At 46.4% G+C, this 123,973-nt stretch overlaps 2 protein-coding genes across 2 annotated transcripts; one reads left to right on the top strand and one right to left on the bottom strand.

The window, feature by feature from the left end:
- Positions 1 to 17,070: 17,070 nt before the first annotated feature.
- Positions 17,071 to 60,286, bottom strand: PKD2L1 (polycystin 2 like 1, transient receptor potential cation channel). Its single transcript, XM_081005467.1, has 15 exons — positions 59,721 to 60,286; positions 43,743 to 43,856; positions 41,115 to 41,242; positions 39,587 to 39,840; positions 35,653 to 35,877; positions 34,622 to 34,850; positions 31,449 to 31,619; positions 29,249 to 29,430; positions 28,475 to 28,595; positions 25,725 to 25,823; positions 23,739 to 23,860; positions 22,184 to 22,301; positions 21,928 to 22,064; positions 20,121 to 20,268; positions 17,071 to 17,831 (listed from the first exon to the last, which is right to left on the bottom strand). Exons 1-15 carry the CDS (start codon positions 60,019 to 60,021, stop codon positions 17,646 to 17,648), a joined length of 2,535 nt encoding a protein of 844 aa, XP_080861593.1. The 5' UTR covers positions 60,022 to 60,286; the 3' UTR covers positions 17,071 to 17,645.
- A 19,660-nt stretch (positions 60,287 to 79,946) lies between these two features.
- On the top strand, positions 79,947 to 107,983 carry SCD (stearoyl-CoA desaturase). Its single transcript, XM_081005681.1, has 6 exons — positions 79,947 to 80,312; positions 86,898 to 87,174; positions 93,781 to 93,911; positions 97,315 to 97,520; positions 98,637 to 98,869; positions 102,198 to 107,983. Exons 1-6 carry the CDS (start codon positions 80,286 to 80,288, stop codon positions 102,395 to 102,397), a joined length of 1,074 nt encoding a protein of 357 aa, XP_080861807.1. The 5' UTR covers positions 79,947 to 80,285; the 3' UTR covers positions 102,398 to 107,983.
- The last annotated feature ends 15,990 nt before the right edge of the window (positions 107,984 to 123,973 follow it).

Genomic DNA, 123,973 nt, shown 5'->3' with positions numbered 1-123,973 from the left:
GATCTAACCTTTTAATTAACTCAACAAATCCTTTCCATCTTTCACTATATTCTGTCATTCAATTTACCTTAATTTATTTAACCTTATCTTGCCATAAAAAACAAAACAAAACCTTAAAACTTAAAACTTAATGTACATAACTCCTTATATCATTTCTACTAAAGCCAAATAGTTTCATTCCAACATTTTTCCTAATACTCATTAATTTTACACTAATTCTCAAAATAAATTTTTTAAAAACTTTCTTCCAATCTTCATCCAACGTCTCTTCTTCCTGGTCTCGGGTTTTGTCAGTCCTTCTTGTCCATTCCATCTAGTCCATCAACCTGGTGATCTTATGTCCGAGGCTCTTAAGTCTTTTCCATGTCCCTTCTGCAGATCTTCTTCTTGTTTATACCTGCACTTTACTTTGTCTTTTGTTGATCTTTTTCTTAATTTCTTTCCTTTCTCATTGGGGGTAGGTCTCGGGAGGACTGCAATCCAAAAATATCTCCATCTCTCCTCAGCAGATCAGCCCATTCCCCACAGTCCCATTCCCCACAGTCAGCACTGTAATCCAGAAAGTATTTAAAAGCATGTTTCAAAGTCCTTCCAAAATTAAGAGCCCTCACAACTCCAGACCCCCCCCCCCCGGTCCACTCCAGATTCAAACTTCAAGAACAGCGGCTTATGCTCCTGCAAGGCCTCGGATCTCTCCATTTGTGTTACTTGAGGTTCAACAACAACCTCCTCCATTATCTTCTGCACTTGCGCTTGCCCTATCAAAACAAGTTCCTGGGCTGGTTCCTGAATGGTTTCTATATGGGTATTCGCCCTTTGTCCAAAGTTTTTAACTGCAACAGTCATCAAATCCATCTTCTCATGCATCTGCTCCAGCAAAGCACTTGTCTTGCAAAAAGCAAGCACCAAGACTTCTTGTAAACACATTTTTATTCAAGGTCAGAGTCTGGTCTCACGATCCTAATCTTACAGCTGTGAAATCCCCAGATCGACTCCAGCAACAAATTAACAAGCTCCCTCTAGAGGAGACAATTTCTATTTGTATCCATCTTTTAAAAGCAGGACCAACAAAAGAAAATTACTTTCATTTTTCAAATACTTTGTTTCTTTTGAATGCAAGAAGCAACATTGGAGTCAATTTGTTTCTCTTTTTTTTTACTATCTGTCAAAAGACGTTCCATTCACAGTCGATGAACTTCCCCATAAATTTCTGTCTCTGACACCCTGTTCCCAGGTTTGAGACAGTGGAAATTTATCTTTCTTTACTCTCTCTCCTGCAGGCTTAAACAGTCAAAAATTCCCCCCCTTTTCTCCTGCTTCCAAGAGGGGTTCTGATGGTAATAACTGGAGGAAATTTAGACCTTTATATACGACTTTCCAGACTTTAGCTTACAAAGTTTTTGCTTCAATCTATTTACAAAAAACGGGAGGCGGACTTCCTGTTTAGAGCCTTCCCGCTTCAGTGCCAAATTAAAATGTTTCTTAGTCCAATTTTCCGTTCTACTCACGGGTACTTGTTTAGAGTCCAACTGTCCACAGGAAAAAGTCAGCGCTCTCCGGCAACGGCTGTGCGGCTTCACTCCGTAAAAGTAGCGGTTGATTCAAAACACCGCGCCACTCACCCCACGTCGCTTCGGATCCCCGAAAAAGGGTTTCCCTGCGAGTAGGGGAGGCGCTCCTGGTGTCAGCCGAATCCCACGTTCCCAGGCTTCCTCCGCCTGGGATTTTTAGAGGGTCTCCGCCTTCGCCGCGGCGGCAAGACCCGATTTAGAAAAAGTAAAATTTTTGAGGTCTTAGAACAAAGGAAGGAAGTCAATATATGTATATGTATGTAATGACTAGATTAGAATGAAGATACGGTTTTATTTGTAGATGTGTGCTTTTTCTTTTCTTTTCTTTTTTCTTTTCTTTTTTGTGTGTTCTGTTTTTCTTTCTTGTTCGTATAGTATTAATTTGGATTCAATGTTTGTAATTTTTGTTGTAATTCTGCATTGAAAATAAAATTTATTTATTTATTTTTTTAAAAAATAACTGCTATTTTCCCATCCCCTTTAGTGGACTTTTTCTGTCTCAATCCTTAGAATCTCTGTAGAATTATAGAATCATATAACTGCAGAGTTGGAAGAGACCATAAGGATCATTGAGGCCAAACCTCTTCAATGCTGGAATCTTTTGCCCAGTATGGGGCTTGAACTCACAAGCCTGAGATTAAGGGTCTGCTGATGGAGTTATCCCAGCCCTCATTTGCCCTTCCTTTATTCCTAGCAACCAGGATCACTCAGGTGAGATTCCTTAAGCGTTATTTTCTACAACTACTCCAGCAGGTATGGGCGGATGTTAAAGAATCTCCCTTCTCCCACAAATGGCACATACAAAATGTGAAAACTGATGGATCTTCGGCATGTGTATTGCGCGGGAGCCAAAAGAACACAACAAGAAAGCAAGATTAAGATTGGTTGCCCCCTTGGAGCTGTATTAATTTAGCTGGGGGCGAAAAACTGGTTATTTATAAGTTAAAGGAAGTTAGGGCTGCCATATGTCCGGAATTTCCTGAAAATAGCCGGGATTCTGTTGAAAATGGTGTCCGTGTGAAATTTTCAAAAATCGGGCAAATTGCCCAGGAGAACCTGGACGTATGGCAGCCCATCTCGGACGTGTTGATTTTGGTGAATTCCCCACAAATTAGCTAAAAAATATCATTTACTTAACAATAATTTACTTTTTTCAAAAAAGCTCAACAACTTTGAAATTGAAATATGGGGACCCTAAAGGAAATCCTCCTCTTTGCATCCATATTGCACTTCCTTCTGTATCTGAGGTGGCCTTGCCCCATCTCTGAGATAGATTAGGATGAGAGTTGGTGACTGGCTTAAAAGCAGGAAGTGAGCAAATACGATGAGCTAAGTGAGTTCAAAACATGAAACAGAACGTGCTCAGAGTATTTTTTTGTAGCCCATGACAGATTACGCCATTGTTATGTACTGAGTTGAATAGGATCCAAAATGCAGCAGTCTGATTGATCCTAGAACAATAGGATCCAAAATGCAGCAGTCTGATTGGTCCTAGAACAATAGGATCCAAAATGCAGCAGTCTGATTGGTCCTAGAACAATGCAGCAGTCTGATTGGTCCGCAGGAGCCACCCAATCCAGCTCCAGGTGGAAGTGAACCCACAACCTGATTGGCCTACAGGAGAATCCCGTGCAGCCCATTGTGTAAATAATGTATATAAAGCAGATATTGTGGGGGAACTTCCATTCCTCCTCACCACTATGAGCTGAATAAAGAGCATGAAATCCACTCTCGACTCTGAGTATATTTCAGCCATAATAAATTGGTTAGTCTTAAACATGCGGCATGGCTCGTTTTGTGGTATCTTATTTTATGTGTTGCTTAATTCACTCCCTTGATCCAACCTTGCAAGAGAGTCAGAAAAGGGGCAACGGACAATTGAAAGTAGATGGAATAATAACAGATTTTTCTGTGAGAAGGCTGGGATTCTTGGAGGTGGGGAGGAAAGCAGTGACTTTCCGTGGGGTGGCTAGTGATGGTGGGGGCAAGAATATCCTTGCTGATCTTGGGCCAGCATGTCTCGGTAGCCTGCGGAGATCAGTGATCATTTCCACCCCACCCAAGCTCTCTAACAATGGAGGAGAAACCCTTTGAGATCAAGGAGCAAAGATTATTTTCAAAGGTGTGGTAAACAAACTCACTTGCTCTGTTATGTGTAAGAAGGCCAGGAGCGACCTCTGCCACCCCTTCCTTCCTGAGGAAATAGCTGCAGGAAGCTCCTGCAGATTTTTCCTGCTGAGAGGGGGAAAGGACGTGATGGTAACCACTGATGAACTTCTTTAACCCTTATCACAAAGAATGGCTAGAGGCCCACTGGGGACCAATGGTTATGTAGGCAAATGGATTGTTGACGTGCCAAAGGAAAGTCACCATGTTTTGCTGGCTGAAATGTCGTTTTCTTCAACCATTCATGGGTTCGTTGATGGTCCCAGCCAGCCTCTGAACCAGCCTTTCCCAATTTTGGGTCCTCTGATGTGGTTGGACTACAACTCCCATCGTCCCTAGTGAAAAGGGGGCCCAGCAGTCAGGGATGATGGGAGTTGTAGTCCAACCACATCTGGGGGAGACCCGAGGTTGAGAAAGGCTGCCCTACATAAACAGGCGCTCTCTGTCTTCGAAGGGCCCATTTGATTGCAAAAGCTTAGAATCATAGAATCATAGAGTTGGAAGAGACCACAAGGGCCATCAAGTCCAACCCCCTGCCAAGCAGGAAACACCATCAGAGCACTCCTGACATATGGTTGTCAAGCCTCTGCTTAAAGACCTCCAAAGAAGGAGACTCCACCACACTCCTTGGCAGCAAATTCCACTGTCGAACAGCTCTTACTGTCAGGAAGTTCTTTCTAATGTTTAGGTGGAATCTTCTTTCTTGTAGTTTGGATCCATTGCTCCGTGTCCGCTTCTCTGGAGCAGCAGAAAACAACCTTTCTCCCTCCTCTATGTGACATCCTTTTATATATTTGAACATGGCTATCATATCACCCCTTAACCTCCTCTTCTCCAGGCTAAACATGCCCAGCTCCCTTAGCCGTTCCTCATAAGGCATCGTTTCCAGGCCTTTGACCATTTTGGTTGCCCTCCTCTGGACACGTTCCAGTTTGTCAGTGTCCTTCTTGAACTGTGGTGCCCAGAACTGGACACAGTACTCCAGGTGAGGTCTGACCAGAGCAGAATACAGTGGCACTATTACTTCCCTTGATCTAGATGCTATACTCCAATTGATGAGGCCCAGAATTGCATTGGCTTTTTTAGCTGCCGCGTCACACTGTTGGCTCATGTCAAGTTTGTGGTCAACCAAGACTCCTAGATCCTTTTCACATGTACTGCTCTCAAGCCAGGTGTCACCCATCTTGTATTTGTGCCTCTCATTATTTTTGCCCAAGTGCAATACTTTACATTTCTCCCTGTTAAAATTCATCTTGTTTGTTTTTGCCCAGTTCTCTAATCTGTCAAGGTCGTTTTGAAGTGTGATCCTGTCCTCTGGGGTGTTAGCCACCCCTCCCAGTTTGGTGTCATCTGCAAATTTGATCAGGATGCTCTTGAGTCCATCATCCAAGTCGTTGATAAAGATGTTGAATAAGACCGGGCCCAAGACAGAACCCTGTGGCACCCCACTAGTCACTCTTCTCCAGGATGAAGAGGAACCATTGATGAGCACCCTTTGGGTTCGGTCAGTCAGCCAGTTACAAATCCACTGTGTGGTAGCATAGTCAAGACCGCATTTTACCAGCTTCTTTACAAGAATATCATGGGGCACCTTGTCAAATGCCTTGCTGAAATCAAGGTAGGCTACATCCACTGCGTTCCCTTCATCTACCAGGCTTGTAATTCTGTCAAAAAACGAAGCTTGTTGACCACTTGGTGAGAGACACAGTATTGCTATCCAACCATACATCTAATGGACGTGGCTGATTTGTGACTGGCCCAGGGACGTGGGTGGCGCTGTGGGTTAAACCATAGAGCCTAGGACTTGCTGATCAAAAGGTCGGCGGTTCGAATCCCTGCGACGGGGTGAGCTCCCGTTGTTCGGTCCCAGCTCCTGCCAACCTAGCAGTTCGGAAGCACACCAGTGCAAGTAGATAAATAGGTACCACTCTGGCGGGAAGGTAAACGGTGTTTCCGTGGGCTGCTCTGGTTCGCCAGAAGCAGTTTAGTCATGCTGGCCACATGACCCGGAAGCTGTACACCTGCTCCCTCAGCCAATAAAGCGAGATGAGCGCCGAAACCCCAGAGTCGTCTGCGACTGGACCTAATGGTCAGGGGTCCTTTACCTTACAGCTGGGTCAAAACTCTTAAAAGCAGATTGTTCCCTCAAAGTCCATCAGTGTTGCTCAAGTGACAATTCAAAGTCTTGGTGCTGACCTTTAAAGTCCTAAATGGCCTTGCCCCAGTATACCTGAAGGAGCGCCTCCACCCCCATCATTCTACCTGGACACTGAGGTCCAGCACCAAGGGCCTTCTGGCAGTTTCCTCACTGTGAGAAGTGAGGTTACAGGGAACTAGGCAGAGGGCCTTCTCGGTAGTGGCGCCCGCCCTGTGGAACGCCCTCCCATCAGATGTCAAGGAAATAAACAACTATCTGACTTTGAGAAGACATATGAAGGCAGCCCTGTTTAGGGAAGTTTTTAATGTTTGATGTTGTATTGTGTTTTTAATATTCTGTTGGGAGCCACCCAGAGTTTAATTGGTTGTTTTGATGGATGTTTTATCTGCTTTTTTATTATTTCGTTGCTGTATTTTTGCGAATTATTGCATTTTACTGTGTTATTTCTGTTGGCGCCATTTAGTGGAAAGGTGGGCTCTAAATTAAAAAAACCCCAAAGGCCATTGCATTGTTTTAGATATTTGTGGGGTAGGTTGTGCTGAGAGAAAATGACTTGCCCAAAGCCATGGGGGGAGCTTTGTGGCTGAGCAAGGATTTCAACTGGGTTCACGGCATCCAAGCCTAACATTAAACAAGCTGTAGCTCACAAATCTGCTCCACTTCCCAGTGGGGAGGAGTTGCGGTGGACCGCGTGGCCACCCACTCCCCACCGGGGGTGGGGGACTTTGTCCCCCATTGCCTGGGGGATCCCGGCCACGTCAGAGCCCGGCCGGCCAATCCGCTGGCCGGGGGCGGGGCGTGGCCGGGGCAGTTTAAACGGTTTTTCGCCTACCTCGTAGCAATCGTCACAACTTTGTTAGGGTTGTGGTTAGGCATTGTTTGACCTTGTGGGGGGGAGGGGAGGTGTGGCCATCACCTGCCCCTCCATGCTTAAGGGTATTCCGCTAAAGGAATCCAGGGGTGTTGCTCTTGTCCGAAACCCGGTTGTGGGGCTAGGGCCTTGACATGACCCCGATGGAAACACCAGGGGGAGCTTGAGTTGGTTTGCATCGACAGCGCTGCCCCTACCAGTGGTTTACCCTTACCGGACTTCCTGCGCAGCGGGCAGGAGTCAGATATAGTCAGGTCCAATCAATGCCTAAGCCAATATCACTCACATTCTGTAATTCAATAAAGTTGTGGCCCAATTTGCCCAATAGTAAAGGTAAAGGGACCACTGACCATTAGGTCCAGTCGTGACCGACTCTGGGGTTGCGGCACTCATCTCGCTTTATTGGCCGAGGGAGCCGGCGTACAGCTTCTGGGTCATGGGGCCAGCATGACTAAGCTGCTTCTGGTGAACTAGAGCAGCGCATGGAAACGCCGTTTGCCTTCCCGCCGGAGCGCTACCCATTTATCTACTTGCACTTTGACGTGCTTTCAAACTGCTAGGTTGGCAGGAGCAGGGACCGAGCAACGGGAGCTCACCCCGTTGCAGGGATTCGAACCGCCGACCTTCTGATCCGCAAGTCCTAGGCTCTGTGGTTTAACCCACAGCGCCACCTGCGTCCCTTTGCCCAATAACATAAACTTAATATCTGTGTCCTGGTGTGAGTTATTTCCCAACGAGGGGGTGGCTGAGGGGTCTCGACACGCAAAGGATCAGACCCGCACATCCCGTTAAAATCAGTAATTAGGCTGCATATGGACAGTTGTATTAGGGTGCTTCCACAGACTGTTATTTTGCGGGTGAGATTCAGTCACATTCTGGCAGTGAATGCGGATTTGGTGCTCTTACCCAACAAAGCCACTTCGGAATTTTTGCGGGAAGGAAAGTGGTGAGGAAATGTGGGGTGACAAGTGCTTCATGTGAAATTGTATAGCTTAAGAATGCTTAATAACGTCAAACATTAAAAAGGAACTTCCCTATAGAGGGCTGCCTTCAGATCTCTTCTAATGGTTGTAGAGTTACTTATCTCTTTGGCTCAAGGGTCACATAACTCCATACCCTCCAACATTTCTCTGATGAAAATTGGGACATCCTAAGGAATAGTGGTTCGTTCCAGGATCAAAACAGAAACCAGGACAGCTTCTGCAAATCTGGGACTGTCCCTGGAAAATAGGGACACTTGGAGGGTCTATGAAGGCTCGACAAACAGGTAACCTGGAAGCTACTGCAAACATTGCTAACTTGTCCCATTGATTTCAACAAGATTTCAGCACAACTAATTGTCTTTAAATGAGGGGTTTCCCCCTCATGATTTATACAGAAAATGAGCAATGTATAAGATGCAATAATCACGAGTGCTCCCTTTCAGGGCTAGAATCCTGGAATCAACCTGATGGCTCTTATTTATCTGGGAATTGAATTTCATAACAAAGACTTGCCTCCTTTTTCTGTGTTTAAATGTGTTATCTTTTTCACTGAGCCTCTCCCAGAAAGATGTGAGTTGGCACAACATGCGAGATTATATAGTGGCAGCTGCCATAATCTTCGGGAGCAAAGTTCGGCCTGCTCCACACTCGCCCTGAATCCATGCGCAGGTCACCATAACCTGGTCTTTCGTAACTATATTTGATTTCTCATTTTTACATAACATGCTGCCAGAGGCTTTGGAGGCCAAAGTTCCTGTGGGAGCTGCTCATAATCCGAACTCTTCCTGCTTGAAAAGGAATGCCTCATATTGAGTCAACCCCAGACCTGTTCGTTTCCCTCCCTTGTCTTAATTTTGAAAGGTCTGGAGTAGGGGAAAATATTGAGGGTTCAAACCTTCCAGTGGCTCGCTCAAGAGCACACATGTTTTTTGTGTGTAGGGAGGCTAAGCAGAGTGAAATATACTTGGAGTCGAGTGTGGATTTCATGCTCTCTATTCAGTTCATAGTAGTGAGGAATGGAAGTTCCCCCGAAATGTCTGCTTTATATACATTATTTACACAATGGGACACACGTGATTGGCTAATTTTGGGATTCTCCTGTCGGCCAATCAGGTTGCGGATTCACTTCCACCTGGAGTTGGATTGGGTGGCTCCTGCGGACCAATCAGACTGCTGCAATCTGGATCCTATTGTTCTAGGACCAATCAGACTGCTGCATTTTGGATCCTATTCAACTCAGTACATAACACCGAGCCTCCAAATGTTCCTATTTTCTAAGGACAGTCCAGGGAATTACAGAAGCCATCCCAGTTTGTGTGTTCAGACCCAGAAACCTCCCTCCTAAATAAATTCACACTTGACTCAATTTTTTAGTTTGGTTTTTGGTAGAATTTAGGCCACAACTTTATTGAAAGTGACTGGTTGCATAGGCTCTGGTTCGACTAGTTCCCTGCCTTGCAGGTAGCGCTGACCCAGGGCACCAGCATAGGTCAGCCAAGGGTGAACACCTGGATAAGTGGAAAGCTGGGCACAGGCTATCTCCGCCACCCAAATGTCCCCCTGGACTCAGGCATGGGCACAACCCCCTCTCAGGGGTTGACCAAACCATCGAGTCCCTGGATTCCTTTAACGGAACACCCTTCACATAGGGATGGCGAGAGCGTTTCCCCATCCCTATCACCTGAACCAGAGCCTATCCGCAACCTTACAAGTTGTGACGATTTGCTACGCGGCAGGCGAAACCCAAATGGCACCAGCCAATCAGCCAAGTGGGGAAAATTCCTGCCATGCCCCTGTCCCAACGACAGACGACACACAACGGCATAGCAAGGTCAAGCGCAACAAGCCCTAAAAGTAGGGAGAGGTGGGCGGGTGTTCTGAATGCACGCGCCGAAAGAGAATGCTCTGCGTCACGTGCATGGGCATAAATAGGTCCCTCAAACCATTTGGACTGCGTCCCATTGTACCCAGCTTCGAGGGACCTACCAATTGGGGGTTGTGGCTGACCAAATGTACCCACCCACAACACAGGATGTTAAGTTGTGGGTGAACATATCAGACGACACAGGGATTCTTCAGACAGCTCTTGTTTATTCAAAGGCCAAAACAGAACTGAACTGAAGGGTTCTGCCAACCTGCTTATATAGAGCTCAACTACAAAGCAACAGTAACAACTTTCTGTAACTATCCAATCACTGAACGTCACTTTCAATTCCTTATTTGCATATGTGGACCTGAGTGAAAACTATCTACAGCATCCCTCTGCTGGCCCAGGGTGAGAACTTCAGTACATAACACCGGGTGTTGGTTGTCCAGGTCTCACTGCAATACGTGCCCTCTTTAAGGGAGGACCCAATTTCTGATTTGATCTCAGAAGGTCCCGGTTTTCCTTTCTCCTCCCCTCCACATCTCAGAGAACAATTAAAAGTGGTTTGTGTGTGTAGGTGCAAAAACTGAGTCTTGTTTATGCTGAAAATAAAATTCCTGCACCAAATGAAGGAAATGGTGAAGCTGGCCTATGAAGCTCTTCCTATGATTTTGGAGGAAAATGTCACCCATCCACTTTAAAATTTGAATTATTTAATTGCAGGCAGCCTTTTTAATTTTTTTTTAGGAAATGCATTCACTGCTTATTCCTTTATTGTAAATGGAGCCTTACACTGTCTACTGAGAAGTTAAGTCCCACTGAATGGAGTTTACTCACAGGTAACTGGGTAAAGATGGGGCAGCCTTACACTGCAATCCTAAGCATTTTTACTCAGAACTAAAATCTCACTGAGTTCAATAGGATTTACTCTCTACAATGTTCCTGATCATCCTCACAGTTTCTGTTGTTATTATTATTATTATTATTATTATTACCCACATTTTCCGTGACAGAGACTTAAGGCTGCTCACATTTTATTTCTTTCCATTTATCTGTTGAAGGTGTTGTACATGATCTCTTCCTCCGCACATTTTTTTCCTTTACAACACTCCTGCGAGGTAGGCTAGGCTGAGAGGTTGCAATTGGCTCAAGGTGGCAGTTGTGCATATGATGTCTCTGTGTGTGGCGAGATCAAATGTGGGAGAAGCATGTACAATGCGTTGCAATGCCCAACTGAAGTATCTATGAGAAATATCCCAGTGTGCAACCTTCTGGGCACGAAGCTCGGATTGAGGAAAGATGTTTTTGAGGGCAGTTCCTTTGCTTCAGTAATGTCTCGACACATGGTTTCACTAGCATGGAAATGCTTCATGTTATATATGTCAACAATCTAAAGCAAATTATGCAGTCCAGCCCTACGCACTTTATTTAGAAATAAGTCCCACAGAGTCCAACATGCTTGCTCTAAAGCATGTTTGCATAAGGCTGACACCAACGTTTCCGAACCTTGCCCTTGTCTGCTCCACAAAACGTGTAGAGCTACAGGTGACCTGAGAAGATCAGGTTGGATTGAACAGCTCAGCTCTTAAGAAACACTTGCTGATGTTCCTTCTCTTGATGTTCCTTTTCTTCATAGCCAATAGCATTGTTTAGAAAACTTTGAAAGGAGAAACGCTTTAGAAAGTGTGATAGGAATTTTGAGGTCTTAGATATATGTTAAATGTTCATAAGTGTACCAACCAAGCACATACATAGATCAGCACAGGAAGACCGACCTGAAACCATTTTGATTCCTAAACTGACCAAATGTTTTCTCTGCAAGGTCAAAAGAAAATGGAAAAGCCTCCCCATTGTCTTTTCCTTCACAAATCCTGTCTTAAAGGTATGTATTTGTTTGAATAGGGTGTGAGCCTGTGACCCGGTCCAGGAACTAAGTATTTATCATTACAAAAGACTGGCCAGGCTCCCCAGGCAATCCAATCAAGTAACCTGCCAGACAGGAGATAAACAAGGACAGGAGAAAAACAACATTCAAATTTATGTTTTAGACCGCCTTTTCTGTGATGTAGGTGTGATGTATCTGAGGGGTGGTCTTAGGTTACACCCCTTCTGTGATGTATGCATGATGTTTCTGAGGGTGGTCTTGATCTACAGGGTGGCAATTCCAAAAGTCTTTATAAGGCCTTGCGCGCCATTGTTCTGGGTTCCTCCTCCTCTCCTGCGGGTGAGGGGAGCACCCTGTTGCAACAGTTCAATAAAGATCAAGCTTACTAGCTGCTTTGCTTCTCAGTATTCTCTGGTTGGCCTGTGTTATTTTCTCCTACCAATAGGAAACCTATGTAAGGACTCTATATGGGCTCTTGGATACCCCATAAGGGAAAAGGGCAATTTTTGTTTACAACAAAAGCAAACAACTTTCTGGAAAGAAAGCAAACAAGAAGGCAAGCCTTGCATTGGCCCCCAAATCCAAAATGTATGAAAGCTGTCCCAGTGCTGTGAAAACTTTAAATCTGATTTGCCCCATTACTTGTAGGTCACTTACTCCTTTCTTTCTTTTTTATTTCTCCCCCTTTTTTGGGGGGGGGGGGAGAACGGCTCCTGCTGAAAGGGTGACATGCTGATTTTTCTTAAGTGAAATTCCACCTTTCCACTAACGGGGAGAAGAAACATAAACAGCTAATCAAAACCTATTACTTGGCGCTTTTGTGGGTCAACATGCAGCCATGTATTCCGATTATTTTTGGTTATGTCTTAATTCCTCCTCTGTGCCCCTCACAATGCAGCCAAAATAGTAAAGGGTCAATGACCCACACCATGCCCTGTTGACTACATCCCTTTTACTGTTATTCATCAATGGAGTGCTGGGATAAGGTTCAGGGAAGGACTGAATGGAAAACAGAGGCTGCAGTGCCTTGCCCTTTCTTCCACTAATACACACAGGGCCGGATTTAGGTTTGAAGAGGTCCTAAGCTACTGAAGGTAATGGGGCCCTTTATATGTCCAGCTGTCCTTTGTCAACAACAAATTGGCACCGTTTTTTGTGTTGAATATATGTTGCATGGTAATTTATGGACCTAATAGGTATCTAAAGCCATTTGCACATGCAGAATGTAGGCACCCTATATATGTTGTTGTTGTGTTTAGTCGTTTAGTCGTGTCCGACTCTTCGTGACCCCATGGACCAGAGCACGCCAGCCACTCCTGTCTTCCACTGCCTCCCACAGTTTGGTCAAACACATGTTCGTAGCTTCGAGAACACTATCCAACCATCTCATCCTCTGTCATCCCCTTCTCCTTGTGCCCTCCATCTTTCCCAACATCAGGGTCTTTTCCAGGGAGTCTTCTCTTCTCATGAGGTGGCCAAAGTATTGGAGCCTCAGCTTCAGGATCTGTCCTTCCAGTGAGCACTCAGGGCTGATTTCCTTCAGAATGGAGAAGTTTGATCTTCTTGCAGTCCATGGGACTCTCAAGAGTCTCCTCCAGCACCATAATCCAAAAGCATCAATTCTTTGGCGATCAGCCTTCTTTATGGTCCAGCTCTCACTTCCATACATCACTGCTGGGAAAACCATAGCTTTTACTATGGTTTTCCCAGTAGTGATAGAAATGAGCAAACCAGTGATATTTTAGGGAGCAGGCTAGCAGGCGGCGCCCATGACTTACATCTTAGGAACCTGCACAACACAAAACACTGTTGCTGTATGAAGGTTTTATTTTATTTGTTTTTTTATCTTATAATTTGGAAATGTACACCCAATTGTTTTTTTCCCTTTACATTTTTTTGGGGGCCCCTAAGAGAGTGGGGCCCTAAGTTATAGCTTGTTTAGCTTATACCAAATCCGACACTGAGTACAAGTGTGTCAGAAAGTGTGCAAGGGTGGGTAGGTTCAATGGTGGTCCACAGGCAGCCCACAGGTGGGCTAAGCAAAATGTGCTACATGAAACAAAATGTGTCGTATAAAAGAAGATGTGGTCCTTGAATCTATCTACGCAGAGACGCGTGGGCTTTCAGGTGCAGTGCATATTGTAACTGTCTTGTATGCTTCGCTTACAAAGGGCGCTGTTTCACTGATTTGGTGAAGTGGAAGATATAAAGAAATAAGCGATGCAGTTGCCTGCTAGATTGTGCGCTAGAGACATCTAGCGTTCTGCTGGAGAAGTGCTTGATAAACTTAACAGAAGGGTGCAAAAGGGGTGGAACAATTTTTGTGTGGTGGCACCGGTGTGGAAGCTGAGGAAAACCACTTCCCCAGAGTGGGGCTCCGTGTAGGATAGATCTGTTTTTAAATCCCTTCATTTGGAGATAAGCAGCAGCATTTCCACATCTGTGGCACTTCCTGGGGTTGGCATGGAGGCGCCAAATATGCCCAACTCATGGAGCACAAAGATTGCACCTTCCATGTGCAACGCCGCTACAGAAAAGTATTTTTGGCTGCTTCCACATTGGGACTATAACCTTAAAACCCAGGGCTTTTTTTCAGCCGGAAATTGCTCCCGTTGCTCTGTCCCAGCTTCTGCCAACCTAGCAGTTCAAAAGCACACCAGTGCAAGTAGATAAATAGGTACCACTGTGGTGGGAAGGTAAATGGCATTTCCGTGCGCTCTGGTTTCTGTCACAGTGTTCCATGCACCAGAAGCGGTTTAGTCCTGCTGGCCACATGAATCGGGAAGCTGTCTGTGGACAAATGCCGGCTCCCTCCATGGGGTCATGAAGAGTCGGACACAACTAAATGACTAAACAACAAAGATAAGAGAGGGCCAATGGTAGACCCTTGAGTTTAAATGCAGGAATCCAAATCATCATCATCATCATCAATATTGGGTATTTATTCAGCCAGGACTGTGGTAAGAAACTTGTTCCTTTCAAACATTCAGACGGGGTGTGTGGGTGTGGGGATGAGGGGAGGAAAAGAAAGCCACCCACATTGTGTACATATTGTTCACTGAAAAATCCTTTACTCCTTTTGAGTTACATTTAGAACTTTTAACCAGAAGCGCCATATTATTATTTTTTACAAGAATACAAGAAGTCACAAATGACAATACGGCAGGTGACGGCACTGCATAGCAATAGCCATAGAATCGTAGATTTGCAGAGATGCGAGAGACCACGATGGACATTTAGTCCAAACCTAGCCCGGAGTGACAATCATTGCGCATCACACAAGAGGATGGGAAGACATGACAGGTTATCGTGCCTATTCTAGTCATCAAGCATCAGTAGCAGTGCTGAGATGTGTGTGTCGGTTCACAGGCATGATGGAAGGTGGGTCTAGCACATGGCTGAGCGCTTGCGGGATCTGAGCAGAGAACAAATCTATACAACGCAAGGAAGTATTTTAAGTTTGGTGCTGGCCTTCACAAGCAGAACACTGCCAGCAGGAGATCCAGGCAGGTGGGCTCTGGATTAGGGGCCACACAGAGGCGGAGGAGGAGTTGGGCGGACTTGGCAGGTGATAGCAATAAGTCCAGCCCTGGGTGCAATGGTCAAGGCTCTGCTTATGGCTTTGGGCTCTACCGAGAGAGAGGTACAAAATAATACGTGGAATTTTAGGTTATAATATCTGCAACCTCTATTTAAAGCAGGGGTCAGCAAACTTTTTCCGCAGGGGGCTGGTCCACTGTCCCTCAGATCTTGTGGGGGCCCCTAACTATATATACAGTATTTTTCGCTCTATAAGACACACCAAACCACAAGACAGTTTTTGGAGGAGGAAAACAGGGAAAAAAATATTCTGAATCTCAGAAGCCAGAACAGCAAGAGGGATCGTAGCGCAGTGAAAGCAGCGATCCCTCTTGCTGTTCTGGCTTTTGGGATAGCTGCGCAGCCTGCATTCGCTCCATAAGATGCATACACATTTCCCCTTACTTTTTAGGAGGGGAAAAGTGAGTCTTATAGAGCAAAAAATACGGTATATATATATTGGGGGGGGGCGGGAATGAACAAATTCTACTCAAAAAGGACACATTCTACTCATGTAAAAACACCAGGCAGGCTCCACAAATAACCCAGAGACGCATTTTAAATAAAAGGACACATTCTACTCATGTAAAAACACGCTGATTCCCCGACCTTCCACAGGCCGGATTTAGAAGGCGATTGGGCTGGATCCGGCCCCCGGGCCTTAGTTTCCCTACCCATGATTTAAAGGAACAGTCAGGGAGAACATGTGTACAATAGACAAAGAAGCCATTTGAAGCTTCCATCTGAGGCAGCGGATTTGCACCAGACCAGCTACGGGCCCTTCCAGATTGATGCTGTTTCTGGATAGCAAACAGTCACACGCTGGCAAATATAGGCGGCACAATTAAATGCACTGGGAAGTGTGGGATAGCAATGGCCTGACGCACGGTTTTGTAACTTCCTCGCAAACAAATCAGAATAAGCGCTCCATAAATGGCTAACCTTGCCTAAGCTCCCCACAAACTTTGTGCAAACAGATTAGGAGGAAGGCTCAGCAAGCTGGCAGTCTGGAACCAGCCCATATGCAATAAATAAACAGATATCTATTTAGCCATGTATGCAGGGCATAGCTGTCAACTTTCCCCTTTTTTAAAGGGAAATTCCCTTATTCTGAATAGGATTCCTCGCAAGAAAAGGGAAAAGTTGACAGCTGTGGGCAGGTGGTGGGAATTTGATGCCTCAGATGGAAACGTTGTGTTCTTCCTTGTCTATCGTAATTGTCCTATTTGTTTTATTTTAAGCACATGTTGCACATATTATTATTAGTTTTTACAGCACATACCATTCAATTATATTTATTATAATATATAATGTGGGCATGATTTTCCTGCATTGAATTGAAATCCATGTCGAAAAATATTTTTGTGCAAAGCGACAACAACTTTCAGACTTCCTCAGGGCTTTCAATCTATCTGAGCAGGACAGGGGTCCATTTGAAACATACAGAAGCCAGCGGCAAAATTTGAATCCAGATCTGAAATCTGCCCCCCCCCCAAAGCCCAGAGGAAATATTGATCCTTCTCCATTGCAGTTCATTGCATGTAGCCAAACATGGTTGTGTTGTGAAGACTGTGTTCTTTCTCTTCCAGGGGCGAAATGAGAAGAGACTTTAATTGCCATAGCTGTCAACTTACAGATTTGAAAATAAGGGACCAGCAGCCTCGAAAATGAGGGATCAGCAACCAAAATAAGGGATTTTCCGAACACAGGTATGTTCAACTTCTGAGCCCCTCTGAGCCAAAGGCAGAAAACCCAGTTAGCAGCCAAACGAAGCCTCAAGTGGTGGTTCCCACAGTGCAGCAACCCGGGAAAGGGGATGCAGCAAGGAAAACCACCATCACCTCTCTGCTGGGAAGCACTGAGCAAAGGCGAGTCCCCAGGCAACGCGGCCGATTTGATCGGCACAAGGCATGCAAGCTCCACCCCCCAGTCGTTCTTAGACTCCTTATTGGCTGACCAACGCAGCCAAGCAACGCAGTTGGAGCCTCCCTCCTCTCTGACCAGCAGGGAGGGAGGGAGAGGAGCTGCTTCCTTTGAAACCCGGGAAATTTAAGGGACATCATCAATAAGGGACAGCAGTGGGAAATGGAGCTGGGATAAGGGACTTTCCCACCAAATAAGGGACAGTTGACAGCTATGTTAATTGCACTTTTGAATCCCATGCCACAAAAAAGTAGCTACGGATTTCCCCAATAAAGGAAGGGTTATTCTGTGCCCCTGTGACATTTATCCTCTCTAAATCACCCTCCTTGCCAGCTCCGATTTGCTGCAATTTTTAACGACTGAACATTGCATAATTTTTTAAGAAATGCAGCGGGGCAGGGGCAGTTTTCAGTAGGAAAAGGAGAAGAGGTTAAATTCTCTCTCACCCCACTGCTCTGATCTGGACTGAGGCCCTTGAGAGGTTGCGTTTTGGAAAGAGCGAGACATGGAGAGTCTTAAAAGCACAATTAAAATCGCACATAGGTGTTTGTTTGTTTTTTAGCCCTGACTAGTCTAAAAGTAGTAAAGTAGCGGAAATTGTGGTGTTGTTTTATTAGCGAAGTGGGGTTGTTCATAAACGAGTTAGAAGCTTTTATTGGATTGTCGTGGGGCGCTCTTGGGTGTCTGAGAGCCGGGGAGCTCTGTCTTGGGGTAGAAAGCACTGCTGCCACTCAGGGAGGTTAAGCAGACATCGTTCTCCTGCCTCTCCGATCCACCTTCTTCCTTGATGACCCACTCGGCTTGGCTTCCTTGGCTGAAGTGTTCTTCCTGCAAGCAAGAAAAAGGGTGAAATATACTCAGTCGAGAGTGGATTTCATGCTCTTTATTCAGCTCATAGTGGTGAGGAGGAAATGAAAGTTTCCCCAAAGTATCTGCTTTATATACATTATTTACACAATGGGCTGCACGTGATTGGCTAATTCCGGGATTCTCCTGTAGGCCAATCAGGTTGTGGATTCACTTCCATCTGGAGCTGGATTGGGTGGCTCCTGCAGGCCAATCATACTGCTGCATTGTTCTAGGACCAATTAGACTGCTGCATTCTGGATCCTATTGTTCTAGGACCAATCAGACTGCTGCATTTTGGATCCTATTGTTCTAGGACCAATCAGACTGCTGCATTCTGGATCCTATTGTTCTAGGACCAATCAGACCGCTGCATTTTGGATCCTATTGTTCCAGGACCAATCAGACTGCTGCATTTTGGATCCTATGCAACTCAGTACATAACAAAGGGAAAGACAGCTGCTCATTCAGAGGCTTATGGACAGAAGTGGGGAAGGACTTGCTGCAACAATAGGATTACAAGCAGGACTCTCCTCCCTCCATGGGTTCCTGAATCTGGTATTCAGAAGCATCACTTCCTCTTGTGGCAGGGAGTTCCAAAGTTTGACTATGCAGATTATCAAGCATTACTGAGGTGGAGAGGAGACACCAATGGGAATCTTTTCACTTTAAACCACCAGTCCACAGGGAAATGTAAAGGTGGGTTCAGATGATGCAAGAAACCAGAAACCAGCAGGGAAGGAGTGCTCTGAAAAAACACACACACACCACACACACACACTCTTTCAGTTTTACAATTTAAAACACTAATTTAAACATCCTTGAGATATCAGTGACTTCCCTTCTTCTCTTTCCATGGTTCATTCTGCATATCACAAATCCCTGCATATTTTACAAAAACTAAACCATTCAGTATTCTATCTATCAAAACTTTTTTACACTGTTGAATTCATCTTAATGCTGCCAATGTTTTCAAATGTACACAATTCCCCCCAGATACTCAAAAAACGTTTTCCGCTCTTCTCTAAAGGTATGTTCTTCTTGTTCTCTTATTCTATATGTTAAGTCTGCGAGCTGCACATATCCTTTCAGCTTATGTTGCCATTCTTCTTTAGTTGGGCTCTTGCTCGTTTTCCATTTTGGGGCTAACAAAACATGGGCCGCAGTAGTGGCATACGTATATAACCTTTTTTGCCATCTGGGAATCTCTGTCTGTATTATCCCCAACAAAAAGGACTCTGTTTTTTTTGGAAAGGTGCTTTTAAACATTTTTTTTCCAATTCATTATGAATTATTTCCCAATACTCTTTTACCCTTTTACAAGTCCACCACAGGTGAAAGAACATTCCCTCAACCTCACTGAATCTCCAGCACTCATCTGATTCAGTCTTAGACATCTTAGCAAGCCTAGGTAAAGGTAAAGGGACCCCTGACCATTAGGTCCAGTCGTGACCGACTCTGTGGTTGCGGCACTCATCTCGCTTTATTGGCCGAGGGAGCCGGCGTACAGCTTCCGGGTCATGTGGCCAGCATGACTAAGCCGCTTCTGGCGAACCAGTGCAGCGCACGGAAACGCTGTTTACCTTCCCGCCGGAGTGGTACCTATTTATCTACTTGCACTTTGACGTTCTTTCAAACTGCTAGGTTGGCAGGAGCAGGGACCGAGCAACAGGAGCTCACCCCGTTGCAGGGATTCGAACCGCTGACCTTCTGATCGGCAAATCCTAGGCTCTGTGGCGCCACAGCGCCACCCGCGTCCCTTTAGCAAGCCTACTCGGAGTTAAATGCCACCTGTAAATCAATTTCAAGACACTTCTGAGCAGTGTGGGCCAGCACAATTGTTGATTCGCATTGAACTACAGCAGGCTTCATCAACCTCGACCCTCCAGATGTTTTGGGCCTACAACTCCCATGATCCCTAGCTAGCAGGACCAGTGGTCAGGGATGATGGGAGTTGTAGTCTCAAAACATCTGGAGGGCCAAGGCTGAGGAAGCCTGAACTACAGTTTGTTTTAAGCTTGGGTTTCATGTCACTGGCGAACCAGGTCAAAGCCTTGGCCCCATTCTATTGCGTAGAGTGGACACCGTACTTTTCAGTGTATAACATGCCCCCGTGTATAAGACACCTCTTATTTGGGGGGACTAAAATTTCAGAAAAGGGGAGGGGGATTGCCCAGAGTTGTTGAGATTTTTTTGGGGGGAGGATTGCCCAGTGTGGATTCTGCACCCTGAGTAGATAGGATGTTGCAATTGGAACCTACAGATACCTACTTTGCTAATGTTGTTGAGAAGTTTGCTCACGGAGTCCTTGTTCTTGAATTTGCTTCTCTCCAGTCCCTCCAGTTTAACCACCAAGGCGTCCGTCTTGGATATGACCCCCCCAATGGAATGCTCCAGCTGCAGAACCCGTCTCAGGAGTCTGCGGAAGAAAGTGAGGTTTGTTCCTGTGCTGACCTCTTTGTGCATCAATCAGCAAAGGAGAGATTATTCCCATTCTCCACTTCTAGTTTTGAGCCCAACTCTTCCAAATTCGTTTGATATCAGAAGGGGAATATTAGACCCTCTGAGTGTCCCTATTTTCCAGGGACAGTCCTGGATTTACAGAGGCCACCCCGGTTTCTGATTTCATCCCCAAATGCCCTACTTTTCTCCTATTTTCTTTGGAGAAATGTTGGATGGTATGGAGTTAGGCGACCCCTGAGCCAAATAGTAAGTAGCCATACAACTAGTGGTTTTTTTCTGGGGGGACGCAGGGGTATGCATACCCCTAAACATTTTGTGAATCTAACGGGAGAAGAAGCTAAAAATGTTAAATTTTAAAGGTTTTTTTCTAGCATGGTGAATCATCAGTTCCGTTGCTACCCCTGATGGCGGCCTTGTTTCCTGTCACAGTGTTTTTTCCTGAGTCTCAGACAGAAGCGAGTGTTTAACGTGTGAAGTAAGGTAAAGTAAAGGGACCCCTGACTGTTAGGTCCAGTCGTGGCCGACTCTGGGGTTGGGGCGCTCATCTCCCTTTATTGGCCGAGGGAGCCGGCGTACAGCTTCCGGGTCATGTGGCCAGCATGACTAAGCCGCTTCTGGCAAACCAGAGCAGCACACAGAAACGCCGTTTACCTTCCCGCCGGAGCGGTACCTATTTATCTACTTGCACTTTGACGTGCTTTCAAGCTGCTAGGTTGGCAGGAGCAGGGACTGAGCAATGGGAGCTCACCCCTTCGTGGGGATTTGAACCACCAACCTTCTGATCGGCAAGTCTTAGGCTCTGTGGTTTAACCCACAGCACCACCTACATCCCAAAGTGTGAAGTAGGAGTTAACAATAATAATAATTTATTATTTATACCCCGCCCATTTGGCTGGGTTTCCCCAGCCACTCTGGCGGCTTCCAACCAAATATTAAAACAATACAATACAGTTGAAATCTAGCACTGTGATTGGTTAGTTTTATTGTTACCACCTCCAATGGCTGCCTCATTTCCTTTCCTGGTGTTTCCTGAGTCTCAGACAGAAGCGAGCATTTAATGTGTGAAGCAGTGTGGAATGTGGATGTGTGGTGTTTTACTGATAAAAGTTTGGCCTCACTGAGGGGCAGTATTTCAATATGAGTAATGCATGTTCTTTGTACTTTTGTCCATTTACTGTATTTATTTTCCCTGATTTGAACTATAAAATGGTGATTTTATTGAGTGAAACGAGAGTACCCCTGAACATTTTTTAAAGAAAAAAAGCACTGTATACAACCATTAGAAGACATCTAAGGCAGCCCTGTAGAGGAAAGTTTTTTAAATGTGTACTGTTTTATTGTGTTTTTATATATGTTGGAAGCTGCCAAGAGTGGCTGGGGCAACCCAGTCAGGTGGGTGGGGTATAAATATTATTATTATTATTATTATTATTATTATTATTATTATTATTGAATAGGACATCCCTATTTTCATCAGAGAAATGTTGGAAGGTATGGAGTATAGGCGCCATACCTATGTTTTGCATAATACATAATTTAGTGATCTCTTTTTGGGTGTGTATATTCTGATGAGTGTCTTTGACAGGTACTAATAAAATTAAATAATAATACAGACGTTTGGAACTCCTCCTCAGACACCAGGCTAGATTTGTTTCCTTGATTGTTCTTTGCATCCGCAATGGCAAATGGGCCGTCCAAATTGTTGTCTCTGAAGGATTTCCCCAAATTCTCAATTTCTGCATTCAAAGCAACCTAGGAAAGAAGAAGCAGCCAGTCATTTTTATCGTGTTCAGGTTTGACCATCGTGCTTTTAAAACTCAGGACCACAGTCCAAGGCACTCCTGTGACACAGAGTGAAAATGCATCCTTACTCTCTTCTCCTCCAAGTCGTTCCGCATCCTCTTCTGCTCCTCCTCATCCAGAATCTGGTTCCCATCTTTATCGAACTTTGCAAAGGCTGCTGTGATCTCGTGCTCAGCATGGCCAAGCCTAAGGAAGGAAGGACAGCAGGAGAGAGAATTGAACTGAAACACAGGCCCTGAACACCTAACATTCTTATTATAGATGAAAAGTTCGGCAAAACACTTTGGCCACCCCTTCAGCATATGCTGTGAGTGTGGGATGTGATACATGAGGAGCAGTCAAGTACAACATTCCTTCTTTTCCTAGAGAAGACATCTGGGGGAATTGTGATGGCCTGGGATTCGGACTCGGAGGCTGAACCTGAGGAGCCTGCACAGGATTCCCCGCCTCCAGAACCAGCTGAGCCAGGGCTGGGGCTTGAGCCTGAAGGGTCCTCACCTGTGCTGGATCCTCATGTGCAGGCATCAGCTGAGTCTGCTCTGGCTCCTGAGGTGATGGAGGACCCATTGTCTGCTGGTGCTCCACTCTCAGCCCCGTCAGGGGAAGATGAGGTTGCCTCTGGGTGTGGTAACCCTCCAGCCTCTCCTGAGCTGCAGAGGCTCAGGGCAGAGAGGCAGAGGGAACTAAGGTTCCCGCAGGAGGAGTGCTTGCCTTCAGGCCAGGAGAGGCGAGTCACCTGTGGACTGGGGCTGCCCTATGTCTCAGGGCAGATAAAAGCCAGCCAGCCCAGTCCCAGATTGTGGAAGCAACATTGTTGGTAGCCTGTTCCTGCCTGCAACCTGTCCTGCTGGATCTCCTGACCTCACCCGACTCCCTACTTTGGACCCAGCTTCAACTTTGAAGGCCGGCCTCAATACTGCACCCTCAACCTCGGACTGAACTCGGACCACGCCTCATAGAAACCCACAGGACCAGCACAGGAATGTTTGGTCCAGCCAGTCAAAAACTCCGTTTCCTCCTGGCTTGGAGCATCCTTCCTCTTGCATGTGACTAGAGGTGGGCGTGACCTTACCTGCCCATGTAACAAAAAGGGCAAGGCATGCAACACACTTTCTTCTTTTCGACTCTTCTCCATCTTCCTTCCGTCATGTGAACTGCAGGACTGCTAGCCTGCAGTCACTGGGATTATTCCCCCATATGGGATCGATCCAAATGTACGGTATATACTTAACTAAGTCTGCCTTCAGGGATCCAACTGTGAACTGATGATGTGAGTAAACTTGTGTACTTTAAACAAGATTGTGGCGTGTTCATTCTTTTAAGAGGGATAATAAGGGGACTTACCAGGATCTTTATTGTGAGAGGCTTAAACGAGCCTGCAACCAGCTATTTGCTGTGCGTTTAAAAGGGGAATGTAAAACTTTGCTAAGTTATAGAACTTGCTAGCGCAAGTTAGGAAGGATATTAATAAACAACATATCCTCTCCTGCCTCCCTGAACATTCCCACAGTGAGACTAAGATATGTGAGGAAGTCTAGCATCAAACATTGTTTGTTGGCTGATGCCAGTCTGCAGTATGAGGTACTTCCGAGAAGGTTCTCTGCAAGCTCTGAAGCCACTTACTCTCTCAGGCTGTTCTTAAAGTCTTCAAATTCCAGCTCCTTGGTCCCTTTCTGCAAAGCTTTTTGCACATCAGAGATCCGGTCTTTTTTCAGCTTCAGCTTCATTAGGGTCCTATTATAGCCCTAGAGTTAAAAGATGCATAGAAAAATTCAGCCTTGCCACCTCACCCTGCTGCAGGCAGAGAGAAGAGGTATGGCAGCAACATGAACAGTCTGGAATATGGTCACAATGAAATCAGAATAATCCTTCACAAGACATCAAAGTGAGTTCACATGTCCCCACCCCGCAGACCTTCCAGTTCTCTCTGCAGTGTGTCTGAAGAGCATAATAATAATAATAATAATAATAATAATAATAATATGGTGGAGAGTGGCTTGCACACTAATAATAATAACATTTTTTATTATTTATACCCCACCCATCTGGGCATCTTACAGCATATCTAAAAACATAATAAAACCATCAAGCATTTAAAACCTCCTGATACAAGGCAGCCTTGGATGTCTTCTAAAGAACCAGTGTGGTATAGTGGTTAAGAGCGTTAGACTCGTAATCTGGTGAACTGGGTTCGCTTCCCTGCTCCTCCACATGCAGCTGCTGGGTGACCTTGGGCTAGTCACACTTCTCTGAAGTCTCTCAGCCTCACTCACCTCACAGAGTGTTTGTTGTGGGGGAGGAAGGGAAAGGAGATTGTTAGACGCTTTGAAACTCCTTCAGGTAGTGATAAAGTGGGATATCAAATCCAAACTCTTCTTCTTCTAAAAGTTATGTAATTCTTTATCTCCTTGACATCTGATGGGAGGGTGTTCCACAGGGCGGGCCCCAATACCGAGAAGGCCCTCTGTCTGGTTCCCTGTAACCTCACTTCTCACAATGAGGGAACCACCAGAAGGCCCTCGGTGCTGGATCTCAGTGTCCGGGCTGAACGATGGGGGTGGAGACACTCCTTCAGGTATACTGGGCTGAGGCCGTTTAGGGCTTTAAAGGTCAGCACCAACACTTTGAATTGTGCTCAGAAATGTACTGGGAACCAGTGAAGATCCTTTAGGATCGGTGTTATATGGTCCTGGCGGCCACTCCCAGTCACCAGTTTAGCTGCCGCATTCTGGATTAGTTGTATTTTCTGAGTCCCCTTCAAAGGTAATGTTAAGTTGTGGGTGAACGTATCAGACGACACAGCGATTCTTCAGACAGCTCTTGTTTATTCACAGGCCAGAACAGAACTGAACTGAAGGGTTCAGCCAGCCTGCTTATATAGAGCTCCACTACAACGCAACAGTAACCACTTTCTGTAACTATCCAATCACTGAACGTCACCTTCAATCCCTTATTTGCATATGTAGACCTGAGTGAAAACTATCTACAGTATCCTCCTGCTGGCCTAGGGTGAGAACTTCAGTACATAACAGGTAGTCCCATGTAGAGCGCATTGCAGTAGTCCAAGGGGGAGATAAGCTGTTCCTCCCTCTTCCCTCTTCCCTCTTCCCGGCATCCAGCGTGATGCATAACAGTGGGGCAGAAGGACCCATAGTTTTGTGGGCCTTGAGGAAATTATGCATCCCAAGGGTTGCTGGGGTTCTGTATGCCAGGGTGCTGACATGTAGCATCTGAAGCTGCAGAAATCGGGAGGAGGAAGAGACCGCTCTTCTTTTCCCTCCTTACGGCTTCTGAAGTAGAGCCTTTGTTGTTTCAGGATGTGGGGGTTCAAAAGAAAAGGGGTGTGTGTGTTTCTGTAGCAGGTCACCTGATTTTGAAGCTGGGGTGGGGTATCTTGTCTAGAGTTGACCTTAATCCTCTATCAGGTTTATCCCCCCCCCCCCTTCATTGACAGGATTCAAACAAAGACCCCAAATTCCCCTCTCCCCATCACCTATTGTTTCCCAGGAAAGCCTTATAATGGTGAGCGTTTTCTCAATGCGCAAACCCTCTGAAATACAATCCACATTTCACAGGAGAGGAAATGTGGATTTCAATTAATGAAGGAACCTGTTTCAGGATGTCTGTGAGCTGCAGTTCATTCTTCTGGTTTGAAAGCTCCTCTTTGACTTCAGAATATGTGTCGTTGATAATAGCCAGGAACATGTTCTGTGGGAAGAGAAACAGAAGGGTCAGTTCCTCCATGTGGACTAGACACATAAAGCACCTTCTTTGCTCCATGGAGCAAATGAAAGTAAATTATACCTCTCAACTTTGACACTTCAAGAATCTTAAAATATATATAGGCTCAACTGCTGTCACAAATAATGTAGTCTTTCCCACTCCACCTATTTAGTGGCAGTGCCAAAAAGAAGGAAATGTGCCACAAGCCACCTAGAGCCACAAGAGAGCCAGTGTGGTGTAGTGGTTAAGAGCGGTAGTCTCGTAATCTGGGGAACCGGGTTCGTGTCTCCGCTCCTCCACATGCAGCTGCTGGGTGACCTTGGGCCTGTCACACTTCTCTGAAGTCTCTCAGCCCCACTCACCTCACAGAGTGTTTGTTGTGGGGGAGGAAGGGAAAGGAGAATGCTAGCCGCTTTGAGACTCCTTAAAGGGAGTGAAGGGCGGGATATAAAATCCAAACTCTTCTTCTTCTTCTTCTAGTTCAGTGCTGGGGGGGGGGACATAGTATTATAGCCCCCACAATCCCTGACCATTGCATACCCTCCAACATTTCTCGCATGAAAATAGGGACGTCCCCTTCCATAATGATAATTTTACTATTTATACCCCACACATCTAGGGATGTGGGTGGTGCTGTGGTCTAAACCACTGAGAATAGGACTTGCCGATCAGAAGTTCGGCAGTTTGAATCCCTGCGATGGGGTGAGCTCCCATTGCTTGGTCCCTGCTCCTGCCCACCTAGCAGTTCGAAAGCACAAAGTGCAAGTAGCTAAATAGGTACCACTCCGGCGGGAAGGTAAACGGCGTTTCCGTGCACTGCTCTGGTTCGCCAGAAGCGGCTTAGTCATGCTGGCCACATGACCCAGAAGCTGTACGCTGGCTCCCTCAGCCACTAAAGCGAGATGAGCGCCGCAACCCCAGAGTCAACCACGATTGGACCTAACGGTCAGGGGTCCCTTTACCTTTACCTTTACTCCACACATCCTACTGAGTTGCCCCAGCCACTCTGGGTGGCTTCCAACACATATAAAAACATAATAAAACATTGAAAAAACTTCCCTATATAGGATTGCCACCACACGGCTTGGGGGGTCAGATAACTCAATACCCTCCCCAACTTTTCTCCAGTGAAAATAGGGACATCCTACCAAACTCTCCAACATTTCTCCAATGAAAATAGGGACGTCCTAAGGAAAAGCAGGACATTCCGGAATCAAATGAGAAACTGGGACGGCTTCTCTAAATCAGGGACGTCCCTGGAAAATAGTGACACTTGGAGGGTTTGCCATTGTCCATGCTGGTTTGGGTTGATTAGAGCTGGAGCCCAAAAACTTTTGGAGGGCTACAGGTTCCCCCACCCCTGACCTAGACAAACTGAGAAGAAAAGAAGATGGAGGTGCAAAACTCTTCTTCACGACACCACTTATAAGCACTCTTGCTTGAGACTTGCTCGATGTAAAGAACTGCTGCTTGCTCCAGGTAGCACTGCTTTGAGCAATCCCGAATAAAATATACAAGCACTTTTGTTTCGTTAAGTCTGGAACCACTGCTTCACACTCCCTGTATCATAAGGGCCAACGCCCTGGGACCCTGGGTGCCCAAGCACCCACAAAATTCCCCATGAAGGGGCTGGGCACCCACAAATTTCGGTGCCAGAGGAGAAGAAGAAGAAGAGTTTGGATTTGATATCCCGCTTTATCACTACCCGAAGGAGTCTCAAAGCAGCTCACATTCTCCTTTCCCTTCCTCCCCCACAACGAACACTCTGTGAGGTGAGTGGGGCTGAGAGACTTCAGAGAAGTGTGACTAGCCCAAGGTCACCCAGCAGCTGCATGTGGAGGAGCGGGGAAGCGAACCCGGTTCCCCAGATTACGAGTCTACTGCTCTTAACCACTACACCACACTGGCATGGCACCCACAGCCCCGGGCTTCCCATGGTCACGAGGCCAAGCTGGGACTCCTGCCATCTTGTTTGCAATATTTTGTTGGTGTAAAGCAGAAAGATTTCCCAAATCTAGAGCAAAGCCCTACATTGAGCTGTTGTGACAATAATCTGTTTGTTTGTTTGCCTGATGGTGTATAACTTGAGAACAGCATCTAATATATTCCAAAATGCAGGAGGTCTTGGAGTGGTTTCCAGCTGGCAAATTTGCAGCTTCATATCTTTGCAAAATACCAATGCATTTGCTCCTATCTGCTTGGCTCAGAGGTCACATCACTTCATACCCTCTAACATCTTTCCGAAGAAAAAAGGGACGTCTTAAGGGAAAGTGGGGCATTCCGGGATCAAATCAGAAACAGGGACGGCTTCTGTAAATCCAGGACTGTCCCTGGAAAATAGGGACACTTGAGAAACAGCGGTAATCTCTGTAAAAGGTACCCCTGACCATTAGGTCCAGTCGTGGCCGACTCTGGGGTTGCGACACTCATCTCGCTTTATTGGCCGAGGGAGCCGGCGTACAGCTTCCAGGTCATGGGGCCAGCATGACTAAGCCGCTTCTGGTGAACCAGAGCAGCACACGGTATCACTGTTTACCTTCCCGCCAGAGCGGTACCTATTTATCTACTTGCACTTTGATGTGCTTTCGAACTGCTAGGTTGGCAGGAGCAATAGAAAGCAATAACGCACAACTTACCAACAGCACAAAGAAGACAAAGAAGACGTAGGTGACAAAATATATCGGCCCCAAGACCCGGTTAGCGTTGTCAATGGCATTGTAGTCAAAGTCGCCGAGGATTATTCGAAATTGGGTGAAGCTGGAAGGTAGGAAGAGGGCGAGGGTCAGGTATGTATGGCAGAATGCCTCGCTGGGTGCAAAAAAATAAGTTCAAGTGGTAAATATGTCACCGTGTATCCCTAGACCTTGAATGGAGGAGCTCAGGGCTTCGGCAGTCTAGAATTAGAGCTTTGTAGTGTTGTGCTGGGCTTGTAGTACACCTACTTCCCATGACAGAACCTTCTGTGCACAAAACATATAACTGAAGTTGTAAGGTTAGTGCCTCAGTGGGGAACCTCTTCGTCCCACCAGGCCTCCCCATTTAGTCCATGAAGTAGGAGCCACCTGTCCATTTCCTGAAATCACTGGGCATCAGGTGCAGGGCAGGTCAAGCTGTGGGGCCAAATTCAAGCAGAAAGTGGGGGGCTGCTTGCATCCGCAATAGCTTATGATATCCTTAATGAGAGAGATTAGGGTCAGAAGGTGTCAGGGACTGGGCAGAGGGGGAATGGTGGCGATCGCCTCCCCATCCTGACCCTCCCAGGGAGGAGGAAGAGGAAGACAGTGTAGATTTACAGCAGGGAGTTGAGGAAGGTAGCAACTCAGTGCTTACTAACCTATGTGGTGGCATGAGACCAAAAACCTTAAAGGAGGGTGAGGAGGAGGAGGAGAAGGAAAGGGAGGCCCACTCACATGCATTTGACAAAGGTGCTGAAGTTTTCCACTTGGGTCCCGAAGAGAAGGTATCCCAGCTGGGCGTAGGCAAAGAAGACGATGAAGAACATGATGGCAAAGCCTAGAATGTCCTTCGCACAGCGAGCTAAGGTGGAGGAGAGCTGTGTCATCGTTTTGTTAAAGCTAATGTATTTGAATATCTGGATGGGGAAGGAAAAGAGAAGGACAGGTTAAGGACAGGTTAAAGTGAGATGGGATGAGGAGAAAGTCTGGGGGAATTTATGGACTTCCTCTTAAGTGACAAAGATTGACAGGGCGCTAATGGTATACAGTGGTACCTCGGGTTACATATGCTTCAGGTTACATACGCTTCAGGTTACAGACTCCGCTAACCCAGAAATAGTGCTTCAGGTTAAGAACTTTGCTCCAGGATGAGAACAGAAATCGTGCTCCGGCAGCATGGCGGCATCAGGAGGCCCCATTAGCTAAAGTGGTGCTTCAGGTTAAGAACAGTTTCAGGTTAAGTACGGACCTCCGAAACGAATTAAGTACTTAACCTGAGGTACCACTGTACCTCAGATGCAGGTCTTCTGTGGCTGATGGTTTGAGGGAGCAGGGTGTGTCTGTTCCATACTCTCCAGCATACATCTGTTGAAAACAGAAAATGTCCCCTCCAATATGGGGTTGTCTGTATGGGTATCAGGTTGTAAGGGGTTGTACTGTGGTTGTTCCTCAGTCTTCCAAACAGGCCTGTTTTATTCATGACAAAAGGGGCAGACATTGCACACAACATCCGGTAGGTGGCTCCCTCTGCAAATTCTGTCATCCTGGAAATTTTTCATTTCAACATTTAAAACGCATGCACCCCATATTGTCTAGCCAGCAGCTGCTGCCTTAGGCTTCAATGGAGCAGCGACACCTGAATGACTTTTGAACTACTCAGGACTTCACCCAGCCAATGAAAGCATGCCGTCCTCAGCCAGCTTGAGTACAGCACATAAATAGTTTTTGACAAAAACCAGAGAGGGAGAATGATATGCCTTGTAAAGAACCACAGTTAAAAGTGTTGAGGGGTACATTTTCAGCATGTTTCCAGTTGCTGTGGTAGGGTTGCCACCCGTCCTGTATAATACAGGATCGTCCCGCATTTCAATGTAAAATATTACATTCTGTATTCATTCAATACAGCATGTTGTTTGCCCTGTATTTCTGCTCTGCTGTGTGCCTCGGACGTGACTTCTGGTGTTTCACGAGGCACCAGAAGTTGCTTTGGGGGCCATGCGGTGTGGGTGCTGGGCACCCACCCTAAAATTTTGGTGGGTGCTCAAGCACCCAGGGTCCCCTAGAGATGGCACTCTTGGAGGGCAGGGGAGAAGATGAGGGTGATGGAGAATGAGCAGAGATATGATAGACATCTTCAAGTATCTGTAGGGCTGTCACATGGAGGAGGGAACAAGCTTGTTTTCTCCTTCTCTGGAGAGTGGGACCAGAACCCATGGCTTCAAGTTACAAGAAAGGAGATCCCAACTAAACATCAGGAAGAACTTCCTGACAATAAGAGATGTTCAATAGTGGAACGGTCTCCCTTGAGAGGTTGTGAACTCTCCTTCCTTGGAGGTTTAGAAGCAGAGGTTGGGTAGCCATCTATCATAGATGCATCAGTTGAGATTTCTGCAGGGCTTGGGTTAGATGGCGCTTGGGGTCCCTTCCAACTCTATGATTCTATGCATTATATATATATATATATATATATATATAATATTTATTAATGATTCTATGCATAATATAGATGCTCCATCCTAGGAGTGCTGGAATCTTTGGCTGACAACAGACGGATTCATAGTCAGGAAGCCAAGTTTTTATCTTGTATATCGCCCTGTTATCCTCAGATGAAGGGCAGTATAGAAATCAGATAGATAAATATATAGATGATAGATAGATAGATAGATAGATAGATAGATAGATAGATAGATGATAGATAGATAGATAGATAGATAGATGATAGATGATAGATGATAGATGATAGATGATAGATGATAGATGATAGATGATAGATGATGATAGATAGATAGATAGATAGATAGATAGATAGATAGATAGATGATAGATGATAGATAGATGATAGATGATAGATGATAGATGATAGATGATAGATGATAGATGATAGATAGATGATAGATAGATAGATAGATAGATAGATAGATAGATAGATAGATACCTTGATCCAGGCAAAGAACAAGTTCACAGCGTTCATGTTGTTGTACTGAGTCTGCCAAAAAGCCAGGAATTCAAAGTCCGCATAGATGCTGGGGTTTCTCAGAAGCTGTCCCATCAACCTGTTGACCTCAATGGTGCGAAAGATGTGGAATCCGATGGCTACAATAGAAAGCTGAGGAGAAAACCCTGGGATTTAAAGGAAATTCTACAGAGAGTGGAGCCTCATCATTCTTTCGGACTTTCTGTAGCCATATTGCTTGACTACACCAGGGGTGGGGAACATCACATATGACGTCAGGTGTGAGAAAGGTTGGCCCAAAGGGACTTTGACAGCACTGCTGGTTGCCGGGTGCTTTAGAACTGCTGAACAAATTGTTTTGCCACCCTTGTGCTTGGTGCCTAGGAAAGATACCATGCCCTATCACACCCTCCCAATGAAGGTGTCCCAATGAAGGTTCATTAGGTGAAAGTGCATTTTGGAAGGAAGACTATTGGGGCAAGGCAGTTTCTCTTGTCGCCTGCTAATTAGTTGAGAAACACATATAATTTCTGCAAAGGTGAGATTGCAATCATACTTAACATAGTCAGCTGCTTCGCATATTGCATACCACCAGTGCCGGATTTACATATAAGCTAAACAAGCTATAGCTTAGGGCCCCACTCTCTTGGACCCCCCCCCCCCAAATTAAAGAAAAAAAACCTGGATGTACATTTCCAAAATATAAGATAAAAAACAAATAAAACCTACATGCAGCAGGTACAGTGGTGCCTCGCAAGACGAAATTATTTCGTTCCGCGAGTTTTTTCGTCTTGAGGTTTTTTTCGTCTTGCGAAGCACGGTGTCGGAAAAGCTTTGGAAAAGCTTCAAAAATCACCAAAGTCTTCAAAAACCTCAAAAAAGGCTACCACGCCGCGTGCTATGAGTTGCTCCTCGAAGTCAAGTCACAACTGTATTAACGGTTTTAAGAAAAAGGAAACAAACTTGCAAGACGTTTCCGTCTTGCGAAGCAAGCCCATAGGGAAAATCGTCTTGCGAAGCAACTCAGAAAACCAAAAACCCTTTCGTTTTGCGAGTTTTCCATCTTGCGAGGCATTCGTCTTGCGAGGTACCACTGTATTGGTGTTGTGTAGGCTCCTGTGATGTAAGTCATGGGCCCCGCCTGCTAGCCTGCTCCCTAAAATATCACTGGTTTGCTGATTTCTATATATAGGGTACCTACATTCTGCAGGGAATGGTTGCATGGCAACATGTAGCATGCAGCTGCAGACTGCAGTGCAGCACAGTTGAATGTAGGTCAAGCTGTTGTACCTGTTAGGTAAAGGTAAAGGGACCCCTGACCATTAGGTCCAGTCGTGCCCGACTCTGGGGTTGCGGCGCTCATCTCCCTTTATTGGCCGAGGGAGCCAGCGTACAGCTTCCGGGTCATGTGGCCAGCATGACTAAGCCGCTTCTGGCGAACCAGAGCAGTGCACGGAAATGCTGTTTACCTTCCCGCCGGAGTGGTACCTATTTATCTACTTGCACTTTGACATGCTTTCAAACTGCTAGGTTGGCAGGAGCAGGGACCGAGCAACGGGAGCTCACCCCGTCGCGGGGATTCAAACCGCCGACCTTCTGATCGGCAAGTCCTAGGCTCTGTGGTTTAACCCATAGCACCACCCACATCCTGTTGTACCTGTTAATATTAAAATACATATTTTTTTATGTGCAAATGGCTTTAGATACCTATGAGGTCCATAAATTACCATATAGCATATATTCAACACGAAAAACAGCACCAATTTGTTGTTGACAAAGGACAGCTGGAGATATAAAGGGCCCCATTACCTTCAGTAGCCTAGGGCTACTGAATCAAACCTAAATCCGGCCCTGCATACCATCCAAGTGTCCCTGTTTTCCAGGGACAGTCCCAGATTTACAGAAGCTGTCCCAGTTTCTGATTTGACCCCAGAATGTCCCCCTTTTGCTTAGGACGTCCCTATTTTCATCAGATGAATGTCGGAGGATATGTTGTTTCCCTGTCTTTCTCTGATCTGTGCTGCTCTCCTTGTCAGCTCCCGGACAACCTTAGTCTTTGGTGGAGGGGCGGTTGCAGCCTCTGCCTGCCCCTCTAAAAGTGCAGAGGTATCCTATTAAAGGGATCCAGGAGGAGCTGTTTTTGTCTGGAAACCCAGTGTCAGGAGTCCAAGTTCTCAGCTTGATAACACAGTAAGTGAAGCTAATTAAATAGGAGGATTTATTGCAAAAAAAACCCAGATAGCTCCAGGCGGCTGGAACAAAGCCTCCGGCACCATTATTCAAGACCAGAAGCAACTGAACTTTCGCTTCTGACGTCTTTCGTTTTGCTTCCTATCCTACAGCCCTCCCATTCGTCGAGATCTCAGACTGAGTGGGTCAGCTCCCGCCTCTTCCCCGTTCTCTGAGAGGCTGTCTCTTAACTCTTTCCTGCCTGTTTGTACTTCTGGCGAGCTTTGACTGCGTTCTAGCCTGCTCTCCGTTCCTGTCTTATCAGCTTGCACATCAAGATCAGGAGGAGCCGGAGTATGCAGCTGCTGGTTTTCCCCTGTCTGACTAACATCAAAGCCACCTCTCTGTTCCTGGCTGTTTTCTGCATTTAGCTGCAACTTTTCGCTTGGAGCTGACTCATTCCTGACACCCAGGCAGGGGCAAGGGCCATAGCACTCCTCAAGGTGTCAATCCCACAGGGGGGACCTCCTTGATGTGTGTCATTAGGTCCTCTTCTCCTCGGGTTGACCCCAAACGGTATACAGTGGTACCTCGGGTTACATACGCTTCAGGTTACATACGCTTCAGGTTACAGACTCCGCTAACCCAGAAATAGTACCTCGGGTTAAGAACTTTGCTTCAGGATGAGAACAGAAATCGTGCTCCGGTGGCGTGGCGGCAGCTGGAGGCCCCATTAGCTAAAGTAGTGATTCAGCTTAAGAACAGTTTCAGGTTAAGAACGGACCTCCGGAACAAATTAAGTACTTAACCCGAGGTACCACTGTATAGCTCAGCAGGCAGGCTGATGGTCAAATTAGTTCCCCAATAACTTGCCAAACCCTTCATCTGTCATCAATAAAAGTTGTGGCCTTCTTGGACCCAAGCGATGTGTCTTTCCTGTGTAATCATTCAGTGGTTCGTTCAATATGAATGGAAAGAAATCTCACCAATATGACAACGATGTCCAAGATGTTCCAGATACTGGTGAAGTACTTGAGCCTGTGAATGCGCAGCTCCAAGATCTCTTCCACCACGTAGTAGAAGATGAAGACGCAGAAGACGATCTCACAAGCGACAATGAAGAAGTCCCAGGTGCTGACATAGCGGAGGAGCTTTACTGTTCGGATCTGCCACGAAGGGATGGCTCCACCGGTGGCTGGGAATTCGATCACTAACCTAATATGGAGGGAAGAGAATGTTTATGGGCAAAAACCAATGCTGCATTTTCCATTGACGTGCCTCAAAGAAGAATGGCAGATCAATAGGCATATATACAAAACGTGATTGAAAGTTGAACTCACCCGCTCTGCAAATTGGTTTTGTAACTATTCTGCAGTCTTTGGTAATAATTCTTATTAGTTTTCAATTGCATTCCAATAATAGCCTCATTATAACAATGCCAAATTATAATACAATTACTAATACCAATCATCCTGATACCAAATTAAATACAGTGGTACCTCGGGTTAAGTACTTAATTCGTTCCGGAGGTCCGTTCTTAACCTGAAACTGTTCTTAACCTGAAGCACCACTTTAGCTAATGAGGCCTCCTGCTGCCGCCGCACGATTTCTGTTCTCATCCTTTAGCAAAGTTCTTAACCCGAGGTACTATTTCGGGGTTAGTGGAGTCTGTAACCTGAAGCGTCTATAACCTGAAGCGTATGTAACCTGAGGTACCACTGTAATTTAGGTCCCCCCCCAGCTGTCAATGTTTTCCTTTTTTAAAAGGGAAATTCCCTTATTCCGAATAGGATTCCTCGCAAGAAAAGGGAAACGTTGACAGCTATGACCCCCCCCCCCACGTGCTAGAATTGATGGTTTAACGATTTTCTTTATTTCTGCGTTCCAAAATCTTATTAATTTCAATCACACTCCAGTCGAGATAACAATTCCTTATACAACAACTGCAATATTAACAACTTCCCTTTGTACTGACACATTAAATGACATATGAAATGGGTAATAGATGGTCACTCACCTCAGAACGCAGAAAAGGTTGATATTGGCATTGTACACAGAAAAGTCAATGAAAACCACGCGAGTTCCCCGATTCAGCCACAAGTTTTCTTTCAGGACTCGGAGAGCTCTAGCGCTTTCCCGACGGGTCATTTTGAGATCCATGTAATAACCTCCTCCGCTGTAACTTGTCAGCCGGCCCCAGTGAGAGGAACCGTCTAGCTCTTCCTCTGTGTGGTACTGCCACCTGCACACAGAAGGCGCAACAAGAGAAAGAGGGGGCTGACGGACAAAGCCAAAATGTTATCTATTCCAGACTCGGGATGCCATGTGCATATTGCACATGAATTCCCCCCCCCCAAAAAAAAGATTTAACTGAATGCCCCAGAGGTGCACACAACCAGTAACACAGTTCTTGGGACTCTGGCCAATATTCTTTACAGCAAATATTTTCGGAACCCTTTATGCGACGTTGGCTCACTCTGCGCTGAAACAAGGCATGGAGCGAATGCGCAGGCTTCCAGAATGGAGATTATGGCTGGCCTCTTTGCTCCCCCACAGGTCCTGCTCCTCCTGTTTGGCTCCATGGTTAGGCTTAGCATGTTATCCGAACCCCGGGTTCATGGTTTATCTAAAGGTAAGAACTATCGCCTTGAAGGGGCGCGGGTGGCGCTGTGGGTTAAACCACAGAGCCTAGGACTTGCCGATCAGAAGGTCGGCGGTTCATATCCCCGTGACGGGGTGAGCTCCCGTTGCTCGGTCCCTGCTCCTGTCAACCTAGTAGTTCGAAAGCATGTCAAAGTGCAAGTAGATAAATAGGTACCACTCCGGCGGGAAGGTAAACAGCGTTTCCGTGCGCTGCACTGGTTCGCCAGAAGCGGCTTAGTCATGCTGGCCACATGACCCGGAAGCTGTACGCCGGCTCCCTCGGCCAATAAAGCGAGATGAGCACCGCAACCCCAGAGACGGTCACAACTGGACCTAATGGTCAGGGGTCCCTTTCCCTTTTATCGCCTTGAAATTAACTCGGGAACAGTTCATTACTCAATGGTTCTACTGTGGGCCAGCCCATCTATTAGTCTCCTTGAGGTAGCTGCCTCAGGAGGCAGGCTGGGGACAGCTGGGAGAGGTGGCAGATCTGGGCCCCTGAGGGTCACGCCACTCGTGGCCTCCTGCGCTTGTCACACACAGCCGCCATTTCAGAAGAGCAGGGCTGCTGCCTACTCTTTTCTGGCCTCCTTTTCTCTCCCTGCCACCTTTGGAGTGTCAAGGCCAACCCAGGCCACCTCCAGTCGCCTCAGGCGGTGGCAGAGGCAGCAACAAGTGCATGCGTACCTGTAATAAATATAGGAGTTGCTCGTGCGCAAGTTGCCGCCACTCCTGGCTAGGTTGCCTAGTTAAACCTTTTCTGTCTGGACAGCCCTTCACTTTGTGGCTGTTTCAGTCGCTAGCAGTATCCGTCAGTGGGTGTTTCTTAAACCTTTTCCAGCATAAAAGCTGTTTGACGCCAAGTCTCCTCCTACTCTCCCTGCGCGGAAGTCTTCTGCGCAGGGAGGGTGTGGGTAGCGGAGGACCCGTGCTCTCCCCGCTGGTCTCCGGTGAGGAGTCCTGGAGCCCCCTCGCCGATTCCCCCATCTCCCTGGTGTTATGCTGATTTCCTTCCCCAGCTGATGAGCTGCCTCTCTCCTTGCTGGGCCCTTCTCCAGCATCGCTTGGGAGCCTTGCCTCCGCCTCTAGCTCCGATGTCAGTTCCCTGACATCCACCTCCCCCCCAGGACCCCCTCCACCCCCGGCCCGACCTTTTGATCCAACTTCGTCCCTTTCCTCGGCCGACGATGCGGGGAATCCCCGGAAGGAGCTGTCGCCATCCTCTGAGGATTCAAAACCCGCTCCCCACCCTCTCCGATCTCTCCCCGCGGGGTGGGCCTCCCACTCTGATTCTTCTTCCTCCGAAGCCTCTCCTCCCTCCTCTTCAGAGGCAGAAAAACCCACAAAATCCTCTTCATCGCCTGTAGTTCCAAATTGCTCCTCCCAGAATCTCGCTAGTGGTTTCGGTTTGTCCGGGAACAGGCTGTGGAATTCCTCCACAAGATACCCGTCATTGATTGCCTCCACGGGAACCCACGTGTTTTCCGACCCGGGTTCTCCCTCCCAAGCTACCAAATACTCCACCTGGCGCCCTCGCCACCTTGAATAGAGTATTTCCGTGGCCAGGTTGTGGTGTTCCCTCTCCTCTATCTGCGGGTGTGTGGTGACTTCTCCCTCTCGCCCCGGGAATTCCCGACCCTCCCTGTACGGTGAGAGTAGGGACCTATGGAACACCGGGTGTATCTTCATGCTGCCAGGCAACTTGAGCTTGAATGCCACAGGGTTCACCTGCTGTGTTACCTCAAACGGTCCCAGCCGCCTTGGCTGCAACTTCTTGCACCCCCCCTTAAAGGGTAACCCTTGGGTTGACAACCACACCCGGTCCCCCACCCGTATGGTCTCCCCTTCCCTACGGTGCTTGTCTGCCTGCCTCTTGTAAATTTCCTTGGCCCATTCTAAGTTCATCTTAAGTTGCTGGTGCAGGGCCTCCATTTCTTCCACAAACTGCTCTGCCGCAGGTACACTCCACCCTTCCTCCCCACTCCCCGGGAAGGCCCTGGGGTGACACCCATAATTGGCCATGAACGGGCTCATTCCCGTGGACACATGTTCAGCGTTATTGTATGCAAATTCAGCCAGCGCTAGTTTCTCTACCCAATCGTTCTGCCTCTCGCTGATGTAGCAGCGTAGGTATTGCTGGAGTATACTGTTCGCTCTTTCTGCTTGCCCGTTGGTTTCCGGATGTCTCGCCGTCGAGAAGCTCACCTCTACCTGCAGCAAGCTCATGAGCTTCCTCCAGAACCGGGAAGTAAATTGTTTCCCGCGATCTGAAATTACCTTCGATGGAGCCCCATGCAATCTGAAGATGTGATCCACAAACAACTTGGCTGTCTCCTCTGCTGTCACCAAATGTGAGCAAGCTATGAAATGGCACATCTTCGTCAGTAGATCGACTACTACCATGACTGCTGTCTTCCCCCTGGACTTGGGCAAATCTGTCATAAAGTCAATGGACACCACCTCCCAGGGTTTTCCCGGCGTGGGTAAGGGTTTCAGTAACCCTGCGGGGGCAGCCCTCTCCCCCTTTGCCCTTTGGCAGCGGTCACACTCATCTCGTTTTATTGGCTGAGGGAGTCGGCGTACAGCTTCTGGGTCATGTGGCCAGCATGACTAAGCCGCTTCTGGAGAACCAGAGCAGCGCACGGAAATGCCGTTTACCTTCCAGCAGGAGCGGTACCTATTTATCTACTTGCACTTTGATGTGCTTACGAACTGCTAGGTTGGCAGGAGCAGGGACCAAGCAACAGGAACTCACCCCATCGCAGGGATTCGAACCACCAACCTTCCGATCAGCAAGCACTAGGCTCTGTGGTTTAACCCACAGCACCACCCGCGTCCCTCAGAATAGAATAGGACATGCCTATTTCCATCAGAAAAGCATTGGAGGATATGAAGGTGTAGACGTTAATTTTGCTTTCCAACCAGTGCAGGATTTACATATAAGCTAAGCAAGCTATAGCTTAGGGCCCCACTCTCTTGGGGGGCCCCCAAAAAAATAAAGGGGAAAAAAACCTGTATGTACATTTCCAAAATGTCTACATTTTTCAGGGAATGGTTGCATGGCAACATGTGCAGATGGCTTTAGATACCTATTACATCCATAAATTACCATATAGCATACATTCAATGTGAAAAACAGTGCCAATTTGTTGTTGACAAAGGGCAGCTGGACATATAAAGGGCCCCATTACCTTCAGTAGCTTAGGGCCTCATCAAACCTAAATCCGGCCCTGCTTCCAACTGTGGAGAGGATGACCAAATTCTTAGTTTGTGAAACTCAAAAAAGGCAGAAGTTATGATCTACTCACGCTGTTCCATTGAGGAGCCCAAAGGGGGACCTGTCTTCCTTCTCCTCACTGTAGACATCATAACAGCCAAAAATGTCTTCCTTGAAGTCTTCGTGCACCACACACGAGTTGTTCTGTACCTTCAGTTGACGCATTCGTGGGACCCCCAGCAGCAAGTTCTCGTAATAGATGTATGACTGAGTGTTGTGGCCTAGAGATTCGTTGTTATACCACTTGGTCCAATACAAGCTGTCCAGTAACGGGCCTTGAGTATACTGTGGAGATATGCAGAAAGGGGCAAGAAGAAGGACGTGAGATCTGAGACAGCAACAACACACAGAATGGCCGGAGACTGGAAACTAGGGTTGCCATATTCTTAAAATCCACACAAAGTTGTTGAACTTTTTTGGGGGAACATCCCCTCCCCCCATCAAGTTTTCAGGCTTTTCTTGGATTTTTAAAGCATTTTATAAAAAAAAAAATCGCCCTACTTGCCATACGTCCGGATTTCCCCAGACATTTTGCCAATTCAGCCAAAATCCACCCGGCCGCCATTTTTGCAACCCGATTCCCTTATGTGTCCAGGAAAACCCACATGTATAGCAGCCCTACTGGAAAACTGCCTTTCTCATATGGCTAAATGTATTATTGGGTTCTGTTTGCAGAGATTCTCAGTTTAAAAGGGGATGGGGAGCAGTTAGGACTCTCCTTGTATAACAGGCCTCTCTAAAAGGTTGGGGAGCAGAGCCAAGTTGGGAGTGCACTGGGGGTGAGGCAAGCAGATAAGAGTTATGACTCTGAGCACCCGAGGGTGGGAGAGTCCCTTTGTGTGTGCTGGGGGAAGTATCTTTGCCAACGGGCTACTAGCTGACATGTGCACAAATTGCTAACGCATGATGGCATGGGCTGTGTGTACATTTTCTCACATAGCTCATTGTGCAGTCACCAACACAACTGATTCCCAAGTCCAGGCAGGCTTGATGTCTATATAAATTGAAAAGGAACCCTGATCAGCTGGGATGAATAGGTCATTCTATTTCTGGCCTGGGTCTCTATCACATGGGTTCATTCGTAAGTCCATACCATTCATTTCCCCCCTTCATTCGAAGGTTTAAAAAAGAGTCTTCAAAGATTGTTTTTAAATACACATTTTATCACAAAAATACATATTTAAACATGTATTTTATGGCAATATTTTTAAGTGCACATTTAAACCTAAAATGCACACATTTCTTCTTTTTCAAACATTTTTGGAGCTAAGAACTGTTTTGCAAAGTTCGGAGAGGTGCAAAGTCCAAAGAATGGTTGCATTTTGATCCACGTGTCCTGGAGGCACAAATTTGCTTTCAAATGTGGACCGAATGAAAATTCTCCCCCGTTCCTGCTAATCCATTTTGAGCTGTTGGATGAACAGCTTTCAGCTGAACCTGTGCCGATTTGTAACGGCCAGTTCAAGCCAGTTAGTTATGATAGGCCAATTTACGAGAGCCACTTTCAGTTTGCTAGGAAAAATCTGACACAGGAAACACAGAGCTTGTTGGGTACTCACTCGCCAAAAGTCAGCCATGCTTCCAATTTCCTGGAAGGAGATACCACTGTCCGTAGGAGTTTCCAAGAAGAGTTCAGACATCACTTTGGTGTAGTAATAGGCATTTGAACTTGTCATCCCATAAGTCACTAGAGATAAATCAGGTTGGGGAAAACAGCACGCAATTCAATAGGATTTAGACATTCATTCCACCTGACTGGCTTAAGTACGCAATATTAGAGTGGGAAGGTAAGTTTTATTATACTGATAAGTTGGAAGAATGCAGATATGATCCCCATTGATCAATGGATTGACAGTATGACAACACTCGTAAAGTATGAACAGACTGCTTAAAGATTTAGATTTTGTTTGGATAAATATTACAACATTTGGAAAGAGTTCGTACAGGGCGAAGTATGCAATTAATATCTACATACATATTAGGATAATAACACTATATAAGAATGCATGGGAGTATATTATATTGCTGGTGGGGCTGTACCGGAGCGGTACCTATTTATCTACTTGCACTTTAACGTGCTTTCGAACTGCTAGGTGCGCAGGAGCAGGGACCGAGCAACGGGAGCTCACCCTGTCGTGGGGATACGAACCGCCGACCTTCTGATCGGCAAGCCCTAGGCTCTGTGGTTTAACCCACAGCGCCACCCACGTCCCCTCAAACATATAGCAGCAGTGAAAGTTTTTCTTTCACACGTGAAGTGATATAAGGGCTTGTGTGACAGGAATTATGGCCATAAACACGGCTTGGGATTGTCATGGCCATTTTAACCAGTCCTAGCGCTAGGACAAATGCCTCATCCATTCAGCAAAGGGGTCAGGTTGTGCTTGCTCCGCTAAGAGAGGGATCAAACTTATCGCATGCATGCATGCACTCAGAGACACGTAAGCGCTGCCTAAGCTGTAACGTCAATGGCAGGATTCTCAGTGGGGAGAAAACTCGATAGGCATCCTGCACAAACAACACATTTTCAAAGCTCCTCTCTTGCCCAGGTCAGAACATCATTACTGTATGAGAAGAGTGATTTGAGCTTTGTCCCCCTGTTTGCAAGTGATAACTATTATTGCCATACCTGTTCTGCCGTGGAGTGCATGAAATATAATCTGTTGCCCTATGAGACATCACAGGTGCACCTTTGAGATAACAATAAATCTTCCCAAAACAAACAGCCATTGTTGTGCCCACACAAAGTGGTTTAGTATTTGACACACAGCTGCATTCAATCTACCCAGAGAGCACAATAGGAACGGCCATCTATGTTATCGTTCAGACCATCCTTCCTGCATAGTTCTTTGCGATGGAAAGGGGGGAAACATCAGGGTGTTGTGGAAGTTCTAACCACGCATGTCAAATTCCGAGTAGATGCAAGAAAATGTGGATGTTCCCATGAAATGAGAATGGGTCGTTCCTTCCACTACAACAGTGCCCCCCAAACTTGGGTCTCCAGCTGCTTTTGGACTACAATTTCCAACATCCCTGACCACTGGTCTGCTAGCTAGGGATGATGGGAACAGCTGGAGACCCAAGTTTGGGGAACACTGCCCTAGAATAAGGTTACCAGATTTTTTCCCCCAATGAATCTGGGGACACTTTTCAACTTCAGTAGGAATGATAGGATTTTGTATGGGGACTGATTTGTAAATCCAGGGACTGTCCCCAGGAAATGGGGACATCTGGTAACCTTACCCTAGAAGAACCAATGAATTTGTGGGCAGGAGAGGAAGGAGGGGATACCAAGAAGGCACCATTGCTTTCTCTTACCACAATCCAATCCAGGAAGCCAAGTTCAAAGCTTGTGGGTTTGGCATCATTTGAGACAGCCCCATGGTTACCATGGAGGTCATGAAGTTCTGAGCTACTCTCAACAAGGGTGTCCCAGTGGGAAGTCTCACTGCTTTGGGGCAATGAAGGGGACAGTATGCCAATAGGATTCCTGTTCTGTCCCAAACACCCAGCCTCAGAAACAAGCACTAGAAACTGGACACTTAAACACCTGGTAAGGGAGAGCTGGACCATAAAGAAGGCTGATCGCCGAAGAATTAATGCTTTTGAATTATGGTGCTGGAGGAGATTCTAGAGAGTCCCATGGACTGCAAGAAGATCAAACCTCTCCATTCTGAAGGAAATCAGCCCTGAGTGCTCACTGGAAGGACAGATCCTGAAGCTGAGGCTCCAATACTTTGGCCACCTCATGAGAAGAGAAGACTCCCTGGAAAAGACCCTGATGTTGGGAAAGATGGAGGGCACAAGGAGAAGGGGACGACAGAGGACGAGATGGTTGGACAGTGTTCTCGAAGCTACCAGCATGAGTTTGACCAAACTGCGGGAGGCAGTGGAAGACAGGAGTGCCTGGCGTGCTCTGGTCCATGGGGTCACGAAGAGTCGGACATGACAAAATGACTAAACAACAACAACAAGGGAACTAGGGTCCCAGTAGACTACAGTATCTCTGCCTCCCTATCCCCGGGGCCCAGTTTGCTGCTGCATGGAGAACTCGTCTTTTCAAAATCCACCATGTTGAAAGGCAGGGTGCAAGTGTAATTAACCAACACAAGCCATCTAAAAGAATATTTGCCCCTCATTGGGCTGGAACCAATAATAAAAAGGAAAAGCAGCCCAGGCAAACTTACATAAACAGATATCCACCAAGAATACAATGTAGACCAACAGTTCGCGCAGTGTGGTCTTTACGTAAAGCTCTCGGTTCTCAGCGGTGTTTTCCGTTAGTGTGGTGCCCCAAAGTCCTGCAAAGAGAGAGAAAAGGGAAACAAGTGATTAAACATGCTTCTGTATTCACCTGTTTTAGGTGCTAATCCACAGCACAATTGCCCCAGAGGGCTTCATCTGATGTGAGCAGTACAACCCCAGAAAAACTGAGTGAAAGCTTTCAGGGCTGCTCACAGGAAATACTGGGGTGTATATATGACAGGCCCCAGCCCAGCAAGGACCCCAGATTCTTAGCTTTCTTTCTTTCTTTCTTTCTTTCTTTCTTTCTTTCTTTCTTTCTTTCTTTCTTGTAAGTTAATTAGTCACTTCTAAAGAAAGTTAGCCCCTTCATGGATCACTGCCTTGTTGTGGTGAAGGGGCTTGAATAACTCAGAGAAGCTATGAGCTATGATGCCGTGCAGGGCCACCCAAGATGGACAGGTCATAGCCGAGAGTTTAGACTAAATGTGATCCACCTGGAGAAGGAACTGGCAAACCACTCCAGTATTTTGCCAAGAAAACCCCGTGGACATAAAAAAGGAGAAGCTTTGAGAAGAAAGTGAGCGTTTCCAAGGCATGCTCTGGTTCATGGGGTCACGGAGAGTCGAACCCGACTAAGATGACTAAACAACAACAAAAGAAAGTTATAAAACAAAATGCAGAGGCAACTCTAAGGCTTCAGCACTTAGCAGGCAGCACCTTTGCTAAGGACACATAATCACTTCAACACTGTTGCCAAACAATCCAAAGAAGGAATGCTGACCACCCCCATCTGGGATTTGAAATGGGGCCCCCTACCAGAGCAGCAACCCCCCAAGAGAAACTTCTTGTTACTGCTATGCTAATGCTGAATAGAGGAGGATACTGGAGTGGTTTGTTTAAGCACCTTCCTTGTATCTCATTCACTCTTCAAGGGTGCTGTCTTTACAGAATAAAGCACAATTACTTGGCTCTGGTGTGTTGTAGTCAGAAGCAGGGCTTTTTTCAGCCGGAGCGTGCCAGAGCACAGTTCCAGCACCTCTAAGGAGAATGCCATTGAAGGGTGGTGCTCCCCCCGCCTGCTTCTTGCCTTTACGTACTTCTGAGAAGCCCAAAACGAGCATTTCAAGTCAAAATGGAAGCTGACCAGTGTGTGTGAGTCTACAGGAACTAGCTCTTATAAATCAAATAGCGGTTCTTATAATGACCAGCTGGAGTGGAAACCAGTAGCAGTCAGTATGGCAGAGCATCCCCACTCCTCCTGACGGTGAGGTCAGTGCAATGCGAGGACACTAGCGGGAGTGATTGGCTCTGCTGCTGTGTTAGCACCATGCTGGTCTCACTTTACCCCTCCCGTTCTACATCCTGGTAAGCCACAGTGATGCAACTAACCAGGGCCCAGGTGAGTGTCCTTTCGGCCGAGCTGACGGGACGCATTCTGCTCCCCACCCCTTCCACTGAGGCAGCCTGACGGAGCTCATGCGCTCGACTGCCATTCCAGATTCAAATCAAATGCTCTTTCGTGCTCCCAGTGGTGCCAAACCTGAGCCTAAGAACATGGGCTGGGATCTGTTTGAACATTGTTTTCTTTCATCAAGTCGCTGTTTCATCAGCTAACAAGCTGATGAGATAGGTCAGACCATTAATGGCTTCTTCGTTGCCTTCTTCTTCTTCTTCCTACTTAAACTTTCATCTGGTGCGCATGTGATTCCCCACTTAAAAGCCAAGTAGGTGTGCCGACATCAATAGCTTAAGGGTTTCCATTCCTTTAATATAGTCTCAAGTGGTTCAGCTCTAAGGACACCTGCTATCAGTGATCTGTGATGGATATTGCTCCACACCCCTAATCAAAAGCACTAAGTACAGAACAGAACAGAACAGAGTGTGCTGTAATAGGGAATGCTAATATGTCGTGCGAAGACAGAAGTGCCTGGCGTGCTCTGGTTCCATGGGGTCACGAAGAGTTGGACATGACTAAACGACTAAACAACAACAGCAAAATATATTGTGCGAGTGAAGCTTTTTCCTCCTTCCTACTTGCGCTGCAAAAGCTTCCTTATCACGACACAAGTCTGTCTCTGTGTTGAGATGGCCTCTGGAGTCCTCTCCTCACTGCCACCATCAGAATTAAGGCAGGGTTTCTGATTTTAGTCCATTGTCTGGAAGGACAGGGTAGTGAGTCTTTAATTCATTAATTCAATCTATTGGTATCTGTGAGATATGAAAGACATTGGGTTCACTCGCAAGTAATAACCCTCAATCAGCTATGTGGATCCACATGAACAAATAAACATGTTTCTGAATGCACATTCCCATCTGGATTCAGTCTGGTATGATAAAAAAAATGTGTTTCGCATCGTGCAGTGTTAAAAACTCTACTAGTATCCGCAAGGCTACTAGTTGGGCTCATGGTTTTCTGGCTTAGGGATATTGTATTTAAAAGTGGTGGTGGGATTTCCCCCTACCCTTGACTTTTCTGTCTATTTTTAACACATAATGATTTCTCACAATCATCCTTGTTAGTGTATCAGTTGTCTATTATTTGCAGAATTTATGGGGGGGGGGATTATGTTCTTGTTGTTTTCCTTTCTGTCTTAAACTTAGAATCATAGAATCATAGAATTATAGAGTTGGAAGAGACCACAAGGGCCATCGAGTCCAACCCCCTGCCAAGCAGGAAACACCATCAGAGCACTCCTGACATATGGTTGTCAAGCCTCTGCTTAAAGACCTCCAAAGAAGGAGACTCCACCACACTCCTTGGCAGCAAATTCCACTGTCGAACAGCTCTTACTGTCAGGAAGTTCTTCCTAATGTTTAGGTGGAATCTTCTTTCTTGTAGTTTGGATCCATTGCTCCATGTCCGCTTCTCTGGAGCAGCAGAAAGCAACCTTTCTCCCTCCTCTATGTGACATCCTTTTATATATTTGAACATGGCTATCATATCACCCCTTAACCTCCTCTTCTCCAGGCTAAACATGCCCAGCTCCCTTAGCTGTTCCTCATAAGGCATCGTTTCCAGGCCTTTGACCATTTTGGTTGCCCTCCTCTGGACACGTTCCAGTTTGTCAGTGTCCTTCTTGAACTGTGGTGCCCAGAACTGGACACAGTACTCCAGGTGAGGTCTGACCAGAGCACAATACAGTGGCACTATTACTTCCCTTGATCTAGATGCTATACTCCTATTGATGCAGCCCAGAATTGCATTGGCTTTTTTAGCTGCCGCGTCACACTGTTGGCTCATGTCCAGTTTGTGGTCAACCAAGACTCCTAGATCCTTTTCACATGTACTGCTCTCAAGCCAGGTGTCACCCATCTTGTATTTGTGCCTCTCATTTTTTTTGCCCAAGTGCAATACTTTACATTTCTCCCTGTTAAAATTCATCTTGTTTGTTTTTGCCCAGTTCTCTATTCTGTCAAGGTCGTTTTGAAGTGTGAGCCTGTCCTCTGGGGTGTTAGCCACCCCTCCCAGTTTGGTGTCATCTGCAAATTTGATCAGGATGCCCTTGAGTCCATCATCCAAGTCATTGATAAAGATGTTGAATAAGACCGGGCCCAAGACAGAACCCTGTGGCACCCCACTAGTCACTCTTCACCTGAACAATTGTGCCAAGAAAGAAAGAAAGAAAGAAAGAAAGAAAGAAAGAAAGAAAGAAAGAGTCACACTTCTCGTGAGGATTGCTGCCTGAGACTACGGTGGCACCAGACAAATATCCCTTCTCATTTCTCCAGGTCTTTCATCTCTCAGTTTTATCAGACCAACTTCCATGCAACTTTCTTTTATCTGTTGCCTTTTGATTTCACGGGTGCTATTTGATCAGAAAGTTGGGTTGCATTTTATCGCTTTACAGTCATACCTTGGATCCGAAACGCCTTGAGAGTCCCAAATATTTTGGCTCCCAAATGCCGCAGACCTGGACGTGAGTGTTCCGGTTTGTGAATGTTCTTTGGAACCCGAACGTCCGACACAGCTTCTGCAGCTTCTGATTGGCTGTAGCAGCTTCCTGCAGCCAATCAGAAGCTGTGCTTTGGTTTCTGAACATTTTGGAAGTCGAACTGATTCTGTTTGACTTCCAAGGTACGACTGTAATTATAAGCCACCCTGAAAATAGTTTCCTTGCAGATACACTCTGCAAATGACCATTATGAATTGTTCCAATAAAATATATATCCTGTACCGCTCCCACTGATTTTCTGATTCCCTACAGACGCTTTTTCTTTTTCTTTTTACCAAATCTGTCAGGGGTGGGAGAATATCTGGCCGTGAGCTATGTGTGGGCTCTGTTGGTAGAGCATGAGACTGTTAATATCAGGGATAATGGGCACAGGTATAGCAAGAGAAGATCAGAAAATATTCCTCTATGCCACAGGAGCGGCAAGGATCCTAATTGCTAAAAACTGGAAAAAAGAAACTGTGCCAACAAAAATGGAATGGCAAGACAAACTGTTAGAGTATATTGAACTGGCTAGATTAACAGAGGCAGTTAGAGATCACGCTAGACAAGAGTTTCAAAAAGCATGGGGGAAATGCAGAGAATACTTCACAAAACAGTGCCCTGGACTTGTTTTGATTAATGTCTGCAGGAGACTTTGTGGATACAGTGGTACCTCGGGTTAAGTACTTAATTCGTTCCGGAGGTCCGTTCTTAAGCTGAAACTGTTCTTAACCTGAAGCAGCACTTTAGCTAATGGGGCCTCCACTGCCGCCACACGATTTCTCTTCTCATCTGAAGCAAAGTTCTTAACCCGAGGTACTATTTCTGGGTTAGCGGAGTCTGTAACCTGAAGGTACCACTGTATTTAAGTTACAATTAGAAAAATCTTAACAATTATTCATAAAGGAAACAGTTTATAAGAAGTAGATAAGGAGGCCAGATACAGGCTAAAGGAAGTCTTTTATTTCATTGTTTCTACTGTGTGATGCTCACTGTATGTTATGTTCCCGTTTAATGAGGGTGGATTGTGTATTGGGGGGTGCGGTTTTTATGTTATGTTGTAAATAAAATTCCAATAAAAATTATTTTTTAAAAAGAGAGACAATATCAAGATCATGGGTTCAAGTTCCACGTAGGCAAAAGATTCCTGCATTGCAGGGAGTTGGACTGGATGACCCTTGTAGTCACTTCCAACTCTACAATTCGACAATTCTGTATTATTTATTCATTCACCTATAATATTAATTTCCCTTGACAGAGACTCAGGGCGGCTTACAAATAAAAGCAAGATGCATGGAATGTTCTACAAAGGTTAATTATACCTTACAGTTTCGTTTTCTACACACCTATGCCCAGGGATGTATTTTTAGGAAACATTCCAGATTACGTCACCTATCTGAGGCAAAGTCAGCTCCAGTTTCCGAAAGCTAAACAACAAGTCTACTAGCTTGTTGTTACTAAACTTGTTCGGTTTTACAAAATGAAGGAGGAGATATTAGTATAGCATGCAAGCTGACCTTGTGCATGTTTAGTCAGAAGTTAAGTTTCGCTGTGCAGAGTAGCATTCACTTCCAATAAAGTGTGTATGTATATATGGGGTTTGCAGCCGAACAGTCCCTGACCGTAAAGGGACGTGGGTGGCGCTGTGGGTTCAACCACAGAGCCTAGGACTTGCCGATCAGAAGGTCCCCACGACGGGGTGAGCTCCTGTTGCTCAGTCCCTGCTCCTGCCAACCTAGCAGTTCGAAAGCACGTCAAAGTGCAAGTAAATAAATAGGTACGGCTCTGGCAGGAAGGTAAACGGTGTTTCCGTGCATTGCTCTGGTTCGCCAGAAGTGGCTTAGTCATGCTGGCCGCATGACCCGGAAGCTGTACGCCGGCTCCCTCAGCCAGTAAAGCAAGATGAGCGCCGCAACCCCAGAGTCAATCACGACTGGACCTAATGATCAGGGGTCCCTTTACCTTTACCTTAGTCCCTGACCTAATTTTGTTTCAAAGTTTTTGTCTTCCCTGTGGCCAGAGGTATGCTGAAAAAACTGTGGTAACTTTTAATCTGTGTGTGTGTGTGTGTGTGTGTGTGTGTGTGTGTGTGTGTTTATTAGTAAAATGTGATGCTAACAGCAACTGGGTGAGGGGTTCATCACAACCCAATGAAAATTGTCCTCTTTAAGGGCACCTTTTATCATATGTGGTGGAACTGTAAAAAGATAAAGGGATTCTGGGAAACGATATACAATGAATTAAAAAAAAAGTTTAAAATAACCTTTGCCAAAAGACCAGAAGCCTTTCTTTTAGGAATTTTAGGTGTAGATATACCGAAGGATTTGAGAAGACTGTTCATGTATGCGGCTACAGCTGCAAGGATGCTGTTTGCTCAGTAATGGAAAGAGGACAAGAGGCCGACAATGGCAGACTGGCAGATGAAATTATTGGACTACGCAGAGATGGCCAGATTGACTGGAAGAATCAGAAATCAAGAGAATCAAAACTTCAATTGAGAATGAGACAAATATAGATTGTGTTTAAAAGAACACTGTAAACACTTTGGCAGCTTTTGAATAACACTTGCAATGTTCCGAAGACTTTGGATATATTGGAGGACTATAATTCGGATGAAATTTGATGAGCATTCCCTCAGTTCCTTCCTCGAAGTGTTTTTTTTACAAAGACACTGAACAACAATGGGCCCAGGACAGAACCCTGTGGCACCCGAATTGCCACTTTTCCCCAGGTTGGACAACGCTCCAGTAACCAGAGGACGAACATTGGAGCAACTTTTTCCGTGCCATCTCTCTGTGTTTCAGGGAATCCACAACCACTGTTTCAGTAAGAGCACAAGTGTCAGCCAGAGGTCATTCCTCGAGCCAAGGGAGCTGGAGTCATGCCCTGAAATTGCTTTGTAATTTACAGGTGAAGCCTACTTTGAAAGAAAAACATTTCTGGGCAGTGGAATGGAATGGCTCTGACACCTTCCTAGAAAACCAAGTTCAGTTCTGCTTTTGGGGATGATCAAGAGAAATCCAAAGACCGATGGTTCTATTCAAGCTGAGAGTCTCCATCCTTATATTGAATACGACCAGGGAGGGTGGATGTCTTTGAACCCAACTCGCTGGGGCGCCCCTGAGAGGCTGGCACCCTGGCGTGACGCACCACTAAGCCCTATGGGAAAGACGGCTCTGAGTCTAATATAATCTGTACTGATAATCAGTCACATCTAACCTGGAGCTGCAGTGTTCAAGCCACAAGGACTAATGGGAGTCACCCAGAGTAGTTGAGGCAACCCAGTCAGATGGGTACCATATAAACAATACAATTATTATCTGTCTATCACATCCATCTCATACATAGTATACATAGTTTCTTCCTTCCCATTTTATCCACATAAGATCTGTGTGAGGCAGGTTAGGCTCAGAGACTGTGACTGGCCGAAGGCCACCCAGCGAATTTCATGGCTGAGCGGGGATTTGAACCCTGTTCTTCCCAGGTCATAGGCAAGCACTCTAACCACTACACTACACTACACTACACTACACTACACTAGGTGCTCTCTTGGTCCCATCGGACTCCAGCTCCAACCAGCGCTAGGCTAAGGTTTTAGCAACGGCTCATTTATCACCTTAATGAAGACTAGGACATAGCCTGTGTCAAGCTTTGGAAGTTTCTTAGCTCTGTGAAACGGAGGCATGCAGTTTACAGTCTGCCTTGTGACCTGTTTCTTAGTGCCTGGCTCAGTACTGAGCAATTTGTTCCAAGAGGTCTTGAAGGTTGTTTATTGGGCCTGTCTTAATCCTGCCCTTCCTGGCCAAGACAGGGGACATTGCCAGCTTTCTCTGATGCTTACTGTGACCATGTAAATTAGCTTGGTTTGCTTGTTGCATTTTAGAGCCTAGCAAAATTGAGAAGGAAATCAAGGAAGTCACCCACAAGGAAAAGACTCTTCCTTGGACCCAGAGCTCTGGGCTAGCTAGAATAACAAAGGCCAGTAGCAGTGTTTCAGTTTGGCAGTTTTTGCTTGATGTGAGCAGGAGGGGAAATTGTTTCATCCTGTTAAACACATCAAGCTGAAGGCGGTGGTGATCAGAGCACCATTTGGGCTGATAGTTTGAATCGAAGGCAGCTACGGGAGAAACAGGACCCTCTTGGAGTGTAATGCTGGAAGCCCTTCCATCATAAGCCCAGGTTGTATATACTGTATGTAGAAATAAACCACATATCGTAAAGACACCATCGTATCTGCTGTGCCTTATTTCCAAAGGAAGCACGAACCCTGGACCCTGAAATCTTACACTGCTCAGTGATAGTGGCGCCATGTCACAATATAGAGCTGACAGCATCTGCTACAGTAGCTTCCATTGTCACCCCTTGTTCTCTCAAGGTTACAGAGAATCTAGCTGACTTTTTCGACTTTTTCTGCATTGTCCTCCCATCTTTTTCCAGGCACGATCCCCACCACCACCTCCGCCATACATTTCCAAAGCATTTGCAGCCCTTTGTTTCCAAATGATGTCCACAGCTAGGATCGATGGCAGATATTCTCAGGATCTGCCTCACTATTTGTTCTTTGGTTCACTTTACTCTGAACCAAGAACCAAATTTCTGGGATCTGTTCTGCCTCATCTATAGTCCAAGACCATTCCAGAAAAGATTTCCTACCTCTTGTCAGACACCGATTGCAGGGTAACCCACAAGGTTTCTCTTTTTGCCCTAGCAGCAATAAAAATTCCATGGGAAGGAGTTTTCTTGGCAGGGATATGGGAGTGGATTGCCGGTTCCTTCTCCAGGTGGATCACATTTAGTGAAAACTCTCCACTATGACCTGACCATCTTGGGTGGCCCTGCACGGCATAGCTCATAGGTTCTATGAGTTATTCAAGCCTCTTTGCCATGGCAAGGCAGTGATCCATGAAGGATTGAATTATGGTGCTGGAGGAGACTCTTGAGAGTCCCATGGACTGCAAGAAGATCAAACCTATCCATTCTGAAGGAAATCAGCCCTGAGTGCCCACTGGAAGGACAGATCCTGAAGCTGAGGCTCCAATACAGTGGTACATCGCTTCTTGGCCTTTTGGCTAAGATCAAGTGTAGTATCAAGTGTAGTAATACAGTGGTACCCCAGGTTACAGATGCTTCAGGTTACAGACACATCAGGTTACAGAGTCCACTAACCCAGAAATAGTACCTCAGGTTAAGAACATTGCTTCAGGATGAGAACAAAAATCTCGTGGCAGCAGTGGGAGTCCCCATTAGCTAAAGTGATACCTCAGGTTAAGAAGAGTTTCAGGTTAAGAACGGACCTTCGGAACAAATTAAGTTCTTAACCAGAGGTACCGCTGTATTTTGGTCACCTCATGAGAAGAGAAGGCTCCCTGGAAAAGACCCTGATGTTGGGAAAGATGGAGGGCACAAGGAGAAGAGGACGACAGAGGACAAGATGGTTGGACAGTGTTCTCGAAGCTACGAACATGAGTTTGACCAAACTACGGGAGGCAGTGGAAGACGGGAGTGCCTGGCGTGCTCTGGTCCATGAGGTCACGAAGAGTCGGACAAAACTACTAAACAACCACCACCATGGGAAGGACTTTAACTGGTTTCTTTTCTCTTTTCTTTCTTTTACAGTACAACAGCCCTGTTAAGTCAACAAACACAAAGCACTCCAGTTTTACAGTACAGTTGATGTAACATTCAAAAACCAAGTTCAAAACTCAAACTTTTCCACTCAGAAATTAAATTTGAAATGTTACAGAATGGTGTGTTTTTTTAATAGCTGTTCAGTGTGGGCTGGGGGATATTTTCTTCTGGCTCTTCAGTTTATCCACAAATTAGTTAATCCCAGGCCTCTAATGGCTTCATTTGAAGTGAAGTTACAGGGAACTAGGCAGAGGGCCTTCTCAGTAGCGGCGCCTGCCCTGTGGAAAGCCCTCCCATCAAATTTCAAGGAAATAAGCAACTATCTGACTTTGAGTAGACATCTGAAGGCAGCCCTGTTTAGGAAAATTTTTAAATGTTTGGTGTTTTGTTGTATTTTTAATATTTTGTTGGAAGCTGCCCAGAGTGCCTGGAGAAAACCAGCCAGATGGGTGGGGTATAAATAATAATAATAATAATAATAATAATAATAATAATAATAATACAGTGGTACCTCGCAAGACGAATGCCTCGCAAGACGAAAAACTCGCAAGACGAAAGAGTTTTTCGTTTTTTGAGTTGCTTCGCAAGACGAATTTCCCTATGGGCTTGCTTTGCAAGACAAAAACGTCTTGCAAGTTTGTTTCCTTTTTCTTAAAACTGTTAATACCCAGGGTGCATTGCTTGAAGAGGTGCAGTTGCTTGAAGAGGTGCAGTGCTTCGCAAGATGAAAAATTCGCAAGACAAAAAAACTCGCAGAACGAATTAATTTCGTCTTGAGAGGCACCACTGTATGTTGTTGTTGTTGATGATGATGATTTGGATTCCTCCATTTAAACTCAAGGGTCTGCCATTGGCCCTCTCTTATCTTTGTTGTTTAGTCATTTAGTCGTGTCCGACTCTTCATGACCCCATGGACCAGAGCACGCCAGGCACTCCTGTCTTCCACTGCCTCCCGCAGTTTGGTCAAACTCATGCTGGTAGCATCGCCAACACTATCCAACCATCTCGTCCTCTGTCGTCCTCTTCTCCTTGTGCCCTCCATCTTTCCCAGCATCAGGGTCTTTTCCAGGGAGTCGTCTCTTCTCATGAGGTGGCCAAAGTATTGGAGCCTCAGCTTCAGGATCTGTCCTTCCAGTGAGCACTCAGGGCTGATTTCCTTCAGAATGGTGGAGAGGTTTGATCTTCTTGCAGTCCATGGGACTCTCAAGAGTCTCCTCCAGCACCATAATTCAAAAGCATCAATTCTTCGGCAATCAGCCTTCTTTATGGTCCAGCTCTCACTTCCATACATCACTACTGGGAAAACCATAGCTTTTAGTATACGGACCTTTGTTGGCAAGGTGATCTCTCTTATCTAAGCTATGTCTATTCAGAGCAGGGGGATTTGGCTACACTGATAAGACACATCACAACCCTACCAGCCAGCAGCTTAACAGCTGAAATCTCTGGGCAGGACCAGGCATGTAAGAGTTGTTGTATCGGAAGCAAACACAAAATCTGCCCAATCAGTCCTTAGCGGCACATTTGCCATTTAACCAGAATTTGACATAGCGATGGCACAAAATTGGTAATGGGCTTTGGGTCTAGAAGGGAGCCTGCATCATATCACAAGGTGCATTTGACAAGACTGTGTGCCCTTTTGCTAATCTCACTGGATGCTGCGCAGGTGAGCCAATGGACCCAGGGCAGAGCCTGAACTTCTGCTTCTCATCTCAGCCACTCTGCAATCTCTTTATCCACCTTCAGCACACCTTTGACTCCCTCATCTTCAAAGGACCAATTGCCTCCTAGCCAGTTTCAAGAAAAAGAGGTGCCGGAACTCACCATGAACATCTCCCTTGTTCTCTTATAATGGCAATGGCGCCCACCTGAGAGGTGCTGGGACTGGGGGGGGGGGAGCCCTGCTAGTCTCCTGCTACGAGTATATTAAATGTTTGTTGATGATGCTGATATTTGTGTTTTGAGCAACATGCTCCTCCAGTTCATTTTTAGTATCCTCTTGGCCTTGGGGGCAGCTTCCTTCATCTTTGGCGTACATTCAAACTTTTGATATTGTGGTTTAAAAAAATATCCTGAGCACTTTGGGGAGACTTGACCCTCTTCCCTTTGCATTTCTGCTTCCTTTTTTTTAACTCTCCCCCCCCCCACCAGTGGTGAAGATGCATGCTCCGCTACCAGGGGTGGAGAGCAGGCAGGGGTGTGGCTGGTGCCCCCAAGGGCATGACGCATGCCCCGGGGGCATGGCGCTTATCCCAGGGGCGTGGTATGCATTCTGGGGGTGTGACACACTGCCTGTGGGGGCGTGGCACTTGGCACGCCTGGGGGAGGGGTACGCAGTGCGTGTCGGGGGGGCACCACGATGGCACCCTACTGGAATAGTGGTTCCAGGGGCGGTCCGCTCCATAGCTGTCAACTTTCAGATTTGAAAATAAGGGATCAGCAGCCTTCAAAATAAGGGATCAGCAGCCTCACCTGCCCTGGGGACAGTCTACAGGATATCTAACAATCCGGGATAGCAGCGGGAAGCAGTGGGAAACAGCGCTGGAATAAGGGAATTTCCCGCAAAAAACGGGAAGGTTGACAGCTGTGGTCCGCTCCCTCCACACTCCGGTTCCTCCGCCAGTGCGCCCCCGCCCCACTTTTGGGATGTTTCATCTTTGAAGACAAATGTGACTGTTGGGTCCGTTTTATATACAGTGGTACCTCGGGTTACATACGCTTCAGGTTACCGACTCCGCTAACCCAGAAATCGTACCTCAGGTTAAGAACTTTGCTTCAGGATGAGAACAGAAATTGCGCGGCGGCAGCAGGAGGCCCCATTAGCTAAAGTGGTGCTTCAGGTTAAGAACAGTTTCAGGTTAAGAACAGACCTCCGGAACGAATTAAGTACGTAACCAGAGGTACCACTGTATATATTGAATCTAATCAGCGGTGTAGCATCAATTTTTTGCGCTCGGGGTGGGCATGTATGTGCACCTGGCATGGGGGGGTCTCAGCCCAACCTTTGCCACCAGAGTGACCCCAACTCCACTGGAGCAAAGTGGGGTCATGCTGAGCTGCCTGCCTGCTCTTGCAGGAAGGAGCCCAGCTGCCCAACATGGCCCTTGACGGACAGAAAGGAGCACCAGGCCTGGGATCACCAGCATGGGGGTGCCTGCTTTGCACCCCCTCAAAAATTGTGTGCCTGGGGCACGGCACCCCGGTACTCCCCATGCTGTACCCCTGAATTTGACAGCACTGTGGTTCCCAGTTAGTCTTGGGTGGCACTTAAAACTAACTTCAGTGTCACCACCCCTTGCTGGTTCCATGACCAACTCTTTTTTTTTAATAATAATAATAATAATAATATCTTTATTGTCATTGCCCCCTTCAGGGACAACGAAATTACTTGACTGCTCCATAAAAACACTAATTAAACAATACAGTATAATACAGCAAGGGAGATTAGATGACTTTCAAAGTCCGGGCTTCCCATTCAGGGCCGAGATCGCTTTGGAGAAGAAGCTGTTCTTAAGACGGCTCGTTCTTGTCTTCATCGTCCTGTATCTCCGTCCCGACGGCAAGAGCTCGAAGAGACAGTGACCAGGATGCGATGGATCTTTTACTATGTCCAGTGCCTTCCTATGGCACCTTGTGGCATAAATCTGCTCTAAGGTGGAGAGTGGGCAGCCAACAATGCTCTCTGCTGCCTTAACAACCCTGCACAACCCCATCCTGTCCTGGGTAGTACAGCTTCCGTACCACACACATAAGCCATAAGTGAGCACGCTCTCAATGGCACAGTGATAGAAGGCAAGCAGCAGTTTCTGCGGAAGATGGTTTTTCCTTAGTATTCTCAGAAAGTACAGTCTCTGCTGCGCCTTCTTCTAGGTAAAGGTAAAGGACCCCTGGATGGTTAAGTCCAGTCAAAGGCGATTCTGGGGTTGCGGCGCACATCTCGCTTTCAGGTTGAGGGAGCCGGTGTTTGTCCACAGACAGCATTCCGGGTCATGTGGCCAGCAGGACTAAACCGCTTCTGGCGCAATGGGACACCATGATGGAAACCAGAGTGCACAGAAACGTCGTTTACCTTCGTGGCACAGTGGTACCTATTTATCTACTTGCACTGGTGCGCTTTCAAATGCTAGGTTGGGAGGAGCTGGGACAGAGCAACAGAAGCTCACTCCGTCCTGGGGATTCGAACTGCCAACCTTCTGATTGGCAAGCCCAAGAGGTTCAGTGGTTTAGACCACAGTGCCACCCGCGTCCATGGCTCCCCATCGGGGAATCGAACTCCGGTCTCCTGTCTGACAGGCAAGGATACTTATCACTATGCCCATGCTAGCTAGGTTCATGAGACAGCCTTGTTTTGCTATGTTCCATGGCAAATCTGAAACTGGCTTCTGAGTGCCTTTAAATTGCCTAGTAACTGCAAAGGGTGTTATCGCCAGGCCCCTCAGTCTTGCAACACAGCGAGCAATTTCCCTAGCAGTGTGGGAAACCAGCAGAGCCCTCCAGAGATCATGTATTTTATTACATTTATATCCTGCATTTCCTTCCAGGATTGCAAGGCAGCATATACAGTGGTACCTCGGGTTAAGTACTTAATTAGTTCCGGAGGTCCGTTCTTAACCTGAAGCACCACTTTAGCTAATGGGGCCTCCTGCTGCCACGCCGCCGGAGCACGTTTTCTGTTCTCATCCTGAAGCAAAGTTATTAACCCGAGGTACTATTTCTGGGTTAGTGGAGTCTGTAAACTGAAGCGTATGTAACCTGAAGTGTATGTAACCCGAGGTACCACTGTACACCTCTCTTCCCCTGTTACCTTTCTGAGATAGCAAAGGCTGAGAAACAGCACTATTTAACCTTGGGGGGGGGGGAGAGAGGGGCATGTATGGAAATCAAAGGAACTCCAAGTCACCACACAATGCTCATTTAACAGACGAAAAACTGGTGGTGTTCAGAACCACCCCATGAAGAAAGGGGAAACAGAGATCTCCCCAAACCCAAGCAACCCAAGATGGATCGAAAAATAATAAAAGAAATGGGGAGGATCAGGGAATCTTGTTGGGCATACCACAAATGCCCACGACTGCCACTGTGGGGACCCCAGGGTTAGCTTACCCAAAGAGCTTCATAGCTGCATGGGATATGAACCAGGGATTGCGCAATGCTAGTTCAAGACTTGGCAGAGCAGCAAACATAGAGTAGCCGCCTAATAATAATAATAATAATAATAATAATAATAATGTTATTATTTATACCCCACCCATCTGGCTGGATTACCCCAGCCCCACCAAAGGCTGTGTACACAGCTTTAAATCCCTTTCAAAACACATTCTTGCGCTCCAAGAATTTAGGGCACTGCTATTTACCTCTCACCGAGTTCAAATCCCCAGCAACTCTTAACCACTCACAGTGCTCAGAATTCTTTGAGGGGAAATAATGTGCTTCGAATACGATTTAAATGTACAGTGCGTACACAGGGCCTCCCCACGCAAAAAAATTGCCAAGAGAGTATAAGCTCAGGCAAGTGAGTCAAGCTACACTTTATAAAGGGAAAGCAAATACAACAACGTTGTGACCACCTCACATGTAGCAGATCGTGGGATCAGAGTGATGGATGTGTTTATGGAGGAGGGGGAGATACAGGTATCCCTCTTAGTTTCAAAGAAACACTTCCATTGAACTTTTGAAAAGTTCCCCCATACCTTCAAGTTTTTAACCAACCTCTCCTGTTATTGTAACAATCCTCTATCAACATTCAGGACAGAACACAAACACCCCATTATAAAGAAGCAGCAGCAGCAGCAGCAATAAATAAATATTTCATTCTCAAGTCATTGCAAAAATGTATAAAGGCCACTCCAGCTCCAAGCTGGTCCATGGTCATGTAAACATCTTCGATATTATCCTATTTTTCTACACGTGATGTTTGGTCTAACTGCCCTGTGATCCACGGATGAAGGGTGTTGTAAAAATTTAATTACCGGTAATTACATTTAATTATTAATAATAGTAATAATATTACTTGGAGCTGAGGGAAATTACCCTGGCATTGCATCCCTCTACGAGTTCAGCAGTTGCGAACTCTGAGGTTCAAGCTCTCCAGCTGGAAAAGGCTTTCAGATAACCCCTGTTCTCCTTTCCTGTCTCTCTATCCCTGCTTTTCATCCTGTTAATCAAACAATACGGCCGATGCTGTACAGAGAAGTGCTAGGCGCAGCTGTTTTGCTGCAAACCCCTTCCTCAGCAATCGCTGTGCAAAAGTTACCCTCCTTGCTTCCCTCCTGCATGGAGGTGGAGTTGCCGTGAATCGCTGGCCCTCTCCTGAGTCTAAAAACCAAGCCTCACCATCGCTTCCACCAACCACCCTGTTACCTCGGATGCCTTTGCAGATATAGAAGCAGCACGCAGAGAATGGCTTCTTCCTGCCAACTCTCATCTCATCTTTCTCTCTCTCCTTCTGGTAGGGCAGGGAGTCGGTCAGCTTCTCAATATTCTCATAGGGATTTTCCAAGATGGATTTGGGATTGTAGATGGCCCTGATCTTCAGGGAAGAGGAAGGCGACCCGTTATAAACAGGGTTGTCCCATGCCTTATTCCCCAGAGTTTCCAGTTCGTGCTCTTCTCGGGCTTGGAAGTGGCTCTCAGCTCGGTTGTTCAGGTGGGAAGAGCTCATGGCGAAGCAAAATGAGCTGAAGTTTCTGTTTAGTTCAGTTGCCGGTTTGCTCGAAGGAACACAGAGGAGAAAAACAGGCAGGTCAGCAATAGGGAGAGCATAGGTTCGGTTCTGCACTCAGCTGCTGAACGGCCTCCTTCTTTTATACCAATTCATTGGGTGACAGGTACAGAATGGAGGCAGAGACCATTGTTGGAACAAGCGCAAGGTCTATTCTTCGGCGAGCACAGCTACACCCAGGGGAGGATCTCTTCCTCGCTGTGAACAACAGCCATGAAAACCAGCATGAGGTGGGGAGACAGAAGACGGCGAAGATATTGGCTGATTTGGCCTGGCTTCCAGGGAAGGAGGGAGGCAAGAAAAGGCCGGGTGTTCATTGGACACCTTGGGTTGCCGTTAATGGTGAGTGACACCTGGCAGATCTCCAAATGTGCTGGTTTTTAAATAGAGCTGCGCCAACAAGAGCGTTTGAGGTCTGTAAATCAAAACGTCGACTTGTTTTCTGAGGCCGCTCTTTGAACTGGGGCCTTTCAGAACTCCTGCATTCAAAATGGCAACCTGGGAACAGGATCCAACCAGCAGCAGCGGTGGCCATATAAAATCCACACGCAGGCCAATTGTAGGATCAAGGGTGGCAGTTCCTGGGGGACAAGCCCTTTAGGGGGCCCCCAATATTTTGGGAGGCACTTCTGTCTTCCACTGCCTCCTGCAGTTTGGTCAAACTCATGCTGGTAGCTTCGAGAACACTGTTCAACCATCTCGTCCTCTGTCGTCCCCTTCTCCTTGTGCCCTCCATCTTTCCAAAAAGTACAGAGGCAAAACGCGGAGCTTCTTGGGAGAAAAGCAATGACAAACCTAGACAGCATCTTAAAAAGCAGAGACATCACCTTGCCGACAAAGGTCTGTATAGTTAAAGCTATGGTTTTCTCCATCTTTCCCAACATCAGGGTCTTTTCCAGGGAGTCTTCTCTTCTCAAGAGGTGGCCAAAGTATTGGAGCCTCACCTTCAGGATCTGTTGTTCCAGTGAGCACTCAGGGCTGATTTCCTTAAGAATGCATAAGTTTGATCTTCTTGCAGTCCATGGGACTCTCAAGAGTCTCCTCCAGCACCATAATTCAAAAGCATCAATTCTTCGGCGATCAGCCTTCTTTATGGTCCAGCTCTCACTTCCATACATCATCCAGCATATACAAAAAAATAACTAAACATTAAAAACTTCCCTATACACGGCTGCCGTCAGATTTCTTTTGAAGGTTGTATAGTTGCTCATCTCCTTGACATCTGACGTCAAGGAGTCGCCCAAGACATTTTGGCACCTGAGGCAAATCAGAAAATGACGCTTCCTTACCTGTCAGGGAAGAAGGGGTGTTCCATCAGGAAGAAGGGGGGGGGGGATAAAGATATACACTGAGATTTGCTGCCCCTGTGGATCCTGCCACCTAAGGCGGTCACCTCACCTTATCTCATGGTGGGCCGGCCCTGTTCGGAGGGAACAAGGCCGCAAAAGTTGAACTTGAGTTATGACAGCAGTTTTCCTACTCTGAATGAACTTGTTTGAGGAATCATGAGATTGCTCTGATCACCGTGGCAGAGTTTAGGAAGGAGCCCCTCACCCCTGCCCCCCCACGCCACCCACATTATTGTCTATACTTTGAGGCAGGCAGACCTTCTTATTCTTTGTAAGCTGTGGAATTAAACAGCACACTGGTTAAAAAGGGGGGCGGGGAGGATAGCATCTCAGTCGGTGGCCACAAAGGAGAATCTCAAAACGCTGGCATTGATTTATTGGGCAAACGGTGAAAGTGCCGATGGGCCATTAGCTCAGGGCATAAAAGAAGATCTGCCTTACGTAAGATATCACAAGACAGTTTTGTGCATTGCCTCCAAGAAATCCTTAGGGCTTAGTTAGGAAACCAATGAAAGGCTGGAATCCTGGCTACTTGTTTTCCAAACACCAAGAGGGACTGAGATGTAGCAATGGACATGAGAGGTAAAGGACCCCTGGATGGTTAAGTCCAGTCAGAGTCAACTATGGGGTGCAGCACTCATCTCCGCTTTCAGGCCAAGGAAGCCAGCGTTGGTCCACAGACAGCTTTTCCGGGTCATGTGCCCAACATGACTAAACTGCTTCTGGTGCAATGGGACACCGTGACGGAAGCCAGAGCGCATGGAAATTCCATTTACCTTCCTGCTACAGTGGTACCTATTTATCTACTCGTGCTGGTATGCTTCTGAACTGCTAGGTTGGCAGGAACTGGGAGAAAGCAATGGGAACTCATCCCCATCGAGTGGATTCGAACTGCTTACCTTCCAATTGGCAAACCCAAGAGGCTCAGTGGTTTAGACCACAGTGCCACCCACGTACCAGACTGCACAAGAGAGGGGACGCCCAGCACATCCTAGCCACAGGAAGCAGCTTGTTCCTGGGGTGCTTGGAGATCTGGTTTATTTGCATCCCCTTCAGCATGTCAAGGAGGCCCCAGACTCTCTCACTGGTCATAAGAATTCTCCACATTTGTATAGCACTTTTGACTGTCCACAGTGCTTCCTGTGCAGAACTTTGTTAAAACTCATAGGAACTGAGGAAGCTGCCATCTAGGCCCGAATTGCCTGCACTGACAGAGAACATCTCTCCAGGGTTTCGGACATGTGTTTCTCCCAGACTTACCTGGAGATACGAAGTACTGAAGCTGTGGCCTTCGGCATGCCTGGGAGGCGCTCTAACGCTAAGCCATGTGCAACGTTAGAAACTCAGACCTGTAAGCTAGGCATCAAACGGCTCCTTAAACCAAAGTTGCAGTAGCCAAAATAGAATGTCTAGTTGCCATTTGTGGGCAGGTAAAAGGTAAAGGGACCCCTGACCATTAGGTCCAATTGTGGCCGACTCTGTGGTTGCGGCGCTCATCTCGCTTTATTGGCCGAGGGAGCCGGCGTACAGCTTCCGGGTCATGTGGCCAGCATGACTAAGCCTCTTCTGGCAAACCAGAGCAGCACATGGAAATGCTGTTTACCTTCCCGCTGGAGCGGTACCTATTTATCTACTTGCACTTTGATGTGATTTCGAACTGCTAGGTTGGCAGGAGCAGGGACCGAGCAATGGGAGCTCACCCCGTTGCGGGGATTCAAACCCTGACCTTCTGATCGGCAAGCCCTAGGCTCTGTGGTTTAACCCACAGCGTCACCCGCGATGCTAAAATCTTATTTTTCAAATAATGGACCGGCAATCAGTTAAACATCTGGCTAGTTCAGATGACAACCTTGAGGTAGGTTAAGAACTTTGAGAACTTAGAGAAGAAAAGTCATTTGATCCAGGGACAGTCCACATATCTGTTGGCCTATTCACACCTCTTTCTCTTAACGGCGACATGGACTGCTCATAACGTAAGAATATTCTTTGCAACTCTGAGCAGAGCGGTGGGGTAGGAGAAGTGAAGACAAGCGACAACAGTTAACTATAACGTTGTTCACTGCTCAGGCCGCTCAGAAAAAGCGTCTCCTGAAGTCCATTCTGATTCTGCGGATAAAATAGGATAGATGGAATTCTACAGGATGTGGTATTAGTGTGTGAAAACAGCCAAGATTCAATGATCACCAGGCATTTGCCTAAGCAATTATGTGGGCTTCTACAATTTCCCCTTCCAACTGCAAGTTCTCAGGCTTCAACAAACCCTGTTCAGGGAGGAGTCCTTTTAGGACCAGTTGGAGTGACATGGCAGAAGAAACATGGTCCTTTGGATCCGTCCACATGTTTTAGGAATTAAAAAAGTTCTGTAGTTAAATATTCATCATTACAGTCATTCCCATTGGACTGAAATCCACAAGAATAATGGCTAATGACACCAATGTGTATCTGAATATGTTCAAAGTAACTGAGCCAGTTATTAAATCATGTTAAGTTAATGGCTGGATCAGAACTGAACAGGAAGAGAGAGAAGAAATATTGCTAAACGTTGAGGTTCAGTTCTGTGTTAGGGTAATGTCTCAGCTATGCCAGATTCAAAGTTAAATTATACAGTGGTACCTTGGGTTAAGAACTTAATTCGTTCTGGAGGTCTGTTCTTAACCTGAAACTGTTCTTAACCTGAGGTGCCACTTTAGCTAATGGGGCCTCATGCTGCCGCTGCGCCGCCACCATGCGCTTTCTGTTCTCATCCTGAAGCAAAGTTCTTAACCCGAGGTACTATTTCTGGGTTAGCGGAGTCTGTAACCTGAAGTGTCTGTAACCCGAGGTACCACTGTACTGCACACTTCAAGGAAAGAGTCTTCTGCTGCTGCGCTACTTTGAGAGTCAGCTGGCTCGTGGCAGCAGAGGACTTTTGGGGTTCTGGATTTTGGCATCAAACAGCGCACCACTGAAATTTGAGGTGTCAAGGTCTGACACCGGTCCACAAAAGGGTCTGCAAAAAGTCTGGTTTTCTTGGGAGGTGGGTTTGTTGTGGAATCTGACTTTGCTGGTATGTGGTTGAATCCCACCCCAAATCAGTGATGGCGTGGAAATGGCTGCTGTCTTCGCCATTCTCTTAAGGTTTACGACGTAGAGAGCAAATGGTTTTGCTGATGACTGAAGGCTGTCCAATGCACATAACCGCCAGGTACATAGAGTCCTCTCTGCCTCCTTCGCCTGTTATGTTTGTGCCAAACAGGTTGGCACAATAAAATTCCTCATGGTACTTCACTTATCATGCCTATATTAGTAATTTTGCATGCCAGGTTCTGCTTGCAACAAGTGTGTGTGTGTGTGTGTTGGCAAAGGCAGTAGCTCTCTTCTGTAAACTTTGATCACTTCCAGATAACCTGTTTATTTAGCGCTCCTTGTGATTCGTTTACAGGGGGATTAGACGGTGGCTGTTATTTTTGAGTGGAAAACTTTCCTGTTTAGGGGTACTGTAGTTGGAAGGGACCCCGAGGGTCATCTAGTCCAAACTCCTGTGATGCTGGAATCTCAACGGAAGCATCTGTGCCTCTGCTTCCAAGCTCCAAGGAAGGAAAGTCCACAACCTCCTGTGAGAGACCGTTCCACCACTGAACAGCACTTACTGTCAGAATGTTCTTCCTCATATTTAGTTGGAATCTCCTTTCTTGTAGCTTTCGAGTCCTAACCTCCAGAGCAGAAGAAAACAAGCTTGTTCCATCCTCCACATTACAGCCCTTGAGATATCTGAAGATGGCTATCATATCTCCACTCAGTCTCTTTTCCAGGCTAAACATACCCAGCTCTTTCTACCGTTCTTCATAAGGCTTTGTTGGCAGACCGTCAATCATCTTGGTTCCCCTTGTTCCAGCTTGTCAACATCCTTCTTAAATTGTGGTGCCCAGAATTGGACACAGCATTCCAGGTGTGGCTTGACCAAGGCAAAACAAAGTGGAACTACCTTGATGGCAAGGGACATGGGTGGCGCTGTGGGTTAAACCACAGAGCCTAGGACTTGCCGATCAGAAGGTCGACGGTTCGAATCCCCGCGACGGGGTGAGCTCCCGTTTCTCGGTCCCTGCTCCTGCCAACCTAGCAGTTCGAAAGCACGTCAAGTGCAAGTAAATAAATAGGTACCGCTCCGGCGGGAAGGCAAACGGTGTTTCCATGCACTGCTCTGGTTCGCCAGAAGTGGCTTAGTCATGCTGGCCACATGACCCAGAAGCTGTGCACCGGCTTCCTTGGCCAATAAAGCGAGATGAGCGCCGAAACCCCAGAGTCGGTCACGACTGGACCTAATGGTCAGGGGTCCCTTTACCTTTACCTTGATGGCACCCAGGGAAATGTCACTGCACAGGTAAAACATAACCCCACACGCCATGTGCTTCAGTGCATACATGTTCAGATAACATATATTGGATTGTCTTCCCTTATTGGATTATCTGCGGACCAGGAAAATCTTAATTAATTGGGGGTGAGGCGGCTGTCAGTTTGAGACACAAGCAACTTCAAATCCACGTTAAACTCCCATGTAGAGGAAAACCCAAATGTCCACACTATATCAAGTAAACAGTATTATTCCCAGCAGGTGGCAGCAAAGTATTTCGCTTTGCTAACTTCACCTGCAAACAGTTCTGTTTAGCCTCCTTATCCTTGTGCAACAGAGAGCATCAGCTGTTTCTTCCGATGTGACTTTTGGGAGACGCAGAGGGACTCTTAATCCCGATCCTACCTGTTTCTGCAGATTCGTGGATTTATTTACTTCAAGACCCCCGGGCATTCCAAACACAGTCCCCGGATTTTGTGTTCTTCTAGCCCAAGTTGTAGCAAGATGAGGCAGGGGATAGCAGAGGCTCACATTATTTAATGCTCCTACAGATTAAAATAATTATTATTTGAAATTCCTTGCACATAGAAGACTAGATGTCAGGGAGAAGAGTATAGCTTTCTTCCTGATGTGTTAGTTTTCTATGAGAAGGGCTTAATTAATGTGTGGCCCATTGAGTTGGAAGTACAACCTGTTAACAGTTTTACCATCTCAAATGATGTTTCTGAAAACTTGGCCTCAGAGCGTGAGAGAAGTGCAGAGGTGAAATTTGTGTGGGTGCTTGCGGCTTTGAACTTAGCTAGGCCCTTAAATCGGGCCAGAGATCAGGTCCTGTGTGGGAGCCATTGGGTGTGTGCCAACTGAACTAAAAATACCTAGCTGGGAACTGGTGAGAGCATGAGGTACCTACAGATCCTTTCTTAACGGCCCTTTCCGTGACTAGCCAGAAAATATTTCCCAGGATAGTCAGAACCTTCCCCGCTGCTATGTTTTGAAGTGCCGTTGTAGGTAGACAATCTTAACTCTGCATAATTTTGACAATGAATCTTCCAGTCTGCCTAGGGTTGGGCAGAGGAATCAGAACGACATTCTCCCCTGAAAGAAGCTGATTGTAAAAGAGCGCAGTTTTTGGATGTTGTTTTTGTTTTCTTTTTCATATATAGAAAAGCCATTTCCCAGGCAGCCATTTCCCCATTCAACCGCTCCCTCCCTCAATGTTCCAGATGTGCATTTATGCTTGTAAACGTTCTGAAGGGGCGCCGTCCTTGGAAGGCTGTACCACCTTTCTCTTGTTAAGCATCTGAATAAAATCTAATGTGTTCATCCTCCACTGCAGACTGACAGGTACCATCGAAAATGGAAAATGCTTATTGGCAAGGGACAACAACAACAGCAACGGCAACTGCAACAGCAATAGCAATAGCAATAGCAATAGCAATAGCAACAACAACATAATTTATTATTTATACCCCGCCCATCTGGCTCCCAAATGAACACTAAAAACAGAATAAAACTTCAAACATTAAAAACTTCCCTAAACAGGGTTGCCTTCAGATGTCTTCTAAAAGTCAGATGGTTGTTTATTTCCTTGACATCTAACGGGAGGGCATTCCACAGGGCGGGCGCCACTACCGAGAAGGCCCTCTGCCTGGTTCCCTGTAACCTCACTTCTCGCAGGGAGGGAACTGCCATAAGGCCCTTGGAGCTGGACCTCAGTGTCTGGTCCGAACGATGGGGGTGGAGATGCTCCTTCAGGTATACTGGGCTGCAGGGCCGCCTTTACCTGGGGGTGCAAAGGGGTGCAGGTGCTGAATTCTGGGGGGTGCCAAATGTATACCTACTGTATACTGGTCCCTCTCAATGAGTGGCAGTGAAAAGCGATGGAGCAAAAGTCCCCACCCCACCCCTCCCCCTCCCCCTCCCCATCTGGCTGGGCTTCCCCAGCCACTCTTATTCCATAGCGTCAAATATTCCTGACAAGTTGTTACAGGTGAGCGATTCCCCCGTCCCCCAAAAAAGCTGAATAAAAGTTAATTTGGGGGTGGCTAAACTTAATTTGGGGGTGCTGGGCGGACCTTTGCATCCCAGCGGCACATATGCTAAAGATGACCCTGCTGGGCCGAGGCCATTTAGGACTTTAAAGTTCAGCACCAACTCTTTGAATTGTGCTCGGAAACATACTGGGAGCCAATGTAGTTCTTTCAGGACCAGTGTTATATGGTCTCGGCAGCCGCTCTCAGTCACCAGTCTAGCTGCCGCATTCTGGATTAGTTGTAGTTTCCAGGTCACCTTCAAAGGCAGCCCCACGTAGAGCGCACTGCAGTAGTCCAAGCGGGAGATAACCAGAGCATGCACCACTCTGGCGAGACAGTCTGCGGGCAGGTAGGGTACCAGATGGAGCTGGTAGACAGCTGCCCTGGACACAGAATTGACCTGCGCCTCCGTGGACAGCTGTGAGTCCAAAATGACTCCCAGGCTGCACACCTGGTCCTTCAGAGGTACAGCTATCCTGTTCAGGACTAGGAAGTCCTCCATACCAGCCCGCCCCTTGTCCCCCCAAAACACAAGAGGCATTAAAACTGTGTCTTGCCTGGCCTGTATTGGTAAAACAATCCACTGTGCCATCACTCAGTTCCTGTCCTGCTCCTTCCTTTTCCCTATCTCATACCCTCCAACATTTCTCTGATGAAGATAGGGACGAACAATTCAACAACAACAACAACAACTTTACTATTTATATCCCACCCATCTGACTAAGTTGCCCCAGACATTCTGGGTGGTTTTCAACATATATAAAAACAAAATTAAACATTAAACATTTAAAAACTTCCCTATGCAGGGCTGCCTTCAGATGTCTTCTAAAGGTTTTATAGTTACTTATCTCCTTCGTTCTTCACACCATGCATAATTCTATACACCTCTATCAGGCCTTGCACTGAGAGCCAGTGTGGTGTAGTGGTTAAGAGCGGTGGACTTGTAATCTGGTGAACCTGGTTCGATTCCCCGCTCCTCCACACGCAGCTGCTGGGTGACCTTGGGCTAGTCACACTTCTTGAAGTCTCTCAGCCCCACTCACCTCACAGAGTGTTTGTTGTGGGGGATGAAGGGAAAGGAGAATGTTAGCCGCTTTGAGACTCCTTTGGGTAGTGATAAAGCGGGATATCAAATCCAAACTCTTCTTCTTCTTCTTCTTGTCTTCTTTTCTAAATTAACCCCCCTCCCCATAAATAAGGCAACATTTCCTCAGGGGAGTTGCTACTGACTCTTGATCATTTCAGTTGCCCTGTTCTGTACCTTTCCCAGCTCTGCAATGTCTCTTTTGAGCACTGCAGCCTCGAGTCCATAGGAAAAGCCCCAAAGTGCTAATCCCATAATAAGAAGTCTCCGTGCTGCCCAGGTGAAAAGTTAAAAGAAGTCCGGTACAGAAAGTGTGGGTGGATTTTTTTTACATCTGATACATCTGAGTTTCACGATATAAAATAAGCGGTAAGTTTCAACACCCAAGCGATATGAAATTATTTTGATTTAAGCAAATGGATTCCAGATTAGACCAGGGAGAATTTGGCCAGTAACAGAACTGGCTCTGTAAGGAAGCTGTTTCAAGTTCCTTCGGCAAGGCAGTTCACTTTGGTTTGCCTTCCTACCCATTCTTATGGCAGGTTCCTTATACAACAGCTGTCCGTCAAATAAACACCTACCATCCAGGATCTGGCCCAGGAAAGAATGGGGTCAGGGCTAGAGCACCCAGGAGGCAATGGGTGTTGTGTGGCGAGTTCCCGCCTCCCCCCATGGAAATAAAGACACGAGACACAAGAATTTGAGTTAATGGGTCAAATTAGGCCACAACTTTATTGATTACAGGAATTGAGCGGTATTGGCTTAGGCATTGGTCCTAACAACTAACCAGCCTGAAGGCTGGTAAGGGTTAACCACCAGTGGGAGGAGTCCTGCTGAGGCACGTCAGCTAGGACTTCCCCCCAGGGTCACTGCTCGGGGGCGTGCCGTGGGCCTACACCTCCATAGGCTTAGGACAAGGCCACGCCCCCCGGGATCCTTTACCGGACTACCCTTTGTTTGGAGGAAGGTGATGGCGCTCCTTCCCCTTCATTTGCATTACAATAGAACTGTACCCCCAACAATGCCTAACCGCCAATACCGAGGAGTTGTGACGGTTTGCTACGAGGTAGGCGAAAACCAAATGGCTGGTGCCAACCTGCCATTTGGAAAAATTCCTACCAGGCCCCTTGACGGCGACCAACCGCAGTTCATAGCAACATCAAGACCTAGCCTAAAGGGTGGGCAGGGAGGGAAAACCAGGTCAGCAGCGGCGGGGAAAAGAGGGGGAGCCTCGGCCGCACCAGACCTAAATAGGCGAGGCCACGCCCCCGGAGCCATCCGATTGGCTGGCACGGAGAATGACGCTGCCGAGGATTCCCTGCTATCCCGTGGGCTGGGGCCAGCCCCCGTGAGTGTGAGGAAGGGGCATGAAGCCCGCAACCCCACCTCCTCCTTATCTCGGAAGTGGCTTTGTAAAACAGGCAAAAATGCAGTGCTTTTTTCCTTTAAAAAATGTTTAGGGGTACTCTCATTCCGTCTGAGACTCAGGAAACACCATGACAGGAAATGAGGCCACCATTGCTGGTAGCAACGGAAGTGACGATTCACTGTGCTAGAGAAGAAACTAAATTTTTCCCGTGTCTTCTGTTAGATTCACAAAATGTTTAGGGGTATGCGTACCCCTGCGTCCCCCCAGAAAAAAGCACCGTATGAATGTTGCCTGAATACACACACACCGCTAAAACCTAGAAATTAAAAAATGGTAGGATTTTGATGAATTGGGATATGAATGGAAGTACAAGCTGCAGAATCCCTGCAAGGAATCCCTAGGCTGGCTTCTGCAAACCAGCCTGGTTGGCCTAGCTGGAAGAGCAACTCTGTTGCCATGACAAAAGAGGTTGATGGGCCATCCGAGAGGAATCCTTTGGCCTGGGGAGACAGATGTTGCCAAGGTGATGGAGTGTGTGTTTGAAGTGACAGGAAAAGAGAGTTTTTAGCAAGGTATTCTGAGAAGAAGGAGGAGGAAGAAAGAATGGGATCCATCTTGTGCAGGCTGGCTGAAGGCTGGCTGGGTGAGATTGCTTGGACTTCAGGGCTGCACTGCTGTAGGGGAGAAGCCCCTCTTGAAATGGCCGTGCTGTAAGATCTGGACTTCCTGCATGGAGACAGAAGGTGTAAATAGGTGAATAAACCATATTTCTTAAAGCTACAGCAGTCTCCGTGGTGTCTCAGTTCTCCAAAGGAACACAGACTCTGGGTGAGTGTCTGGACCCCCCAGGAATCTTGCAGAGAGTGGAGGTGGCTCACAGCTTTTGTTACAATATTCTCTCTCTCTCTCTCTCTCTCTCTCTCTCTCTCCTCCTTCTATCCCTTGAAAAGGAATTAATGAGTCAGGTTATCTGCACATCCAGAGAAGTTAGAACAGAATGTTCTAGTCATGACACTGTAACAGATAACCTTCCTATTATTCTTTCATTATGTTGGGAGTTAAATATTATTTTGACACCAGCAATGGTACGGCACCTTCCTAATGGCTGCCGGTAGCTTAGGAAAACGGGCAGGCAGTCTTCCGATCTGTTGCTGCTCCCACCCCACCTCCCATCTTCTGCCACCTGAGGCAATAGCCGCATGCTGCCACATGACAGGGCTGGCCCTAGCCCTGTGCAGGCAAAGGTGTTGGGCTGGCCCTGTCCAGTAACACTCATTTCATCCCCATAATTAAAGCAGCGTTGAGGTGGAGCAAGGAGTCATCTTGCCTCTCCTCCCTTCCAGGGCTAACCTTTGGCCTGAAAAGGTGAGTGGGCAGCTCCTCCTTCAATTTCCTGAATCTCAACAACTGTGTATTTAAAACAAGGCACCAAGTTATACTGATTACATCTTCAGAACTGGAGGCAAACATTAGCCCTTTTTGCAAGTGGCGTCCTGTTCGTTCATTTGCTGGATGCATGGAGAAGATCTGTGGGACTGCCGCCCCCTCCTCCACCCAAACTTGCCCACTTTGCTTTGCCCTGTTGTGGGAGAAGTTGAACTTCTCCCCGAAGGAGCAGGTTTCTAGTTGGTGATTCCATAGGGCTGCCATATTCCAAAGAAGTGAAAATCCAGACACAATCCCCCCCCCCCCAATGTTTAATGTTTTATTATGTTAAAGCAGAGACATCACCTTGCCAACAAAGGTCCGCATAGTTAAAGCTATGGTTTTCCCAGTAGTGATGTATGGAAGTGAGAGCTGGACAATAAAGAAGGCTGATTGCCGAAGAATTGATGCTTTTGAATTATGGTGCTAGAGGAGACTCCTGAGAGTCCCATGGACTGCAAGAAGATCAAACCTATCCATTCGCAAGGAAATCAGCCCTGAGTGCTCACTGGAAGGACAGATCCTGAAGCTGAGGCTCCAACACTTTGGCCACCTCATGAGAAGAGAAGACTCCCTGGAAAAGACCCTGGTGTTGGGAAAGATGGAGGGCACAAGGAGAAGGGGACGACAGAGGACGAGATGGTTGGACAGTGTTCTCGAAGCTACCAGCATGAGTTTGACCAAACTGCGGGAGGGAGTGGAAGACAGGAATGCCTGGCGTGCTCTGGTCCATGGGGTCACGAAGAGTCAGACACGACTAAACGACTATACAACAACAATATGTTGGGAACTGCCCAGAGTGGCTGGGGCAACCCAGTAAGATGTGTGGGGTGTGAATAGTAAAATTATCATTATGGAACGGGACGCCCTTATTTTCATCGGAGAAATGTTGGAGGCTATGCAATCGCTGTGCCTGCTCGCAGAGAAAGGAGACCTGGCAAGTAGACTCTGTTTTGAGAGGACCAAGAAAGGAAGGACAATTGGTTGCAAGGAGACTCCTGTGGATTGTTCTGGAGCAGGGGTTGGCAAGGTTTCCCTTGCCTGGGCCGGTTTTTGTTTTGTTTTTTAATTTATTTAATCATTTTTTCAATACAAACAACAACCACAAAAAAACACATACAACAAAAACCGCAATATGACTAATAACATAATTTAACATTTCAGATTTGAGTACTGATATACCTATGACTATACCGGTTCACTCCAGCGGAGATCCTTCTGTGGGCCAGATGCGTGCGCGGCTGCAATTTCCGGTCTCTGCGCAGATGCGATTTCCGGCGTCTGAGCATGCACAGACACAATTTCCGGCACCGCGGAAGCCAGTCCCCGTGCCGCGCCGGTTTAGCGCAGCGTGTGAGGACTTGCCGAGTGGGCGGCTTGGTTCAGGGGCGGCTCAGGGGCCGGTTAAATGACCCCCACGGGCCCCTTGTGGCCCATGGACCTTAGGTTGCCTACCCCTGTTCTGGAGGGTTGAGAAAAGCTTCACCTGCAGAAATGTCCTCTTTTAATTTACAGCTATTCAAAGCATAGGAGCCCCTGGGTCTGCTTTTAATTCTTATTTTGTGGGGGGTGGAACAGGGAGAAAGGAACGAAGCACAGCAATTGTTATAGCAGCATCTGGCCTCCTGCTGAAGAGCTGACCAAATTTCTGCTTTTGCTATCCTTCTGGCCTCTGTCCAAAAGGGGAGCCAAAAGTGGGCCTTCTTCTCCCTATCATTGTTTGGTGGAAACGCTGATTTAGGGTCTAATCCCTAAGACAGAGCTATTCCGCCTGGCCTTTAATTTGAATTAGCCCGATCCTCTATTCCCTTTTCCCTTTCCTTTTCTATGAAGAAACCATTCTGGGACCCCAAATTTAAACTCTTCCCTGGTCTCCTTGTTGGCCCTAGTAGGACCAACTTGGCCAGTTAGCCCTGGTGATCATTTGATGTCTACTGACTGGGGTTCCCCCCCCAAAAAAGACCCCTGAATTTTGAATTTTATTGATATTGATGCTGCGTTTATGTTGTATTTTATGCTGTTTTTAAGTCACATTTTAATCAGTGTTTTATATTTGCTGTTAGCCGCCCTGAGCCCGGTTTTTAAACTGGGAAGGGTGGGGTATAAATAAAAATTTACCGTATTTTTCGCTCTATAAGACACACCAGACCACAAGACGCACCTAGTTTTTGGAGGAGGAAAACAAGAAAAAAAATATTCTGAATCTCAGAAGCCAGAACAGCAAGAGGGATCGCTGTGCAGTGAAAGCAGCAATCCCTCTTGCTGTTCTGGCTTCTGGGATAGCTGCGCAGCCTGCATTCACTCCATAAGACGCACACACATTTCCCCTTACTTTTTAGGAGGGAAAAAGTGAGTCTTATAGAGCAAAAAATACGGTATTATTATTATTATTAATCCACAGGGAACTTCTCCTGGGCAAGAGCACTGTTGCGCTTTTCTCATACAGCTCCCTTTTGTCGTCGTTGTTGTTTCAGTCCGCAGGAGAGCTACACAGCGGTTTGTGCCATTGCTGTGCGATGCCGATAGAGAGTTGCTGGCTCAACGTGGCGGTGAAGTGAGCAGGGCCACACAATGAAGACAGTGTTCCTTTCGGAGCTCTCTGCCCAAGTCAAAAAAAGACATCATTACGGAGCTACGGTAGCATGCCAAAGGGGGCAGGGTTGTGAGATCACCCTGGACCGGGGCAAATTGCCAGAGTCAACAATGCTGACCATTGTGAAGCTCCGTTTACACAACACCGTGTTTTCCTTCTTTCTGATGCTCCCAAGGCATGAGTGGGGCACATGTTGCAAAGCGAGGCTCAGGTGATGGCCGGGAGACTGGAGCTTCTAGTCAGGTCACTCAGAAGCGGATGCAAAGTTTGCAATCAGCTGATCAGGACAAAGTAGGGTGACAAATGCCCCACGGCTATCTTTGTGCTTTCGTAGGCTTCTGATAAGATAACGGATCCCACGCAAGGACTTTATCCAGAAGCACACCAGGAGGGTTATATATAGCTCTATTCAAATATGTGGTCACAGCCATCGTCTTTCCCGCTACATCCTATTCCTAAAAATAAACCTGGCTTGGGTGGATTTCAAAAACTACCTGGGGCAAGCTTGCAGGGGACGCAACAGGCAAAGGAGGAAAGTCATTACAACGGAGAGTTGTGGCCTAGTTTCGTTTGCAAATTGTTATTATTATTTTTTACAGCTGCTTAGAGTATAGCTATAATTAGCCTTCGTGACGAGACAGGGGCCTAGTATAATTGTAAATCTGTCTGGGCCCTGCAACTTCAAACTGCTGGTGAGACTCTCAGGACTGAATGTTCTTCCCTGTGAAGGGCCTTGTCTCAGTGGTCAGAGCATCTGTTTTGTGAGCAAAAGATCCCAGCTCGATGGACCAGCGGTCTGGCTCAATATAAGGCCCTATGTTCCTAAAAAAGACATTGTATCTAGGAAACTAGATAAAGGTAAAGGGACCCCTGACCATTAGGTCCAGTCATGACCGACTCTGGGGTTGCGGCACTCATCTCACTTTATTGGCTGAGGGAGCCGGCGTACAGCTTCCGGGTCATGTGGCCAGCATGACTAAGCCGCTTCTGGCGAACCAGAGCAGTGCATGGAAACGCCGCTTACATTACTGCTGGAGCGGTACCTATTTATCTACTTGCACTTTGACGTGCTTTCGAAATGCTAGGTGGGCAGGAGCAGGGACTGAGCAATGGGAGCTCACCCCGTTGCGGGGATTCGAACCGCCGACCTTCTGATCAGCAAGTCCTAGGCTCTGTGGTTTAACCCACAGCACCACCCACGTCCCTTTTATAGGAAACTAGTTGCAGGTTAATTTCTAGTTGCAGAAACTAGTTGCAGGTTAATTAAAGTGGTGCTTCAGGTTAAGAACAGTTTCAGGTTAAGAACAGACCTCCAGAATGAATTAAGTACTTAACCTGAGGTACCACTGTAAAAGGTTTTGTGTTGTAAAATGCAATATACAAATGTGACACTAGATGGCGACAGTGAGCTATGGCAAATTCGATATACCGTATTTTTCGCTCTATAAGACGCACCAGACCACAAGACGCACCTAGTTTTTGGAGGAGGAAAACAAGAAAAAAAATATTCTGAATCTCAGAAGCCAGAACAGCAAGAGGGATCGCTGCGCAGGGAAAGCAGCAATCCCTCTTGCTTTTCTGGCTTCTGGGATAGCTGCGCAGCCTGCGTTCGCTCCATAAGACACACACACATTTCCCCTTAATTTTTAGGAGAGAAAAAGTGAGTCTTATATTGCAAAAAATACAGTATTTTTCAAAACTTTTTAAAAGCATTTTCACAGCGTTTTTTAAAAAATATGTGTGTAGATTCCACCCCAGTTTCATTATATCTAAAAGCAACAGGAGACATCATTATGATGAAGAAGAAAAGCCATAAGGCGAAAAGGTAACCTTTCAGAAGTGGAGAATCTCTCAGTCGCGGGTAACTTTCTTTGATGTATAGCTTAATCATGCTTCATGCTTTGTTTTAGGCCCCCTCACTGTTAACTCCTCTCAAACCAGCCCTCAGGCTGTATTTCACATGAGCATTTAATCCAAACAGTGTACTTTATAAGAATTTCAACAACAACAACAACAGTTTATATGCCACCCATCTGACTGGATTGCCCCAGCAACTCTGGGTAGCTCCCAACAAAATATTAAATGCACAGTAAAACATCCACCATTAATGCCCCAGAGGAAGGCAGAAGTTAGCCCAAGGCAGACATGCTGGAGAAGAAGACTGATCAGTTACTAGTCTATCAGGACCCTGGATCACTGTCCAGGGAGAAGAATACAGCACTTGCTGCCTCTGAGCTCTTATATTCAGCCTAGCTCTGACTACCCTTCTCCCAAGCACATCCTTCCTCAGAAGTGAAGAGTCTTACATGGGCAGCCCTCAAAGCCAAGACTTCCTTGCCTTTCTATCCGTTCCCACCTGGTGCAAGACCTATCTTCTTCTTCTTTGGTGATCACCCATAGCCGAGTAAAATTGTCTTCCATAAACACAGTTTTAACAGTGAGTCCATAAGTGACTGTGGAGGCCAATTCTGGATCCTTCCACAGTGGGGACATAGGTTTCCGGGTGGGAATTGATCACTGTGAGGGTTTGCCAAGTGTGCCTTCCTCTTAGCACATTTCTCCCTTTCGTCCTGAGTTCCAGCGTCTTCAAAGCCCATGGCACCTTTGGTAAAGGCTGTTCTCCAACTGGAGTGCTGGCAGGTCAGTGTTTCCCAGTTGTTGGTTTGTATACTACATTTTTAAAGATTTGCCTTAAGAGAGCTGCCAAACCTCTTTTGCTGACCACCAGCATCACACTTTCCATTTTAAAGTTCGGAATAGAGCAGTTGCTTTGGGAAACGTGTAACTGTGTGCCGGCATTGGGGGGCAGGATCCCTGGGAAGAATCCTTTGGCTAAGGGGGTGCTATCTCTGGGAATCCTGGTCCCAGAATCTTGGGCTCCCGGGACTCTTGAAAGGTTCAGGTTCAGACATTCTGCTCATTCTCCAACACTGAATAAATTGTTCAAAATGATGCAGGGGAATGTAATTTCCCGGATATATAAAAATGAAAGGCTGTCCTCATGCAGTCGACACTGGAGGATTTCTACTGCCGCATCACAGCCCGGGATTTCTGTGAAGAGACTGGGGGAGAGGAGAAAACAAAAATATCATAGAATCGTAGAGTTGGAAGGGACCAATCAGGTCATGATGCTGGAAGATGAAGCACGTTGCACAACAGCGGAGGGAAATTGAACCTTCACCGTGAGAGGGAGGATAAAGTATGCACACCCCTGAAATATCCCATAATCCCTTCCCACAATGTGCTGTCTTCAACATGAAGTCACAGATTCCATGTGGAAATTGGGAAGGTGAGCTGTTTTATTAACAAGCAAACAAACACCCATGTAAACAAAGCAACCATCAACTGACTTTCACCTTCTCTAACTGAACAAATTGAGAAAGGTTCTTAAAACACGGCCAGTATCGGGTGTGCACACAAGGAGAGCTGCAGAATCGGAAGGGACAGTGGCTTGATATTAGGGCAGAAGGCGAGTGAAATATACCCGAAGTCGGGTGTGAATTTCATGCTCTTTATTCAGCTCGTAGTAGCAATGAACGAAACTTTCCCCAAAATGTCTAGCTATACAGTCATACCTCGGGCTGAAGACGCTTCAAGTTGAGCACGTTCGAGTTGCGCTCCTCGGCAACCCGGAAGTAACGGAGCGCGTTACTTCCGGGTTTCGGCGCTTGCGTATGCGCAGACGCTCAAAATGATGTCACGCGCATGTGCAGAAGAAAAGCATCGTGCGCTTGCGCAGACGCGCCATCGCTAGTTACGTTTACTTCTAGATACGAATGGGGTTCCGGAACGGATCCCGTTCGTATCTAGAGGTACCACTGTATAAACATTATTTACACAACATGATTGGCTAATTCCGGGCTGCTCCTGTAGGCCAATCAGGTTGTGGATTCACTTCCTCCAGAAGCCTGATTGGTTGCTCCTGCAGGCCAATCAGGTCGCTGATTCACTTCCACCTGGAGCTGGATTGGGTGGCTCCTGCGGACCAATCAGACTGCTGCATTCTGGATCCTATTGATCTAGGATTCAGCTCAGTACATAACACCCCTTCCCTCTAAGTTCCAGTCCTGCCCGGGAGGTTGCATTCATTCGTAGTCCTCAAGGTACACTAGCTGCCTACATATGCGTTGTGGCCCGGGGTGTTTCTTGGTCAGGGGTTCTGGTTCTGGCTCGTGTTCCGAGGCTGCTGGCTGTGATGGGGCTGTTTGGTTTGGCGCAACTGGACCGCTCAGTCGCGGCTCTGGTTTCGGTGTCCTTTCGGCCTCGGGGGTCCCCTCTGTACTCACTGATTCTGCCTCCCCTGCCCACCCCTCCTGCTCTATGGGCCTCACCACCCAGCTGTCCCCTTGGAACAAACATTGCAATGAGTCACTGCAATGTTTGGGTGGAGGAATACCGCAGCAGCCACCGTGGAGGTGGTCTGTGTAGAAGGGGGCTTGCCCCAAAGGAGGGGGGAGGCATGGTCGTGGAGGGTAAAATGAGGGGTTCAAGGTGGGGCTGCAAAAGAGAGAAGTGTCTTCAGAAATAGGGCTGGGTGAAAAGTCTGCGTGTTTCTAAATTCCCCTCCCTAATAGCAGCAAGGGACATGACAAGGGACACATAGAGGCGCCTTTGGCCCAATTGCTCAGCTTCAATGTGTGGCAACCACAGGAATTGCATCCTTCTGCCCATGCAAAAAGATGTCACTGGGTGCATCGGAGTGTGCTAAGATTTTTGGACGTTTCTTGGTGAGTCCCATTTTCAGAACATACTGCCAGCCTAACTCCTAGCGGACAATGTCCCTCCCCCGCCATAAAATATGGGGGGGGGGCTGCAATATGGGCATTGCCATTCAAACGGTGTGTGTGTCATGTGACTGATTATGTGGGGAGGGGCTTACCTGCTTCTCCAATATTTTATTCAAGTTGGCCCTCCTGACATGGGTGTAGGCAATAAAATAAAACTACTTAAGTAACTGAGGTTCTGCCCCCCCCAACATAAATCCTTGCTACGCGGGGGTGGTGGTATGGGGGCAGTTGCCCCCCCAACCAATACAAATCAAGACAAATCTGAGATTCTCCCCACTCCAACAAATGCCTGCCCCCCAACATGACCCCTGATGGACATTCAAATGGTGCGCACCACGTCTTGTGATTGATTATGCGGGACAGGGATTGCCTGCCTCCCACCCCATATTATAATTCAAGTTGGCACGCCTGTGCAGGGCACTTCCAACGCGCCAAGGGCTGCGGACCCCGGCGCCTGCTTGCCAACGCCTCGCTGGGCTGCGCCGGTGAGCTCCAAACGCGTGGGGAGCGAGCTCGGGGTCTGCACCGCCCCACAGAAGGGAGGACCTCGTGACCCACTTTGCCGGCGGAGGTCACTGTCGGTCATTGCCTTCCCGGTTCCGGGAGCGGCGTAAGCCTCTCGGGCGCGCGCGCGCACGCCCCCTTTCCCTCCTAACCTCTCCCTCTCCCCGGCGGCGCATCAGCTGCTAAGGGGAAAGTCCCGGCTGACGCGCCGGCTGCGCACCCGGCTGGCCATGCGAGGGCCATGCATGCAACGGAGTCCCTCCGCGGCCAACGGCGCCGTCCAACAGCAGATTGCGGGCAGCCAATGCGGAGCGCGCAGCGAGGTGGCACCAAAGTGCCGGCGACCAATGGGAGGCTCTCTCCAAGTGCCAAGGTACCAGCCTCCTGATCGCCTCTGCGCCCAGCTGCGCTCCACTTAAGCGGCGCCACCGGACCCGTCAAGGCATCCTTTTCGGCGGAGTTGCGCAGAGTGGACGGACCCTGATCGCTCCGTGGTGCGCCTCTGGACATCGTCGCCGTGCAAACAAAGGGCCGGAGAGAGAGAGACCGGGCACCTCCTGGGGGGTTACTCGCGTTCAGGGCTCGGGCAACTTAAATAGCTGCGCACCAGCGCGCACAGCAGCCAAAGGAGCGTGGGGACTTGGAGGTAGCTGCGCACCAGCGGAGCCGGGAAAGAGCATCGCCGAGAGAGCATCGCGCCGCAGGAAGAGCAGCACAAAGCCCTCTTCCGATGCCTGCCCAACTAGCCCACGGGGAGGTAAGGCGCCGCTTCCTCCTCCTTAATAATTTTTATTTTATTTTTTTAAATGGTGAGTCGCTTTCTCTTGCCCAAGGCAACCCAGAGCGGATGACGACTCATCCATTCCCCTTGGTAGGTCGTTGCTGCCTGTCCCGCGGGATGGGGGTGCGTGGACAGCTCCTTCTCCATCCGACCCCCTGGCTTGGGAAGCCCGGTCCTCATCCTTTCCTGGGCAAGAGCCGGGGATCAGCATCCTTCCTGCCTGCCTGCCTGCTTCTCCCTTCCCCTCCAGCTTCCCAGAGCAGCTCCATTTCCCCAAGCATCCCTTTCCTTTAGTGTTATCATTCTTCTTTGATGGCCGCGTCAAAAGGCCCTGCAAAAACGTCCATTAAAAAAACAACCCAAAAGCATTCCGGTCTTTTCCCTGCGCGCACCTCCTTAAACCAGAGGGTAAGTCGTCCCTCTCGTGTGAATAATGCAAGCCCCGCGCCGAGGTCTTGCCCTGCAGCCAGGCCTTCCACAGCCCGACCTGGTTTTTGCAACGGCTTCTGTGCGCAAGGGGGCGGAGGCGCTGCGCAATCGCTGGCGATGCGCGCCGCGGAGCGAGGCAGGGGGGCGTCACTAGCCGGGCCATTGGCAGCGGCTTTGTGATGGAGACAGTGGGGAAAGCTGCCGGCTGCAGCCTTCTTTGCCTTTTCCTGGGAGCAAACCCTGTTAAAGGCAGTGGGGTTTGCATGGGAGTAAACACGTATGCGCTGCGTTGGAGGGAGAGAACCCAGTCTCTCCAAGCCACGACTGCGCCACTGGTTGGATCTTCTTTTTCACCCGATGCCTCACTGCGGTCCTGGCAGCCCAGCTGCAGCTCCGAGTATGACAGGCTGCAGTCTCAATTTGCATTTACTTGCGAGCAAGCTCCTTTGCAACGCGCCCCCGGATTGAAACGTGCACGTTAGTTTCTCTTTGGCAGAAGAGCTTTCGGCGAAAAGGGTATCCTTGCCAGGGCTTTTAGCAAGATTATAGAATGAGCAGGTTACTCCCGGGAGGCCACCTGGCCTTTAGGAATGCGGTTTCTGCTGCCAACTCGCCTTTAGCATGCTTGAGAGAGCATCCAGGTCATTCTCAAAAGCCTCTTCCGCTGACAATACCTGTCCAGTCAAAAACGGCAGGCAGCCTTTGGCGGATGGGGGGGGGGGGGACTGCATAGGTGCCACAGATCTACACAAGCTAAGCATCTGTGTTGTCTCAATGCCAGGAAAGAAAGTGATAATACTAGCGTGTTCTTGCATGAGTGGCCAATCTTTTATGTTACTCATAACTTGCTACAGTGCACATCTGGTTCCCTGGCTTTCAAATATCCAGGAGCCAAACCTCCTTAGGTGGTGGTCTCACATGCCCTCAGGCAATATTGTTAATAAACGTTGCTGCTAATAGAAATACATTTGACCAAAAGTTCAATGAAACACAAAAAGCTGCTTATTTTTTAAATTTTCCTCCATGCAAACTGGTCTGTTAAAAGGAAAGGAGTTACTCATTCTGTATTCTCCAGGACCATCGTAAAAAAGAAGTCTCGACTCCAGTGTTCATTTCATATTCAATGCAGTAATTCTCCTTATTCATTTCTCTTGCTAGAAATAGCCCGTCGTGTCCCAGAGGCTCAAAGCTGTTTCCAAATCCCAAGAAATTAGACTGCAATCTCACACCCCCTAAAGCAATTACAGTACAGTACTGACTTTTCTGTAGACGTAGTTAGGACTGCAGGCCTAGTTACCGTCTCAGTGATTCTCTGTATCAAACAATGTTGATTCACATTGTTCAGCGGGGTTTCCTTCCTTCCTTCCATGTGTGCATTACACGGGATTGCAGCCTAGATCTTTTTAAATTCTCCATTAGAATGAATGGGACTTAAGAAGTGTTTGACTTTGGCTATAAATTGTGTCCCTTGCAACTTACCATCACATTGATACTATAACAATGTTAATTGGTTTGTAGAAAAAGGTGGGAACCTTTGGACTCTCAGATGGAATGGAAGGGTAGATCTTCTCCAATGAGCTTTCTTTGGCATTCCTGTATGTTTTTATATGTGCTGGAAGCTGCCCAGAGTGGCTGGGGAAACCCAGCCAGATGGGCAGTGTATAAATAACATTATTATTATTATTATTATTATTATTATTCCCCTTATGTGGTTACCATTGCACAAGGAGGGAGAGGGGGCACACTATCCCTTCCATCACATTTCTGTCACTCCTTGTTGCATCACCTCCCCCTTTGTTACATCATCCCTGCTTCTCCGGCATCTCTCTTAAGGCGTGACAGGGAAGCCTGTCTACTTGGGCAAGCTTGAGCCCTGATTTTTTGAAGGCTCCAAATTACACGGGCCACCCACACAAATCCAATGAGGCTGCAACTGAAGCAATCATTCAGTTAGCGAAATGAGAACAGATAAAACAATAACCGCGGCTGTGAAACACAGAGCGTCTAATTTGCTCACTGTTGCGCTGCAGAGTTAACAGTGGTGAATAGCCTGGCAGAATAGCCAGCTCTTATGCTGATGCTGTAACTGAGCTCAAGTGAGTGCCAAACATAACTCGGGTTAGAGGGTATTCCACATTTGGGGTGCCACCACAGGGAAGGCCTTCTCCTGTGTCACCGAATGGTTTCCAAAGTCACGATGATAAAAAGAGCCCATCTCAAAGATCTTAATGCCGGGCTACTGCAATGCTGCGTCAGATTTCTATGTCCCAAGCCTTTCATGGATCACACCCAATGCTTTGAATTCTGACCAGAAACATATTACAGTGGTACCTCAGGTTACGAACTTATTTCGTTCCAGAGGTCCGTTCTTAACCCAAAACCGTTCTTAACCTGAGGCGCGCTTTTGCTAATGGGGCCTTGCGCCGCCGCACAATTTCCATTCTCATCCTGGGGCAAAGTTCTTAACCCGAGGTACTACTTCCGGGTTAGCGGAGTTTGTAACCCAAAGTGTTTGTAACCTGAGGTGTTTGTAATCTGAGGTACCACTGTATTTATTTTATGTCATTCATTTCACAAAATTTGCACGCTGCTTGATTGTAAAAAGAAAAATACCATATTAGGTTAAGGTCTGATTGACTACAATAATAATTTCCTCCCCTTTTTTGCAATGTACACAATATATTTTTGTTGTTGTTGTTGTTGTTGTTGTTGTACTGTTTCATATTCCACATGGGTACTATTTCTTGTTTCTCCTGTGCGCTTGTAAAGAATGCATACCTATTTATATAATCGTGCATATATTCCAATCCTCGGGATATATTTAGAAAAAAAGAAAAGGGAAATCCCTAAAAGCAGCTTATGACCCTGCGTTAGCAGGGTTGCTTCCAGGCTGCGTAAGGGCGCCATCCCACGCCTCTATTCTCAGAAGTAAGCTTAGTGGGTTCAGTGGGGCTTGCTCCCAGGGAAGTGGGTGTCAGGATTACAGCGTTCATCACCCTGCAGCTTCACTGAAATGGATGAGCCGAACCGTGCCTAACTTTGAGATTGAAGCATGACGATTAAGACCAGTCCCTGATACTAATCACTCTCACCAGGCCAGGTTTAGAAGCCAGAAGCCGTGGGGAGACTCCTTCCAGCACCTATATGAGTTTTTGCAGTGAGAAAACCTGGTCGCTTAGAGGCAAGCAGTTCATTTACCTGCCACTGCAATTAACTGCAGGCTTATTATTATTTTTGGAACCAGGGGCTGAGGAGGAGCAGGAGGAGCCAACCTTCCTGGGTCCTCCTCGTGTGTAGTTTTGGTACAGTCTGTGTAAGCTGCTTTGATTGGCGGAGGTGGCTGTGGGGTGAGGGTGAGGAGAGCACATTAGTCATTGTGGTTCTGGGCTGAGGTGATGAGGTGGAGAGATTTTATGGGGTGTGGGGGGGAAGGGGCCCTCCTGCCAGTCCCAGCCCCTTTGATGCCTTCATTGTTCTGTCTCTCCCTACCGGTCAGAGGCAATAGACATAATTACAGCCAGCTCAAAAGACTATCCAGGAACCTCTGTGGAGCTGTTTTTTGGAGTAGTCTAAAGAAAGCCAGGCTGATGTATTTCCCTTTACGAATCGCTTCCTGTCTCGAAGCTGTTAGCAATAAAAACCTCAAACAGAAGACATTCTCTTAAATTATTTGCTTGACATGATTATCTTTACAATTTTATTTCAGCTCCTTATTTATTTTTTCCTTGGGCTCTCTCTATGTGTGTGTGGCCTTGCTTCTTTTAAATTTTGTTTTTATTTTACCTTTTGATGATTTTTATGCATGTTGCATATCGCCTCACCTTTCAAATGCCAGCTGAAAACTTTTTCTTTTCTATCATACTAATGCAGGCAATTAAGAATACATTTTTCCACAACTTTCTTGGTGTGGCCTTTCTTGTACAGCTTCATATATTAATGCTGCAAAGTGCTCTGCTTTTCCCTCCAGTGAATGATTTATAAAGCAAACAAACAGATCATTTCATTTCCCCATTGATGACTGTTATTTCCTTCTGTGCCGAAGATTTCAATATACTGTATAGACAAACAAACAACAAACAAACACTAATTTCATATACAAAAACAATTCAAATCTAATGCAGATGCTGACTGGACTAATTTAACATGCCCATTTTCTTTCTACCGTACGGTGACTTCCAGCTAAAGTCATCATAAGGGGGCATGATATGTTATTGAACTACAGCTCCCATCATCCATTGCTGGGGCTGATAGGATTTGGAGTTCAAAACATGTAGAGGACACCACACTGACCATCCCTTCTCTGGTTGCTATGAAGGCTTTAGAAGAGGAATAAACATGGTTAGGAAAAGGAGGGGAAATCTGGTACAGTTTCATTGAGTATGACCTGTCAGGAGACTCAAGACATCCCAGGAATGAAAATCATTTATTTATTTTTTGAATTTGCATTTTTTGAATTTGTTAACATTCTTATATTACATCGGTAAACGTTGTCATATTACATTACAGGACTTACTATAATATAATTTCCAACACGTATACAAAAATTATATACAAATTTTATATACCTAGAAAGAAAATGAAACAAACCCAAAAAAAAGAACAAAGAGAAAAAACAAAAACAAATCCCCCCCAAATCATATACATACCAACACACTCGACTTCCTGTCTATCCTGTTGTATATTCCTTTTTAACAAATGAATGTACTCTTATTATTGTATATTTCTTTACATTTTATCTAATACATTCCTATATCAATATGACTGATATCAATCAATATCAAATAAGTCTTATTTCTCAACTCATTCTCACTCCAATGTCAATCAAATGCTAGCGTAGATAGCGAACCTTTACTGTACAGGAATGAAAATCAAGATGAGAAAAGGTTACTGTCCTCACCCTTTGCTATATACGGGGCTTTTTTCCCCCAGCCAGAGCTCACCGGAGCTCAGCTCCGGCACCTCTCTGGTGGGCACCGTTGCCATCCTAAGAGAATAAGGGGAAAATTCGTGGTAAGCTCTGGCACCTCTGGGGATAGGGCAAATGCTTCATGCCACTGCTCCTGGTCTGGTACCCATTGCTGTGAGAAGAGGCTTAATACCGTATTTTTTGCTCTATAAGACTCACTTTTTCCCTTCTAAAAAGTAAGGGGAAATGTGTGTGCGTCTTATGGAGCGAACGCAGGCTGCGCAGCTATCCCAGAAGCCAGAAAAGCAAGAGGGATCGCTGTTTTCACTGCGCAGCGATCCCTCTTGCTGTTCTGGCTTCTGAGATTCAGAATTTTTTTTTTCTTGTTTTCCTCCTCCAAAAACTGGGTGCGTCTTGTGGTCTGGTGCGTCTTATAGAGCGAAAACTACGGTATATGGCAGGTCTCAAGAGTAGCTTTTTGCACCATCTTAGTGCCTGCTCCCGCTTGCATTGTGATTTTCTCATGTGGGCGGGATCTCAGTGCTATTTGCCAGTCCGGAGGAGGAGGCAACATTGGAGAATGACTTCCCTGCTGCCAGCTGCGCCCGGCTGGAGCCTGTCTCCTGATCTCCTCTGTTCTCCGACGAGTCTCTCATCAGGTCATGTCGCCTTTCTTGAAACCTTCTGATGGTGTGACAGTGCGAGTCACTTCTGAAACAAACTATGTAATGTCCTTTCAATCGAAGTGCCAGCAATTAGGAAGAATTAAGATCTGGAATTTAGATAAATGCTTTGTGTTGTTTATGGGAGGGAGGGTTATATCATTGATCACCTGATGCTTTATTGGAACAGTTGCATAAGGTCAAAATGGGTTGATTGGGAATAGCTACCGCTGGCCTGTTTCCTTGTATGACGGCAGTCACTAGTCTGAAAGAACTGCCACACAGAGATGGGCACTAAATGAAGGTTGCCATCTTGCTTATGTGTAGAAAAGAAGTGGCCGTGTGCCACGATACCTTGGTTTTTTGCCAGCTTGTTTAAATGATGATAATTACAAGCAACAATTAGCAGTGGCTTCCCAACATGGCCCATCTTCCTGAACGTGCCTCAGGGCCCAGGAGCCATTTAGCTGCCTGTGGATTTGCCTAACATAACAAGAGCTTTGATTCCAATTCTTCTCTTTGTGACTTTGGTTTTTGTTTCCCTTTCTCTGCCGCTTGTGCCAGATTCCCTCAGATTTCTCCACCACCACTGCCTTCGCTCGCGTGGCCCAGAATGGGGCAGCTAGCATGGAGAAGGTCCACTCCGCCCATGATGACATCGGACCTCACAGAGAGATGACGGATGACGTTTTCGATGAGACCTATCGTGAGAAAGAAGGCCCCAAGCCGCAGAAGAGATACGTCTGGAGGAACATAATTCTCATGTCCCTCCTCCATTTCAGTGCCGTGTATGCAGCTGTCTGGCTCACCCCTACAGCGCAGTTTGCCACCTTGGTGTGGGGTAAGCAAAGAACGTGTTGATTTCCCTCTGAAGGAATTGGCTGCTTGTTTTGCTCTGTTTTCTGACCTCCTGCGCAATGGGATCTGCCTCTCATCATTGCCGTGTTCAGCCTTGCTCTCAGAGGGCCTCGGGGAGAATTAATTACCACCTGTGAACACAGGAACAGGCTCCATCGGGAAGCATTGTGGTTGTTGTTTTTTAATTAGTTCAAAAGCATATTGTAGCACACACTTAAGTTCCCTCCTCAAGGCAGGCCCATCTGGATTGCCAATGCCCTCATAGCCAATAAGATGCACATCCTTTCCTTCTAAAAAAAATATTTAGTAAGCTGATTTTTGTAAGCAAAGGCATTTTTTTTTTTTAAAGTCCCTTTACACCTGGGCCGGTTAACCCTCTTGGGGGCAGCTCACCAGAGTTACTATGTTAGGGTCATGGCAGATGAGTCACTATTGCTTACTGAGAAGGAGAAGCATTGGGGAGGTCAGCGTGGTGCAAACACACCAACAGAGCCAATCTGGTGCTCCCGCTGAACCCTAAGCTGGCTTCATTTGTTAAGTTTACTTATTGCATTTATATGTCTGCCAAGACACCCAAGGCAGCTTGCAATTTTAAAGTATTAAGACGTCACATGCAAAAGTTAATCTTGTTGATGAGTGACTTCTGAGGATGACTTAGTTGAATACAACGCACAGCATGAAAGCAGGTCTGTTATCAATCTTTCAGGAAGGCTATTCCTTCTCAGTAGAATTGCAAGCAGTTTTGTTTTTGATTCCATCCCTCTGCTGAACATGTGCACAGCTAAACTGTCCTAAGAGACCATGTGCTATGCATATGTTCCTAATTAAATGGACAAATAGTGGACTGAAGATATAAACAAAAACCAATACAGTGGTACCTCTGGTTATGAACTTAATTTGTTCCAGAGGTCCGTTCTTAACCTGAAACCGTTCTTAACCTGAGGTACCACTTTAGCTAATGGGGCCTCCTGCTGCCGCCATGCCTCTGTTGCACGATTTCTGTTCTCATCCTGAGGTAAAGTTCTTAACCCGAGGTACTACTTCTGGGTTAACAGAATCTGTAACCTGAAGTGTTTGTAACCTGAGGTGTTTGTAACCCGAGGTACCACTGTACTCAAATCCTGACATCCATGCCATCCCCTTAAAAAGAAACGTGAAATACTCTTCGACATCCTATTTTCCACTAGAAAAACAAACGTTTCACCATGCTTGTCGAAAGCAATGGGGCAAACAAGGACTTTTTGAGTGGTTTGCCTCCATAAACTCGTACCAAATAGTAAATTGCTACCACTTGAGGGCATTAGACCAACCACTACACCTGATTCAGGCCATAGAAGGCTCTCTCTCTCCCTCTCCCCATAGCTGTCAACATTTCCCCTTTTTTAAGGGAAATTCCCTTATTCCGAATAGGATTCCTTGCAAGAAAAGGGAAAAGTTGACAGCTATGATACACACACACACACACACACACACACACACACACGCCTCTAAAATGGCCACTTCTTGGGTGACTTGTGAATAAACAGCATAGGAAGCAAAATAAATACTCTCCTCCCTACAATGTGAACATTGGGGTTTCTTCTTTTTATCCCTTTTGAAACTCTGCTCTTTAGAAAGCTTTAGCAGAGAGGCTGCTTTGTTTAGACTTCATAGGGATACGTAGCCAATTCCAGCCAAGGGTGCTTCTTCACCTCAGAGTGGATGCTGTTGCATGCTTTCAAAGGGCAGTTTCAGAGAAACTAATATTTATGGGGTGTGTCTCTTAACATTCCTTCTGGGAAACGTCCATGCTCTCATTTTGAGAACGCTGCTATTTTCAATGTTCTTTCCTTCTGAAATATGCACTCCTTGTAGGAATGCAACATACAAAAGTTCCTAAGATCAATGCCTGGCATCTTGAAGTATGATTGGGGGAAGAGAGCCCTGTTTATGACCCTGAAGGTCTTCTCAATGATGATTGAGAATGACCACTGGTCTGCTTCCTATCTCAGATGGAAAAGATGGGAAATGTATTCTGGGTGAGATGGAGTTGCAGATTTGGTGGATGAAAACCCTGTCTTTCACCTTGAGCCCTTTGAAGAAAGGTGGAGTCTAAATGCAGTACATAAACAAACAAATAACAATGGAGAAACTCCAGGAACTCCATCCCTTTAATGCAGGAGGAGGACAATCTATTTCAGCCACTTACCCAGCCAGTGTTTTAAATTCAAATAAATTTCAGCTCAGTAGTTTCAACCTATGGCAGCTATAAAATCCCATTGATAGCCACAATGACAAAGCCTTTGGGGGGGAGGGGGGAGGAAACACATTTGACATCAGGTGACATTCTGAAACTGGCAAGATAGCCTCTTCCAGGCCTCAGCCTGTTTGCCCTTGTCCCAATATCCGCCTTGCTGCATCACTGCAAAGAACAGCTGAGGAACCACAAAATGCCACCCCACTTTGAATTGCCTGAATTCTGAAAGATATGAATGTCTGATTTGTGGTAACTGGAAGAACTTTATCCCCTTTACTCTCTGATCCTCACTGTTCACATACTGCAGAATGGACTGGCTCCTGGGCACTGATTAGTACACATAATAACCCGTACATAATAACCGGTCCCTGCTTATTATCTTCTCTTTTTTATTGTGGTAGATGTAGTTCTTTATAGACAAAGCCTTGGAGATACTTTTTTATACTGCCATGTTTAAAATGTGATTTGACGCCGCCGGCAGCAATAATGATAACAGATTACAAGCGCTGATTGTGCCCAAAGTTGATATGCAAACTGCTCTGTATGGAGCCATCAACCAGGGTGTTTGGAATTGGGCCGTAATGGGGCAATTTGCACTTTCTAATCAGGTGAACCTGTGGGGCTGCCCCAAGTTACATATTGAGAACTTAAAGCGGCCCCAAATGAAAGGCCTGGAAACAAGGAACAAGGGATAAATGTTCTGTTTTTGTTTCTTGTTGTTTATTTTGGTCCAGCTGACTCAGATTTTTCACAATAGAAGCCGAAATATTCGGCATCAGCTGAGTCCCCACAAAGGCCCTTTGTTCTGAACAAGGAGCCCAATTTTAAAGACAATGTTTTGGTCATTTCCCCTGAGAAGCCATTGTGCTTCGAGAACAGCACTGCCTTCTGCGTTTCAGATGTGCTAGTTATACGGTCTGTCCTCACAATTGATCCCTCTAGGTTGACTGTGTTAACAATCCTTCAGCATCATTTCAAGGCCATCGTTTCAAGCAGCCAATTTAGGAGACTAGCAGCGATATCATTGCTACAAACGGTGGGAGGTGACTTTCCCTCTCACATACCCAACATTTCTCTGATGAAAATAGGGACGTCCTATTCCATAATAAGGGATGCGGGTGGCGCTGTGGTCTAAACCATTGAGCCTCTTGGGCTTGCCGATCGGAAAGTCGGCGGTTCGAATCCCCGCAATGGAGTGAGCTCCCTTTGCTCTGTCCCAGCTCCTGCCAACCTAGCAGTGCGAAAGCACACCAGTGCAAGGAGATAAATAGGTACCGCTCCGGTGGGAAGGTAAACGGCGTTTCCGTGCACTGTTCTGGTTCGCCAGAAGCAGCTTAGTCATGCTGGCCACATGACCCGGAAGCTGTCTGCGGACAAACGCCAGCTTCCTCGCAACCCCAGAGTCGTCCGTTACCCGACTTAACAGTCAGGGGTCCCTTTACCTTTACTAATCCTTAATAATACTACTACTATACCACGCCCATGTGACTGGGTTGTACCAGTCATTCTGGGCACCTTCCAACACATATAAAAACATAAAACATTGAACATTAAACAACTTCCCTATGCAGGGGTGCCTTCAGAGGTCTTCTAAAGGTTGTATAGTTACTTATCTCCTTGGCTCAGGGGCACATAACTCTATACCCTCCAACATTTCTCCAGTGAAAATAGGGAGATCGTACCATACCCTCCCAACAATTGTCCAACGAAAATAGGGGTGTCCTAAGGAAAAGCAGGACATTCCAGGATCAAGTCAGGAACAGGGACGGCTTCTGAAAATCCGGGCCTGTCCCTGGAGAATAGGGACACTTGGAGGGTCTGCAATTAGTGATTTGATTCAGAGCAGAGTTAACACCTAGGGTTCTATGAAGCAGGGGAATTTTCAGCACTCGATGCAGTAAGGCTGTTCCTGCCCAAAGTGACTTGAGCACAATAACAGTCCCTTGCGACAGCTATGCATGCTGTCTACTTCTATGCGCAGCAGAGGATCAGGTTTTGCAAGCAGAGCGATCAGGTTTCTGAGCATCCTCTGCTTTCAGAAGCTGAAATGCAGTCTTCTATTGATTCCCATATCAGGATTGGCACTGCCAGCCAAATTATGGTTTCTCTCCCCAGCCCCAACCACTAGTTGCCAGCTTTTAAGGAAGCACCAAAAGCTGTATTATTTCAGTAGGTGTTTTAAAAGGTCTTTTTTCTCAGTTTGGCTTTTTGCTCTTCTGTTTCTGCCTCTTCTGACTGTTTGGTTCTCCCTTTACATTTCCCATTTATGTTGTTTTAAGAAGTTGTTCAGTTTAAAGATGTCCAGTGTGCCTTTTTCCTAGAAAGGTGGGCTATACATTTCAATTTACATTAAAAAATAGGTACCGTATTTTTTGCTCTATAAGACGCACCAGACCACAAGACGCACCTAGTTTTTAGAGGAGGAAAACAAGAAATAAAATATTCTGAATCTCAGAAGCCAGAACAACAAGAGGGATCCCTGCGCAGTGAAAGCAGCAATCCCTCTTGCTGTTCTGGCTTCTGGAATAGCTGCGCAGCCTGCATTTTCTCCATAAGACGCACACACATTTCCCCTTACTTTTTAGGAGGGAAAAAGTGAGTCTTATAGAGCAAAAAATACGGTAATTTTGTTTTCCACATGAGCAGCTAAAGAAGCAGGAGAGCTGATCTAGTAACAGAGGAAGTCTCCGCTGGCTCAGCAGAGCTTACAATCTGTTGTTCTTGACTTATCTATCCATAGCGCACTTGCTTTGTGGTTAATCTGTGGCTTGGTTGCTCCTTCCACAAGACTTGCAACACTAGACCTGCCCATAAACATTTAATGACTCTCTTTATCTTTTTAGAACTTCTGCTATTGCCTCCTTTTAATAAACTCTGCACTTGCGATGCATGCAGGAGTTGTGCAATTAACCTACCGTGATATTACAAGTATTGTTGAGGAGGGGTTCATGACTCACACGCCAGATGCAAAGCCTTGCTAGCTGGGAAATAATTGCATTTGCCCCATCAATAAGATATAATTTAGATCTGGAAATATGCGATGTCTCCGGCCCAAAGCTGCTTGGATCTCATGCAACAAATACTTTTTGTATGCCAAAAATTAACAACAATTAAGAAATCAGATGTTTGTGAAGTGGATCTCTTGATATGCCCTAAAAGCTCAGACACAGATTTGCAGTGTTGGGTGAAACCTGTCTGAATGGCAATTCTTTGCCTTCTGTTTTTCTAAAAAATCGAACTCCAGGTTCTTCCTTCAAATGAGTATTATTATTGTTTTGTGGTTTTTTAATATTTTTTATTAGATTTTCCACAGTGATAGCACAAACCACAAAGCAAAATGATACACAAAAAACAGAAAAAGAAAAAGAAAAAAGGGGGGAAAGGGGGAACAATAAACAGATAAACAATAACAACAAACTTAATTAATTCTTCACAAATCCAACCTTTTAAACATCTTGGTTGACTTCCTCAAATCCCTCCCTTCCGAGTTTCCTTGTAATTAAAAGTAACAGCTTTCCAATATCATTATTAAACTAAAACAATTTCCAATTATAGTCCATCTTATTCACTTTTCTTAACATTCTAAATCCCATTTCTTTAATTATAACTTAATTTAATCCTAGGCCTCTTTGTTTCTTTCAAGTAATTTCTAATTTTTTTATATTACAATATTTATTCAAATAGTCCTTGAATTTCCTCCAGACCTTATTATTGTTTTTTTTTTAGCAATACTTATGTTTGTGAGTTGCAGTGGGATAACGCTGAAGTAGGCTTCTTCCAATTCACTCTCTCAAGTCAAGTCAAGTAACCTTTATTGGCATCACATAAGAACATTCAGAATACATTCAGAATAGATAGGCCAGTGGAATCTCGTCGCCACCCCAGCGGCGCAGCCACCCACCAAGGGGCAGAAGAGGCAAGCAATCCGCCTCATCTCTGTGGGTTTCCAGCAAGGGCAGGATCCTGTAGCATACATTGGCGACAAAAAAAAATCAAATAGAGGACTGTCTTGGTGAGCTCCTGGTCACCTGTGCATAACCTCTGTCTCTGGTTTCCATGTTGGAATACATAGATGGTCTAGAAATTGTTGGCGGAGATCATCATACAATTTACATTTAAGGGCCATGTGAGCTAGAGTTTCCACCAGGTGGGCATCACATGGGCAGATCCTATCTCCTTCTGCCAAACCTGCAAGCCTACCCCAAGAGAGGTTAGAAGGATTAGAATTGAATCTAGCCAACAGAAAGGCCCTTCTTTCTTGCGGATTAAACAAAAATTGTAAGTAATTAGGATTAAATTCCTGCGCCCAAGAGAGTCAAAATTCACTCTCTCCCTTGCTTTTCTTGTTCGCAGTATTTGTTCTCTTCGTCTTGAGTGGGCTGGGAATCACAGCCGGAGCACATCGCCTTTGGAGCCACCGTTCCTACAAAGCCAGCCTGCCTCTCCGAATATTCTTGGCGATCATCAACTCCATGGCTTTCCAGGTAAGAATTATGAGATGATTAACATGGCCAGATTCCAGGGTCATGGATACATGAGGGGAGGGAAGACAAGACTACATGCCTCCTGCGGTTTGGCTAACTTGGAATTTCATACAAAAAAAGTGGTATCTCATCCCCCTCCCTTTCCCCCAGTAACTTTCATTTCCCTTTTTCTGTACAGCGGTACTTTGGTTCTCAAACTTAATCTGTTTTGGAAGTCCGTTCCAAAACCAAAGTGTTCTAAAACCAAGGCAAGCTTTCCCATAGAAAGTAATGCAAAACGGATTAATCCGTTCCAGACTTTTAAAAACAACCCCTAAAACAGCAATTTAACAAGAATTTTACTGTCTAACGAGACCATTGACCCATAAAATGAAAACAATCATCAACGTACTGTACTTTTAAATAAGACAGTATTGTAGATGATAACTTTTTTTAAAAAAAAATCTTACCCGCACTGATGATGGTCGTTGATTGGATGGGGGGCTTTTATCCATCTCCGCAGTCACACAATCAATCAATCAGTAGCTGAACTGGGTTCCACACAGTCACGAAAACAAATTAACCGAAAAAGCCTCAAAAAGAGGAACGCAAAATGAGGAGCAAAAACAAAAGCGCCAAACTTAATCTGTTTCGGAAGTCCGTTTGACTTCCGAAATGTTCAAAAACCAAGGCGCAGCTTCTGATAGGTGCAGGTGCCCCAGAAACAAGAGCTGACAGCTGCATCAGTTTGGTTTCCAAAAAAGGTTCGAAAACCGGAACACTTCTTTTCGGGTTTTCGGTGTCTGGGAACCAAGGCGTTTGAGAACCAAGGTACCACTGCATTTGAATTTTTTTAACTCAAAGGGTAAAAGCCACCCCCAATGACAAAAAGATCAGATGAGAGCTCAATAATCTGTCAAAACAAAGGGTTTAGATTAAAACAAATAACTAAGATTGCATGGACTAACTAGGATTAACCAGCGAGGTTAATCCGATCTTTCTGCTGGTGCTTTTGCACAGCGCTGGTGTCGATTCCGCCTGTCTCTTCCCTGTCTCAGTAAGCAGCAGCAGCTGACCTGCCAGGAGTTCAGGGAACGATCTCCACCCTGCCATGGAATCTGCTCCCATTTACTACTCTAATTGGGCACTCCCATCTAGATTTTAACACACTGCCTTAATCCAGCAAAGCACGGAGAGCTAGACTGAGAAATTCATTTCAGCACTAATCCTTCTTCACTTCTAACTGGGTGGATTTGCCTGATGAAGCTTCAAAAAGTCACTTGGCGCAAGTTTGCATGCGACAGAGTGCAACTAGAGAGTTGTGTATGTGTGTTGTTGTTTGGTACAATTTAAAACATTCAGGCAGGATCTTCAAAGGTTCCCATTTAAAGGTGGCAAACTTCTGGGTCCTATATATATCCTTGCATTGCTTCATGCTCTCTCCTACAGGAATCATTTAGCTCACTGGTCTTCAACTGGTTAGCTGGGGATCCATTAGGGAGTCGTGGCCTGATCCAGGTTGGGTTGCAACAGGAACACTACCACCATGCAAATAGATGGTAAAAGATTAAGATATAGGTCCCCAGTGGGTCCTGGATCTGAAAAAGTTGAAGATAGCTCATTTAGCCAATTTGTTCCCCACCCCCAATTTTAAAACCGTAACATCATAAAAATTCATCGGCGGGTATTGCCATCTCTTAACGAAAGGACTGTATTTCTCCGTGTATAAGACTATATTGCATAGGGGGGGATTGGCGCTTGGTTCATGTCATGAGTGGGAGATTGTCTGTGGCGATTGGGTGGGTGATTTCCGGCAACCCCCCCTAAAAAAAGCTCAACAACTGTGAGAAATCCTCCCCCAAAAAAGCTTAACAACTCTTCTTAATTTGGATTCCCCCAAAATAGGGGTTGTCTTATACATAGAGGCGTATTATACATGGAAAAATACGGTAATACATAGTTTTATTGAAACATCAAAAAGAATTCCCCCTCTCCTTTAAAAAACAATTGAACATGTCCTTGAGGGCAAGTGTGACATTATTATTATTATTATTATTATTATTATTATTATTATTATTATTAAAGTAAGGGTAAAAGGTAAAGGACCCCTGGATGGTTAAGTCCAGTCGAATTAGACTATGGGGTACTGCGCTTATCTTCGCTTTCAGGCCAAAGGAGCCGACGTTTGTCCACAGACAGATTTCTGGGTCATGTGGCCAGCATGACTAAACCGCTTCCGGCACAACGGGACACTGTGACAAGTGCCAGAGGGCATGGAAATGCTGTTTATTTCCTGCCACAGCGGTACATACGGTACTTGCGCTAGAAGGCTTTTGAACTGCTAGAGTTGGCAGGAGTTGGGACAGAGCAACGGGAGCTGACCTCATTGTTCGGATTCAAACTGCCGGCCTTACGATCAGCAAGCCCAAGAAGCTCGATGGTTTAGACCATAGCGCCACCCGCGTCCTAATATATTATAATATTATTATTAACATGTCACCCATCTGGCTGGGTTTCCCCAGCCACTCTGGGCAGCTCCCAACAAAATATGGAAAACATAATAAAACATCAAACGTTAAGATCTTCCCTATACAGGGCTGTCTTCAGATGTCTTCTAAAAGATCATGTCGTGTTGGAAGTGTACGGATAGGATTCAGGTCCGAAACTTGGTTAATCTAGGCCACATCTAGATCCATGCCAGCCTCAATGTCACCTGCTGTAAAATGGGAATAATAGTTGCTTGTCTTAGAGCATCGGTCAGTAACCTAAGGCCCACAGGTCACAAGCGGCCCACGGGGGTCGTTTTACCGACCCACAAGCTGCAACCGAGCTGCCTGCTTGGCAAGTCCCCGCGCGCTGTGCTAAACTGGTGCAGTGCGGCGACTCGCTTTTGCATGGCCGGAAATCGCGTCTGCGCAGACGCCGAAAATCACGGGTGCATGCACACACCTGTACCCGTGATCCGGCCCACAGAGGGGGCTCCGCGGCAGTGAACCGGCCCAGGCAAGGTAAGCCTTGCCGACCCCTGTCTTAGGAGGAGGAGGAGGAGTTTGGATTTGATATCCCGCTTTATCACTACCTGAAGGAGTCTCAAAGCAGCTAACATTCTCCTTTCCCTTCCTCCCCCACAACAAACACTCTGTGAGGTGAGTGGGGCTGAGAGACTTCAGAGAAGTGTGACTGGCCCAAGGTCACCCAGCAGCTGCATGTGGAGGAGCTGGGAAGCGAACCCAGTTCACCAGATTACGAGTCTATCGCTCTTAACCATTACACCACACTGGCTTCTTAGAGCATTGCGTTCAGGGTGAATGAGTCAAGGAAGTATTTTTTATCTTCCATGTTCCTTAAAGGATTGCTGTGGAAGCGGAGGACTGTTGTCCAGCTTGAAACATGACTAATCCGTTTGCCTTTGTGTTTCAACCAGAACGACATTTATGAGTGGGCCAGAGATCACCGTGTCCACCACAAATACTCTGAAACGGATGCTGATCCCCACAACGCAAAGCGAGGCTTTTTCTTTTCTCATATCGGCTGGCTGCTGGTACGCAAACACCCTGATGTCAAAGAGAAGGGAAAGAAGCTGGATCTCTCTGACCTGAAGGCTGACAAAGTTGTGATGTTCCAAAGGAGGTGAGCAAAGGGCTCCCATTGAGGTTGCTTTCTTTTTCCAGAAGATAGGAAATGGATTTGTTTGTTTGTTTGTTTACTTCTACTACTACTACTAATTTATTATTTATACCCCACCCATCTGGCTGAGTTTCCCCAGCCACTCTGGGCGGCTCCCAATCAAGTGTTGAAAACAGTACAGCGTTAAATATTACAAACTTCCCTGAACAGGGCTGCCTTCAGATGTCTTTTAAAGAGAGGATAGCTGCTTATTTCCTTCACATCTGAAGGGAGGGTGTTCCACAGGGCGGGCGCCACTACCAAGAAGGCCCTCTGTCTGGTTCCCTGTAACCTCACTTCTCGCAATGAGGGAACCACCAGAAGGCCCTCGGCGCTGGATCTCAGTGTCCGGGCTGAATGATGGGGGTGGAGACGCTCCTTCAGGTATACAGGACCGAGGCCGTTTAGGGCTTTAAAGGTCAGCACCAACACTTTGAATTGTGCTTGGAAACATACTGGGAGCCAATGCAGATCTCTCAGGACTGGTGTTATGTGGTCTCGGCGGCCACTCCCAGTCACCAGTCTAGCTGCCGCATTCTGGATTAATTGCAGTTTCCGGGTCACCTTCAAAGGTAGCCCCACGTAGATACACTGAAAATCAGATAAGCATTCATAATGGAAGAACTGTAGATTCCAAGTTTCCAACCTTTACAGTACAGTGGTACCTTGGTACTTGAACAGCTTGGCTTCCGAACCAATCGGCTCCTGAATGCCGCAAACCCGGAAGTGAGTGGTTTGCGAAAGTTTTTCGGAAGCCGAATGTCTGATGCGACTTATGATTAGGTGCAGCCCATCGGAAGCCGCGCCTTGGTTTTTGAACCGTTTCATGAGTCAAATGGACTCCCGGAGCGGATTAAGTTTGAGAACCAAAGTACCACTGTAGTTTGAGCCATTGACACCTTTGGGGTTCGAGCTAAAAATCTAATCATGAATTGGAAATATTTACTGCAGAGTGAAATCTTGCAGGAAAATGCAAGGGCCTACTCAAAATGGAGCTTTTTCAAACGCTGGAATTCTAATGTGATCCCCTACAAAGAGCTCAAAATATGTTGACTTCAATGCATGTCTCTTTCTTCTCAGGCATTATAAAACCTCTGTGGTGATCATGTGCTTCATTTTCCCTACTGTTGTGCCTTGCTACTTCTGGGGGGAGACGTATCACACTAGCTTCTTCATGGCTGCCATCCTCCGCTATGCCTTAATCCTCAACGCCACTTGGCTGGTGAACAGTGCGGCACACATGTATGGCAACCGGCCGTATGATAAGAACATCAACCCCAGAGAGAACCACTTTGTCGTACTTGGAGCCCTAGGTATGTAAAGGGGAAGATGTTGGGGTTTGGGGGAGGGGAGGGTCTGTTGTTGTCTTGCTCCCACCACAGTTCCTGGTGCTCTCAGTTGGTGTGTATTTTGGTTAAGGTAAAGGTAAAGGGACCCCTGACCATTAGGTCCAGTTGTGACCGACTCTGGGGTTGCGGCGCTCATCTCGCTTTACTGGCCGAGGGAGCCGGTGTACAGCTTCTGGGTCATGTGGCCAGCATGACTAAGCCGCTTCTGGCGAACCAGAGCAGTGCACGGAAACGCCGTTTACCTTCCCGCCGGAGCGGTACCTATTTATCTACTTGCACTGGTGTGCTTTCAAACTGCTAGGTTGGCAGGAGCAGGGACCGAGCAATGGGAGCTCACCCCGTCGCGGAGATTCGAACCGCCGACCTTCTGATCGGCAAGTCCTAGGCTCTGTGGTTTAACCCACAGCGCCACCCGCCTTCTTTCTGACCCATGTTCAGATCTGCAGGAAGCTTTGCCTGCTTTCCATCCCTGGTTTTTCAGCTGTGCCCACATCCTGTTTCACTTTCCTCGTTCATGAGAAGTCATCCTGTTGCCACTTACTTTCACACAGGTAGCGATAGCTTCTGGGGAGAGCATCCAGGCTTCTCTACCATCTTTTCAAAGAGGACATCTCTAGAGAGGTTCTCATGGGGAAATTATATTTCTCAAGGGCTGCGTAAGACCTTCATTCCAGCATGCTACCAGGATATCAAACAATGGAGAGGGGAGGGAGGAAAATATCTCCCTCCTTGCCTTTGCCAGTGGATGGACTGGAGCACTGCTTCTAACTTCAGAAAGTTGATGGTGAAATGAAGTCTGGCAGGCTTGAAAATAAGCAGAGTTCTTTGCTATGTGTGTGCACATTTAATTTTCTGAGCCACTTTGATACAAGCCCAGGAGAAGCTGTCCATCTTCAGCCATCTTCTAAGATTTTTTGCTGAATGTATATGCCCATATCACAAATACCGACTCCTTGCCCATTTGTCGGTTCCAATCTAGGAGAGAGTTTTTTCTCTCCCCACTCCACTGTGCTGGGTGTCCTGTTGCAGCCATCTCCTCCCCTGAACATCCTTCTCCCCTTTATCTGAACACCTTCGTTATCCTGACAGTGGTGAGAAGGCATGTTGGAAGTCAGGCACAGAAGCAAAGAATTCTTCCTGGCTCAGATTTTAATCCCAAGACGGAGAAGAATTTCAGCGCCCCTAAAACTCGCTTCTCCTTTGAGATGGGATTCTGTGAATCTCAGTTTAATTTCTGATCCCAGCCTCTCCTCTGCCTTTTTACTGAGGCAAGACCTGTTACACATTGACTTTGAAGCCTAAGTGAAAAGCAGTGCCCGGTCATCCGGATTCAGCTTTTGTACAGCTTTTGTTACAGACCATAATAGATACTGTTATTAGTATTTAAGCATGGCAGAACACCATTTTAATAATACAGTGCCAACAAGAACTTTATAGAGGTAGGCTAGAGGCGCGCGCGCGCACACACACACACACACCCAAATTGTGAACAGGGGGAAAAATGTATATAAAATTGTACTGACCATTTTTATCTGCCACAAAAAATGTTTGTTTGTCCTCCTGTTTTGCATGCTGCTTTATTTAGCTGGGAGGCATTGTTCTGAAAGCAAATATTGCAGTTTTGGGTAAGTGTTGTGGAGAAAGGGTAACAGTTCTTGAGGCCACAGAGTTGGAATGTATTTCTGCTCCTGCACACTGGATTATTTCGTTAGTACGGGAGCAGAAAAGGGATTTTAGGAATCTGAAACGTGGATCAGACAGTAGATCCACAGTAGATTTCTGTGGATTTAGACATCATGAACAGGAATTCTGCCTTATGCCAGAATTTGATCTGAACATCCAATTCTTGCAAGTTTAGAAGGCCCCTGAAATAAATTAATATTGCTTACAGCAAGTTCCTAGACTTGGAATGGCATTATTCCTATCTGGTGTGAGAGTCACGAAAAGCGTTTGAATTAACGCTCCAGTCTTATGCACTGATCCAATATTTTGTGCTGCAGAAGTTTCATAGGAGGTGTTAATCCCTGAACATTCAGGAGCTCAATGGTCAATTGTTCCCAGTGGTACAACATACTGTAGGTAGATCACCCTATACTTATCTGCTTGTTCACTCCTTGGAAATAGCCTTAACGCATCGCCACAGTGAGATGGGCCAAACAACCTGTCATTTCTCTGCCTTACGTTTCTAAGGAAGGAAACTGCAGAACACTTTGCTGCAGTATGGTGGGTTGATTTGGGGCCATTGCACACCTTCCAACATTTCTCTGGTGAAAATAGGGATGTCCTAAGGAAAAGCGGGACATTCCGGGATCAAATCAGAAACCAGGATGGCTCCTGTAAATCTGGGACTGTCCCTGGAAAATAGGGACACTTCGAGGGTCTGCCATTGGTGTGGTACACTGGGGACCAGTTACTCTGAAGAGGACTTTCTCCTTCATTCAGTCTCCATCAGCATCTATAGAGAGTTTTATCGGTGCCATTTTCCACTTGACATAGTTTGATCTCTCTGAAGATGTCTGTGGTAATTATCTCCTTGCCACATATGAATTGTATCTTTGCACATTCGATGGCAGCTTATTATTGCAGTTCCAGTGATTATGCAACAAGCCCCACAGATTATTATCCTTAATCCCTTTGCCTCCCCTGTGTTGATTTTAAGTTGCAATTATTCTCAGGCCACCTAGCCTACCTTTGCCGTTTGCTGTTCCACGTACACTGACGACATTCCCCTCCCACTGGTTTCTCCCTTCTTGTGTGCGATGGCTATCCCATAATTCCTCATAAGGGTGACATGACCCAACCTTTCCTTCTGATCCTTTCGGTGCCAGAGAGCAGAAGTTACTTCATTAGTTGCTTATAATGGGGCCTCTGGGGATTTTTTCCCTCCGGAACTCTCAGGTGGGCGCCATTGGCCATTATAAAAGAACAAGGGAGCTCTGGCACCTCTTTTTTTCTTGAAAAAAATTGCATGGGGTGCCTCCAATTCTGGGTCCTTTTTGAGGATCATTCACCAAGAAGCTAATCTAGGCTTAATATCAAAATAGTGTGGCAGTGGTAGTTCAAATGGTAGCTCCAGCAGTAAGTTAGCAGTTATAGGCTTCCTGCAGCAAACGTTTATTGAATACATACTCACACTCAGTCATAAAGGACATTGTTTTTACTCATCAAGCAAACTAAAGAAACTTAAAATTTACTCACTATAGAGTCGACTGCTTTCCAGAACCTAGTTCCCAAATAAATACACTACTTGGGCGCTTATGATTTCTCCTCCTCTCTCTCTCTCCCTCCCCAGGCGAAGGTTTCCACAACTACCACCATACTTTCCCCTATGATTACTCAACCAGTGAATTTGGCTTGAACTGGAACATCACAACAGCTTTCATTGATCTTATGTGTTACCTGGGCTTGGCCACGGACTGCAAGCGAGTGTCAAAGGAGACCATCATGGCCCGGAAAATTCGGACTGGTGATGGTAGCCACAAGACTGGCTGAAGGTCTGCTCTCCTCAGTCTCCTTTCCTCCCTTCCTTCTCTTTCAAATAACCTGGGCATATGTTTAATGTTCTGCTTACTAATTACAAAGCAATGCTTTCAGGATTCTCAAGGTGATGACTCTAACCCATTCCAGTACTATGTTTTGAAATGATGTATTCAAGACCTGTAACTTTTACAGGGGACACCTCTCTCTCTCTCTCTCTCTCTCTCTCTCTCTCTCTCTCTCTCTCTTTCTCCTTTTGTTTCTCCTGTGTTCTCTCGCTTGCTTTCATTAGAAGCTGGTAGAACACCCAACAAACTTCCCTGCAACTGATTGGAGGGACTGAGCCAACGGAGTTTCACCAATGTAGGGACTCCGTTTGCAATTATGCTTGTTTGGGTCACCTCTCCCTCTTCCTGGTTCTTGAGGCTGGTTCTTTGATGAGTGGAGGGAGATTTGTCCTATGTCTTGTTGTTGTAGAGAAACTTGAGTCTAACCCCTTGGGCCAGGGGTTCTGAAATCTGGAGAAAGTAGAAAGAGTGGGTTTGCTATTGCAGAGGTTAGAGGGCAGGGATGGAAAGCGAAAGGAGAATGTGTTTTGTAAGGGTTGCAAAGAAGCCTGCTGGTTAGTCCCAGAATTAGGGGTTGGTTTTCTTAACTGGAGCCGAGTGATTCTTCTACCTCTGCCCATGTTCTAGTGCTCTTTTCCTGCACCCGGACGCTAGTTTAGAAACCAAGCGGCCTGTGCAGGATTATGAGATGCTTATGTAGGAAATCTACACAAAGGAGCTGGTTGCTGGATGGCTCTGGAACAGATTTGGCTGCGAACGGGTTCCGAGTGGGGAAATGGGCATGTTTTGAGGGTGGAAACGAGTGCACCAAAGCAACACTTCCCGACAGGAAAGAGGAAATTGGAGGTACTGGAGGGGTTTGAACCAAAGGTGTGTCACAGACCCAAGTTGGTTTTTTGTGTGTGTGTGTGTGCTGGAAGAGTATATTTCAATTTGGACGCAGGACAGTGTGTTTGTTGGTGTAGGTAAAAACAGATCGTTTTCATTCTGCAAAATATGGCAGCTGATGTCCACACACTGATCCCTGGAAGGATCAACTAAGGGCTGAAATCAAAGGGCCAAGAAGGAAGTATATTCCCTGTTCAGGGAGCTTTATACTGTTCTTGAAACACCAGGGCAGCAATAGGTGTCAAAATTTTGCACGCCCTAACAATTTTGCAACTGCCCCGTGGCCCACCCACCCCTGCTATGCCACTGCTTTCTACACAGGTTCTTTGCAGGAGAGCTTGTGAAAGGAGAGAGAGAGAGAGAGAGGCCACTTTTGCAATCCATAGGAAAGCTGCTTTCAAACGAGGGAGGTGTTTGCATATCCATTATACACAGATTTCTAACAGGGTGACAAAGACTACAGCATTCACACACTTGATTTGATTATCTGCTACTGATGAGAGGAGGGGGCATTTGCAGTGATGAGTGTCACATGGCCAAGAAGAGCACATCTTCTGTACCCATTCTGCACTAAGGAGAGGATATTTTGGCAGACGCTGTTGGTTTAATTTTTGAATTTATGTAGGGTTCACATATGTCTGGAATTCCAATGACAGAATTAGTGTCTGGGGGGAATTTTGTGAAAATGACAAAATGTCCAGATTTTTGAAACTTGCCCCCCAGCAGCTCAACAACTTTCCCCCAAAAGCAACCCTAATTTATGTGTTGCATTAGTTTCCCTCTTTAGCGCACCTCTTTCTGCCATGCCAAGAAGTTTCACTGCAGTGAAATTTCCCTTCCTATCATCTAGCCACCTTAATGGGGATGTATTGTGTTTCGAGTAAAGTGAAACGTTAGATCAGATGCAACCTATTGATAATTCATATAAAATAACAGCAGAAAAGGCAAGAGAGAAGCTGGTTCTGACTCCACGGAGCGTTGTAGTGCAAGTTGTTTCCAATTCTCCACTCCAGGAAGGGAACAACGACCCACTGCCTAGCTAGCAAGCTCTGCTTACTCAGATTGGATGTGTATAGGATCTTGACTAATCCCCTGCCATGCCAGAGTTTGCAGCAGCTGTCCTCTGAATTGTTCTGCACTGTCCAGCTGTCAGCTGATTTACATTTGAATTACTCATCAGTTAGCACCGAGGCTCAGCAAAAAGATAAATCCAGCTCAACAGAAAAGCGCATTGCAAACAGTACAGCTAAAGCAAGCCCTGATCTAGGGAGAGGACGTTCTTTTCTCTGCTGTATTGCAAAATCCGGTTCCTGAGATTAAAGCTGCAATCGTACACCTGCTGACTTGGGCGTAAGCGTGGCTGAACTCTTGTTTAGAATCATAGCATCATAGAGTTTGAAGGATCATTTAGTCTGACTGCCTGCAATGCAGGAATCTCAGCTAAAGCATCCCTGTTCCAGTTAGGATTTCACAGTGAAGGCCCCAAAACCAACCCCTTTCTGTTCCACCGTAGCACCAGGGCACATGCCTGTCTCCTTCCCCATGACCCAAATGTTCAAATTCCCATCAATATGACAGCTTCTTGGCCACCCTGCTCCTTGTCGTTCACCAGGAAACGCTTCCGGTTTCTGAGCTTCCCAGGAACATCTGGCTGACCTCTGTTGTCTGTCTGATTCATCAGTCCTCTTCTTATGAATAACCTTTTATTAGGAAGTGGCAGTTCCTGCCAAAGCAGCTTGACACCAGGGGTGATTTCTTATTTTTTTATATTTTTGGCCTCAAGAGAAATTATGAGCGTAGCAACCCATAGTTATCTAAAGACCAGTTTTGCCACCTGAGGCACTTCATCATTTTTAAAGAAAGCAATACAAGGAAGTGTTGAAAAGCCCTTGTGGACTTTTTCTGCCTTCGCTTCACCAGTTTGGTATGTGGAGAGGCTATGACTTCAAGCAGGTTTTACTTCAATTTCCCCTCTGCCTCCCTTGGCTTAAACAGTGTCTTTGGGGAAGTCACGTGAGATGCAAAAGGAGTGGAGGGAAACAGAGTTTTGTAGAGAACCACCTAGGGTCTGTCTCTTCACACGTGGAATTTTGCAATCCAAAATTCCTGACATTAAGTCCACACCAGTCCACACATTTTGCACCTGACTATCGACCACTTGAGACCAAGCAAAGATGCCTGGGTGTCAAGATGGTGCCTGACATCTCCACCATCTGGAGGTGTGTGCCTGAGGATCATTGGAGCTAGACCAGTGGCTCTCAACCTGTGGGTCCCCGGATATTGTTGGACTACAACTCCCATCATCCCTGAGCTCTGGCCTTGTTAGCTAGGGGTGATGGGAATTGTAGTTCAATGACATCTGGGGACCCACAGGTTGAGAAAGGCTGATCTAGACTGTTTTCACACACTAATACCCCACCCTGTAGAATTCTGCCACTTACATTTTACTGGCACAATTGGAACTAATTTCAGGAACCAAAACGCTTTCTCTGTGTGGCCTGAGCAGGAGCAGTGAACAATGTTATCGTTAATTGTTGTCGCTTGTCTTCCCACTGCCCTGCTCAAAAGTTGTGAAGAATATTCTTACGTTATGAATGGTCCATGTCACCATTGAGAAAGAGAGGTAGGAACAGGCCGATAGATTTGTGGAAGAACCCTCGATCAAGTGACTTTTCTTCCTTAAGTTCTCAAAGTTCTTAACCTGGCTCAAGGTTGTCATCTAAACTAGCCAGATGTTTAACTGAGAATCAATCACAGTCCTTATTTGAAAAATAAGACTTTAGAGCAGTCTTGCCCCCAAATGGCAACTAGACACTCCGTTTTACCAACCTTGGTTTAAGGGGAGCCATTTGGCCCTAGCTTATATATCTGAGTTTCTAATGCTGGTAGACACCTAAAACTGCAGAACCTGATTCTTTGTACAGGTACACTTGCCAGGTGACTAGAAATACACTTAGTGGCAACTTGAGGTCCCTGTTGAGTGCTGGGCTAAGCAGCCATCACTCTCATGAGAATAGTTCAGGAGAAGTTCACAGACTGGGGTTTCCCCTTTCATCGCCGCTAATTTTCACTGAATCTGACATAGGATGTTTGGAATATAGCAGTATTGGTTCGGACGCCGTTTCACATTCCTGAATGCATTTGTTCGGCCATCGCAACGAGCTTGGCTATGACCAACAGCAGCCATCCCAAGTCGTTGGGTGGCCTCAGTCATAGTGCTAGGTCAGTGCGATTTCTGAAGGCTTATCCTTGCTCCAACTTGTACCTGGAAGACACTGGGGCCAGTAATAAATAAAGAACTAAATTATCCTCCTAGCAGGGTCACCTGCACAGCACAGCCTCCCTAAGTGATGCTCCCCTTGTGGCCATCAGAACTGTGTGCTCACAAAAGGAAACAAGCGCTATCGACTCAGGTGTTGAGATTGCAAACTTGATACGGGTCTAGCGAATCCAAAACGTTTGGATGTGGGATGAAAACGTAAGCAACCAAACAGTTCCCATTTGGGTCCAGACACTTTGCGGGGGCGGGGGGTAAACGGACAAGTATTTTGATGTGCCTTAAGCTTTTCTTGAACATACATAGGAAGTATCAAGAGCTCTTCGCAGTATTTTAATTTTCACCTGTGCTAAATTATTTTTATGTTAATTATTCATCTGCGCTGAATTGTGGGTACAGATGCGTTTTTGTTTTTTTAATGTACTTGGTTAATCTTCTGTTAAGTTAAGGAATAGTTAGATCACTTAAACATAAAGCCTTTTTTCTTTTTGCTTCTCCTTTTTTTTTATGTGGTGCACATTTTATCTAGGATGCATTCTCTAGAAGGTGACCTCTCTGGTTAGCCTGCCTCTCTCTCTCTCTCTCTCTCTCTCTCTCTCTCTCTCTCTCTCTCTCTCTATCCATCTATCTATCTCTCTCCCTCCTTTGTGATATGGGCTGGAATTATGTGGGTGTTGATTGGAGTACGCAATCTAGCAGTCAGAGCAGCAGCCTAGTCATTGGGAAACCTGGGCTCTGTTCTTAACTGCAACTTAAACTACAATCCTATACTTAGGTCCTTGGAGGCGGCCCTATTGAATTCAGTGGGATTTTGTGTAGGATTTTGTATAGGATTGTACTGTTAGATTCTTTGTGAGTGCAATGGGCAAGTTTTTCCTCTTCTCTTCTGCCTGCATTTGCTGGTGTGCAAAAGGGCAAAAGCCCCCGTTTTAAAAGGGGAGTACTAATGTGGTTTAACTCGATGTTCTGAGGTATAAGTCACTATTGACTATTTGGGACTAAACTGGCTTTCATCTCAGTGCTTCAGCTTAACTGGCTCGAGGTCAAACGGACCTCAATATCCAAGTAGCAGTTACACAAGCAAACCTTCAGATTGCAGCGAGCGAAAGAGTTTGAAACTGGAAAACCAAATGCCGGAACAGTGGAGACTGTGAAGGTTAATGTGAATTGTCGACGCTCCTATGCTCCTGATGTGTGTATGCATAGGACCTTTGTTTGCTTTTCCATTTAATATTTCCATATTTTATGTACTGAATAATAATAATAATAATTTTCTTCTAATATGAAATTGAATGTCTGATTTATGCTGATCTGAAGGTGTGTTTTTGTTTGTTTGTTTATAATAAAATGGTTGGTTTTTGAATTTGACTTTCTGTTGCAATCTCTTGGTGACATTGCTAGACATTCAGAATTACAGGGCCCTGAGCTGTCCTGAACATGCGTCCAGACAGAGGAAGCAATGAATTCCCATCTTGCTGGTGTGGCTTCCCCTTTCAAACTTCATGGCACCATTTCCTTTGAAAGAGAGAACCCTGGAGTGTTACAGGGTCTTTGTTCTTGAGATGCTTCCTCCCTTTATTCCTTTTAATATAGTTGCAGGCTGAGAAGGGCTGCAAAAGCAGTCAAGGCGGCCTCTAAATCCCATACTCTCAGATCTCCCAGGTTCATAGTTGTCAACTTACAGATTTGAAAATAAGGGACCAGCAGCCTTGAAAATCAGCAGCCAAAATAGGGGATTTTAGTCAACCAGCTGAAATACAAAGTTAAAAGGGACCAGATAATTTGGGAGAGCAGCGCCGGTTTTTAGCCCTTCGTTTCCAGAGGTTGCTGCTCAAGACACCAGCTGATGAAACACTGCAATTAAATAACTACAAGCAGAAACAACTTTTCGCGCAAAAGGAAGCCCAAGCTACGAAGATGCTGCTGCAGTTCTGTATCTTTTCTCTCGTGCTCCATCTGCAGCTCTCAGTTCCATCAGGTGGGGCGGGAGGAAGGGGGGGAGAGAAATAGCGCCCAAAGTAAACCCTATGCTAGTCTACCACTACAAATCTATGGGAGAAGCGCTTGCGGTCCTACCTCCGCTTTCCCCCTCTATGGTTAGCCCTTGGAACACCTGCCCGTGCCTCCGCATCCTCCTCCTCTCTCTGAACTGCTTTCTCTATGGTTGCCCTTGCTCTCCTCTCAAGGCTCCTCAGCAATTCATAGGCCGCGCAGGCTGCCCATCTCATCCAGGTCCTTCGGTGATGCAGCCGCAGTACAGCCTAGCGGGGGCGGCAGCAGCGGGCAGAGGGGAGGCCCCAGGCAGAGACACTCAGTTCGGCAGCCATGAGGAAGATGGCGGCGGAAGGGCCCGAGGCTCCCGCCGGTCCCGGCGGGAAGGGGTTCCTGGGGGCCGAGGCTGGTGAGAGGAGGCCGGAGGGGGGCGGGCTGGGCAGCCAAGCAACACAGTTGGAGCCTCCCTCCTCCCTGGCCGGCAGGGAGAGGAGCTGCTTCCTTTGAAACCCGGGAAATTTAAGGGACATCATCAATAAGGGACAGCAGCGGGACACAGCGCTGGGATAAGGGAGTTTCTCGCCAAATAAGGGACAGTTGACAGCTATGCCCAGGTTGTTCTTGCCCAAGCACCCTCCCTTCCCACCCACCCTTCCCACAAATAACATCCTGATTCAAATTCCCCAGAGCTAAGCTTCTGTTACAGTGCCTGTCTTTTCTGTGGTTGTCTATTCAACCAGGAAGGAAGTTCCTTCTATCTTCTTATTGGACCTGTCGATTTAGCCACTGCTTGGATTGCCTGCAGCTTCAAGAATCAGGTGATGTGCTGTCGGCAACATTGCCTAGAAAAAAAAGAGAATGGACGAGCCACTTCGAACGCCTTTATTTCGCAGTAATGTACAGCCTTGTACTCAAGCAGCCAGACATAGTTGCAGGTTGGGGTTTACTTCAGTTTAAAGTTGGCCCAGGCCCCATGCCAAGCGTGTGGTGCCACTCTCAGTTCATGCAGCCAAACACGTAACATCATCAGCTCAGGGCTTTCCGACCGGCCAAGTCTGAGTCAGTGTGTCACTTCGCTTCACTTCAGTTCAGTCACCTAACAACGCAGAGGAAATTTCCTTCTGCACCACTGCAGCTTGGGAGGGTCACCCGGTCACATAACCCAGCAAAGCAGAACTGCAGAAAAGTAGGAATGTCTTCCTTCCTTCGTCCTTTGCACCACCTCTCTTGCGTAAGATTGTCGATGCTGATAGTTCCTATGGGAGCTGTTCAGATGCATGTCCAACTTCAGAGGTTCCTAAACTTATTTGGCCTACTGCCCCCCTTTCAGGGGGAAAAACAACAACTCACTCCGCACCCCCCCCACCCCAGAAATCTACTTTCTGTAAAAATCAGAAAGATGCCGTGACAAATTTGCATTCTTTTATGTACAGTGGTACCTCGGGTTACATACACTTCAGGTTACATACGCTTCAGGTTACAGACTCCACTAACCCAGAAATATTACCTCAGGTTAAGAACTTTGCTTCAGGATAAGAACAGAAATCATGCAGTGGCGGCACAGCAGCAGCAGGAGGCCCCATTAGCTAAAGTGGTGCTTCAGGTTAAGAACAGTTTCAGGTTAAGTACGGACCTCCAGAACAAATTAAGTACTTTACCCGAGGTACCACCGTACATAAAAGAATGCAAATTTGTCACGGCAAGGTACAGTGGTGCCTTGGTTCTCAAACTTAATCCATTCCGGAAGTCCGTTCCAAAACCAAAACATTCCAAAATCAAGATGCGGTTTCCCATGGAAAGTAATGCAAAATGGATTAATCCGTTCCAGACTTTTAAAGACAACCCCTAAAACAGCAATTTAACATGGATTTTACTATCTAGCGTGACCAATGATTCATAAAATGAAAGCAATAAACAATGTACCGCAGTCACACAATCAATCAGTAGCTGAACTGGGTTCCACACAGTCACACACACACAAAAAGAGAGCTGCAAAAACAAAAACACATAATAAATAGCAAAAACAGACAGATCTCAGCGTAACACTCAAAACGGAAGTGTGGCACTCAAAACGGAGCACATTCAGCTTCTGAAAAAAGTTTGCAAACGGGAAAACTTACTTCTGGGTTTGCAGTGTTTGGGTTCCAAGTTGTTTGAGTTCTAAGGCATTTGAGAACCAAGGTACCACTGTATCTATCTTTCTAACTACATCCTACAATATAGTAAAGAAATAGGAAAAGGTAAAGGACCCCTGACAGTTAAGTCCAGTCACGAACGACTCTGGGGTTGCGGCACTCATCTTGCTTTACTGGCCGAGGGAGCCAACGTTTGACCGCAGACAGTTTTTCCGGGTCATGGGGCCAGCAGGACTAAGCCGCTTCTGGCGAAACCAGAGCAGTGTACGGAAACGCTGTTTACCTTCCTGCTGGAGTGGTACCTATTTATCTACTTGCACTTTGACGTGCTTTTGAACTGCCAGGTTGGCAGGAGCTGGGACCGAAGAATAGGAGCTCACCCCGTTGCAGGGATTCGAACCACTGACCTTCCGATCGGCAAGCCCTAGGCTCTGTGGTTTAGACCAGAGCGCCACCCGCGTCCCCAACAGAAATACGTTGCTGTAAATAAGCAGGCAAACTGCAACCCACTTCCTGGGCCTGGGTAAAGTTGAGAAAGGTTCATCCAAGTCTGGGAAAAACCCTTGCCTGCAGCACAATTGATGGATCCAGGAAGGCGTTGTTGCCATCCTGCAACAGCGCATGACCTGGCGGTAAGTGGCATTACACAACAGATGGAACACGTAGGAACCGTTTTTCAAAATTTTCTTCTTTATGTTTCCACTGCCCCCTTATTTTTGTTCTACACTCCCTAATTGCACCCAAGGCTACTGCTGCCCCCCTTGCATCATTCCAGCGCTTCCCAGGGCTTAAATAAGGGGTGCAGAATCAATGGTTCCCAATTCCCACCTTCCCAGATTACTGGCCATTCTGGCTGGAGCTGTTGGATATTGAAATTGGAGGGTGTTGGGGTTAGTCACCTGTGGTTTAAATTATAGGCTGGGAGGGAACCAGTGGCTCAATGGGCCTATTGTGCAAGCCCCTAGGAATCCTGTACCTGTTAATAGTTGTGTAGCCAAGGGAATTTCAGCACAGAGGAGTGACAAAAGCTGCCTATGCAAAAACGCCCACTACTGCCCAGCTACTAAAAAGATGTACAAGGGTCTCTAAACTAACAGAAAAACTACATGTAAAGGACAACAAAGACTTTAAAAGAGAATGGGAACCATTTACAAAATATATGAAGAGGCAACATCAAGAAATGGACTCATTGGCAGGGTTTGCGTAAACAATCACAGCTGTATACAACAACAAAAATAAGACTATATGTATTGGGAAATTTGGGGGGAAACAGTACGCAGGGTGAACAATATGGAAATAAAACAAAACGGGAGTATGAGGGAAGTCCAGGGGAGGAAGGTGGAAATATGAAAAATTGTTAAAGATATATTGTTAATGTTAAGTTGTGGGTGAACATATCAGACAACACAGCGATTCTTCAAACAGCTCTTGTTTATTCACAGGCCAGAACAGAACTGAACTGAAGGGTTCAGCCAGCCTGCTTATATAGAGCTCCACTAGAACGCAACAGTAACCATTTTCTGTAACTATCCAAACACTGAACATCACTTTCGATCCCTTATTTGCATATGTGGACCTGAACTATCTACAGTATCCCCCTGCTGGCCCAGGGTGAGAACTTCAGTACATAACAGTTAGAAGTAGTATATATGTAAAAATCAATAAAAAATATTTAAAAAGATGTACAGTGGTACCTCGGGTTAAGAACTTAATTTGTTCTGGAGGTCTGTTCTTAACCTGAAACTGTTCTTAACCTGAAGCACCACTTTAGCTAATGGGGCCTCTTGCTGCTGCCGCGCCGCCAGAGCACGATTTCTGTTCTCATCCTGAAGCAAAGTTCTTAAGCCGAGGTACTATTTCTGGGTTAGCGGAGTCTGTAACCTGAAGCGTCTGTAACCTGAGGTACCACTGTACAAGGGTCTCAATGTCCTCCTTAAGATGTGGCCACCAGCACTGCCCACATCAACCCTGACATCCAGATTGCCATGTGACATGTCTACAAAAGGGCCCCTGGTGATAATAGCGCTGAAAGAAGTGTATTTTGCAAGAAATCTGAGCTGTCTGTGGTGGAGGAGAGTAAAGATGAAACACAAACACTGATTCACCACACACACACACATGGCCTGGAAGAAAAATTATTTCCAACTCTACGTTTACTACAGAATAGCCCCAAAGCAGGTATGCATTGCAACAGATTACAGCGGTATCTCGGAAGTCGAACAGAATCCATTCCAGAAGTCCACTTGACTTCCAAAACGTTCGGAAACCAAGGCACGGCTTCTGATTGGCTGCAGGAAGCTCCTGCAGCCAATTGGAAGATGCGGAAGCCAAGTCGGATGTTCGGGTTCCAAAAAACATTCGCAAACTGGAACCCTCACGTCCAGGTTTGCGGCATTCGGGATCCAAAATGTTTGACTTGCTAGGCATTCAAGATCTGTTCTTTCTACCTGCCAGCCTGAAATTTAACTGCTAATTCCTTGTATGTCAGTTATGTGTACCCATATACTGTCTTAGACATACAAGGAATTAGCAGTTAAATTTCAGGCTGGCAGGTAGAAAGAACAGTGGCGTCAGATGAAAGGATTGTTTTTCTTTACTGATATTGTGAATGATGTCAGTGAACTTGAGTCCAGAGTGAAGAAAGTGGATTCTAAATGAACCTTAGAAGGATGTTGGATAGAAACTAAGTGGTTTCCAGCTGTAATGCTTTAAGAGATATGAAAAAAAGATTTACAAATGGGTAAAAGCTTAATGGTAAGGATTTGCTGAACTAACAAACTAAACTGGAATACAAAAAGGGGAGGTATGAGGAGGTCCGGGGAAATAAGGCTAAGGAAGTTATACTATGGAAAGTTAATGTGTTTTTAACTGTTTTTATCTTGTATGTTTTTCTTTATTTTTCTTTTTTTGTTATATTTTAAAAATCTTATTCTTTTTTCTGCATTTTGTACTTTCTTGTATTTTTATTTTTTGTTTTTGTATTCTTTGAAACTTTAATAAATATCATTTAAAAAAGAAAGAAAGAAAGTGGATTCTAAAGCAATGTACCTGTTTTTGGACCACCCTGTATAGAATGTGCCCTGGTTGTCTTCTCTTTCATAAGATCTCCTGTCCCCACCATGTTTGCAAAGAATGACTAACAGTAACACCACACAGCTTGGGAACAAGGTACTTGCAGCTTGATGGCACACAGTGAATCCATAAATCATCCAAGAGACTCAGAGGAAACTCCTCTTTCAGGGTTAAGAACCTGGAAAGCTCAGTTGCTTGGAGCATGGTGGCAAGGTTGCTGGTCCGATCCCTGAAATATACTCGGAGCCGAGAGTGGATTTCGTGCTCTTTATTCAGCTCATAGTAGTGAGGAATGAAAGTTTCCACAAAATATCTGCTTTATATACATTATTTACACAATGGGCCACACGTGATTGGCTAATTCCGGGATTCTCCTGTCGGCCAATCAGGTCACGGATTCACTTCCACCTGGAGCTGGATTGGGTGGCTCCTGTGGACCAATCATACTGCTGCATTGTTCTAGGACCAATCAGACTGCTGCATTTGGATCCTATTCAACTCAGTACATAACACTCCCCATGTAGGATAACTGTGTATTTCGGCATTGCAAGGGGTTGGACTAGGGTAGAAATGGCCAAACTTGGCCCTCCAGCTGTTTTGGGACTACAACTCCCATCATTCCTAGCTAACAGGACCAGTAGTCAGGGATTGTAGTCCCAAAACAGCTGGAGGGCCATGTTTGGCCATGCCTGGACTAGGGGATTCTCAGGATCCCTTCCAATTCTATGAGGGGGAAGCTGTGGCTCAGAGGCCAAAGGCAACCCTCCAGATCCCTTGTGACTCTTTTCAGGCCATAGTTCTCAGTGGCCCTTGGCCTTGTGCCCTTCTTAAGAACATTTATCTGGCAGGAGGATGCTCTTGAAGCCTGGTAATGCCTCTTGTTTGCCTTGATGGAGAAGAGACAGGTGGGAAGATGGTCGGTGTACATGGAAACTTCTTATCCGGGTGTTCACCCTTGGCTGACCTATGCTGGTGCCCTGGGTCAGCGCTACCTGCAACGGTGCAGGGAGCTAGTCAAACCAGAGCCTATGCAACCACTCAATTGCTGTAATCAATAAAGTTGTGGCCGAAATTGATGCTTTTGAATTATGGTGCTGGAAGAGTCTCCTGAGAGTCCCATGGACTGCAAGAAGATCAAACCTATCCATTCTGAAGGAAATCAGCCCTGAGTGCTCACTGGAAGGACAGATCGTGAAGCTGAGGCTCCAATACTTTGGCCACCTCATGAGAAGAGAAGACTCCCTGAAAAAGACCCTGATGTTGGGAAAGACGGAGGGCACAAGGAGAAGGGGATGACAGAGGACGAGATGGTTGGACAGTGTTCTCGAAGCTACGAACATGAGTTTGACCAAACTGCGGGAGGCAGTGGAAGACAGGAGTGCCTGGCGTGCTCTGGCCCATGGGGTCACGAAGAGTCGGACACAACTAAACGACTAAACAACAACAACAAAATGCTGGATTTTAAATTGTCGTCCCCTGCCTTGGGACCTGCTGGCAAAGGGGGGGGGGGTAACTAAGTGTGCTTCACGGAGGGCAGTGTTTGAAATTAGCCAGGCGCCAGGCGTCTTTTGTGACTGGTGCAGGGCCAATTGTGACCACATGGAGAGCTCTCGATGCCCGGTTTGCGACTGACATCTCCATCTGGCTGGCTAAACAACAACAACAACAACAAATAAGATTTACCATCTTTGCTTTCCTTGTTGCAGCTCTGCCCTTTTCACTTCCCATGTTCCTTCGTTTCATTTCATTCCTTCCCTCATTTCTCTACTCATATTGAAATACTGCCCCTCAATGAGGCCAAACTTAGATTCACAAAATGTTTAAGGGTATGTGTCCCCCTGCGTCCCCCCAGGAAAATAGCACTGCTTGGAGAGTTTGCCATCTCTAATTTGCCCAGGGTGCTAGTTGGTGCTTACAAACACTGTGCTTTCAAGTGCACTGAAGTGCCCAGAGCAGTGTAAAGAAATAAGGCGGGGGGGGGGGGCAGCTAACGTCTAGACATTTTGAACTGAGTTACTGCTCAGCTTTTATTTGTGGTCACCGCCAACTTCTCCTTCTCCAAGTCTTGTGATAAGTGCAGGGGACTCGTGGAGGAGGGAATCATCAGTTCTTTCTCTGGCCATCTCCAGAGAGTAACTATTTTTTTCCTAATGCAAAGGCCCAGCAAAAAAGTGAAATACCGTATTTTTCGGTCTATAGGATGCACTTTTTCCCCTCCAAAAATTAAGGGGAAATGTGTGTGCGTCCTATGGAGCAAATGCAGGCTCCTTGGCTTCTGCGATAACAACGGGAAGCCTCCAAAGCGCAGACGGAGAGCTCCCCCCATGCTCTGGAGGCTTTGCGCTGCTTTCGCTGAAGCCGCCTGAAGCCTCCGGAGCGCAGCACGAACTCCCACTGCGCTCCGGGGGCTTCAGGCAGCTATCCGCAAGCCTTCGGAGCACAGCAGGAGTTTCCACTGCGCTCCGAAGGCTTGCGGATAGCCGCCTGAAGCCTGGAGAGAGAGAGGGGTTGGTGCACACCGATCCCTCTTGCTCTCCAGGCTTCGCTTCGCTGGAGAGGCGCTGCACAGTTTTCCCTCTCTGCACAGCGCCCCTTCAGCGAAGCGGGAGGAGAAATGGAAGGGGCTCTGTTTCTCCTGCCGCTTCGCTGAAGGGGCGCTGAGCAGAGAGGGGGAGAATCTTTTTCCCCTGTTCTCCCCCTCCTATGGTCCAGTGTGTCCTATAGAGCGAAAAATACGGTAACCCTTTCACTCCTCTCTCACTCCTGCTCCACCTGCCCCTCATCCCTGGTGAGAACTTAAGGGAATAAAAGGAGATGTTACTTCTTTCCTTACTACATTGGACTTTTGCAATACAGTGGTACCTTGGTTCTCAAACTTAATTTGGTATGTCACTCCCCCCCCCCCACTTTTCTCCAGTAAGCTTTACAGTGGTACCTTGGTTCTCAAACTTAATCCGTTCTGAAAGGCAGTTCCAAAACCAAGGAGTTCCAAAACCAAGGCGTGCTTTCCCACAGAAAGTAATGCAAAACGGATTAATCTGTTCCAGACTTTTAAAAACAACCCCTAAAACAGCAATTTAACATGAATTTTACTATCTAACGAGACCATTGATCCATAAAATGAAAGCAATAATCAATGTACTGTACTATAAAATGAATAAGACAGTATTGTAGATGATAAAAATTACCACTCACAAAGTCACAAAAACAAATTAACCGAAAAAGCCTCAAAAACAAAAAATGCAAAATAAATGGCAAAAACAAAAGCACCAAACTTAATCTGTTCCAGAAGTCCATTTGACTTCTGAAATGTTCAAAAACCAAGGCGCAGCTTCTGATTGGTGCAAGCGCCCCAGAAACAATAGCCAACAGCTGCATCGGACATTCGGCTTCTAAACAACGTTTGAAAACCAGAACACTTACTTTTGGGTTTTTGGCGTTTGGGAACCAAGGCATTTGAGAACCAAGGTACCACTGTAAATGCAAGCCCCTTAGATTCATAGGGCATTTATCATCATCATCATCATCATGTTTATTGAAAAGCAAATAACTGGCACTGATGTTATTTACTTCGAGGTAACTTCAACTGAGCAATTCCTCTCTCCCCCATAAAAGCAACAGTAAGAACACGCAGGGAAGTCACAGCCAGGCTAGCAAAACAACCAATTTGAGCTTAAGAGCTTTGCAATAGACTGCATGCAAAAGGCAGCTCCAGCTGCTTTTTCAAATGAGTTCAGTTGTTTGGTAGCATTCATGCAAACCTTTGCAAACTTCAGGGAACTGATTATCAGAGCGAAATGTGAACTGCCTTTCATGAGTTTCCATTCGCTGATATGTCTTGATTAAGTGCAATGCTGCGAAACACTGGCTGAAAGTTTCTGGTGTATTGTCCGCTAAACACTTGCTAACACACTGCTAAGACTTCTCTTTCTAGAATCCTAAGAGTGGCCTTGGCTCAACATACAGAACACCAGATCTGGGATACGGTGAGTGCCTTAGTCATTAGTTGCATGATTGAGCAGTTTTGTCATGGAATTCTACTCAATGTTGATCCAGAGTAGATTGCAATGTAAAGTTGTGATTTGAGGACCCGCCCCCTTAGCTTGGGATAAGAAAGACACATGGACACAGTATTTTAGGTTTATGGGCTAGATAAGGCCACAACTTTATTGATTACAGCATGTGAGAGGTATTGGCTTAGGCATTGGAATAACAGCAAAGTTGACTCCACCCACTCGGAGAGGGGTGAGTCTAGCGGGGGTTAATCACCAGTAGGGGGAGCCTGTTGATGCAAATACAACTGTAAGTTCTCCCCTGATGTCACCAGGGCTGATTTCCTTCAGAATGGAGAGGTTTGATCTTCTTGCAGTCCATGGGACTCTCAAGAGTATCCTCCAGCACCAGAATTCAAAAGCATCAATTCTTCGGCAATCAGCTCTCACTTCCATACATCACTACTCGGAAAACCATAGCTTTAACTATACGCAGTGGCGTAGCGTGGGTTGTCAGCACCCGGGGCAAGGCAAGTAATTTGCGCCCCCTAACCCGGTAGGGGCAGACAGCTGCGAGTGCAAACGCGCCCCCCCGGATGTTGCACCCGGTGCGGCCGGCCCCCCCTGCACCCCCCACGCTACACCACTGACTATATGGACCTTTCTTGGCAAGGTGATGTCTCTGGTTTTTAAGATGCTGTCTAGGTTTGCCATCGCTTTTCTCCCAAGAAGCAGGAGTCTTTTAATTTCGTGACTTTATATTAAGTTTGTGCTGCAGGCGAGGAGCAATGCTGTACAGGAGAGAAGAGAGAAGAGACTCCTGTAATCTCCCCCAGTGTGTGTGGTTCTAACCTCCTGGCATTTCCAGCATACCAGTATACCTGAAGGAGTGTCTCCACCCCCATCGTTCAGCTCCGACACTGAGGTCCAGCTCTGAGGGCCTTCTGGCAGTTCCCTCCCTGCAAGAAGTGAGCTTACAGGGAACCAGGCAGAGGGCCTTCTCAGTAGCAGCGCCCACCCTGTGGAACACCCTCCCATCAGATGTCAAGGAAATAAACAACTATCTGACTTTTAGAAGACATTTGAAGGCAGCTCTGTTTAGGGAAGTTTTTAATGTTTGATGTTTTACCGTGTTTTTAATATTCTGTTGGGAGCCGCCTAGAGTGGCTGGGGAAACCCAGCCAGATGGGCGGAGTATAAAATAGTTATTATTATTATTATTATTATTATTATTATTATTATTATTATTTTACCACTACAGACTGGGAAGAAGCCACAGGGTAACATTTCTTCTGGTCCTGTGATAATGTTTGCACCAAGCATTTCAGACTGCAGGTTGAAATTTTAATTTTAAATGCTTCCACACATAATAAAAACCATCCTCACACGTTAAAAACTAGCACAGCAGGGCTAAACTAGGGGTTTTTCCCCCCTTGTCTCCTATCTGTCGCTCTGGTTTGTCTTTTACGTCATAGTTTACAAAAAAGAGATTGAGATGGCAGAGGCAGTGGCGTAGCGTGGGGGGTGCAGGGTGGGCCGGCCGCACCGGGCGCAACATCGGGGGGGGGCGCGCTCGCACTCGCAGCTCTCTGCCCCTACCTGGCTCACTCACTCTCTCTCACTGCAGTGCTGGCTGTGCGAATCCGATCCGAGCCGCTGGGTCGCCGCCCACTGTGGAGGGGCTGGGTGCCAGGCGTGCGGTGCGGAGAGAGAGCGAGGGACTATCTGGGGGAGGGACAGTGCAGCGGCCACCCAGCGCAGCGCTGAGCGCGGGAGAGAACCACACCAGACCAGCCCAGGCAGCAGCAAGAAGAAGCTGGCAGCGGCGGCAGGTTAGGGGTTAGGGGGCGCAAATTACTTGCTTTGCCCCGGGTGCTGACAACCCACGCTAAGCCGCTGGGCAGAGGGGCAGATCAGAGAAATGGCGAGTTCCATTCTGGCATTCTGGCATTCCTACACTCAGCAAGACCTTGAATCCTTTTGCATTCAGAGAGGGCATCCCATAAATAGGGCGGCCTTGCTGAGAAAGCTTTCTTGCAGGTGATCATCGTGCCTCTGGCAGAAAGAGGCTTGCGGATAGAATCAGTAGGATTAAAAGACTCGCTGACGGTTTTGTTGTCTTAGCAGAGCTTCTTTGTATTTGAAAGCTGGATGACAAGACACCATTGTCACAGGTGTGGCTTTCTCTGAAAAAAAATCAATTTGCATGAGAGAACATCCTTGCCTCTCCACCATTTAGTGGACTGCCTGGACCTTGAAAGAGACAAAAAATCTGGAAACAGCAACAAATACTGGGCAGTGTCTTCCGACCAAAGTTGCACCAGCTAGGTGTACTTCCAGGTCACAGGCCCCAGCTCACTCTCACTAGTGGTGCCCCAGTAGATCCTGCTGTTCTGAATAAAACTTTCACCTAGGAGCTGGTGGTGGAAATTATGTCTGCAGTTTCTCTTCCTGTTCCAAGGCAAAGAGGCCATGAGTGTTTGGCCTGCAGCAGAAGCATTAAGATGTCAAGATGAGATATATGGAGGATGGATCTGTAGAGTTGGGCAATATGGATAAAATAACAGAAGAGGCTTAATCAAGAAATCAGGAGGATCGGATTTAGAATAGGATTTAGGGTGCCATCCCATATTCCAGATACACCAGTTGAGAGGCTATAAGATACATAAGAAAAACCAGCTTGGCAACACCTTCATGCAGACTGGTGAAATGTGTCACCAGTTCATTTGCTGCACCAGTGAAGACACACTGGCAGAATGGCTAAAATGAGTTGTGGGCAGAATTGGGGGGGGGGGGGTGGCATGCAGGGGAAGAACACAATTATACCATATTCCAGACCCTCCAGGTGTTATGTACTGAAGTTTTCACCCTGGGCCAGCAGGGGGATACTGTAGATAGTTATGCAAATGAAGGATCGAAAGTGACATTCAGTGATTGGATAGTTACAGAAAATGGTTACTGTTGCATTCTAGTGGAGCTCTATATAAGCAGGCTGACTGAGATCCTCAGTCCAGTTCTGTTCCAGCTTACAAATAAAGAACTGCTTTGGAAGAATCGCTGTGTCGTCTGATATGTTCGCACACAACTTAACACCAGGTGTCTCTATTTTCCAGGGACAGTCCCGGATTTACAGAAGATATTTCAGTTTCTGATTTGCTCCCGGAATGTCCAGCTTTTCCATTAAAAAAAGGTAAAGGTAAAGGACCCCTGACAGTTAAGTCCAGTCGCAAACAACTCTGGGGTTGCAGCGCTCACCTCGCTTTACTGGCCGAGGGAGCCGGCGTTTGTCTGCAGACAATTTTTCCAGATCATGTGGCCAGCATGACTATGCCGCTTCTGGCGAAACCAGAGCAGTGCACAGAAACGCCGTTTACCTTCCCGCCAGAGCGGTACCTATTTATCTACTTGCACTTTGACATGCTTTCAAACTGCTAGGTTGGCAGGAGCTGGGACCGAGCAATGGGAGCTCACCCCATTGCGGGGATTTGAACCACTGACCTTCCAATCGGCAAGCCCAAGGCTTAGTGGTTTAGACCACAGCGCCACCCATGCCTTTTCCTTAGGATGTCCTTTTCATCGGAGAAATGTTGGATAGTATGGAGTTCTGTGACCCCTGAGTCATGGAGATAGATAACTAGACAACCTTTAGAAGACATCTGAAGTCAGCCCTGTATGGGGAAGTTTTAAAATGTTTAATGTTTTATTATGTTTCTATATATGCTGGAGGAGACTCTTGAGAGTCCCATGGACTGCAAGAAGATCAAACCTATCCATTCTGAAGGAAATCAGCCCTGAAATCAGCCTCACTGGAAGGAAGTTCCTGAAGCTGAGGCTCCAATACTTTGACCACCTCGTGAGAAGAGAAGACTCCCTGGAAAAGACCCTGATGTTGGGAAAGATGGAGGGCACAAGGAGAAGGGGACGACAGAGGACGAGATGGTTGGACAGTGTTCTCAAAGCTACGAACATGAGTTTGACCAAACTGCGGGAGGCAGTGGAAGACAGGAGTGCCTGGCGTGCTCTGGTCCATGGGGTCACGAAGAGTCGGACACGACTAAACGACTCAACAACAATACTTAAGCTGGTTTGTATGGAATAATGCAAACATAGTAGCCCTATAGAAATAAATAAATGATTTTGTTTTATTTTTACCATTTCAAAGCTGCTTCTCTGTTTTTTAAAAAAATATGCTTGAAACATCTGATTGCCTGATCATAATGAAGAACATGGAGAAGGAGAAAAAGTGTGCAATGGGGCAAGATCCCATCAATGTAGCACAAGGCCACGCGTCAGACGGCTTGGCAATCTAAGTTACAGTATTTCCCCATTAACATCTTAATAGGCTTTGCAATTTGTCTCTTGCAATTTGCACAGAAATAATTGTTGGTACTGTGCTTTGTACTGTCATTTCAGGCTATTAATGCAACTCTGACATTCCTTCTTTGAGAGTTGCATGACATCGATCTTTTGCAAGACCTCCAAAGTTGTTTATTACATAATGCACTCAGAATAGAACAGATTATTATCCCCCTGCCCCCATTACATTGATTACATTTATGGTGAAAGTCTGGGGTTGGTATGATTTCTTTTATTTTTAGATCTTTATCTTATTAACTCACAGGGCAAAGAGCAGTTTCCTCACACTCTGAAAAACCTTGTGACGTGGCTTACACTAATCCTCATTCGATAGTTCAAGAACCAAGGCTGAAAAACTAGTAAATTGTCTGAAAAACCACTCAGTGAGCCCATGGGCAGGTCCACACAAGGCCAAGGTTCCAAATCCAATTCACAGTTCAATCCAGTTTCACGCACCACAAATTTAGAACTCTGTTACACCGCTTTAAGAGCCCTGGCTGCCCCCAAAGAATCATGGGAAGTGTAACTTGTTAAGGGTCTCTCAACAATGCTCAGCATCCTTAACAAATCACACTTCCCAGAATTCTTTGGGGGAAGCCATGACTCTTAAAGAGGTACAACAGTACAGTGGTACCTCGGGTTAAGTACTTAATTCGTTCCGGAGGTCCGTACTTAACCTGAAACTGTTCTTAACCTGAAGCACCACTTTAGCTAATGGGGCCTCCTGCTGCTGCCGCGCCACAGGAGCACGATTTCTGTTCTCATCCTGAAGCAAAGTTCTTAACCTGAAGCACTATTTCTGGGTTAGCGGAGTCTGTAACCTAAAGCGTATGTAACCTGAGGTACCACTGTATATCTAAGAGATCCAAACTGGTTTGGGCATTCAAGCTCCAACACATTTTCAAGTTTTAACAAGGTTTCAGGCAGGGCTGCCATACGTCCAGATTTTTCCAGACATTACCCTATTCAGGTGGTTCCACGAGCAAAGCAAAGCCATGCTCCCCCTACCCCCCATAATATTCTTATGTGGGTTCATTCAGCTGGTGACTGGAAGCAGGGAATCAGAAAATCAGAAAAGCTCCTCCTTTTTTCTCCACTTCCCTCGGATTGCATAGATCTTTGGGCAAATCTGCACTGTACGTCTAAAGCACATCTAATGCACATTTGAAGCATGTGACTTCTCTTGCAGATTCCTGGGAACTGCAGTTCCCCACTCAAAAGAGTTTCGATTCACAAAACTACAGTTCCCAGAAAGTGTGCACTCAATGTACTGTATTACACATGTATTTTCTGGCACCACCCGAATGGAAGGGAACACAAACAGCAGCCAGGCAGCCATGGGCTTGCTTTGGGTTTTTGCTTTTCTTTTGGGATTTTCCCAAAAACTTCAGCACCAGATTTTTTTGGGGACTGGGGAATCGCCCCCTACCCTCCCCGCTTTGTATTTTTCCAGAACAAAAGGTGGCTACCAGGGCCGGATTTAGGTTTGACGAGGCCCTAAGCTACTGAAGGCAATGGGGACCTTTATATGTCCAGCTGTCCTTTGTCAACAACAAATTGTCGCTGTTTTTGTTGTTGTTGAATATATGCTATATGGTAATTTATGGACCTAATAGGTATCTAAAACCATTTGCACATAACAAAGTACATATTTTATCAAAGTAATTGTGCAACTGAAATACAATTAAGAAGACATATATTAATATTGAAATACAATTAAGAAGTATATTAATAGTGAAATTATTATTAAGCTCGTAAAATGATTGGGGCCCATGACTTACATCAAAGGAGCTTACACAACACAAAACACT

Source organism: Podarcis pityusensis (assembly GCF_964106645.2).
Source record: "Podarcis pityusensis genome assembly, chromosome: 5".
In the NCBI taxonomy this organism is placed as follows: Eukaryota; Metazoa; Chordata; class Lepidosauria; order Squamata; family Lacertidae; genus Podarcis; species Podarcis pityusensis.
Note: the sequence above shows the minus strand (reverse complement) of the source record. Positions and strands in the feature narration are given on the sequence as shown.

Coding starts and splice junctions, on each gene's coding strand:
- PKD2L1 (XM_081005467.1), bottom strand. CDS start 60,021: ATGAGCTCTTCCCACCTGAACAACCGAGCTGAGAGCCACTTCCAAGCC. Junction 29,431..31,448: donor TGTTCTTTGCCTGGATCAAG/GTATCTATCTAT, acceptor TTCCCCATCCAG/ATATTCAAATACATTAGCTT. Junction 28,596..29,248: donor AGCACCTTTGTCAAATGCAT/GTGAGTGGGCCT, acceptor CCTACCTTCCAG/CTTCACCCAATTTCGAATAA.
- SCD (XM_081005681.1), top strand. CDS start 80,286: ATGCCTGCCCAACTAGCCCACGGGGAG. Junction 87,175..93,780: donor GTTTGCCACCTTGGTGTGGG/GTAAGCAAAGAA, acceptor TCTTGTTCGCAG/TATTTGTTCTCTTCGTCTTG. Junction 97,521..98,636: donor GTTGTGATGTTCCAAAGGAG/GTGAGCAAAGGG, acceptor CTTTCTTCTCAG/GCATTATAAAACCTCTGTGG.